At 41.5% G+C, this 144,179-nt stretch overlaps 1 protein-coding gene across 3 annotated transcripts; it reads left to right on the top strand.

The window, feature by feature from the left end:
• The first annotated feature begins 38,368 nt into the window (after positions 1-38,368).
• Positions 38,369-84,856, top strand: LOC132825235 (complement C1q tumor necrosis factor-related protein 1-like). 3 transcript variants are annotated; one of them, XM_060840318.1, is made up of 3 exons: positions 38,369-38,435; positions 77,765-78,012; positions 83,188-84,856. In XM_060840318.1, the coding sequence occupies exons 2-3, from the start codon at positions 77,784-77,786 to the stop codon at positions 83,739-83,741; spliced, it is 783 nt and encodes a 260-aa protein (XP_060696301.1). In that variant the 5' UTR covers positions 38,369-38,435; positions 77,765-77,783; the 3' UTR covers positions 83,742-84,856. The 3 variants fall into 3 exon arrangements, with proteins under 3 accessions (XP_060696301.1, XP_060696298.1, XP_060696299.1); XM_060840315.1 differs by lacking the exon at positions 38,369-38,435 and adding an exon at positions 49,175-49,316; XM_060840316.1 differs by lacking the exon at positions 38,369-38,435 and adding an exon at positions 54,222-54,438.
• Positions 84,857-144,179: the final 59,323 nt, after the last annotated feature.

The raw sequence follows: 144,179 nt of genomic DNA, 5'->3' as shown, positions 1-144,179 counted from the left end.
TGGCATAAAAAACTCTTTAGGATGCATTTTAAGATTTCCATTCCCTGGATAAGTTTCACACTATGACTATTCCAGCTAATATTGGGAAAGTTGAAATCCGCTACAATCACTACTTGATTACTTTTACACTTCTCTGAAATTTGCCTACATATCTGCTTTTCAATTTCTCCTGGACTGTTGGGAGGCTTCTCAGACACATCTCAGCAATGCGATTGCTCCTTTTTGGTTTTTTAGTTCTTCATATGAGAATCTTAGAAGATGTTATCCCTCCATACTGCCTTAATTGATTCCTGATCCTTCTTCCATGTCTTGCCTGAAGGCCCTATTTCCTGGAACTTTGAGTAGCCAATCCTGCCTCTCACTCAACATTTCTCAGTGACAGGAAACATGTCATGCCCACATAATATAATTTGTGCCCTCAAGTCATCTGCCTTGTTTATCAGGCACCTTGCATTAAAATAAAGTCCCTTGTGCCTTAATTGCCTATAATTTCCATGCCTTCTTGGATTCCTTGCTGTCTCTTCTAATTTTGGCAGTTTATCTACTCCTGATGAACCTTCTCTCTGGATTTCCTCTCCACTGCAAGTTAATTTTAATCCTCCCCAACAGCACTATTAAATCTCACCACACAGAATGCTGGTTCCATTCTGGTCCAGGTACAACCTGTCCACTTTGTACAGATCCCACCTCACCCAAAGACCGCCCCAATGCCCCAGAAATCTAAAGTCCTTCCTTCTGCACCATCTCTTCGCTATGCATTCATCTGGACTAAACTTCTATTTCTAAACTCACTAGCATATGGCATTGGAAGTAATCTGGGGATTATGTCTTTTTGGGTCCTATTCCTTAATATGTTTCCTAGCTCCCTAAATTCTGCTTGCAGAACCTCACCCTCTTTCCTTGATTGAGTTTTTTGGAGAAGTAATAAAGAGGATTGATGAGGGCAGCGCAGTAGATGTGACCTATATAAACTTCAGTAAGGCGTTTGACAAGGTTCCCCATGGGAGACTGGTTAGCAAGGTTAGATCTCATGGAATACAGGGAGAACTCACCATTTGGCTACAGAATTGGCTCAAAAGTAGAAAACAGAGGGTGGTGATGGAGGGTTGTTTTTCAGACTGGAGACCTGCAACCAGTGGAGTACCACAAGGATAGTACTGGGACCACTACTTTTTGTCATTTACAGAAATGATTTGGATGTGAGCATAAGGGGTGTAGTTAGTAAGTTTGCAGATGACACCAAAATTGGAGATGTAGTGGACAGCAAAGAAGGTTACCTCAGATTACAACGAGATCTTGATCAGATGGGCCAATGGGCTGAGCAGTGGCAGGAGTTTAATTCAGATAAATGTGAAGTTGTGCATTTTGGGAAAGCAAATCTTAGCAGGACTTATACACTTAATGTTAAGGTCCTAGGGAGTGTTGCTGAACAAAGAGACCTTGGAATGCAGGTTCAAAACTCCCTGAAAGTGGAGTCGCAGGTAGATAGGATAGTGAAGAAGACGTTTGGTATGCTTTCCTTTATTGGTCAGAGTATTGATTAGGAGAGTTGGCAGTTCATGTTGCGGCTGTACGGGACATTGGTTAAGCTACTGTTGGAGTATTGCATGCAATTCTGGTCTCCTTCCTATCAGAAAGATGTTGTGAAACGTGAAAGGGTTCAGAAAAGATTTATAAAGATGTTGCCAGGATTGGAGGATTTGAGCTACAGGGAGAGGCTGAACAGCCTGGGGCTGTTTTCCCTGGAGCGTCGGAGGCTGAGGGGTGACCTTCTAGAGGTTTACAAAATCATGAGGGGTATGGATAGGATAAATAGACAAAGTCTTTTCTCTGGGGTGGTGGAGTCCAGAACTAGAGGGCATTAGGGTAACAAGGGAAAGATATAAAAGAGACCTAAGGGGCAACTTTTCACACAGAGGGTGGTACGTGTACGGAATGAGCTGCCAGAGGAAGTGATGGAGGCTGGTACAATTGCAACATTTAAAAGACATTTGGATTGGTATATGAATAGCAAGGGTTTGGAGGGTTATGAGCTGGGTGCTAGCAGGTGGGACTTGGATTCGGTTGGGATATCTAGTCAGCATGGACAGGTTGGATCAAAGGGTCTGTTTCCCTGCTGTACATCTCTATGACTCTATGACTGTATGACAATGTGGTTGGTAACACTATGTAGCATGACCATTGTCTGTTTGCTGTCCCCCTTCAAAATGCCCTGCAGCCATTCAGTGGCTTTGGCACCAGGGAGGCAACCTACCATTCTGGAATCTCTTTCATGGCCGCAGGATCACCTGTCTGTTCCCTTTACAATGGAATCCCTGAACACTATCGCTCTGCCATTCTTTTTCTTCCCTTCTGTGGAGCAGACCCACGCATGGTGCCATGAAGTTGGTTCTCACTACTTTCCCTGCACAATCATCTTCACCCAGCAGTATCCAAAATGGTATATCTGTAAGAAGGGAAGAGGATTACAGGGGACTCTACTCTGCGTGATGGTCACTATGCCTTTTCTGCCTGTTCATTTTTCACCTGTGGTGTGACCATCTCACTGAACATGCTATCCCTGACATGCTCAGCATCGTGGTTGCTGCATAATGAACTCAACTGCAGCTCCAGCTCCAAAACGTGGTTAGCCAGTAGCAGCAGCTGGACACACTTCCTGCTCATGTGGTGACCAGGGAGAACTGAAGCTGCCATGATTTGTCACATAGCACAAGAGGAATATATCTAGGGTGTGATCTCTACTGCCATACCCTCCTTTAATCCTCTTAATTATTCCCTTTTAAAAGAGAAATATTTCTTATGTTTATGTAAGAACTTTATTAGGTTGACCCTGACGTTCATTTGTTCTATTATTTATTTGTTAATCCCTTCTTCCAAAAAATACATTTTCTGAAATCACAAGCTAATCAACACACCTGTGATTGTGGTTCTGTTTGCCGAGCTGGGAATTTGTGTTGCAGACATTTTGTCCCCTGTCTAGGTGCAACATCCTCAGTGCAACACAAATTCCCAGCTTGACGAACGGAACCACAACAACGAGCACCCGAGTTACAAATCTTCTCCCAAACATTCCTGTGATGTCACGGGTTGATTTGTTTTCCCAATCTGCAGACCCCCCCCACCCCCCACCCTGAAGCTTCATTTGTTGAACTAGGACTCCTCTCCCTCTGCTCGGTTGAAGCTGAATTGCTGGGCTCCTGATCTGGCCACAATCTACCCTGTTGCTGACTCCCTCTCTCTGCTCAGTTGTAGCTGAAGAATGTAGCTTTATAAAGTATAAACCACAGAAAAAAACTTACAATCTATGAACCAAACAAAAATGCAAAACACACCTTTTCACCTCTATACTGAATTCCCATGATGCTCCAAATTCCCAAAAACATGCACTCACCCAGGCCTTACCTCTTTGATGACATGCTGCTTCCCAGTTGCTCATGGGAAGCTTACTGACCCAGTGCTTTCAACAATCCATTTCTGAAGTTGTTGGACTAAGTTGTTCTTTTCTGCCCATCAATTCTGTATATGTAGCATCAATCTGTCAAAAATATTGGGAGGAATTTTCCCACCACCTTGGAGATGGACTTTGATTTGAGGAAGTGAACAAAACCAGAGATGGGTGCATTGTACCATTTCTCCAGCATGTTCGTTCCTTCTCCCACGTTTCCTCTGTGATGCTTGCAGCCCGCCTGGCAGGAGGACGCAGCTGGTTTCACTTGATAAATAGGCAGTTGGTAGCCGCTTTCCAAAGGCAAAACAATTTTGATAGCATTGCACAGTCCTTATGCAGTGTTAGAAACCCGGCTCCTTGGAATCAGTGACTCCACAGAAAAAGCATTATGAAAATTGCATGCAAACTGACCATTAAATGATGCAGATGTCAAGCCTTGAGTTATCTGCAAGCGGGCATTTGCAACTGGATGAGCATCCTTAGGATACTGGTCTCACAGGTAAAATTCAGGTGCAGAGGGAGCTGTCAGTTTCTCAGCTTTTACTCAAAGCCACTTGACTCTGTCCTATTTAGGACTTCTGTCTTGGTAACACAGTAACACTCCAGACAAAGGGAGTTCTGGGAGGCTTGGGGATGGTGACCATACAAAGGCTTTTAGCCAGGGTGGGGGATAAATCACGCATGGCCTACAGTCTGAGGCTGGGAAGGAGACGGCGTTGACAAAGGCTGGTGGCAAGCCAGATTACTTTGCCACGAAACTTGGAAGAACTGTCTTTGTGTACTCTGGCTATCCCGTTTTTCCTGTTTTTAAACAGACAGACCCATTGCTAATTGTTACAAAGTTGTGTAGAATACTTATGAATCGAAAGGCAGTGTGTGGTCCCTTTAAGAAATTGTGCTTTGTCTGTGTGTGAAGGTTTGCAAACATAGTACTGAAAACCCTAAAATTGAAACAAGTGTTTCAGTTAGCATCTCAAGCAGCATTTTTACCAAGACAACAGCTTAAATTCAGCCAAATAATTTAAAAAGGCACTTAGAGAGAAAGGGCCACTTAAATTCAAATCTGATGGTGTTGACAACCTGAAATCAATCATATTATAAGAATTTGATGTGTCAAAGGTGGGTAAGTAACAGAGGGGCAATTGAACTGAGACGGAGAACCAACTACCATCTGAGAAAGAAATACCGGGCTCTCACAAGAAGTCTCTATGCTCTCTAAAAAAGCACCATTTATCTATAAAGGTACAAGGCATATTTAGATAATATTCTTGACACCAGAAAATGACTAAGAACACCTTTCAGGCGGAGGAAGATGATGCAAGAAGATTTAGAAAGTTCAGGAGGATTCTTTCTGTGTGAACTTTGAGAGACTGAGTTTTAATTTATTGTTGTTATTAATTGGATTTATATAAGTGGAACCTGTGTTATTGAAACAGCATACCAATTAGAATATAGTTCGGTAAGGGAATAGGTAGTAGGAGAGATTTATTCTCTTTGTGAGTAATTTGTTCATTGTTGGAGTTAGATAAATAAGTTGTTCCTTGTTAATTGTAGAGTGGGTGAAAGGATTCCATTTCATTTAACCACTCCTCTGTAACAGATTGGTGATAAGAGGTAGGTTATACCACTGTTTATACTTCTTTTTATCAGATTACAAAGCAAGGCAATCTTTTGTAGAATTAGAATTAGAATCTGTACAGTGTGGAAACAGGCACTTTGGCCCAACAAGTCCACACTGACCCTCCGAAGAGTAAGCCACCCAGGCCCAATATCCTACCCTATTTTTGCCCCTGACTAATGTACCTAACCTCCACATTCCTGAACACTATGGGCAATTCAGCATGGCCAGTTCACCTAACCTGTACATGTTTGGATTGTGGGAGGAAACCCGTGCAGACACGGAGAATGTACAAACTCCACACAGACAGCTGCCATGGTGTTCAAAGTTTGTGAGAAGATTTGTAGCTCGGGTGCTCATTGTTGTGGTTCTGTTCACCGAGCTGGGAATTTGTGTCGCACTGTCTAGGTGACGTCCTCAGTGCTTGGGAGCCTCCTGTAAAGCGCTTCTGTCATCTTTTCTCTGGCATTTGTAGTGGTTTGAATCTGCCACTTCCGGTTGTCAGTTCCAGCTGTCCGCTGCAGTGATCGGTATATTGGGTCCAGCTCGATGTGCTTATTGATTGAATCTGTGGATGAGTGCCATGCCTCTAGGAATTCCCTGACTGTTCTCTGTTTGGCTTGTCCCATAATAGTAGTGTTGTCCCAGTCGAATTCATATTGCTTGTTATCTGCATGTGTGGCTACTAAGGATAGCTGGTCGTGTCGTTTCATGGCAATTGGTGTTCATGGATGCGGATCGTTAGCTGTCTTCCTGTTTGTCCTATGTAGTGTTTTGTGCAGTCCTTGCATGGGATTTTGTACACTACATTGGTTTTGCTCATGCTGGGTATTGGGTCCTTTGTTCTGGTGAGTTGTTGTCTGAGCGTGGCTGTTGGTTTTTGTGCTGTTATGAGTCCTAGTGGTCGCAGTAGTCTGGCTGTCAGTTCGGAAATGCTCTTGATGTATGGTGGTGTGGCTAGTCCTTTGGGGTGTGGTATGTCCTCATTCCGTTGTCTTTCCCTTAGGCATCTCTTGATGAAATTGCGTGGGTATCCATTTTTGGCGAATACATTGTTCTTCTTCCTCTTTTTGCAGTTCTGGTGTACTGCAGTGTATTGTGGTCCTTTTGAATAGTGTCTTGATGCAACTTATTTTGTGTGTGTTGTTTGACCCCACCCCACAGTTCACCAATAGGATAAACAACACACTGAGGAACCTACAAAAAGCGGACAGATAACCAGGTTTGACCTACAAAGAATGAAACCTGAAAGCAACAACACCCCCAGATTCTACGGACTACCTAAAGTGCACAAACCAGACATCCCACTCAGACCCATAGTATCACTACCAGGGACACCAACACACAAACTGGCTAAAGAACTCAGCAGAAACTGAAACACCTGATCAACGGATCCAGATACTCTATACAATCAACACAGGAATTCTTGGACATCATCAGAAATATACACATAGACAAGGAAGAAATCATGGTCTCATTCGATGTAACGGCACTGTTCACCTCTATCGACAAAACCCTAGCCAGAGAAACAATAGCCAACCTGCTGGGCATACAGAACAGACAACAGGACATTGAACCTATCAACAAAGACGGCATACTCAAACTACTGGACCTGTGCCTCACAATACACTCCACATTCAACCACCAAATATATGAACAAATCAACGGCACACCCATCTCTGGACTCATAGCAGAAGTGGTAATGCAAAGATTAGAACAAACAGTCTTACTGCAAATTCAACCCAAACTCTGGGTCAGATATGTGGATGACACCTTTGTAATCATTAAAAACACAGAAATAGAGAAACACACCGGATCATCAACGCCACACTCACAGGAATCCGATTCACTGGAGAGGAAGAAAAGGACAACCAACTCCCATTCCTAGGCGTGATGATACAGAGAACACCGAACGGAGAATTCACCACAAAGGTATACAGGAAAGCCGCACACACAGACCAAGTCCTAAACTACGAAAGCAACCACTCCAACACACACAAAAGAAGTTGCATCAAGACACTATTCAAAAGGGCCACAACACACTGCAGTACATCAGAACTGCAAAAAGAGGAAGAACAACAGCTATACAGTGTATTCACCAAAAACGGATACCCGCGCAATTTCATCAACAGGTGCCTAAGGGAAAGACAACGGAATGAGGACATGCCGCAACCCAAAGAACTAGCCACACTACCATACGTCAAGAGCATTTCCGAACTGACAGCCAGACTACTGCGACCACTAGGACTCATAACAGCACAAAAAACCAACAGCCACTCTCAGACAACAACTCACCAGAACAAAGGACCCAATACCCAGCAGGAGCAAAACCAATGTAGTGTACAAAATCCCATGCAAGGACTGCACAAAACACTACATAGGACAAACAGGAAGACAGCTAACGATCCGCATCCATGAACACCAACTAGCCATGAAACGACACGACCAGCTATCCTTAGTAGCCACACATGCAGATGACAAGCAACATGAATTCGATTGGGACAATACTACAATTATAGGACAAGCCAAACAGAGAACAGCCAGGGAATTCCTAGAGGCATTGCACTCATCCACAGATTCAATCAATAAACACGTCGACCTGGACCCAATATACCGACGACTGCAGCGGACAGCTGGAACTGACAACCGAAATCAGCAGATTCAAACCCCTATAAATGCCAGAGGAAAGATCACAGAAGCACTTCACAGGAGGCTCCCAAGCACTGAGGATGTCACCTAGACAGGGGACGAAACGTCTGCAACACAAATTCCCAGCTCGGCGAACAGAACCACAACAGCTGCCATTGGCTGGAATCGAACCTGGGTCCCTGGTGCTGTGAGTCAGCAGTGCCATCCACTGAGCCACCGTGCCACCATTTTAATTGTCAGAAGAGTGTCGATCTTCGCTTTGCAACACTAATCCAATTGGCTTGACAAGTTCTTTGCACCCAGAATATTCTGGAAACATCCTTGTATTTTTTTTAGTTCAGTGATAGCCTGCTCTTGTCCAAATTGTAGTTTGGACAAGAATTGTGCTCTGTTGTGGGCAGCACGGTGGCACAGTGGTTAGGACTGCTGCCTCACAGCGCCAGAGACCCGGGTTCAATTCCCGCCTCAGGCGACTGACTGTGTGGAGTTTGTATGTTTCTGCGTGGGTTTCCTCCGGGTGCTCCAGTTTCCTCCCACAATCCAAAGATGTGCGGGTCAGGTGAATTGGCCATGCTAAATTGCCTGTAGGGTTAGGTAAGGGGTAAATGTAGGGGTATGGGTGGGTTGCGCTTCGGCAGGTGGGTGTGGACTTGTTGGGCTGAAGGGCCTGTTTCCATACTGTAAGTAATCTAATCTAAAAAAAATCCAAGAGATGAAGCCTTTACATGATGTACGAATAAGTAATCAAGTGAATCTTTGAATCTTGCCCTATTTACAGAATATACACCGTAATGACTCATAAGCCATTACTCACCTGGAGACCAGAAAGTCAAAATTCACAGAACAGGAAACATTGATTTTCCATCCAGCTGTTACTTCAAGGGTCAAATATTTGTGAAAGCCTTTGCCCTAGCTCCAGTGATCATAAGAAAAATTGGTAATGACACTCATTATGCACGAGGGCACAGAGATCCCACTGATAATAAAAATTGCTGATGCCACTCTTACATATCTCCTGTGTACATACAATGGACTGTGCAATGTTTACCAAGGTAGACCAATTAAGACATTATGAAAAAAATGTCTGTGACTGACTTAACAAATTTCTGGATCCATGGACATCAAATCAGTGGATAATGAGGACTGAGTGTACCTTGAAATGTTTGGGAAAACTGAATTATCTTTAACAGTATTTGAAATGGAGTTTTAAGAGTTCATATCAATTGTAAAGGCTTCAATTATAAGTTTTGGACAAATAAAAAAAGTTGGTTCATGTGACCTGGTGACCCTTGACAAGGAAGGAATGCCTACAAGAAGCTAGTTAAAATATAGAGGTCATTTGACAGGCTTCAAAGAGGAAAAGCTCTAGAGGGTGGAGATGATGGTCAGCATGTTGAGTTGGAGAGCTGGATGTTTGAGCAGTCAGCAAGCATATTTAGGACTGCTGCCATTGTTTCTTTCATTTCTAAATACATAGATGTTCTGTTACAGTCCTACCATGTGAATAGAAAGAAACTACAGTGGATTCATGCCACTGTGAGTACTAGGAGCCGAGAATTGAAAGGCTTCTACAAAGAATTGAACAGGCAGATTCCTGCTCACAATAACGGAAGCTACTGGAGAAACCCCAGAAAGGTTACTGGACCTGAGACATTAACTCTGCTTTCTTTCCACAGATGATGTGAGACATGTTGAGTTTCTCCAGCTATTTCTCTTTTTGTTTCAGATTTCCAACTTCTGCAGTTCTGTGGTTTTCAGGTTACTGTTTATGCGGAAGCTGTGGCTGGAGAGAGTTGACTAAATCCTTGAAAGGGAAATGACTGGAATTCTGCCCTTAAGAAGAACTTTGGGAAGGAAATTGGTACCAGACAGAGTTCCTAGAAATTCTGAGAGATCTGCTCATCCATCTAATTTGTACTGACTGCGATTTACATGTGAATTTATGTAGATTCTGACGTGTTAAACTAGAAGTTAGAAAAAGTGAAATCTTATTGATAATTTCTTCAGTTAAGGATCACCTGGAAAAATTGGTTCTTTTAGTTTACAGATCCTCACAGGATCACATTACATGGGTGTGTGGGCTGTGGGGTACCCAGTTCAGAACAGTAACTACTGAAGTGAAAGCTTCTGGTCCACATTTTCACAGCAGGGAAATATGCAGTTGACTATTATAGATGTTTAAATTACAAAATATTCCATGGCAGTTTTATAGTTACAGTGGAGAAATGAGTTGCAATTTGACTATGTACGTGACTATCACGAGTAACCATTTTCTCAGCTGTGTGGATTTAAACTGGAGCCATAATTCATGGAAAGACAGTTGGCCGCTTGCTTGCAATTGAGAATGACTATCATTATTTATTAATGGTGTGCGGTAACCTCATTAATTTCTGTCAGGAACTGTTTTGAAGCTAAATAATATTTAAGTTCTTCAGCCAGCCAGCCAGCTTTAACATAATACTTCGTAGCTTTTGGAAAGCAGTTTTTAATTTCAAACAATTCAGAAGGGACTCTGTAAGAGTATTAGGAAAAATATACTGGGATTTATTTAATAAACCTGACTTACTTGGATAGACTCTTTCACGATTTTCAGAGGGAATGGAAATCTTTTCACATTTCTTATTGTTGCTTTCTACTTTTACCATTGGATTCACTTTTAAAGAGAGATTTCATCATGAGCAGTAAGGATTTTAAATCCATCCAACTCATTCCACCTTCCTCCATCTCTTGGAGATTATTTTGATTGTCCCAGTCACAGGATTCCTCGTCTTGCACAGGCAGCAACCAATACTGAGCTATATAACAGAGGAGACCTCAGTTGCCATAGACAAAGATAAAACTCTCTTTGCCCCAGTCTGCTCCATAGTATCCATATTGATTTGTTAGGATTGTTATACTGGTCCTTTGTCTTCAGATTTCATTGAAACATCCATCAGCTAACAGCCTGCTTTTATAAAACTATGGTATAAGAATAGAAAATGTTGGAATGACTCAGTTGATCAAGCAGCATCTTTGAAGAGAATCAGAGTTGTTGTTTCAAGTCCATGGTCTTTTTTTGTAGAAGCTATAGATGGTTAATTATAGAATTTTGTTGTATTGAACAGTCCATCCTGGCTGTCTTAGCTCTTTGGAAAAGCTATCCATTTAATTCACTTGCCTGTAATAATCTTGCCCATGTTTATATGACAATCTTGTTCATTTGGAAGCATTCTTCAATTAAGCATGCAAATATTATCCACTTGTTCATATAACCATTTGTGCAAATCTACAAACATTGCTAATGTTAAAATGTAGGAGCATATATTTACTGGGCTATCAACATTGAAAAGTGAGATATATAAATTACTATTGTGTCATTTATATTCTTGTCATCACCATATTCACTTCATATTGCTACCAGGATTATTCCATTTTTGATAAAACTCAGCCAATATCCTCATTCAACACTGTGCCAGCAGAGACCACAAAATGTTTTAACACACCAATTAATATAAAACATGTGGAGGTACACGCTTAGTGTTAACAGTCGAGGTTGTAGTGATTGTAACAAGGCTAGCCAGGTGGACCTCATAGAATGAGTTCTCTGATTGCAACTAATAACTGGCCCAATTGGGGAGCCCTCACTGACAGATAAGAACAGGAGTGTCAGACATCCTGTTCACTCAGAGCTGGCTCCAAGGGAGCTGGATCAGTGTCAAGGACTCTCTAACTGTGAATAAAGAATGACTTGGTGACATGATACTGGCTTCTGTGAAGTTATTTCAGTGGCAATGAGTGAAAAGCATGCTCCTGAAGAAATTCACTCGCAACAGGCTCCTTGAGTTGGGGTAAGCATTTCTAGCATCATCCCTTTGGGAAGCTTGACTCATTGGATCCTGCCATTGAAGACTGGGTCCAGTATGTGGAAAAATGCATTATTTTTTCTGGGCAAAATGAGACAGATAAAGTAATTCTTCTGATAGCTTGTGGACCTGCAACTTTTTTGTTATTAGGAGCCTAACTTTCTCTGAGGCACCAGATACTATTAGTTAAGGAATATTATGACCTCAAGCTTCCTATAATTCTGAGGTGCTATTGGTTTTACTCAACAATTTGAGCATTAGGGAAATCCATATTGGGATTTTTGACTAGATTAAGACAACTGGCAGAGGCATGTGACTTTAGTTTAATCCTTAATGAGATGCTGAGAGACCTTTTGGTATGGGGATTAATGATGTAATCATGCAAATGTGCCTAATAGCTGAAGCCCCCCTGGACTGCAAACAGACAATACAACTGGCTTTATCATTGGAAAATGTGGCAAATGGACAGAACACCACTTGAAGGAATTATCAAACTAATCCTGTTTGCAGAATACTGATTGTGAAGCCAAACAGGTCAATTCGTTTTTGTAGGGATTTTAAACGAACAGTAAACCGCTTGTGATTATTGCAGAAAGTTCATACATAACCTAGCCTCCATCCTGGCACCTTTGCATCAACTCCTAAAAAGTGGTCAGCCTTGGAAATGGTCACAAAGCCAAGCTATAGCTTTTAAGGAAGTGAAGAAACATTCTTCATCCTGTAAGGTGATGGCACACTATGATTCCAGGTGAGCTCTAGTATTTACATGTGATGCCTCCCCATATGGCATCGGAGTTGTATTAGTTCCAAGGTGGCCCAATGGTTAGGAACAACCAAAAACATATGCATCCAGGACTTTGGCTAATGCAGAGCATAACTAAACCCAGATAGCGAAGGAAGGTTTGGTAGTCATATTTGGAATCAGGAGGTTTCACCAATACTGTTATGAATGTAAATTTGTAATAACAGTGGACCACAAACCACTGCTTGATCTATTAAAAAAAAGAACAAGTCAGTGCTGACCATAGCTTCAGGTCGAATTCAGCGGTGGCCTCTAAAGTTTATAATTACAAATTGTTACACCGTCCAGGAGGTCAAAGAACAAACATGAGTGCACTGATCTACTTCCGCTGGCAGATACACCACTGGAGGTACCACCAGTAGAACAGTCCATAATGGTTTTACATTTTTTGAGCATACTTCCAGTCACAGCTGACAATATCAGACTTTGGACGCAGAAAGAGCCAGTCCTGGCAAAACTGAAACAGCGGTGGTGAAACCAAAGGTGAGTCACAACCAGAACTGACATCTTTTACCCGGAGAGACCAGATCACAGTAGAGGACAGCATATTATTATGGGGAGCAAGAGTGATTGTCCTGAGCAATGGTACTGCCAGACACTGGCTGCACCCCAGCAGGTCATTTAGGGGCTTCCAAACTGAAGATATTGGCTAAACTTCTGTTTGATGGCTAGGATCAGATGCAGACATAGCTGTGTTGGTAGGGCACTGCCCAGAGTGCTAACAAGAACAAAAAGTTCTTGAACTTGGACGCACGTTGACTGTGGAGGTTCTTTCAAGGGCTCAATGTTCTATAGTTGTTGTAGATGCCCACTCAAAGTGGCTAAAGGTGCATAACATTTATTCGTCAAACACAAGGACGATGAAGGAAAACTGTGAGCAACCTTTGCAGTACACAGACTCTTGGAAGTGTTGGTCACAATAATGAGCCGTGGTTTATAGCAGCATATTCAAGAATTACCTAAAGTGAATAGGATTCGACATGTAAGAATAGCTCCATACCATCCATCATCCAATGGTCTGGCAGAAAGTGTAGTACACACTTTGAAGGCAGGCTTAAAGAATCAGCCTATAGTTCACTCAATACAAATCACCCCAGTTCCTAACTGATTATAGACAACCCTCATGCAACTACAGGGGTAGCTCCAGCAGAGTTGCTAATTGGGAGAAGACTCCACATCAGGGTAAATCTCATCTTCCCAGACCTGGGGAGGAGAGAGTGAAATAGTATCAGGATTGCCAATGCTGAATGCAAGCCTTTGCTAAGTGAGAGGGACAGTTTACTTCAGGAGACAAAGTTTGGTGTAGGAGCCACAGGAATGGCCTTGGTTGTGAATCCATGGATCGGTTGGAGAGACAGTTAGAGGCAATGAGGAATTTACAAGAGCAAGGGGATGTGATGGATGGCAATTATAGGAATGGGGAAAGTCACAAATATAGTCACATAGATGGGTTAACTCCAGGAAAGGTAAGAGAAGTAGGAGTCTTCTGTCACTATCCCCATTTCAAACATGTATGCTGTTTTGGAAAATGTAGGGGGTGAACTCAGGGGAACGTGGTATGAACAGCCAAGTTTTCTGGTATTGAGACTGGCTGTAATGCAATGAGGGGTACGTCGGCTTCCAAGAGATCGATTGCATTAGGGGACTCTCTAGTCCGAGGTACAGACAGACGTTTCTGTGGCCAGCAGAGAAAAATCAGAATGGTGTGTTGTTTCCCTGGTGCTAGGATCAAGGTGGTCTCAGAGAGGGTGCAGAATGTTCTCAAGGTGGAAAGGGGCCCAGCAGGAGATCATTGTACACATTGGAACCAACAACATAGGAAGGGAAAAGGTTGAGATTCTGAAGAGAGATTACATAGAGTTGGGCTAGAATTTAAAAAGGAGATCTTTGAGAGTAGTAATGTCTGGATTACTCCCAGTGCTATGAGCTAGTGAGGGCAGGAATAGGAGGCTTGAGCAGATGAATGCATGACTGAGGAGCTGGTGTATGGGAGAAGGATTTACATTTTTGGATCATTGGAGGCTTTTCTGGGGTAGAAATGACCTGTTCAAGAAGGATGGATTGGAAGGGGGCTAATATACTGGCAGGGAGGTTTGCAAGAGCTCTCAGGAGGATTTAAACTAGTAAGGTTGGTGGGGGGGGAGGTGGAAGGGGGGGAGGGGTGGAACCCAGCGAGATATTGAGGAAATAGATCAATCTGAAACTGATGCAGTTGAGAACAGAAGTGAGTCAAACAGTCAGGGCAGGCAGGGACAAAGCAGAGAACAAGGTAGGACTGATAAATTAAACTGCATTTATTTCAATGCAAGAGGCCTAATAAGGAAAGTAGATGAACTCAGGGCATGGTTGGAATATGGGACTGGGATATCATGGCAATTACAGAAACATGGCTCAGGGATGAACAGGATTGGCAGCTTAATGTTCCAGGATACAAATGCTATTGGAAGGATAGAAAGGGAGGCAAGAGAGGAGGGGGAGTGGCGTTTTTGATAAGGGATAGCATTACAGCTGTGCTGAGGGAGGAAATTCCCAGAAATGCATCCAGGGAAGTTATTTGGGTGGAACTGAGAAATAAGAAAGATGATCGCCTGATTGGGATTGTATTATAGACCCCCTAATAGTCAGAGGGAAATTGAGAAACAAATTTGTAAGGAGATCTCATTATCTGTAAGAATAATTGAGTGGTTGTGCTAGGGGATTTTAATATTCCAAATATAGCCTGGGACTGCCAGAGTGTTAAGGGTTTCGATGGAAGGAATTGTTCAGTGTGCACAAGAAAATGTTCTGATTCAGTATGTGGATGTACCTACTAGAGAAGGTGCACAACCTGACCTACTCTTGGGAAATAAGGCAGGGTAGGTGACTGAGGTGTCAGTGGGGGAGCACTTTGAGGCCAGCAACCATAATTCTATTAGTTTTAAAATAGTGATGGAAAATGATAGACCAAATCTAAAAGTTGAAGTTCTAAATTGGAGAAAGGCCAATTTTGAAGGTATTAGGCAAGAACTTTCAAAAACTGATTGGGGACAGATGTTCGCTGATAAAGGGACTGCTGGAAAATGGGAAGCCTTCAGAAATGAGATGAGTCCAGAGAAAGTATATTCCTGGTTGGGTGAAATAAAAGACTGGTAGATATAGGGAATGTTGGATGACTAAACAAATTGAGGGTTTGGTTAAGAAAAAGAAGGAAGCGTGTGTCAGGTATAGACAGGATAGATCGAGTGAATCCTTAGAAGAGTACAGAGGCAGTAGGAGTATACTTAAGAGGGAAATCAGGAGGGCAAAAAGGGGTCATGAGATAGCTTTGACAAATAGAGTTAAGGAGAATCCAAAGGGTTTTTACAAATACATTAAGAACAAAAGGGTAACTAGGGAGAGAATAGGGCCCCTCAAAGATCAGCAAGGCAGCCTTTGTATGGAGCCACAGGAGATGGGGGAGATATTATACAAGTAATTCCTGATGAAGGGCTCTGGCCCGAAATGTCGAATTTCCTGTTCCTTGGATGCTGCCTGACCTGCTGCATTTTAACCAGCAACACATTTTCAGCTCTGATCTCCAGCATCTGCAGACTTCATTTTTTACTACAAGTATTTTATATCAGTGGTTGCTGTGGAAAAAGACATGGAAGATATAGATTGTAGGGAAATAGATGGTGACATCTTGCAAAATATCCATATTACAGAGGAGGAAGTGCTGGATGTCTTGAAACGGGTAAAAGTGGATAAATTCCCAGGACTTGATCACGTGTACCCTAGAACTGTATGGGAAGCTAGGGAAGTTGTTGCTGAGCCTCTTACTGAGATACTTGTCACAGGTGAGGTGCAGGAGGACTAGAGGTTGGCTAACGTGATGCCACTGTTTAAGGACGATGGTAAGGACAAGCCAGGGAACTATATATCAGTGAGCCTGACATCGATGGTGGACAAGTTGTTGGAGGGAGCCCTGATGGATAGGATGTACATATATTTGGAAAGGCAAGGACTGATTAGGGATAGTCAACATGGCTTTGAAGAGAGGAAATCATGCCTCACAAACTTGATTGAGTTTTTTGAAGAAGTAACAAAGAGGATTGATTAGGGCAAAGCAGTGGATGTGACCTATGTGGACATTTGACAAGGTTATCCAAGGGAGACTAATTAGCAAGGTTAGATCTAATGGAATACAGGGAGAACTAGCCATTTGGATACAGAACTGGCTCAAAGGTAGAAGACAGAGGTTAGTGATGGAGGATTGTTTTTCAGACTGGAGGCCTGCGACCAGTGCAGTACCACAAGGATCGGTGTTGGGTCCACTACTTTTCATCATTTATATAAATAATTTGGATGTGAGCATAAGAGGTAAATTTCGTAAGTTTGCAGATGACACCAAAATTGAAGGTGTAGTGGACAGTGAAGAAGGTTCCCTCAGATCACAACGTGATCTTAACCAGATGGGCCAATGGGCTGTGAAGTGGCAGAAGGAGTTTAATTTAAATAAATGCGAGGTGCTGCATTTTGGGAAAGCAAATCTTAGCAGGACTTATACACTTAATGGGAAGGTCCTAGGGAGTGTTGCTAAACAAAGAGACTTTGGAGTGCAAATTCATAGCTCCTTGAAAGTGGAGTCGCAGGTAGATAGGATAGTGAAGAAGGCGTTTGGAATGCTTTCCCTTATTGGTCAGAGTATTGAGTAGGGGAGTTGGGAGGTCATGTTGCGGTATAAAGACATTGGTTAGGCCACTGTTGGAATATTGCATGCAATTCTGGTCTCCTTCCTATCAGAAAGATGTTGTGAAATGTGAAAGGGTTCAGAAAATATTTGTAAAGATGTTGCCAGGGTTGGAAGATTTGAGCTATGGGTTGAGATTGAATAGGTTAGTGCTGTTTTCCCTGGAGTGTCGGAGACTGCGGAATGACCTTATAGAGGTTGATAACATCATGAGGGTCATGGATAGGATAAATAGACAAAGTCTTTTCCCTGGGGTGGTGGAGTCCAGAACTAGAGGGCATAGGTTTAGGGTGACAGGGAAAGATATAAAACATATCTAAGGAGCAACCTTTTCACATCGAGGGTGGTACATGTATGGAATGAGCTGCCAGAGGAAGTAGTGGAGACTGGTACAATTGCAACATTTAAAAAAGCGTTTGGATGAGTATGTGAATAGGAAGGGTTTGGAGGGATATGGGCTGGGTGCTGGCAGGTGGGACTAGATTGGGATGGGATATCTGGTCGCCATGGACAGGTTGGACTGAAGGGTCTGTTTTCATGCTGTACATCTCTATGACTCTATGAATAGTCCTACATGGATAAGAGGCATGGATGATGTGAAGTCAGGTCTGGTGATGTATAAAGTTCAGGTAGGTGCAATGGTACTGAACAAACATGTGGACCATATGAAAGCTGCAAACTTGCAAACAATGCGGGAGCAAAATGTGCTCACCTCATCAACAGCCTTCCCTACTGTTCCAGAACCCCTGAGCTCTCCCTTTCTATCAAGCATTGAACATGGCAAAGCCACCACCTTGAATCCTTCACGACTTGAAGAAGGGAATGAATTTCTTCTGAGATGCTCTAGGCACGAGAGGCAAGTGGCTGTGCATTACATGCTGCCTGTATGAGAAACAGACTTGGAGGATTTTTACCCGAAGCTAAAACACCTGAGGAGGAGCTTCAATAAATAGAGCCGGCCTATTTCCTCGGACTCGGGGGGAGAGGAAATGTAGTGATTGTAATGAGGTCAGCCAGTTGGACCTCATGGAGTATGAATCCCCTGGTTGGGGCTGATAATGTGATCCAATGAGGGAACCCTGACTGACACTGGCACCACCCCCCAATCTTTTCCTCCGCTGAACTGGTCCTCACCCTGAATAACTTCTCTTTCCAATCCTCCCACTTCCTCCAAACTAAAGGAGTTGCCATGGGCACCCGCATGGGCCCCAGCTATGCCTGTCTCTTTGTAGGATATGTGGAACAGTCCATCTTCCGCAACCACACTGGCACCACCCCCCACCTTTTCCTCCGCTACATTGATGACTGTATCGGCGCCGCCTCGTGCTCCCACGAGGAGGTTGAACAGTTCATCAACTTTACCAACACCTTCCATCCCGACCTCAAATTCACCTGGACTGTCTCAGACTCCTCCCTCCCCTTCCTAGACCTTTCCATTTCTATCTCGGACGACCGACTCAACACAGACATCTACTATAAACCGACTGACTCCCACAGCTACCTGGACTACACCTCCTCCCACCCTGCCCCCTGTAAAAACTCCATCCCATATTCCCAATTCCTTCGTCTCCGCCGCATCTGCTCCCAGGAGGACCAGTTCCAATACCGTACATCCCAGATGGCCTCCTTCTTCAAGGACCACAGATTCCCCCCAGACGTGATGATCGATGCCCTCCACCGTATCTCCTCCACTTCCCGCTCCTCTGCCCTTGAGCCCCGTCCCTCCAACCGCCACCAAGACAGAACCCCACTGGTTCTCACCTACCACCCCACCAACCTCCGTAAAGAACGTATCATCCGCCGTCATTTCCGCCAACTCCAAACGGACCCCCCACCAGGGATATATTTCCCTCCCCTCCCCTATCAGTGTTCCGCAAAGACCACTCCCTCCGTGACTCCCTCGTCAGGTCCAACCCACCACCAACCCAACCTCCACTCCCGGCACCTTCCCCTGCAACCGCAGGAAATGCAAAACTTGCGCCCACACCTCCTCCCTTACTTCTCTCCAAGGCCCCAAGGGATCCTTCCATATCCGCCACTAATTCACCTGCACCTCCACACACATCATCTATTGCATCCGCTGCACCCGATGTGGCCTCCTCTATATTGGGGAGACGGGCCGCCTACTTGCAGAACGCTTCAGGGAACACCTCTGGGACGCCCGGACCAACCAATCCAACCACCCTGTGGCTCAACACTTTAACTCTCCCTCCCACTCCACCGAAGACATGCAGGTCCTTGGACTCCTCCATCGCCAGAACATAACAACATGACGGTTGGAGGAAGAGCGCCTCATCTTCCGCCTGAGAACCCTCCAACCACAAGGGATGAACTCAGATTTCTCCAGTTTCCTCATTTCCCCTCCCCCCACCTTGTCTCAGTCGATTCCCTTGAACTCAGCACCGCCCTCCTAACCTGCAATCCTCTTCCTGACCTCTCCGCCCCCACCCCATTCCGGCCTATCACCCTCACCTTGACCACCTTCCACCTATCACATCTCCATCGCCCCTCCCCCAAGTCCCTCCTCCCTACCTTTTATCTTAGCCTGCCTGGCACCCTCTCCTCATTCCTGATGAAGGGCTCTGGCCCGAAACGTCGAATCTCCTGTTCCTTGGATGCTGCCTGACCTGCTGTGCTTTAACCAGCAACACATTTTCAGCTCTGACAGATATAAACAGCAGTATCAGACATGGTGTTCACTCTGAGAGCTGGCTCTGGGGGAGCGGGATCAGTGTCAGCGGTTCTCCACGTGTGAATATAGGGTCACTTGGTGATGAGACATCAATGTTTGTGGAGTTATTTCAGACACATCCTATTTTTGCAAGTTTACATAAGCTGAATATTTACTAGCAAACATCAAAATGTAGATCTTCAAAGATAAGTAGCTAATAATAATAGCAGTCTTTCCCTTGTTCACATTCAAATGTAACTTCCACATCATCCTTTTTAAAAGATTATATGTATTCTCATGGTGCATTCAAGTCACCTACTAGTAGAGCTCATTATTATCACCATTAATTGTGATATGGTGGAAAGTAAGATTATTGTTAATGTTAGCTACACTAGCCAGAGCACTGTGATGCTTACTTCTCCTGGGAGAGAAACATGAAGTATTTATTTTCCAATTCGACACACTGGTTGAAGTGAGAGAACTTGACTCTACCAATATTGCTCTTTGACCAATCCCCAGCAGAAACCTCACTGAGGGAAAAGAAATCCTCTCATCATTTCTCCTGCTCTCTCTGAAGGTGAAACACATTTAAAGTATTTGTAAATATTTGATGTTATAAAAGCCACTATATAAATGCAAACTTGGCCCAGCTTTTTGTGTAGGAATGGGAAACTGAATTGAGCCATTTTGTCATTTCTGAAGTGCAAGCCCAGCTCAGAACTGTACTGCATTGCTGTTTCTGTGAGACGTGGACAGGGAGAACTTGGGTGTTGTATGCTCTGGTGGAGTGTGGGAAAGTGAGGGTGCCAATGCTGGCTGATTAGAAGGCTTGTCTCAGCTTTCAAGGACAGCACCCAGCTCCCATTATAATTCTTATACCCCAGTCTTTAACTCCACATCCTGCTCAGCATGCTCCCTCATACTTCTCATGTTCCCTTATTTGCTTCTTGCTCCTTGATATTCTCCACACTCCCTCATACTCCCCAGCATTGTCATACTTTCCTATGCCCCCTCACAGTCCCTGGGGCTCTGACTTCCCTTATTCTCCCCATGTAAACCCCATACACCCTGTATATACCTTAGAAAACTATGAAATGGACCTTTTAAAATAATTTTCTATAAATCAAGTGGAGTTGTTTTTGAAGCATTTTTCAAAATAAAACTATCACATAAAAACATTAAATTCCCTCAAGTGGTTCATCTGTAGTAAATAAAATCACTTATTTACTTCCCACTTCAAAGGCAATAACCTCTTAATCTTATTAATCAAAATCTAATCACAGCTTCTTTTCAGATAAGTGGCTGTTGGACTTTTGAAAAACAGCCAAGCATTCATAATATACTCAGCGAAAAACACCATTTCATTGAAATTTTAAAAAAATTTTTGAAGACAGATGGTCGTTCTTTTTCAGTTCAAAGCATATTTGCTATCTGTCACGTGAATGGATGATGTGTTTAATTTACAAAATAATCAACAGCAGGGCATTTTTTTCTTAAAGCTATAGATCTTACATACTTAATAATCATTCCAATGATACAATGGGCCATTTGGTTGACTTCTATACTGTCTGCTTCCATGTTGTGAATGCTTGAATTTTTTATAGGGTAGGATACTCAATAGATGGAAGTGTCTAAGTCAGTTTGAAGTGGTTCTCAGAGTTATTTTAAATTAATGAAAATTCATATAGTTTGCAAAGCAAATGTGAATGCAAGTTCACATTTATCACACAAGCTCATAAGTGTGGTCACACCAAATGTTCGAATGTTGCACGAAACAGGAGTCTGAATGTTTGTATATGTGGCGTATTGCAGCAATAAAAGCATCCCAAAATGTTTTATGGCTGGGAATGGGATTAATTTCTTGAATCAGTACTGGTGAAGAGGATAGAACTTACAGCAACTTACTGACATCAATTTCCATGGAAGCAATATCTTGGCTGTTGGGGATATGCTGATGACTGGTGACACTCTGCTCCAGCTCCATCCGATATTGCATAATGTAAAACCCTGAGAAAATGAAAAGACCAAAAACTGCTGGAAACACTTCTATATTTCCCTCAAAGGAGCATCATCAGTGTCCAATTCAAGTGAACAAATTTGCAATTTACAAGGGCATGTTGTAAAATAAATCCAATTCAAAATAATGTTATCTCTGCCTAATATATGTACAGCATCAACGATATTTATTGTTTTTCTTTTGTGTGTGTTCAGCTTTAAATGCAGCAAGCAACATTCAAATGTTGATTTATATGTGGAGCATTTGTCTCCAGGAGTTGTCAGAACTAAACAGTTTATTATTTAATCAACCTTGCTTAAAGGGATAAAAATGACACAAAACATTAAACAATCATTAGTGCAATTATGCATTAAGCTGCAAATTAGGCATAATATCAATTTAATTACCAGCATTATTTCATTTCTGCATTGAAAAGTTCTAACACTGACACTGAAAATAAGTCAATATGTGGTTTTGTCTGGGGCTGGATTTGAGCTCCTTTGAAAAAGGAATTGTTGCTTTTTCTCCTCTTCTGCAGGAATGACATTCACTAGCCTTTGGCTAGAGTGTATCTTCATGAGTGACTGCAGTCTTTCAATTGCCCGTTACTGATATGTGAACTTCAGCAGGTCAGTTGTTATCAAAGGCATCACATTTAAACTTAAATCAGCCTGCATTCATAGATTTCAGCTGTAACCGCAAGGATTGTACTCATGCTTCTGAAGGTTATGAATTTAAGTCCAACGTGAATAGTCAGTGTAGCTGGCATTTCCCGTGCAGTACCATGGGAATTCTGCTCTGCTAGAGTGGCATTTCTTGAAGGGGTGGAATATTAAACTAGTAGCCCCCATTGACCCTGCCAGGTGCATAAGAAAGATCTCATCGCACGATTTGTAGAGAAGAATTGGGAGTTTTGTACAGTACCCTGGTCAGCATTTACATTAAAATAAACAGACTGTATCAATATGGGATCTTGCAGTGCCTATGTTGGTTATCCTGAATGGTTAGCTCATAGCACTTCCCTACTTTTATCCTACTCTCAGATTAGACTAACCTATATACCCTTCATTGTACTATCCATGTGCCTATCCAAGAGTCACTTAAACATCCCTAATGTATCTGACTCTACTATCACTGCTGGCAGTGCATTCCAAGCACCCACCACTCTCTGTGTAAAGAATGTCCCACTGACATCTCCCCTAAACCTTCCTCCAATCACCTTAAAATTATGCTCCCTCGTGATAGACGTTTCCACCCTGGGAAAATGTCTCTGGCTATCCACTCTATCCATGCCTCTCCCCATCTTGTACACCTCTATCAAGTCACCTCTCATCCTTCTTCATTCCAATGAAAAGAGTCCTAACTCCCTCAACATTTCCTCATAAGACATGCCCTCCAGTCCAGGCAGCATCCTGGTAAATCTCCTCTACATCTTCTCTAAAGGTTTCACATCTTTGCTCCAATAAGATGACCAGAACTGAACATAATATTACAAATATGGTCTGACCAGGGCTTTATATAGGTGCAGCATACCCTCGTGGCTCTTAAACTCGATCTCCCTGCTAATGAAAGCCAACACACATATGCCTTCTTAACAACCCAATCAACTTGGGTGGTAGCTTTGGGGGATCTATGGACATGGACCCAGAGATCCCTCTGATCCTCCACACTGCCAGGAATCCTGCCTTTAACCCTGTATTCTGCATTCAAATTCAACCTTCCAAAGTGAATGACTTTACACTTTTCCAGGTTGAACTCCATCTGTTACTTATCAGCCCAGTTTTGCAGTCTGTTAATGTCTTGTTGCAACCCACAATAGCTCTCCACACCATCCACAACTTCACCAACCTTCGCATCATCAGCAAACTTACTAACCTACCCTTCCGCTTCCTCTTCCAAGTTATTGATAAAGATCACAAAGAGCAGAGGTCCCAGAACAGCTCCCTGCGGAACACCACTGGTCATCAAGCTCCAGACTGAATACTTTCCATCTACCACCACCCTCTGTCTTCTATGGACCTGCCAATTCTGCATCCAGACAATCAGATTTCCTTGTATCCCCTGCCTCTTTCTTACTGAGCTGACCACGGGGAACCTTACCAAACGCCTTGCTAAAATCTATGCACACCACATCCACTGCTCGACCTTCTTCAACGTCTTTTGTCACATCCTCAAAGAATTCAATAAGATTCTCAAATCTGTACGAATTTTCAAAGTGGCTGATGTTGTAGTAGCTCTCGTTCCAGACACTCCAGCTGGGTGAACAGCCTCTCAGCACCAACAATGTTAAACTCTCTAAAAAATTTATAGATTTCACAATCACGTCTTAACCTCCTTACTGCCAGAGAATACAGCCCATTTTACTCATTTTTTCATAGAGTAGCTCTTTCATTCCATTAATGAATCTCATAAACATTAGCCGTTTTCCCTCTGAATTAAGTACATCCTTAGATAATGAAATGTAAATGTTATGTAGTAGTCGAAATGTATTTTCACTTATTCCTTATACAATTGAAGCAAGGCTATCTTAACTAAACTTCTGACCATTTTTGCAAAAAAATGTGCCATTTGTCTTCCTAATTGTTTAGTATGCCTGCATCTTAACTTCCTTTGTTTCGTGTATTGCAACCATGGATACCCAAATCCCTCTGATTACCAATATTTACTCGTCACTGGACTTCCTTTCTTCCTACCCATGTAGATAGATTCCTGTTTTGCCACCATCTTGCTCACATTTTAATTTCATGGGCAAAGGCAGTCATTGATAAGTCTATCATTTATTGCATATCTCTAACTACTGTTGAACTTGTGCCTTGCTATGCTATTTCAGAGGGTATTTAAGAGTCAACTATATTGTTATGGGTCTAGAGTCATATATACGTCAGACCAAGATTGCAGATATAAGGATGTTTTTGAACCAAATAGGGTTTTACAATTGATAATAGTTTTATGTTCATTATTATTAAGTTTTCATTTCCAGATTTTCATTAATTGGTTTAATAGACCAGTGACATTACCACCATATTACTGTCTCTCTGATCATCAGTCTTCTCCTCATAACTGAAGAATATTCTTTTACAGCTACTTTGCAAACTCCTGATGCTCTACGTTCCAACCTAGCTTCGGAGTGTAAGTAAATACTAGCTATCTTAAACTTGATTTGGAGATGCCGGTGTTGGACTGGGGTGCACACAGTTAAAGCTAGTGTGCTTCCAATTAAACCTGTTGGACTATAACCTGGTGTTGTGTGGTTTTTAAATATCTTAAACTTGGTTCTCTCATTTAGGCCGTTGAAATAGTTTGTAAATAACTGAGGCAACAAGCACTGGTCCCTGAGACTTATAGCAGATACACTCCACCATACCTAAAATGACTCTCTGATTTTATTCTCAGCCTGTATACAGTATTGTCCTCAATTCAATGTGATTCCTTGTGGGTTAGCCACAGATACGGTTTGTGATTTTCTATATGTTAGTCCAAATAATATGTACCACCAATACTTGGGTTCTTGTTGAGACAGGTGTCTTAAATTTTATTCACAACATTACCAATTTACACAACTTTGATTTATACAAATATTCTGTGATCTGTGTTACTGATCTTGTTGTCTGTTACATGCGTAATTGACTGACTACAATGACTCCATTATACCAAGGGAGGGGTGAAAACGGTTATACCAGAACATTGCATGCTGTGATGACCTGTAACTGTTTTTAAAGTACTGGCCTGTCTGGCCATTCTATGCCCCCTCCCACCCCAACTTTTCTATTTAAAGAATGGGAACCCCTTTTTGATAAACATTTGCAAGGTTTAGATTTGTTTTTATATTTCAGATAACACATGGATAGACCTACAGCATAACTATATCTAATCTCAAGACAGTTATCATGACTTGGCAGTATAACTTCATTAAGCAGTATGCTGTCTTGTGTCATGGATGTATGTGTATCATCTGTTGTAAATGTGATGGTTGTTTTCTGGCATGATATTTTCAGTATCTAATTTGTCATCCTGTGTAATGGGTGACTGATGATTTGTCGTTCAAATATATCAACATTTTTTTGCAGAAAGTAACATTTATCATTATGATGTCCTATGATCTAGGTTGGATACAATGACATAATATCGTTCCATGAACACATCTGTCACATAAAAATCTCAAACCCATATGTTTTGGTCCTGGTTCGAATTGGGATAACTGTTTGTATTGATCATACTTTTAAGCCATTTTTTCCCCTTCCTTACAACAATGTGTTGTGCACCTTGTTTAGGTGATGAGAATGTGGGAGGACAGAGAACAGTGTCAATTTGTCTTCCAAACGCAAGAGCTGCTGGTGAGGGCAAATCGTTGTCTTTATAAATAGAACATGCATTTGACATAGCTGTCTGAAAATCTTGGGCAAGTACCTTTACAATTAATAATCATAGACTTTACCATATGAGCAGTATGTTCTGTGAGACCACTTGACTTAGAATAGTGAGGAGAACAGGACACATGGTAAACATCCCATTTTTTGCACATGTCTTGGTAGGGTGCACTTGTGTACAATGGACCATTAGATAGCCTTTGCAAATAATACTAAGGATATATAATATTAAGGAGAGAGTCCGTAAAAGATTCTACAAGTACTTTAAAAGCAAGAGAGCAACTAGAGAGAGTAGGCCCCTTAAAGATCAAAGAGGTCATCTTTATGTTGAATCTCAGGAGATGGGAGAGATAGGAAGTGGATATTTCACATCAGTATTTACTGCGGAGAAAGAAATGGAGTCTAGAGAACTCAAGGAAATAAATACTGACGTTTTGAAATCATTTCACATTACAGAAGAGGAAATGCTGGAGGTCTTAGAAAATATGAAGGTGGATAGATCTCTGAGACCTGTATCCCAGGATGTTGTGGAAAGTTAGGGAGGAAATTGCAGGACACCTTGCAGAAATATTTGTATCATCTATAACTAGAGGTAAGGTGCTGGATGACTGGAGAGTGGCTAATCTTGTGCTGTTATTTAAAAAGAGATGTAAGGATAAACCTGGGAACTACAGACCTGTGAATCTGAATTTGGTGTTAGGTAAGTTGTTGGGAAGTGATTCTGAAAGATAGAATTGGTATGCATTTGGAGAGGCAAAGAATGATTAGGGATAGTCACCATGGTTTTGTAAAAGGGAAATTGTGTTTCATAAACTTGACTGAGTTGTTTGAGGAAGTAACCAAGAAGATTGATGAGGGGGCAGAGCAGTAGACATTATTTACTTGGACTTTAGTCACGCCTTTGACCAGATTCCGCATGGTAGACTAATTAGTAAAGAGAGATCACTTGGGGTTCAGGGTGAGCTTGCCAGTTGGATAAAAAATTGACTTAATGGCAGGAGACAGGGAGTGATAGTGGGGGGTTGTTTTTCAGACTGGAGGCTTCTGACCAGCGGTGTTCCACAGGGATCGGTGCTGGGTCCACTTTTGTTTGTCATTTACAGTATATAAATGGTTTTGATGAGAATATAGAAGGTATGGTTAGTAAGTTTGCGGATGATGCCAAAATTGGTGGTATAGTGGACAGTGAAGAAGGTTATCCACTATTACTGCCAATTTTGGTGTTGATCAATTGAGTCAATGGGCTGAAGAGTGTCAGACGGAGTTGAATTATATAATGCATTTTGGTAAAACACAATTAAAGGTCGGGCCTTGGACAGTGTTGTAGAATAGAGAAACCTATGGGTTCAGGGGTGTAATTCTTGGAAGTTTGGGTCACATATACATAGGGTGCTTATGAAGGCATTTAGTATGCTTGCCTTCATTGCTCAGCCCTTTGAGTATAGGAGTTGGCATGTTACTTTGGGGTTGGACAAGATGTTGATGAGCCCTTTTCTGGAGTACTGTGTCCCATTCTGGTCACCCTGTTATATGAAGGATATTATTAAGCTGGGGAGGTTTCAGAAGACATTTAACAGGATGTTGTTGAGAATGGAGGGTTTCAGTTATAAGCAGAGGCTGGAGAGGCAGGGATTTTTTGACTGGACTGCAGGAGATTGAGGGGTGTCCTTATAGAGGTTTATAAAATCATGAGTGATATAGATAAGGTCAATGGCAGGTATCTTTTCCATAGGATGGGGGATTTCAAGAGTAGGGGCATATTGTTGAGAGGAGAAAGCTTTTAAAAAGATGAGGAGCATTTGTTTTTACACAGAGTGTTCATAGATTCCCTACAGTGTGGAAACAGGCCATTTGGCCCAACAAGTCCATACCGACCCTCCAAAGAGTAACCCACCCGGACTCATTCCTCTACCCTATTACTCTGCATTTACTCCTGACTAATGTACCTAACCTACGCATCCGATTATGGGCAATTTAGCATGGCCAATCCACCTAATGCACACCAACGCACATCTTTGGATTGTGGGTGGAAACCAGCACACCCGGAGGAAACCCATGCAGAGAAGGGGAGAATGCACAAACTCCACACAGTTCATGTGTGGAATGACTTCCAGAGGAAGTGGTGAATGTGTGTAGAGTTACAACATTTAAAAGATATTTGAATAAGTACATGATTAAGAAAGGTTTGGTGGGATATGAACCAGGCGCAAGCAGATGGGATTAGTTTAGTCTGGGTTTATGGTCAGCATGTTGGCCTGAGAGGTCTGTTTCCGTGCTGTACGACTCTATGACTGTATGACACACTTTGTTGAGGAACACTGAACATACTGAATGTGGCGATCAACGTGTTCAAACTGTTGTGCTGGTGGTATATTTGATTTAAAATGAAATTTAGTAAAAGTATTCAAGTCTTTGGACATGAAAAATATTATTTGTACCATGGCTCAGAATGATTCCCATGTGGAAGGAGAAGTTCTCTCATCTGTTGAGGTTGATATAATTGACTTCTTATTCTTCCTAACCTTTCAGCTTGTAAAGTGAGAAGAAACTTGACTGTCTGTTATTTTTTTCTCAGTTACTTCCTGATTCATTCAGTAAAGATTGATTCTTTCTTTAAGTACCTAAAGTGCTGACAGAATGACAATGAATTGCCTGTCCGTGGCTAGATCTATGCTGTCCAAATTTCTTTTATGTAGCTTTATGCTCTCTTGTGTGTAACTTTATGTGCTCTAAAAAGCTGGTATAGAAGACTATATAATAGTGTAATGTTTTTCTATTTATTGTTTGCTGACTTCTCTTTATTTCATTATCTTTTGTTGCCCCTTTAAAAGTTACAGGCTTATGCTGATAGGTGGCATTCATGCAAAAGAAGAAGCAGTGATGATGTATTTGTGCTATTTTCTCATTTTCATACTGTTTCAGAAAAGAAATGGCTGAATCGACCAATGTTTGGACACAATTAAGGCCTGTTCAGTGTAAAAAGCATTTTCTTTAGTTTATATTTTGGTACTTTGACTCAGGATCACTGTCTTAGATTGGAACTGTCTTTCAGCACTTTGGAATTGTCACTTTTAAATTGGAGCTGCTTTGCGTCTCTCACAAAATGCTTTATTTAATTGAAAAAAAATATGAGAGAGGTAGAGAGCGCAGTGTACTTCAGCATGGGTTTGTAGTCTTTATTTTTGGTTGTAGTTTTAACTTCAGCTTTGAATTTGGACTTTTCTCAGCTGCCATGCTGCTGTCACCTTTTCAGCATTTAGCATCTACCACAAACTAACTAACTAACTAACTTTCAAGGCAATGTTTTAGTGCCCACTTCGGTGCCACATAGCAGATTGTGATTTTCTTCATCTTAATTTGCTTGACATACATGACAAAGTCAAGTTCTTGAAGTTTATGAACAAGTGTAAATGCTTGGGTAGCTAAAAGATCACAGACTTACATACACAGTCTCGGTTCTCACTGTATATTACACAGATAAGTCACTGATTACACTGACTCCATTACACAGAAAGAACAAATGAAAGCAAGACGGGTACACTCATACGATCACATCACATATTGTGAAGTCATGTAAAGGCTTATATGGTCTGGAATCTATGCCATAGATTCCCACTTCAATGTAACTCCCTACTGGAATTAAAATGAGAACTACCATTAGTGACACTATCTTGGGACAGATGGGAGTTGACTTGAACCCTCTGTCTCAGTATGTTCTCAGTCAATGGAGGGAAAACTTTTCCAATTATCTTTAGGTAAATTGTGATTCAATCTGAAACTTTTTTTTCAATATTTTCCAGGACTTTAGCAGACTTGTTTTAAATATATTGCACAGGGATGTGCTAACGCAAGGCCAGGAAGGAAATAACTCAAAGAATGGTCATGTGTAGGAGGCCAGAATGGAGCCTGTTTGAAGGACGAGTATTAAAATATTGTTTATAATAATTGTGCTAAATCAAAGCTGCAAGTTCTTCATTGTGCCTTGATTGCAAAAATGTGTTTTCCTGATGGATGTGAATTTGTGTGGGTTTTGACATAGATTAACAAGGTCACAGAGAGCACTACACTATTTATCAAGGTGTTCTGTTACCATGCGATTCCGTCACAATGGCATTGTGTGGCAAAGTGAATGGCACGAAATCAATGAAATTCTGAGCATAAATCAAACAATTCCAGGCGTGAGACACACAAGGTCAATGTAATGGTTCGTGACGAGCTAAATAAAGCATTGCTAGTTAGTCCCAACAGTTGATTTACTATAGTCTGGACTAATAGTACACAGAATGTGAATTTGAATCTTACTGTAGAAGTTTGAGAATTTGAACTGAGGTTTTTTTTTAAAAATCAAAATAAAATACTAATAAAGTTGCTGGACTTCCATTGAAAAATCCAACTAATTCACCGTGCCCTTTAAGGAAGGAAATGTTCGGGTCTTTTTTCAGATGGTCTGTCTGACTCCTGAAACACAGACCTGGGGTCTGTTTTCGGCCCCATAGAGTTTACACCATACAGGTTTTGACTAGGTTTCAGTTCTCCAGATGCCTATGCGATGGTACTGAAAGAGAATTCTGAAAGTTGATGATAATTGGCAAAATGTTTTTTTTAAACTTCTTAAAATATACCTTTAAAATATATTAAATATAGCAAAGCTGTGTGGTGTTACCAGCTCAAGGCACTGTCCTCTCCTCTATTGGCCACCACCTCGGTCCCGACAGCAATTCATCTCCACTTTACTAACCACATATTCAGGTAGCTCATTAGATTTATCAGCATGAGCTGGAGGTTAACAGGTCTCAGGCCTATTAATTAGAATTAGTGGAAATGTAGGATTATTCCTTGGACCCGTTCCTTGTGTTCTTCTGGCACAATTACATTCTAACTTTTGTTTTGTGAAGATTAGGCATTAAAGGCACTCAAATCTGTAGTGAATTGAAGGGATAATTTGGGAAATATCATTTTGCAGTTCAGTGTCAATTTGCAGTTTGATTCTTATTGAGGCAATATTTACATGATAATGCAAAATGAACACCAACACTGATGCACAATTGTGGAAATGTATACTTACACTTTCTTATCAATGGCAACATTGTCAATTAGTTGAAACATCCACCCTATTTCCCACTGGCACACCATATCTAGAGTAGGTACTGCAGCAATGCACCAAGGGTATTTTACTAGTATCCCGAGAATGGAAAAGATTCTTTGTACTGAGAGTTGGTGAATGGAAATGTTTTAAGGATTAATTTCTATGTAAAGTCTACCTTTTGTTTAATTTAGCAATTAACTGAAGATTATGTTCTCAACTAAGACAAGTCCTCCTATCAGAAGGATGTTGTGAAACTTGAAAGGGTTCAGAAAGGATTTACAAGGATGTTGCCTTGGCTGGAGGATTTCAGTTGCAGGGAGAAGCTAAATAGGCTGGGACTGTTTTCCCCAGAGCATTGGAGGCTGAGGGGTGACCTTATAGAGGTTTATGCAATTATGAGGAGCATGGATAGGCTAAATAAACAAGGTCTTTTCCTTGGGGTGGGGGAGTCCAGAACTGGAGGAAATAGGTTTAGGGCGAGAGGGAAAAATTTAAAAGGGACCTTTTTCACGCAAAGGGTGGTACGTGTATGGAATGAGCTGCCAGAGGAAGTGGTGGAGGCTAGTATGATTGCAACATTTAGAAGGCATCTTGATGGGTATATGAATAGGAAGGTTTTGGAAGGATATGGGCTGGGTGCTGGCAGGTGGAACTAGATTGGGTTGGGATATCTAATTAGCATGGACCAGTTGACTGAAGGGTCTGTTTCAGTGCTGTACATCTCTACGACTCTACGACTCTATCTGTAAAATGATAGGATGATTCATAAACAGTGCTATAAAGCAACACATCCTCAGCAATAACCTGCTTATAAGTGGTGAGGTTTAGGTTCAGATTTGGCTCCTGATCCCATTCGAGCCTTGGTCAGAGCACAGACAAAAGAGCAAAACTCTACAGATGGGGTAGAGTCACTGCCCTAAAAATCAAAGCCACATTTGACTGAGTCTCGCACTCATGCACATTCTCCAAAAACACACTCATCCACACATAAACTCACCCACACATACACACAAGCACACTTATCCCTACAGTCACTCACTGGCACACTCTCAAGCACATACGTTCATACCCACATCCCACATATGCCTATTTACCTACACACACTCACACTCTTACACACACACACACACACACATCTCTGCTCAATTTCTGATACACACATCCACCCTTGTACTCATACACATCATTCATATGTTGTGTCCACATACACACTCAATTGTTCAAAGTAGGTTACAGTGAGTTGGCAGCTTTTTTCACATTCTCAACTAATTTTATTTCCAAGTTTGTTTCTATCAGTTAAATACACATCTGTACATACAACCTAACCTGACACAGATTGAATGTGTAATTAAGGTACATTTTACTTTCTATGATCAAATTAAATGGAGTCTTATCTTTAGAAATATATTCTGACCTAGGAAATCTCATGCAGAGGATTGTACCTAACAAAACACAAAATAGCAGATTTTTTACAGAAATGTGTCTCAATAGAAATTAAACGGGAGATTTATGGAAGCAGACTGAATTTCCTTTGTGCTTTGCAGAGCAGAAATGCTTCGTAGTTCGATTTGCTTGGCACTAATGTAATAAGATTAGTGTGCAGCATTGGGTACAATCTTACACATCACACCTGGCCCTTCGGACAAGTATCCAAGCAAATCATCTCCAAATAAATCAACCCTATCCACGTTTCTTAGCAATTCACTCACCTACTTATTACAGCATCCTCCTCTCTTCATCTCATTCATTTCTTTCAGTCCGGTTACTTCACTTAATTAAATTCCTTTCTTCCCACACATCCTCCTGAATGGTTCCTATTTTCCTACCCTTCATTTTCTATATAAACTCAGGCTCATAGATATTTACAGCATAGAAGGAGGTCATCCACTTTACTGTGTCTGCACTGGTCAGCAAGTGTCCGGCTACACTAATCCTGTTTTCAGTTCTTCGCCATAGCCCATGGCCCAAGAGGTGGGCAACTGAAGTGACTACCTAAATACTGTTTAAATGTAATGAGAGTTTCTGATTCAATCACACTTTCTGGCAGCAAACTCCCATCATCTCTGAGTGAAATCATTTTTCTTCAAACCTTCTCTCAGCTTTCTACCTCTTAATTCTGTGCTGCATGGTTATTGATCCACCACTAATGAAAAAGTGCCTCCCTATCCAACCTGCCTCCGCCCCTTCATAATCTTATCCACCTGTATCAGGTCAACTCTCAACCTTCGTTGCACCAAGAAAACCTACTCAGCCTATCCAGTCTTCCCTCAGACCCTCCAGCCCAGGCAGCATCCTGGTAAATCTCCTTTGCACCATCTCAAATGCAATTGCATCCTTCCTATATTATGGTGACCAGAACTGCCTAAGCTGTGACCTAACTAACATTGTATAGAAGTCCAGCTTACTTTTTGTACTGTTGTATTATACGCTTCAGCTAATAAAGACAAGTATCGTGTTCCACTCCAATGTGTTATGGTCTTATGGTCTACTGCTCCTGTGTCTTAATGCCTTTTGGCACACAGAGGACTGCCAGAGTGAGAGGCAGAGGAAAAAAAGCTTAGCAAGGGCTCATTGGTGGCATTGTGCAACGTCATTATAAATAAACACTCATTTTTCTAAGCATATGTTAATTTGCACTGTAAAATATCTACCATAGTACAATTTTCACTGTTGGATCTGGTTAACTTGAAGCCATGTGAGAAGTGAGCAGCATCTTCAGCTAGCCTGAGAATGAAAGAAGTTGTAATGAACAAACATTGCTCTCCTCTTACATTATAATCTCATACAGTCTGATTTTTTAAAACCTGTGACATTGACAACAGCAGTCAAAGCATTGCACTTCAATGTGGCAACATGGAGGCTAAACACAATGTGCAGGGATTATGTACCTTGCACAGGTCGTTCCTCACTTCTGTTCACCTTGTGAGTGAGAGTTGGATGACGGACAAGCAATCAGTAAGCCCCGCCACCATGTAACTGCTCTGACTTATATGTTGGGATTTTCAACCATTTAGTTTCTTAAGGAAGGAGAGAAGAATTGAAGTAATGCATTAATAAGGTGAGATGAGGATTTTAATGAGATACTATTGCATGGAAATAAGGTCATCTCCTCTCAGTGGTGAGATTCTGAAGTTGTCATTTAAGATTTAAGGTGAAAATAGCAAACATTTTTCTTGATGTCTAGATTCAGAATTTTTCAGTCTTTCCCTATTAACCCAATGTTCTTATCATCACTTATGCCACAGGCAGAAAAATTCAATCCATTCTTTCAGAAGTGCGGCACTGTTGCAATGGTTTGTACTTTCTTTCTCAGTAGTGAGGAAACCGTGCTGTTCAGTTCACGTGCATTTGCCCAGAGTCTTGTCAACAGAGATTTCCAATGATTAGGCAACATCATGTAGGTAACCTCTGCATGGGAATCTGTGGCAGCTGTAATCAGGCCAAGCAAAGTGCAAATCATCAATTTGATCCTCACAGCGACTGACAGACTACAGACCAGAGTTCCTATAAACTAGGAAACATAAATCATACTTAAACCATTCTTTTGGTTGTGAACTAAAGATTAGGATATAGGTATAGGATTAATAGAGAGATAAAAAGGAAAAACAGAAAACTTCACAAAAACTATATAACATTTAACTAAAAAATTTCAGCATTAATTATATTTTCAGAGGATGAGATGCTATAAATGCTACATTATTTTTTCAGAACCGTACGGTTTGTTCAGTATATTAATCTCTTATTAGTCATTAAAAATTCATTTACTCCTGAATGATCTTGTCCTTTTTTTTATTTGTCTTTACAGCAGAGCTGTTAGTTAAGCATTATATATTCAGGCCATTACAGTGATTTCACTGCTGAGTTATCATTAAGGACCACAATGAAGTGCCTTGCGGAGGAGCAGAGCATCTCTGACTGACATTTCAGGATTTCTGAATTCAACTGTGCTTGTGCGGTTCCTATAAGCTCGTATTAGATTAACCTGCAAGACTCATGAGTGTTGATAGCCTCATCACTCTTGTTTCAGCAAATTCTTGGCCAAACTGTCACTCACCTCTGTGCCAGGTTCAGTGTGATGCAGCAGTCAGTATATCTTCAATTCATGACTACAGAGATTAAATCAACCAGGAAAAGAAATAGCTTAATTGTCTTAACTCAATCATTAGAATATCAGATAGAGTCATACAGTTGTGAAAATATTGCAAGTTACTGTCTCTGGCACTTAATGTGGATAAAAGAGCAAAGGTTGCTTTCAAAACTTTAAATTTTGCATTACTCAGGAAAAAAATAAATGTAACTCCCCCTCTGGTTTACACCTTGATTCAATTTTGTGTCATGCCAGACATTTTATGAACTTTCAAAGAATGCTTTTAAGCCAGCACTTCACCAGAGACTCTCATTGATGATGTTACCTAGTATGGTGACAAAATGTCTGAAAACAAATCTTCCAGCTCAGTGAGCTAACTTACATACTTAATATTTTTAAAAGTTTGACATAAGCTGGTAAAACGGCTGCAGTAAACCATCTGAACTTTGGTATTTGAGACAGATAGGTATTGGGTTGAGTCTTAGTACAGTCAGTTCTGCTTTAATGTAGTTCTTATGTTATGAAAAAAAATCATGTAATAGCACCACCATTTAAACTAATGGGGCTGGAATCACATTATAACCAATACATGCCTTAAAACTCCGCACTTTAGAAACAGTGAGCTCAATTTGTCAATCGTGTTAGAGTGAATTCATGTGAATGAAACGCACGTTATAGGAGAACGACCTGTACTAAGTAAATGTGAACTTTCACAGCCATCCAGGGAATTTGTACTTTTGATTGTTTTAGGTTGGGCCAAAAGGAAAGAATGTGGAGGTTTCTAAACTGCCTTTCTCCAAGTTTGAGACTGAGTAAATAGAAAGATTGAAACTCAGTTTATGGAATAGTAAAGACAGTGGTCACTCTTAATTTCCATTCTATTATGAAGATATTTCCCATTCAACTGGACTGGATGGATCCACGTTAAGATGTGTTAACCCACAACACATGATGTGGAATCAACTTGAACACTTGTAAAAAGACTATAAGTTTGTGAAAAGCCACAAGGAACTCAGCCATGTTTCCTTTGTCCTTAAAGATTTACCTAAGAGATAAGGTGTCATCAAAATTCTCAGTTCAGCCAGTCTGTGAACGAGACTCCGAAATCTGCTGCATTGTGTCAAGCATCTAGATGTGTCCCAGCTCCAAAGATCAGTGGAAAACCAAAGGCTTAAGAATTGAATTATAAGAAATTTCATAGCCTATCATAGCCTTCACTTTATAAGACCCTCACTTCAATTTTAAATCACTTATAAGTCTTAAGAAACCATCAGCTGGCCTATGGGGAGATCAGTAATCATAAGCCAAAGACCAAGTTAACTGTAACCTGTAAAACTGCATTATGTTTACCTATAGCTAGTCATTGGGTGTGTGATTGTATGAGTGAAAATTAACATGTATAACGTTATATTTAATTTGATGTAAGTGTGTGAGAATAAATAATATTTTAAACTCTCAGAAGTTTGCCAATGAATCACTCTCCAATTGTACGAAGAAAACGCACCTGTCTCCGTATAAGACCCAATGATGATGGAACGATAGAAAAATACATTCATTGTTTCTGTGACATGTGCAACTAGAAGACCCCTCTGACACTTCAAAATTATCAGGAGCTCTGTTCCATTATCATGCCATACTTTGTTCTTGTTTATGAATGTTAATTCGCACTTGTGATGCACACTTCTGAATTTATTATACTATCTGTACTTCAAAGTAACGAAAGATAGAGTTTCACGCCAAGTGTTTTTATAACCATATGGGAGCTTATTTACCAGAAACACAGTCAGAAAAAATCCCAGGTGTCAGGAATCATTGAAGTGTAAGCTCAGAAACAAGTGGTAGCATGAAATGGGGTGGGTGCGTGACAAATCAGAAACCTATTTACAAAGGAGAGATCCCTGATGTTATGAAACCTAAGAAGTTTTCCACTGGTGCTAATCCCTTTACTATTCCTTTGAGGTGATTGTATCCAGTTTATTTAGTGTTCCCAGTGAGGGTGCTTTATTCAGGAGGAGCACAGGACAGAGAGTGGCTTTCACATTGTTACCTCTGTCCTTCAACTCATACTCCCATACTCCCTGTTCAGACCCATGCCAAATTGATTATTCCCAAATATCCCCATTTATTGGGCACCATATGGCCTCCCGAGATGCCAGACAGGCATATTAAGAGACTGATGTGCACAATAAGAGCTCAAAAATGCAATGAGATAAAACAAGGTAAAAGTTACATGATATTGGATGGCAAATTCTTTGGTGAATTCCCTTACGGTCATTCAAAATATTTCCATGGAATTTTTGCACCCACCTGAGAGGTTAGAAAACACCTTGTTTAATGTCTCAGCCAGAAGCTAGTACCTTCAGCATGGCTGCATTTTCTTGTGTTGCATTGTATATCAGCTTCAATAGCTACAAACACAGAACTTTCTGACTCAGAGCTGCAGTCCATGTATAATTGGCAACCGCAACAATAAACATAGGTTCCTCCGTTTTAATTTTCATCGCAAAATACAGCTCAGCATATCTGAGACAATGAGTCTCATATATGTTTCATGTAAAAACAATTTATCTGGACACTTGCTGTGTTCCAATCATTTCCCATTCATTGTCTTTTTTTATATCACTGAAAATAAAACATGAACAAAACTGGCATGTTGGATTGGCACTAAAAGAGGCTGTAAACCTAATTAATTAAAGCCTTGTTGCTCCATTAATCTCAGGAAACTATAATTGACAGATGATTTCCACTCAGATATCCAGAAGCTAGGTTTCCTGCAGTAATTATTGATGGACTTGTTGTCGGGAAGAACTTGAAATGACCCCGATAGTTCTGCAGTTAGAGAATACCAAATTAATTTCTAGACCACTGCCTCCAGTGGGGAGAAGGGTATTGGTGCAGCTTTTGTTCCTCTGGCCTCTTCCTGTGCAACTTACTCAGTGTTCTATGAGGATTAGGGGCCATGTAGATATGCCTTGTGCTGGAAAGCTTTGAATCGATACTTTGCTGTCGTCACACATTCCATTTGGCTGATGTTATGACAGGATATGAAATTTAAACCATACACATCCAGTCATTGCCTTTGTAAAACACTCTGTAGTACAAGCATTTACAGATGGATCTTGTGTTAACATCCCTTAAAGGGCCAGGCACACAAATTACAGGTAAGGGCATTTTTAGAAAGCTTTTCGTTTGTAAGGTTATTTGAAAATACCTGTGGAGTGTGTTTGGACAACTTCCTCAATTTTACATTCTCAGTGGCATCATAGAGGAATAGGTTACCTATCTACATACAGCTGCAACAGTTGTAAGGGCAGTACAGTAGCAACAGTGTCTCTACGAATGTAACATCACAATGAGATGGCTGCGTTGAGGACAAGCTGTACCTTTTGCCCTCAGGCAACATGGAACCAGATGTCTCCATGTTCCTTGACAATAACAAGAGGCAATCTGCAAAGCAGGCCAGCTGATGCATATAATGTTTTCCTGTCTGCTGCCCCGTTTGAGGTTTTCATGTGAGTCCTCTGCAACAGAACTACTGTGGCTTTCCCTCAAAGGGAGCTAGGTAAATGAGGCATCCTTTCCTCATGGCCCATCTGCAGATTATATGAATCTGGATGAATGATCGTGTCTCCGGCCTCTTAGGTATTTGAAGTGTCAGAGCAAATAACAATGTACCTTAACAACGTCTTGCTTCTCTCTCTTGCTCTCTCTTCCTTCAGGCTTTAGTGTGTTTGGGCACGTGGCAGTTTATGGGTATCTGGAATTGGGAATTCCAAGGGGTGAGGAAAGAGGAATAAGGAGGAAATCAAAAAATGCTTTTATCATGCTGTCTGCAGTTAGCATGTCACATAATAGGATGAAGCTGAGTTGGGAGGCAAAAGGATATAAGGCAGGAATATGCAATCATCCTCAATGGTCTCACTGACACTGGATTCCAAGGATTGCCATCATAACCCATCCATGATGTGAGAGACCATCTCCTCTCTATGACACAAGCATCCTTATCCTTCACTAGTTTTAATCAGTTGCCTTTTATTGCATGCCACTTTGATTTGATAGGTGGAAGGTCAGTGACTGTATGTACCACGGGGTGATAAACCTGCTACAGCAGAATAGTTATTGGTGTGTGGAAACCATGAGAAGTGAGGATCAGGCCAGTGACAATGTTGGTGTGTGAGGTGCAGTGGAGTGTCTGGATGCTGGATGTGAGTCCTGAGAACCAGGGACTCCATGCTCGGCAACCTGTTCTGTATTCATTAACGTATTATGACCACATATTAACACCCCAAACGTGGAGTTATATTCATGGGCACAATCTTGTCAGCCAAAAACAGGAAACATGCACGCTCACAAAGCAGACTACATATAGGAAGCATGTACCTGGTAGGCCCTTTACAGTTTGACCAGTTCACCATGGGCACAAGGGGTGCCTGAGGTGTTGGACTTGTAGCATCGCTGGGCTCCTCGGGTATAAGGGCTCACTGTTTACATACGTGTGGTGCTCAGAGCTCCATGGCATTATCTAACCAGATTCTGAACAGATAGGATATCATACCCTCAATGTTCAGGACCATCTCTTGGATGACAAGAGGTAGCTGATAATCCCAGTGTGAAACCCTCAGACAAAATCCTCAGTTTATCTCTATGATGCAGTTAGAAATTAGAAGTGGTGAAATGTTTGCTCGGATAAGGAGAAAGAGGAGTCTGAGGGAATCATTGCTGATGATGGGGAAGCTAAAGGATTCAGGGTAGTATTTTGACAAGGCAAGAGAACATGACAGCAGCTCGAACTGAAGGCAAATGATTTTGTAGTAACATATGTGTGTACTCAGAACTCTAAGCCAATGATGGTGCAGAGACATTCTTGCTGTCAAAGGAATGTTTGGTTCATAACTTTATAATGTTAAGTTATTTTGTTCAGCAAAAAAATGTAAATTAATTTGTTTCCTTTGCACCATTAACCTTCAGTTCAGTTTTCTCACTAGAACATCACTAGGGATTACTTATATCAATCAAAACTTTGTTTATAAAGGCATATCCGTCTATCGCTGAGATATAAATGTCTTTCTCTGCTGATTGATTCCCAAAATCCAAATATCTAGCTTAGGTTCCAGAGGTTAAGCTCCTCCCAGAGGATAGAGGTGTCTGAGAGCCTTAGTCCCTCTTTGTACTGTGCATTTGATGTAAGGTTCTAGGGTGATCATCAGCACTCAAGATAGTCTGCAAGGAAAGCATGAATAGTCAGAAGTCATAACAGATTAGAGGGGACCACAGAACAGTCGTATGAATTGCTAAACAATTGTGACAAGTGTAATGTCATACAGAAAGTTGATGCTTGTGACTTCAATGTTCTTTAATCCTACTTTTCCTCCTGCTATATCGTGGAGCCATCTCGGTTGTTGCAACTGAGCTTATGGAAGCCTATCACCTGTGCTGTCACTTTGCCTCAGATGACCATGATGGCCGTTCTCTGGTGGTCTGTGGCCTGGATAACTCTAACCTGCTGGGTATCTTGGTGCTGGTGTAACCTCCTTGGGCTTGACCTGATGGAGGCATTTAGATCCCGGGTGGAGAAGCGATGGTGTGGAAGAATTTCTTCGGAGTGAACTGAGATTATAATTCCTGCATGCTTGGCTGTCATTCCTTCTCCCTGTTAGTGCAAATGGCACCTCCTTCCCCCCTTGAGGGGAGAGATTAGAGACTCTTGACTCCCCTTGCTTGAGCCAGTGAATAAAAGCATCAAACCCATCCCCATGAGTAACGAAGTAAAAGGCTGTATGCGTATCTGGCAGATGCTGATCATTATACTGGATCCACAATGGCTGCTAACTTTACCATGAGATAGCTATGTTCTCCAGTGCCAGAGCCATGACATCAGTACGAACTTGGGCAAACTCCTGCCCACTTCCTTCCATGAGAAAGTGAGGATTGCAGATGCTGGAGATTAGAGTCAGATTAGAGTGAGGATTAGAGTGGAAAAGCACAGCAGATCAGGCAGTATTGGGAGCAGGAGAGTCAATGTTTTGAGCACGAGTTGTTCATCCACTATACTCCAGTCCAGTATCATTATCTCTAATACCTCTTCCAGATGTTCCCTGTTTACTGATGCATCTCAGTTAGATCATGAATGACTGAGTCCAGAGACTCAACATCTGCACTGAGCTGAACAGAGGCCTGTTCTTCAGTAGATTTCTGAGTCTCAGAGACCTCAGCCATTGATCTCTCCTTCAGCTGCAGACCCATGCCAGTGCAGTGCTCATCATAATGTGACCCCAAGCCTACACTAGATACATCATCCTCTGGGGTAAGTGTCAATTGTGTTGTTATAGGGTGAGGAGGAAAGGTTCCTTTCATGTTCTTCCTTCGAGTTATGTTGTAAGGTGTTGGTAGATTTGGGCCTGTGGGATGTTGGAGAATTTTCTTTTGGGGCAGGCTTATGAGTAAGAACTGGAGATTGCAAAGAAATACATAAAAAATTGTTAGTGCTGGAAGCTACCACCCTGTCCCAAGGTTTTATTCAGATGTTGCTGCTTGATGTGGAGCCAGAGCAACTACTTGGAGATTTTCTCACTGAGTAGCTGTACATTTCCAAATCAGCCCTACAGCACAGACATATTCCCTTGTTTGTTGTCAACTTAGCAGCTGGCTTCTCAAAGAGGGTGAGGAGCCTCAGGTGTGTACATGTTCGTGCATGTCAGCATGTTCTTCTCTTGCAGGAGAGAAGTATTTAGTTAAATAGCATGGGTAATTGAGGATTAGACCTGTGTTAATTGATACAGATGGAGCTGTGATTGTCCATGCACATTTTGAATAAGAAGTATGTGGCATGGACAAAGTTAAGAGTTAAATGTCTCTGATTGAAAGGTGTTTCAAAGTGGTAAAAGAGCAATAGTTAATGCAAATTGATCCATCATTATATGACGTGTGTTTCTGAGACAGCTGTGAGGTGATCATCCCGAAGCTGTGTCATGTGGTGGAAGTCTTTGGTGAAAAGCTATCAGAAGTGCACTTTCTCCTAATTGTGTTAGGAAGTCGGTGAGCTGCTGATATATGAGCTATTGAGTGCTGTAGCTCCTTTTATGTCTTGAGTGACCTCTGCCAGATAAGTGCGAGCCGTTGCTCTATAGTGCAGGCAGTAATACCTTGGTAGCTGCAGTGAAGTGACGGACGTTGATGGCACTTGAGGTGTCTGATGGGGATGCTCGGCATCCAATTGGCAAGTTTATAATGTTAATGCTCAAAGGGGCATGGAGCATTGAGTAGACAGTGGTGGAACATGTCTCTTCTCTTCTTCAGAGGAACCTCTAGGGAAGCAACTCTGAACCATGGCACTGTTTTATTTCTGAGATAGTCCCTGATGAAGTATGGCTCTCAGTTTATTCCTTGTAACTTTAGGTTAAAGAAGAGAGATCTAATCTGTTATTTAATGATGCTAAATGGGCCTCAAGAAATGATCTATCTCTCTCCAAAGATGAGGAGTCAGTTGAGATTGTTATCATTCCCCCAAATAATCTTTATAAAAAGTTTCACACAGATTATAATATTCATGACATTGTTAAGTCCCAGGAATAACAACTATGTATCACCCCATCAAGTTGGTTTCATGAGTTAGTCATACAGAAGACTCTGTTAGACAATGTGAATTCTAATTTAAAGAATCAGACATGCAATTCATAATTTAGTGAGATAATAGGTCACAGAAAAGAAAGAAGCTGCGATTTTAATTCTAGTAGAAAATCCAGTTTTTAAGTTCAGATATAGTTACAGTAAAATAGTTTATGAAGGATACACTTCAATTCTGAAAGGCGTTTTTCCCTTCATGTCTTTTCCCTTCATGGCTTACCACCATCTGAAGGGCAGTTAGGGATGGGCAATGCCAGCAATGACCACATCCCTTAAAATGTTTTTTAAAAATAGCAATTACACCTCAAAAATATTTCATCAAAGGCACCATATAAATGCTTACATAATAATGAAGCACAATGTATCCTTAGCTCAGATCAGAATCTTCTCTCTCTCATGTGGCCACAGATGGGAGATTCAGATGGAGAATGTCCTTCAGCTTTTTCGTTGTCAGCCAGTTGCTTCCAGCGAATATCTAATAGATAGAAAATGCTTCTGGTCTAGGTAATGCAATTGTGAATATACTTTATCTTGTTCTTGATTACCTGCCCTGCACGCTTAAATCATCATCTTCGAACTACAAAAGGTCAAACTGCAGCACTTCATTATCTGGACTGGTGCTCTTGCTGTCTTTAGTTCTCACTGTTTTTTTCTTGAAGGTCGTGCTGGATGCCAACATCCTCCTGTATAATATCATGCAGCTATTTTTCAAAGGAGACCGTGAACAACAGGAGTTTTAAACAGAGCTTGATCTTGTCCCCAATTCATTACTAAACATGAAGGAGAGAGAAGTAGCAGGGTCAGCCCCACTGGGCATGATCGGTATGAAGGTCAGAGAAAATAGGATCGAGAGCAGTTGGGTCATTATCAAGAAGGTACTTCTAACCTCAGCTAAGATCAATCAGCAAATGCTAAACTGGAACTGAACCTGAGACTATTATTGTTTGGACTTCTACAGTTTCAGTTGAAGCAATACAATTATAGAGTCTTCAGAATACCTTTTAGTGCTTTTCACATTGAGAGCTCAATTCATTAGAACAATATAAACATGTATTGTGACTATTGGTTATTGTCACTATTTCATTATGTGCATTCTTCAGGGTTTCCATTGACCTTCTGCTGAAATTATGGTTGAACATTATTCAAATCCCATTCCAACACCGATCTTTCCTGATTTACAATTTCAAAAATCTCATACAATTAAAAATGGCTGTTAAGTTTCCCCTCCTCTGCTAAGTGTAAGTAGTACCTCAATATCTTTTCATAATTATAGTTTAAGTCATCCTTGACTGAAAAAGTTATGCTGTTCCTTCCTTGAAATGGGCTGTGAGATACCAGCATGAAAAACTAATCGGTCCCTTGCTGTTTAATTTTGCATTAACATGTTTAAAATAAATAGAACAAAAGTCTGGATAAACTAATGAAAAGATGGAAGTCAGGTAGACATGTTCTTGCACTAATATCCATTGCATTATTTCAGGGTCATTATTTAAGGGACTCCAATAATATAACAATAAATAATAAAGGGAAAAGCAAGTAGATTTGACACTATTGCTTTGCATCCTATGTAGCAACATTCCCATTTCCATATCGTCATATGATCTTCATTTTTCAGACTGACTGAACTTTATATCCCAAGTGTAACTGAATAGTTATTGAATCGTTGACTCTTAAAGGTGCATTTCTGAAGACTCTCAGTCACAGGGGTGTATCAGAAAGCTCACTTTTTTTTTGCTGCCCATCTCAATTTAGTTTATATCTTACAATTTGTCATGATCCCTGCTGAAGTTATGTCTAGACAAATTAGGTCCCAGAAGAAAAACCGGCTTGATAATTTTTTTTATTCAACAGGATAGCTTTTCACTGGAACGCAGGCATGCAATAAGACAGAAGTTCGTTACACCAAACAAATGAAGATAAAATAGAGCTAACCAAACTACTTACTTATAATATAATTTGAAAATGTTTGAAATAAATGTTAAAATAAAATCCCATCTATCTCAACATCATCACTTTACCAGAGGCAAACGCCAGAGATAATTTCTATCTTTATCATATCTATTGGTTTGAATTAATTGTTTCTTCCAATGTTTAGTCCTGAGAGTTTGATAACCTCTTTCTTAATTATGCACACGGCTGAGTTTAGATTTACTCATCTTTGAATATGCCCTTCAGGATTCTAAACAAACATATCTAATCTGAAGCTTTCAACTAAAACTGTAATACTGATATAAACTATTTTCTCAATTAACTTCTTTGACTAGGAGAATTTGTTTAATAACTTCAGCCAGGACTTTTACAAAACAAAGCTTTCTAAACTATTGACTTTTTTCATAATCAAAAAAATCCTGATTTTTCTAACTGAAAGCAACATTATGCCCTTCAAAATTACTTTGTCCACTTGTAAAGTTCTCTCAATATGAACAAATTCTCATTATTATCCAAGAAGTCACACTCATGCTAGTTTAAAAAAAGGCTCCAGAAGTACTGACAAATGTTGACATTAATCCTCCTCATACACACAGACCAAAACCCAATGTGACTATTTCAAATTCAAAACTCTGAAATAAATTACATTTTAAAATATATGACAGCCTTTGGCTGTCTTAAGTTCAGTATGTCCATAAATGATCCAGGGTGATGGTCAGTGGTTATGACAGTTGATTGTAGCCTGCACCACTGGAAAGGGGCAGCATTATATATGGTACTTGTAGCAGATTTTCCATCTCCATAATTGGTTTGTTAAGCCATCAAGCCACCAAGCCACCAGTGTTTTAATTGACGAGGGATGTGGTTGTTTTAGAGGCAATTCAGAAAAGATTCACTAGATTGATTCCAGAGATGAGGTGTTTGTTGTGTCTTAACAAATGCAGCAGATGGTCTCATTTAATCTCGGCAAAGTTCTAAGGCAGCATTCCCATCATCACTCGGAGATTGAAGCGTACCAACCAACACTACGCTGACAGCAATATTTAACTTGCAACCATTATTTGCATTTGATTTTAAAATTATAAAAATACCTTGGCACATGTGCAAGAAACACGCACCTAAAATATTGGCTGGTATGAGACTTGCCAATATCTTATTGCATCATTTGGATGGATGAGTGCTTAGGCTCAACTGTCAAATGTTGCTGAGATTTCTTTAGTGTTCAATGAGTTAAAGTAATGTTCAGCAGATGAGGACTGCACAAGATGCTGAAGTATATTAACATGTCAATGCGAAGATGTTGAAGACATCTAATTAGCTGCAATTCAGGAGAAACAGTGAAGCTTTGCCCAATAAATAATAACATGCTATTCTAATTATGGGTTGATTATATTTAAAGGAAAAAGCTCACAATATGGAGAAGGGTTCAATGTGACTTTCAAATAAATTGAACATGCAGATGATGGAAGAATCTTCCTAACTCCCTCCAAGAAAAGGAACTTGGATTTGATATTTTTCCCCCCAAAAAGGTGAACAGTAATAGACTAAAAACCTGTTTTCCTGTTTGGTTTGATAATAGCTGATCTGTACCTTAATACACTTTGGTTTTGCAGCTCTTATTTCCATTATCCAGCAAAAATCAATCGATCTGGTTTTGAAATTTTCAGTTAGCCCCAAAACCTTTTTAGGATGACAGTCCCACATTTCCACCAATCTTTGTGTGAACAAGAGCTTCCTGACCATCCTTGAATGGCCTAACGTGAATTTCAAGGTTTACTAAAGGGATTGATAGAGGAAAGTTAATAAGGTTCATATTGAGGGTAAGGTCTATTGCAATGTATTCTGGCCTGAGCTTCAATAGATTGCAAAAATAAATTTGAATACAAGGAGATACACTGCAACTGAAGAATATATTAGATGTGATATTAAATTTGTTTAGTATCAGGCTGTAAATACTTAACACATTCCATCATGAGTCCTTCTTTTATTATTGGAACAGAGGTGTTAATACATTTGAAATGAATAGACTTCCATCCTGAAACATGAAAAACCAAAGAACTGCAGATGGTGGAAATGAGAAATAAAAATAGAAATTGATGGAAAAAAATATCTGCAGCCTCTGTGGAAAGAAAACAGAGTTAATGTTTTGGGCTCAGTGACTCTTCAGAAACTAATTGTAGTTAACAAAAGGTTGGTGTATGGGTGGGGGAAAGGGAAGGAGTAAATAATAGGTGGAGATGGAACCCAGAGAGAGAGAGCGAGAGAACAATTGTTGGGCAGGCAAAGGAGTGGGTAATGGTCAGCCTGGGAGAATCAAGAGCAGCTAATGGAGACCATGAGTGGCTGACAAGGAGTTGTTGTAGTAGCAGCCCTGTTGTGTACGGGTTGTGATAAGGACATGGGAGAAGGTGCTCAGATCCTAAAACGATTGAACTCGATATTGAATCCTGAAGGCTGTGATCTCTGTGATGTACAATGCTCCTCAGAAAGCTGCTCTCTCCACAATCTGAGATCCACGCTCAGTGCCATGCATTGCCATATGCACACTCTCAACTTCTCTCTCCATCAGCACTGCTTACACTGGCTCAGAGCTGCCCTGCATCCCTAGTTTCACTTTATCCTCTGGCTCATTCAATGTTCTAACAACAAACCTTTTCCTTTTCCTTTCAGGCATTAATGAATGCAAGATGCAACAGATTAGAGATGCCCCACATCTCTAAGGGGTCGTTGACTGTGATGAGCTGCCTCAGAACTGATGGACTGATGGTCTAATTCTCACAGACTTCAACCATGGCAAACTGCATGAAATTAAATTCTGTGTCAAAGCCTTTTGACAGTCCAGACCTAGTCCACACCATCACCCGCACCCACCACCCTGGGAATATTTATAACCTCTTGAACTTTTTCCTTATTGTCTGATGTGCATTTCTCTGGAAATGTTCCTTTTGCAGGATCTTTTGTTTTTCAGTGTTGAAGGTGCTGTTCACTCTCAATATTTTCTGGACTGTCCCAACTGTCCACACTTTATTGCTCAGCTATCCCTGTTCATTATTTATTGCACATAATTCTGTTTGGAGCAACATCTCATACAACCTCATATCAATGACATTGATTTCTACATTTTTGACATTTTGGTGAACTTTTAAGAGTTCAACTTTCAACTTAAGGCCTACACTTCTAACTGTGTCAGAAAAATCCTCAATGTTTCCTCATAGTACGAATTGAATTTGAGATACTCCCTGGTGGCGAATTTGACTGCTCATTTCAATATTAACTCCTCCTTGAAGAAAGTTCAATAAGTTCACATATCTCTCATTGATTACCAAATAGTCTCTAATTAATTCATCTTGCAAAGCTCCATACTCACAGTATCCTGCTCAACAATATAAATATGTTAAAATTGCTTCTTTAGTTCACCAGAATGCTGTCGCTAAATTTCTTTCTGAGTTAAACTATGTGTTGAATTTTTAAATAAATCCATCATACTTTGTAATACTTTTTCCTACACTTTGTCTTTCCAGAACATCATCAGTCATTAGCCCTATAGCATATAAAAATGTGCTGACTAGGTGGCGGTGCTTTTTTGTGTGTAAGCCTGAAGTCATTCAATAATGTTTGAAGTACTTAAGCTCTCCCACTTCAAGTCTTCTGTGTTTTTAATTGGTTGAGGTAATGGCAAGGTCTCTCCTGGAATTCACTATGGGCAATTGTGCCTGTCTGCGCTGCGACAGTACTTAGATTTTTCCTCTCTGGATAAGTTTGCAGCTACGGTCAAAGTCTTCCCTTCCCCACAACTGCCCCTTCAAAGTCTTTCCATCTTATGGCCATATAATTGAAATTTTCCAAGAATTTTTTTCCTGCCTTTGGAGTTTTCTTGTGAAGTCTTCTGAGGTTAAGGCCTGCATTTGGTGCCCTCCTGCTGTATGCTAGGCTACATTAATATAATCCAAAGTATTGTGCTGCCTTTGGAGTCTTCCCTTTTCAGTCGTATCTCTTGGGCTCTGCTTTAACTTCACATTTTGGCTCTGGAGATCTTTCCTTCACTGTCTCGATGCTTTCTGTTATAGCACATTGAGATGTCTGACTGGAGTATCATGGGTTTTCTCCTTATCATTATATGGCTTTTCAACTCAATATGTACGATAACAATTTCCTTTTAACATCTGTACATACAGATGGTTCTTGATTAATGTGGTTTTGCCATAATGTAGTTTTTTACAGCTCATGATTTGAATAACACGTGCCTGATTTGTAACAATACCGGTTTTACACCTCTCCCAACAGCAGTAGGAATGAGTACCTGCCCAGACACAGCATTCCTGAACACATTCTTGTTCATTCAGCTTGTTTTGGCTGTTGCCTGCAGGATATGTTTTTTTAAAAAAGCTGTCCTGAATGAAACACAACCCTCCATCTCCAAAGAAGCAAAAGGGCAGTCTAATGATTCCTCGACCTTCAACTTCCAGAGGTTCAGATCAGTCCCCTTCCAGGTAAACAATCTTGTATATGATGCAAGAAACATTCAAAAATATTCTATTCACATGTATTTTTGTATCCATTTTGGTGTTTTATATTAACCGTGTTCTTGTATTATGTATTTGTTTGAAATATAATCCAAATACTTATGTGGCTTTCTATGGGAATGTATATTTCACTTCATGCAGTGAGTTTCTTGCACTTAACTATTGTGTAGATAAATAGTTACAGTAGGTTATCTAATGTAGCTCTCTTTATGACGTCTCTCCTTACATACTCATTCTAGCTTAATGTCTTTTCTCTTATCAATAACCAAGTCACGTCATCAGTTGTGTTGTCATGGTTTAAGCCAATTTCACTATACCACACCCAGCATTTTGTTACTTATAGCAATGACAGAGCATTTGCAACAATCTCAACAGGTAGTGCCATGAATGATCCATATTGGCCTTCTCCTGAAGGTCCCACCATCTCAGAGGCCAATTTTCTGCCAAATTACATTCTATGTGACTTCAGGAAATGGCTGATTATTGATCATTGCAAAAAGCCTAGTCCAAGGTATTAGAAAGGTCACTTGCCAGTGCTGTGAAGTGTTTCTAATTGACGAAGAACCTGCTCACTGATGCTCAGTTTAGATTCTGTCAGGACCACTGAGCTCCAGACTTCATTATAATGTTTGTCCAACCTGGGCAAAATGATTGAATTTCAGATCTGACAATGGCAATAATATCAATCAATTCATCCTCAAAACATTGCTTTAAGTGTTTATCGGACCAATACCATAGGCCCAACCTTTTTAGCTGCTTCATCAGTGACCTTTGTTCCATCGTAAGATCAAAGGTGAGATGTTCGCTAATGATTGCACAATGTTCAACACTATTCACAATTCCTCAGATACTGAAGCAATCTGTGTCCCTGTGCAACAATACTTGGATAAATTTGAGACTTGGCTTGATAAGGGAAAGTAATGTTTGCATCACACAAATGCTTCACAGTAATCGTCTACTTCACTTATGAAAGTGATAAATTCTATCACTTCCCTTGACATGCAATGCTATTATAATAAAAAAAACTACCATCATCAACATTTTGAGTATCATCAAAGTAGTCATCAGAAACTGAATGGGACTGTTCAAATGCATGTTGAGGCTACAAAATTATGTCAGATGTTTGAAATCCTGCAATAAGTGACTCATCTCCTGCCACTCCAAAACCTTTCCATTATCTACAAGGCTCAAGTTGGGAGTCCTTCACTTGCCTGAATGTGTAGAGCTCCAACAATACTCAAGAAACTCAACACCATCCAAGGAAAACCAGCCCACTTAATTGGTACCCATTCGTTACCTTCAACATGCATTCTTTTCATCACTGACATTCAGGGCTAGTGGTGCGTACCATCTTCAAGAACGCTGCAGTACCATCAAGGTTCCATGACAGCACCTTCCAAATGGCATCTATCACCAAAAAGGACAAGGTCAGCAGATGTGGGCCATTTGGTCCATTATGCCTTTCCCAGTTCTTTGACTTGAATCATTGTCTGCAAGTTTCTCTGTAAACGAAACACCATCTTGATTTGGAACTGTACCACTGTGTCAGTGATGTCAAAATCCTGGAAAAGCCTCTCTTACAACACTTGGATGTAAATAGTGGTTTGGCAGCACAGAATTTGATTGTTACTGAAAAAAAAATATCAGATTTTGCATCTGTCCAGAAATAAGAAATACCACAATCTACCACAATACAAGAAAGCAGCTCACCACCACCTTCACTAGGGGCATGAGTGATGAATAATAATTACTGGCCTTGCCTGTGATGTTCATGACTCAGGCATTAATTAAAAAATACATTCTAAAGCTTATTTAGAATCAATAATTCGGTTTTGACAATATTTGGAGTAATAATTAGATGACTTTGTAAAACAGCAAAGCCAAGGTATTATGTGGCACCTGAGCCAGTACAACATACCTTCTGTTCGACACTGCAGTGACAGCCCTGACTTCATGATTGAATCTCTTGAGATGGGTCAGAATCTCTGTGTGAGGTGCTGCAGTTTGGAAAGGAAAATTAGGTCAGGACTTGTACACTTAATGGTAAAATCCTACAGTGATTTGCTGAACAAAGAGACCTTGGAGTGCGGGTTTACAGTTCCTTGAAATTGGAGTCGTAAGTAAATTGGGTAGTGAAGAAGGCGTTCGTGCCAGGGTTGGAAGGTTTGACCAGCCCACAGCTTGTATTCACAGAATTACAGATCCTTAAATGTCAAGTTTTCATTTAACCTATTTTTCTAATAAACCTGTTCAGGGCTGTATTATTTCTAGAGCAGGTGGGAGTTGAAACTGAGCCTCCCAGCCCAGAGCTAGGACATCCTACCACTCTAAGATCTTCTTTCATTGGTTTTCTGCTGTTTCTTTGCCGCTGTACCGATTATTATATAACACCTACTTGTCTAATTAGGTTCTATCTGCATTGAAATTTGTAATCAACTGAATCATTGACTAATAAAATGTAAGTGGTTTCAGAGCTCTAGCATTAATATAACTGTATTGCACCTGTTCTCTCAAGCCCTCAACAGAATTGATTTTGTTTCTAGTCCTTCAGGTGCATTCAGATTATTATGACATGCAATTACATTCTTTAATGTGCTGATCGTGTTCACTTAGACTGGGGTGGTTACTGCCCCAATGAAGTGATACAAGATCTTCATTTACGACTCTTTCACCAGAGAATCTAACCCATCTCGAGATTCTATCATGAAGTCAGGGCTGTCACTGCAGTGTAGAACAGAAGGTATATTGCATTGGCTGAGGTGCTGGTCTTCAGGTGTGATGGTAAATTTCATCTCCATCTGCCGACTTGGCTGCATGCAAACTACCTCATGGCATGATTAGGAGGAAGAGAGTTCTAGTTCTCACCTGTCACTTGGCCAACATTTATCCCTCAATCAACATTGGTACAAAGAAGTTATCTGATCGTGATTGTACTGATGTTGATTGAGGGATAAATGTTGGCCAAGTGACAGGTGAGAACTAGAACTCTCTTCCTCCTAATCATGCCATGAGGTAGTTTGCATGCAGCCAAGTAGGCAGATGGAGATGAAATTTGCCATCACACCTGAAGACTAACACCTCAGCCAATGCAACACATCTTCTGTTCTACACTGCAGTGACATTTCCGACTTCATGATTGATTCTCTTGAGATGGGTTAGAGTCTCTGTATGAGGTGCTGCATTTTAGAAAGGCAAATCAGGGTAGGACTTGTACACTTAATTGTAAGGTCCTGAGAAGTGTTGCTAAACAAAGATATGTTGGAGTGCAGGTTCATAGTCCCTTGAAATTGGAGTCACAGTTAGATAGGATAGTGAAGGAGACATTTGATATGCTTTCCTTTATTAGTTAGTGCATTGAGTATAGGTCATGTTGCAGCTGTTCAGGATGTTGGTTAGGCCACTTTTGCAATAATGTGTGGTAATTCTGGTCTCCCTCCTATCGGAAGGATGTTGTGAAACTTGAAAGGATTCAGAAATGATTTACAAAGATATTGCCAGGATTGGAGTGTTTGAGCTATAGGGACAGACTGAACAGTCTGAGGTAATTTTCTCTGGAGGATCAGAGGCTGAGGGGTGACCTTATAGAGATTTATAAAATCATGAGGGGCATGGATATGGTGAATAGACAAGGTCTTTTCACTGGGGTGGGGGAGTCCAAAACTAGAGGGCAAAAGTTTAAGGTAAAAGGGAAGGATTGAAAAGGGACCTAAGGGGCAATTTTTTTCATACAAATGCTAGTGCATGTATGGAATGAGCTGCTAGAGGAAGCGGTGGAGGCTGGTACAATTACAGCATTTAAAAGGTATCTGGTACATGATGTACATGAATAGGAAACGTTTAGAGGGATATGGGCCAAATGCTGGCAAATGGGACTAGATTAATTTAGGATATCTGGTCAGCATGGACAAAATGGATGGAAAAGTCTGTTTCCATGTTGTACATCTCTATGACTCTAATTGTGTTTGTGGGATCTTGCTCTGTGCAACACAAATGCACTTCCAAAATACTTCCTAACCGAGTATGAATTTCCCAAGCCCAGTAGTTGATGTGAAGGACTTCAGGGTGTTCTGAGATTGGTCAGTCATCCATTCTCTGCCTATGATGTAGGTGTGACGTGTTGTACTATAGTAGGAAGAACAAGGTGAGGCAACATAACATGAAGGATCCAATTCTAAACAGGATACAGGATCAGAGAGACTTGTGGCATGTATGCACAAATTGTTAAAAATGTCAGAGCAGTTTTAAAAAGGGCCTGACAAAGTAAATGGGGAGAGAAGGTCAAGCACTAGGAGACACTGATTTGTGGTGAGTGGCAAAAGAAGCAATGTTGACACAAGGAAAAACATTATTTTAATGTAGTGAGTGGTTAGAATCTGGAGTATTTTGGCTCAGGACGTGATGGAGGTAATCAGGGATTTCAAATAGGGAATGGATTTTTAAAAAAAGTTGCAGGGCAATGGGGAAAGTTTAGGAGAGTGTCTTTTTTTAAAGTTGCTCTTACAGAGAGCTAGGATGGACATGATGGGCCCAATGGTCACCTTCTTTACTGTAACTGTTCTATGCTTCTATGAGTAGAGCAACTGAATGGTAATGAACCTGTGACTGCTTTATTTCTATATTCTAATCTAAAGTTCTTCCCAAATGTTCCAGAATCCAGGCAGCAGCTCCATGCTCTCACACACTGCTGACATTTCCTACTCTGAAATCACTTCCAGCTGGTTTTACCACATTTTTCTTTCCCTTTGCCTGGGGTGGTTTTACCTTCTGTTTTAAATGAGTTTTATTTTTCCTGTTGGATCTCGAACAATGGGCATCTGTGACTCTGGAGACTTAACACCACAAGTCCCAGACTGGCTCCCTTAATTCGAAGGGTGGCAATCTTAGAATTTAAAGCCAAGGCAAATAAGTTTCAGTGCAAAGAAGTTGCTTGCCAGTGCAAACAGAAACGATAATCAGATCGGTGCTTGACTGTGCCATTGTGAAGGTTGAGGCTGAGTCAGACTGAAGAAGATTACTGTGTGCTGAGACGAAACCAGTCCACAACAAATGCCTCACTGAAGAAGAGAAAGGAAGAATAGCAAGTCCTTGGGTAAGTTGTTTCAAGTAAAACATGAGGGAAAAAAAATAAAGACTTGCATTTATGTGGCACCTTTTATGACCTCAGGACATCTTAAACCTCTGCAAGCCAGTGAGGTACTATTTAAATTGTAATCACTGCAGTAATGAAAGCAGCCAAGTGCACTTAAGAGGTTCTCACAAACACAGTGTAACAGTGATTGGATAATTAATCATGTTGATTGAGGGATTAATATTGATCTCTTCTTTGAAAAATGCCACAGGATCTTTTGTATTTATCTTAGAACACTGGAGGTGTATTAAACTGCACCCAAAAGGGTGGCAGTCCTTCAGTACTGCACTGGATTGTTGGTCTAGCATTTTGTACTCAGCTGTCTGGACTGAGTCTTTCGCCCATGAATGTCTGATTAATAAAGATGGTGCTCAGTGAGCCATTGCTTGGGTTGAAACTATATTACCCAATTTAACTCACTGGCTGCATCCTTTCACGTCTCCATGTAGTTTAAAGAATTTACCTTCTCCCACTAAAGAAAAGACTAACGCAAAATATGTAATAGTGAATGATTATTGGAAGATTACAAGATATTTTAAATGACTTTAAAAGGGAATCATGTGAAAATTTGAAAAGCGAGTGGAGTAAATTGCAGAAACAAAAACAGAAATTGCTGGAGAAACCCGGCAAGTCTGGCAGCATCTGTGGAGAGAAAGCAGTGTTAACATTTCAAGTCCAGTGAGGTTCTGAAGAAGGATCACTGGGCTCAAAACATTAACTCTTGTTCTTTCTTCACAGATACTGCTAGATCTCCTGAGTTTCTCCAGCAATTTCTGTTTTTATTTTAGATTTACAGTTTCTACAGCTCTTTTTAAAGGGTTAAGCTGCACGACACAGGGAAAGGGCACGTTTTAGTTGAACCAATTATACAGCTCTTTCAAACCAATAGCACAGACACAATGGACAAAATGGCTTCCCTTGTGCTCTCAGATTCTGTGGGCCTGATTTTAACTGCTTACTACGGGATGTGTTTTGATTGAATTAAAATCTCAACTGTTTCCAATCAGTGCACAAGAAAAAGTACAGAGCATATCTCCAATGTAAACTCATACTGCCGTTGCACATAAACTGCAATCTCTTCTGCAACATATGAAGTCCTGAATATTATAAAATATTGCACAGCTGGACAAGAGATAGTTTGAGGAAAATATTTATGTCTGAGTCCTCAGTTACAACTGTTGCAAATCATGTTAAATTCACAAGTCTTCTTATGGGGCTATTTGGTTTATCTTTCTTGATTGATTAAACTATATGTAATCTCAGATCACTTGTTTTATTTACTAGTGTCTTTCCTGGTAAATATTAATTCCCTTCAACTTTTGCACAGAACATAACTCCAAAGTTAATGAATTATCCAAAACTTGGAAATTTGTAAACTGTAGTGGATAATGTAGAACTCCAAAATGACTTAGAAATGTTGATGGAATGACAACAGATGGTTGATGAGGTACATTTGGAGAAATGAGGTGATTCATTTTGGTAGCGGTAGCAAAACAAAATAAAAGACACAACTCTAAAAGGAGTATAGAAGCAAAAGGACCTCAGTAACTATGGGCAGAAGTCATTAAAGCTAGCAACACATTTATTCATAGGAGCATAGAGTACAAAAGCAAAATGCTGATATTGAACTTGTATAAGATGCTAGTTAGACATCCGTTGGAATATTGTATACAGCTCTTGGCTCCATACTTTACGAAGAATGTGAATACATTGTAGAAGGTGCAGAGAGATAAAAACAATGCCAGTCTTTCTAAAGATGACAAACTTCAGTTATCAAGGATATGGGAGAAGTTAGGAATGCTCCTTGGAGAAAGGAAAGCTGATAAGAGATTTGATAGAAGTATATAAAATCCCAGAGGCTGGCCAGAGCATATCAGTAGAAACTATTCCCATTCATGAAATGATTGAGAACAAGAGAGTACAGATTAAAAGTAACTAATAAAGGAAGTAAAACTAACATTCCTGATACAGCAAGTGTTAGATTCTGGAATGCACTAACTAAAAGATTGGTGGAGGTAACTGAAGCAGTGAAAAGGGAATTCAACTATTAACTAAAGGGGAAGAATGTGCTTGGGTTATAGGGTGGGAGATTGGCTTGAAGTAAACCACTCATTTGGAGAGCTGACACAGACATCATGAGCCGAATGGTCTCTGGAAGTGCTGTCACAATTCTGTGAAAAAGCAATTGTGTCTATTGTCACTTTTAGTGACCCAAACATTGTGTTCATTCACTGTTAGTGCCTTAGAAAATCATTGTGAGGAGTTTTAAGCCATCAAAATGGACCACCCTGCTACATACCTCAATCTGTCCCTCCTCTCATCACCTCAGTGGCAGGCTTGGTGTTGCAGGTCCTCCCTCTGAGAGTCTGTCACTTCACCTGGTAAATGGAGATACCAACCTGGATTAAGCCCTGCTGTCAAACTTGACAGGACCAGAGGTAAACTCATTCTTCTGGGTTTTCTGACTGTATGACAGTCTTAGCACCCAGTACTCCCTCAACATCCCCTCACCCCAAAACTTCCTACACACCTTCAAAACAGCACTCAGTACCCCCTCATGCAAGAGCTCCCTCTACCTCACAGCATCCAACATCCCCTCAGTACTCTGCACCTCCTCATCTCCAGCAGCCCTTACCCGACAACGTTCTCTCATGCTGCCCTACTCTCAGCTCACAATTAGGACCAGAGATTTTTACAGTACATAAGGAGGTGTTTTGCCCCATCATCTCCAATGGCCCTTGTCAAAGAGTTAACAATTCAGATTTATTCTCCATGCTTTACCCCTCCAGCTCTGCGTTGTTTTCCTTTGCAACTGTGCAACTAATGTAACCTTATGATTGGATCTACATCTGCTGCCTTTGAAGGCATTGCCGACAAATTAACGATCCTCTCCTCTTAATTACCCGCTGCTTTAGATGTTTTTACTTTAAAATATTTTCCTCATACTGTTCCAATTTTTCAATCAGGTTTGATTATAGTGTTCATCTGAAGTGCAATGAAGTCATGGTGTGAAATATTAACATACAACCAGTTTCTGAGAAACCTTCTTTGTAAACCAAGGCATTAAAATTTGTTTCAACAAATTAGAACAGGGGAGCAGGGGATTTTGGTTAGCTACAGTCACCGTGTGTTAACTAATAATGCAGTACAATTTTTAGATGTTTCAATAATGCTGTACAGTAGATTTAATAACATCTTTGGAAAGGGAATTGGATGAAGAGTTGAAAGAAAATTTGTTCGATGCTATGCAGATAGGGCAAAGAAATTAGATTATTAGGTAGCTCTTTCAAAAGATGAATTTGCAAATGGGCTCCTTCTGTGTCTGATCATTCTCTGATATTCAACTGCCAAACCAGTCAATCAGGTTTCAATCTAGAAGACAGATAACAGCTGGTATATATAGATATGTATCAATATTAAGTTGAGAGATCCGCCTTCTGGGAATAGGTTGGTTGCTTGTTATAACTCAGTTAAAACTTAAAATGTGTGGGTTTATGGTGAATTAGGTTTGAGATTGAAATTTAAAGATTTTTTTTCTCTCCCATGTGCCCCAAACTCACCTGTTTTGGGGCTTAATGTTTCCCTTATTGTATTTAGCTTGAATCAGTAGCCACAAATGAAGTATTGTTAGTGAAAATGGAGGAGTGAGTTTCAGGGCAACAGTTAATGACAAATCCTGTTTTACAAACATTAAGTTAGCATTAGTGCCAGTGCTGCTCTGTTATGATATTTGGAGTGATCATATTCCCTTTAAAAAGCTCAATATAGAAATGAGCCAAGTACCCAGATGTTAAGACATCACCACAGGTCTTTTGAGGCACTGTGTTTGGAGATCATTCTGTATCACCTATTTCAGTCTAGCTGTGAACAAACGCACCAGAAATCTTCAAGTACATAGAATTGAAGTACCTCATTTACGTTACATTTGTATAACACAATAATGTTATTAAATGGTGGCAGTGGTTGGAGCAATGGGTAGCAGGTTTCCATAAATAGTGGCACACATTTTAGCTGCTTAAAGAACCCTCAATCTGAAACAGTTAATGGCCTACAAACTAAATGCAATACAGAACATTATCATTCCCATCTGCTCCAGACCTGTGTAATAACCTTTCTGAGCAGGTTGGCTTGAAAAGATCTTGAAGGATAACCTTTAAGGGGCTCTTGTGGTGCACTGGTTGTGACTGTACCTCTCAGCCAAGAGCCCCAGATACAGGCCATATCTGCTCCAGATATGTGTCATAAAATGTCAAAATAGGTTGTTTCAAAATAGGTCTGGGCCAGGAGTTTTTCACTTATCTACCTCATTCTCCAGAAAAACAAACAGTGAATTATAGACCAATGAGCCTGACATTGGTGGTGTGCACGTTGTTGGAGGGAATCTTGAGAAGCAGGATTTGCATGTATTTGGAAAGGCATGGACTGATTAAGGACAATCAGCATGGCTTTGTGCATGGGAAATCATGTCTCATGAACTTGATATTCTTGAACAAGTAACAAAGAGGATTGATGAGGGCAGCACGGTGGGTGTGATCTATATGGACTTTACAAAGACATTCGACAAAGTTCCTCACGGGAGACTGGTTAGCAAGGAATACAAAGAGAACTAGCCATTTGGATACAGAACCAGCTCAAAGTGGGTGGTGGTGGGAGACTGCCTTTCAGACTGGAGGCCTGTGACCATTGGCGTGCCACAATGATCAATGATGCGTCCACTGCTTTTCGTCATTTATATAAATGTTTTGGTTGTGAACATAGGAGGTATGGTTAGTAAGTTTGCCGATGACATCAAAATTGGACGTGTAGTGGTTACCTCAGTACAACAGGATCATGATCAGATGGGCCAATAGGTCGAGGAGTGGCAGATGGAGTTTAATTTAGATAATTGTGAGGTGCTGCATTTTAGAAAAGCAAATCAGGGCAGGATTTATATACTTTATGGTAAGCTCCTGGGGAGTGTTGCTGAACAAAGAGACCTTGGAGTGCAGGTTCATAGTTGCAGGTAGATAGAATAATGAAGAAGGTGTTTGGTAAGCTTTCCTTTATTCGTCAGATCTTAGAGTATAGGAGTTGGGAGGTCATATTGTGGCTGTACAGGATATTGGTTAGGCCTCTTTTGGAATATTATGGGCAATTCTGGTCTCCCTCTTATGAGAAAGATGTTGTGAAACTTGAAAGGGTTCAAAAAGATTTACAAGGATGTTGCCAGGGTTGGAGGATTTGAGCTATAAGGAGAGGTTGAACAGGCTAGGGCTGTTTTCTCTGGAGTGTCGAAAGCTGAGTGGTGACCTTTATAGAGGTTTATAAAATCATGAGGGGCATGGATAGGGTAAATAGACAAAATCCTTTCCCTGGGCTGTGGGAGTCCAGAACTAGAGAACATAGGTTTAGGGTGAGAGGGGAAAGATTTAAAAGTGACCCAAGGGGCAACTCTTTTATGCAGAGGTTGGTGCATCTATGAAATGAGCTGCCAGAGGAAGTGGTGGAGGCTGGTACAATTACAGCATTTAAAAGGCATTTGGATGGTTATATGAAGAGGAAACGTTTTGAGGGATATGCTGGCAAATGGGACTAGATTAATTTAAGATACCTGATCGACATGGACTGAAGGGTCTGTTCCTTGCTGTATATCTCTTTGACTCTAAATGTGCAATATCATCTCTAAAAAGGCTAATATAAAGCAAAATAAAGCAAAAATAGAGCCTGACATCATAAAAGAGATGTCAGATATGCTCAGATGCTTTAGGCGTGAAGGAGATGAGCCCACTATCTCAAGAGACATTATTTTCAAAAGGAAAGCAAATACTTGCACGTGAAGATCTTTGGGAGATGTTGTCACTGCCACACAAGAATGTATGGGCAGAGAGTGAATGAGACAAGTAGTCAAGTCTATTTACCAGGTCTAAATAGTGACACAGCAATGTGGAAAATACCTACAACTGCACAAAGATTTCATCAGTCCCTCAGTCCAACTCACCACCAATCTATTTTCTGTCAATGATGAATTTTATTCACTTTAATCAATGATAATTCCTTCCAATTTCCAGTTGTCGGACAGGTGAAGACCACTTCAAATGAGTCCAAGGCAGGCTTTTGAATGCCATGTTCAGTTTGATTGATGCACTGAAAAAAACATTTCTGGTAATAAGCCACAGTATATATTTAGACTATTGAGAGATTTGCATGAACCTGATAACAGCCTCATCACTTGAACACAGATCAAACGGTCTTGCTATTTGAATGGTTCACAACATTAAATCATTCGATCCGAAGTGTATGGCAACAAAAGTTTTGTCTTGTTGTGTTATACCTCAGAGCTACACTTCTGAGTTTGGGGTTACCATCACTGGCAGAGGTCAGAATGACAAGCAAAGGGAGAACATAACCTTTTCAAGGCAACACCTATCCAAATTCTTCATGATGCATTCACAATACATACTGGAACAGCGAAGGGTAGTGTACAAATGTTAATTGTGCATATTGAAGGTGAAATAACACTTGTGATAACAGTGTCGAGGAACACCAGGACAATGAACAAGTCACTGATCACAGCCAAGTGTTAAATCCATACTTTCAGAAGGTTACACTGTAGCTCGTTCCAGAAGAGTTGTCAAACCAAAAAGATATACAGAGGAACCTCGATTATCCAAATATCAATTATCCGAATATTGGATTATCCGAAGAGATCTCATGGTCCTGATAGAAATGTTACATCAAAGAGGTGTTTCCAACACTGATCGTGTCTTTTGTTTGCAGTGATTAAAAATGAACTCGGCTTACTGATATACTGCTGAAAATGTGTTGCTGGAAAAGTGCAGCAGGTCAGGCAGCATCCAAGGAGCAGGAGAATCGACGATTCGGGCATGAGCCCTTCTTCAGGACTTCTTCATGACAACAATTGCCTTGCTGATATACTGCCAAGAACAGCCTTGGACATCAATGGGAGCCCAAGCACCGTCTCCAAATGACTGACCTCCCGCGCTCTCTCTCTTTCCCCCCACACTTACCCTGGAGTTTTACACTGGAGTGTACCCTAAACCCCCTTTCCCCAGACAATCTCTCGAACATTGTCGTGTACAGGGCAAAGGAGGAATCTATCAAAAAGTTACAGTAAAAATGTGTGTGTGTGTGTGTGTGCGCGCTATTTGGAGACTCACCCACCCCCCTAAAGGCGGCTGCAGTCTTACTGTTGGTGTCCAGTCCAGCTTCCCCTAGGGGAGGGGTGGTAGGCGATGGGGGGAGATGGTGAGGGAGCAGGTGGAGGTGTGGATGGTTTATGGGGGTAGGGGCAGAGGTGGATGGAGTGGCGTGGTTGGACAGGGTGGGGGCGGTTAGGGGACGAGGTTGGAGGATCAGATGGGGGGGTTGGGAGGTGTCGGACAGGGGGCAGGGTTGGGGGTTTGGACGGGGGTGGGGTTGGATGGGGTTGGGGGATGAATGGGACGCAGTTGTGGGGTCAGAATCAGACGGGGGTGGGTTTGAAGGGTGTCAATGGAGGTTGGGGTTGGGGGGAGCTAGACAGGGGTGGGATTTGGGGGGAGCTGGACAGGGGGCAGGGTTGGATGGGGATGAGGTGGATGGGGTGCAGTTGTGAGGTCAGGATCGGAGGGGGGTTTGGATAGGGTTGGGGGAGCAGACAGCGGGCGGGGTTGGGAGTGTTGCGGACTTGGACAGGGATCGAGGTGAATGGGGTTGGGTATTGGATGGGATTGGGGTTGGGGCGTCAGACAGGGATTCGGGGTTGGATCCACGGGGGTTGGTGGGGGTGGTGGTTCTCGCACACGGTGTGCTGCTGCCTAGTCTCCTGAACGGGGAGCAGACTTAGCAAGTGCTTGCTGTGTCAATCCCATTGAACTAATGGGGGGGAGGGTGGGTGGAGGCTTCAGCAATGCTGCAGATCCCTTACATACAAGTGTGTCTCTGCTCAGAATCAAGCCCTGAGACAGAGAGAGAGAGAGCAAGGCAGGCAGAGCGAGGAATACCCCGAGCCCCAGAGGAGAGGCATTGAATCAATTAACCGAATAATTAATTATCCAAACAAAATAATGCCCGCCCCATCTCGTTTGAATAATCAAGGATCCTCTGTATCCTGAAGTGGAAGATGGCACAGGGCAGGGTGATGCTAGACACATGGACACACAAGATGGCTGCCAGACTACAAAATGGAGAGACAGCAGAGCAAACACAGATACTGCCTGGGGCCACCAGGACACCAGTACAATGCATTCACAACCTCATTGATTAAGGCGGATGAGGGAGAGAATACACATGAACAGCATATACTGCCTGCCAAAGTGCTTGGGTCCAGCCAACACCTTTGATAGGAATGCTAACTGTTTAATACCGACCCAATACAAATTGCTAATAGCCAGGGCTGCAGTAATTGTCCTTCTCAGGAAAAGCAATTAGCGCCCATTACTACAGCAATGGATTTCCGCGCAGACACTGAAACTGACAATGACCACGCTGGCCCAGATAGAACTGTCAAAAGACCAAACTTGGGAAACTTACAAGTCACCTTGAAACTATTAAAGTAGCTACAGCCACCAGTAGAGACTGGAACCTCAAAAAGGGGTATTCGGAGCCATCTGCACCTCCATCCCCGGAGCATGGGCAGAAAAAAAGGTAGACACAGGTCTAGTTAACACAGATCCGATAAGGGTTCCTGGGCCAGAGCATAAGCCCCACTGGCAATACCCAATAAAACCTGAGGCAGAAAAAGCAGTTGTGGAGATAGTGAAAGGACTAGTGAAATAGGGAATCCTGAAAGAAACCACAAGTGCAACTAATTCCCCGATGTGGCCAGTAATAAAGCCTGTTGGGAGGTACAGGCTCACCATTGATTATACAGGACTAAATAGGGTCAGCCCAAATTGCACCTCATTGTAGCAGACCCCTAAATGACTTGGCTCCCAAACACAAGATTTTTACTGTTTTAGACATAGCCAACGGATTCTGGTCTATCCCGTTATTCTCTGAGTCCCAGAATAAATTTGCTTTTACAGTAAGGGACAGGCAGTACATATGGACTCACCTGCCACAAGGGCTCCACTACAGTCCCACTATTTTTCACAGGGTGATGAGCAACATTCTGAAGGGTGTAGATTTACCAGAGGATCCTCCAATATGTACATGATATCCTAATTGCCTCAGAGTCCGAATTGGGACACCAGGAAGCTTTATGTCCAGTATTACAGGAATTGGCAATCACAGGGTTAAAAGTTAGCTCCACAAAGGCACAGATTGGCAAAACACTAGTCTTATACCTGGGACACCTTGTATCCTAGGGATTCAAAGAAGGCAATCCAACAGATGTCATGACCTGCCCCTGTCAGGGGAGTCAGAAAGGTCACTGGGCTATTCAAGTCGGAGTCTTATACCCCGAGTTCACAAAATTGGCTGAACTGATCCAGAGATTAACTAAAGGAGGCCAGCCTGCCTTGAAACCTGTAACTTGGGGCCAGAACAGGAGGAGGCATACAGACAGCTTAAAACTCGATTCATATCCCGCCTCTGGCGACTCTCAGTGTAGAGTTTTAACATTCTCCCCGTGTCTGCGTGGATTTCCTCCGGGTGCTCCAGTTTCCTCCCACAATCCAAAAATGTGCAGGTTAGGTGAATTGGCCATGCTAAATTGCCCATCGTGTTAGGTGAAGAGGTGAATGGGTCTGGGTTGGTTGAGCTTCGGCGGGTCGGTGTGGACTTGCTGGGCCGAAGGGCCTGTTTCCACACTCTAAGTAATCTAATCTAATCTAATATCGACCCCCGGGCTAGGGCTGCCATATCCCAGCAAGGATTTTTACATCCACTGTAATAATGAGGGAGAATTTTACTCTGCAGTGGTCACCCAAGACCACGGTAGCAGGAGAAGGCCCGTAGGGTACTACTGAACTCATGAAGGGCCAGGAGTCACGGGGTTACCCAGGTGCATAGCAGCCTTAGACTGTGCTAGGGTTAGCGAGCCTATAGTAATGACAGGGAATGTCATGCCCCACAGTAAACACACCTTAGTAGAGATGCTAAACACAGGGAAACTGAGGGCCGTCTCTAATATGAGAAGGGCAAAGTGTGAGGCCATTCATTAACCCCAAAGCAGTCCATGGTAATAGGGATATGGGAGAAAACCTAGCTGAGTGAACTCTAGACATGGGGAACCGCTCAATTGTGGCGATATAGATGGGGATGAGGGTAGAGGGAGAGTAAAGGATACCCCCCCCTAGACACAGCTGAGGAGACCCCTTTGTGGATGGGTCATGAAAATACATAGCAGGGTCGACCCGATCAGGATGGGCTGTGGTAAATGATAAGTTAGAAACAGTTATGTCTGGGGGGATTGATGGAAGTCAGTTCACACAGGTAGCAGAACTGGTAGCACTCACCAAAGCACTGGAACCAGCAAAAAGGAAAAATTGTGAATATATATATACGAACAGTCAAAATGCCTTTGGTGTAGTCCATGACTACATGGTGGCATGGGGTAGAAGAGGGTTCACCACCGCGGGAGGAATCCCTATCAGACACCAATTAAGAATTCAGGCACTCTTGCAGGCCAGTGAACAGCAAAAGAGGCTGCAGTAATAAAAATAAAAGCCCATCAAAAGGAGCCAACAAAAGAGAATCCAAGTTGGCGAAAATTCAAAGGAAACCAGGCAGCAGCCCTTGAACAAGAAGCCATTGATGAGGCTGCAATAGCCACGATTTAATTAGCAAAAGATGCTATTCAAATTCAACAGCTACAGGAGGACACCCCACAGGAAGAGAGGGAGCAATGTAAACTGCAAGGGACATTCAAAGGGGAGGATGATGTCTGGAGGTGAGCAGACAAGGTGGTGGCACCAGTGTACATACAGAATACATTGCTTGAGCTGCACCACGGGCTCTCTCATACAGGCAGAGAGGCCATGATAGCAAGCCTAGGGAGAGTGTGGTGGTGGAAGGAAATGGGAAGAGATGTGGCCAAGTCATGTACCGCAAATGCATGATTTCTGCATAACCCAGGGAGACCCATAAAAGTTACGATGGGACACCAGCCCACACCAAGGGGACCCTGGGAACACCTTCAGATAGATTTTACAGGGCCACTACCACTCTCCTGTGGGAAAACATACTGCCTGGTCACCAAAGCACTGGAACTAGCAAAAGGATTATAGCAGTATATATACAGGACAGTCAACATGCCTTCAGTGTAGTCCCTGACTCTATGGTGGTATGGGATAGAGGCATTTCCGACCAAAAGCTGCACTGCGACCACTGTAGCCAGAATATTAGGGGAGGAGATAATCCCCAAAGTGGGGGTATCCCTCCTGATCGATTCTGACCAATGGACACATTTTACATGCAAGTTCATGAAGACTCTCTGCCAATTACTTGGCATTAGAGAAAAATTTCACATTCCCTATCAACCCCAGAGCTCAGGGATGGTAGAGAGATTGAATAGAACACTCAAAAATACTTTAGCTAAGGCTGTACAAAACTCAGGTAGAGCATGGGCTGAGGTGCTGCCAGCCATACTGATGAAATTGAGAGCCACCACGAATTTGGCAACCAGGCTAACACCATCTGAATTAATGACCAGCCGAGCAATGCAACTGCCAGAGACAATAATCACAGATGGCACCGATGTGGGTCCACTCAAAGACAAAATTTGGCGAGATAAAAGGATTCTGGGTAATCCAAGAAGGAGGACAGGAAAAATTTCGGGCTGTAAGAGCTGCTCCTTTTTTTGAGGTATTTTAGGTTGGAGGTGATTTTCTCGAATTCCAGGAGCAGCAATTACTGTTTTATAAGCTGTTGCATTGTTTTGGAACTTTGGGGGAAAAAAATGTCAAAACAACAGCAGTTTTAAAAGGGAGAAGAGCAGAAAAAGGAAGCACATGGTGAGGACAGCGCAGGAGAGAGAGAGAGAGAGAGAGAGAGAGAGAGGGAGAGAGAGAGAGAGAGAGAGAAAAGCTGCAGTAGTGAGTATAGTGAATACAGGGAGAACTAGCCATTTCGATACAGAACAGGCTCAAAGGTAGAAGACAGAGGGTGGTGGAGGAGGGTTGTTTTTCAGACTGGAGGCCTGTGACCAGTGCAGTACCACACGGATTTGTGCTGAGCCCTCTACTTTTTGTCATTTACATAAATGATTTGGATGTGACCATAAGAGGTACAGTTAGTAAGTTTGCCGTTGACACCAAAATTGGAGGTGTAGTGGATAGTGAAGAGAGTTACCTCAGATTACAACAGGATCTGGACCAGATGGGCCAATGGGCTGAGAAGTGGCAGATGGAGTTTAATTCAGATAAATGCGAGGTGCTGCATTTTGGGAAATCAAATCTTAGCAGGACTTATGCACTTAATGGTAAGGTCCTAGGGAGTGTTGCTGAACAAAGAAACCTTGGAGTGCAGGTTCATAGCTCCTTGAAAGTGAAGTCGCAGGTAGATAGGATAGTGAAGAAGGCGTTTGGTATGTTTTCCTTTATTGGTCAGAGTATTGAGTACATGAGTTGAGAGGTCATGTTGCAGCTGTACAGGACATTGGTTAGGCCAGTGTTGGAATATAGTGTGCAATTCTGGTCTCCTTCCTATCAGAAAGATGTTGTGAAACTTGAAATGGTTCAGAAAAGATGTAAAAGGATGTTGCCAGCGTTGGAGGATCTGAACTATAGGGAGAGGCTGAACAGGCTGGCGCTGTTTTCCCTGGAGCGTTGGAGGCTGAGGGGTGACCTTATAGAGGTTTACAAAATTATGAGGGGCATGAATAGGATAAAAATACAAAGTCTTTTCCCTGGGGTCAGGGAGTCAAGAACTAGAGGGCATAGGTTTAGGGTGAGAGGGAAAAGATATAAAAGAGACCTAAGGGGCAACTTTTTCACGCAGAGGGTGGTACGTGTATGGAATGAGCTCCAGAGGATGTGGTGGAGGCTGGTACAATTGTAACATTTAAGAGGCATTTGGATGGGGATATGAATAGGAAGTGTTTGGAGCGATATGGGCCAGGTGCTGGCAGGTGGGACTAGATTGGATTGGGATATCTGGTCGGCATGGACGGGTTGGACCAAGGGGTCTGTTTCCATGCTGTACATCTCTATGACTCTATGTGATAGAATTAAGTGCCCAATTGAAAATGATGCAGTAATCTGAAATTGATAAACAGAACAAAAAGGACAAGACAGGGGAATTGGAAATCTTCCCTGAGATCCCAGCAGCAGAAAGCCGTGTACTGGTGCAAGCACTGCCCGACAAACCAGGCTTTGCTCCAAAATGGAATGGACCATACGACATGGTAATAAGTGGGACACCTGGGCCTGCAAAGATATTAAAGGAAAAGACACATGGAAGGACTGGACCCAATTAATACTGTTTAAAGACTCCTGTGACCAAACTAATGTCATTGTCCATTCCCCAGGTGCAGACAGGAATGGTGGACAACACAATCATCCCAAGGGTAGTACCAAAAACATAACAGAACAAACCATACAGCACGACTGCACCTCCTGACAAAAACAAAGACTTTGACTGATAACTTTATTTCAACTGCAAAATGTATATATCTGTCTGTATTTCACTGTGTTTAAGTGTCTCGACTGTTGAGAGCATGTCAGGATTTCAAGATAATCTCTTCTATAAAACCCACCTAAATTTACATGGGAACTGAAATATCTGCTACCCACTGGCGCAATCAGTGGAATCACTTGTGACCTGTATGCAATAGACATCTCAGGAGTGCCGTATAAAGGCAGATAAGAAAATACAAACGGGGACTCCAGGGTAGATGTGTGCAGCTGGGCAGGACCACCGGCCCATGGGGCCAGGCCCGCCAACCTAGGGAAGAGAAGACCCATTTAAAACCTGGTAATTACCCACTCTGTTTCACAAGGCAGGGTTGGGGATGTGTTTATGCCCTGGTTCCCAAAAATGACTCATGCATCCAGATACAGTGCACTTATCAGTACTGTATGGTCACTAGGAGACAGTTTACCTACACCTGCACCGAGCAGGTGTGCTTGGATGTGACCGCGGGCAGACAATTTATATTATGGTCAGTGCAATGGCACCCATGTCAGCTCTGCCACATGGATATATCCGTTCAACACTTCCAGCTGGGGATGGACACCCAGGGGATCAGGGCGACATGGGTGGACAGACAAGTGGAAGGACAGGACAATGTCAGTTGCCGAGCAGCGAAGGGATTTGTTTTTCTACTTAAGGAGACTTATGCGACAGACGCACCAGACCTTCCATACCTGTTCACGATAGGGACAATTGCACCATTTACTGTACCATGACCAGCGAGGGACATGTTTGGAGAAGGATAGTGACCCGTTCCATCAGTCAGGACTCGCAGGTCCCCACCACTTTGGGGTCATCATTGAGATATGGATTCTTGGGATCTCTATTTTTGGGAGACGCAGCAGGGGTCGTCAGCACTAAAAACTGAAATTACCATGTATGTGGTCTGGCTATATTAGGCAATAATACCCCAAAAGCTCTGGAAGCAATTAATGGAGAGTTGGCTGAACTTAGACTCTAGACACAGCAGACATGTTACTCAGTGGATTATTAATTAGCACAACAAGGGAGCGTTTGTACAATAATTGGTGCCAATTGTATCACCCATGTTATTGATGCCTCTTATAACATTAAAGAAGCCATCAAGAATGGTTGAGACCAGCTTGATTATTTTCGACAGGGAGTCACAATTACAGACAGCTGGCTAAGTTCGTTGGGAGGTAAATGTTGGGGACCATATTCGGCACACAGGATAGTTCTCCTCATTGCACTCATGTTGGTATTCAGTGTGGATCTTGGATGGTTAAAGCTCTGCTGTAAGGCGTTACTGATGAGAATTGTGCCGCAGTGAGTGTCACCACGGAAGAACCCCCAATGAAATTGGCCCCCCTCAAGAGGAGAAACTCCTAGAGATGACCTACCTCTGCATGTAAATTAGTGGTTTGTGGCAGATCTCCAAAATTGCCTCCTTGACCACAATGGGAGGAGTGAAGTGGTCAACTTATGGTTCAGTGGCCATCTTGTGTGTCTAGTATCACCTTGCCCCATGGAAGATGGTTGTGAGCGTTGGGTATGCTATATATCACTTGGATAGCACAGTGGAAATAAGGCCCCTTTCTTCTCAGAGTCAGCACCAAAAGTAAAAATTTTATAAAAGTAAGCAAAATTCCTCAATTTACCTTTCTTTTAAATCCAAGCAAAAGAAAGCAGGGATCAAACCCACAACCATCACCATCTGGGAAGTCAAGAGCAATAGATTGACAGGAATGCCACCACCTCCAAGCCACTCACACCCTAACTTGGAAATATATCGTTGTTTCTTCAGTGTCTCTGAGTCAAAATCCGAGAATTCCCTCCCAAATGAGATTGTTGATTTACCATCACCAAATCAAGAAAGCAGCTGAAAATCCCTTCGGAGAAGTCAACATTCAAATAAGCCAAGTATCTGGATGTTAACACGTGACCATAAGCCACAAGCCTCTGTACTGTAGCACTCAAGGCGTAGGTTCTGAGTAGAGATGTCTCTGTATGTGTTAGCTTTGTTATAAATAAACCCAGCAGAGGTCTTCAAGTAAATGGAACACTCCAGAAGGAACAGGCATGACAGGTTGGCACAGAGAGAATTACACCTATGGAAGTAGACATTTCTCATGCCAAAAAATGACAGGACATGTGCGTGGATCCATGTGACAAATTCCCTTTCCTGAAAAATACCTGCTTCAGTTTCACATGAAAAGATGCAATTTGTCATCAATCTGAAACAATAGCACAGCCAGTTCATGTTGCGTTATTCATTTCAAGCGCCTTCCTGTTCTGCTCTTCCCACTCTGACAATAGAAGCAACTTGCTGAAATGAAAAGTAGCTCACCCCGATCCAGTACATAGTAAGAAGGATACATTCAGTTCAAAGGTCACATTTTTTTAGTTGTGACCTGACATAGTAAGCTGCTTAAGTTTCTGTTTCCTGCTATCTGTTATTGTCTTGTCCCAAGCTACGACCTCTACAAAAATGCAATAAGTAGCATGCTTCTGGTTGCAAAAAATGCTGTCGCCTTGTACTTTGAGAGTTTAAAGATCTGAGTTCAGTTTTTTAAAAAAAATCTTTATTTTGGCAGATTGAATGAGCATGATATTCTTCCAAAATTATGCAGGAGGAGGAGCCTCATTTATACAGCAAGCATATCCTAAGCTTGGGAGGAATGCAGCATGCGATTAAATATCTGAGGATCATGTTTGGAATTGGTCTTTTTTGCCCTCCAAATATGAGAGCGCATGAGACAAGATTAGCACAGAAGGCCATTAATGGGCTGAGAAAGAAAAGAATCAGTAATGACAGGATGGTGGCCAGATTTACTGCAGCTGCTGGTTACCTGAGGCAATAAAGGCTGGAGATAGGCCAAATAAGGCCATTTTCAAAATGTAACTGTGTTGTAGATAACCAGAAACAGAGCTATGCACTGAGTAAGGATAATACCCATTGACCACACGGACGAGAGAAGACATTAAATGACCTTGGTGTAAAATATTAAGGAGGGATGAGGGAAATGATTTAGGGGAAGAAGTTATGAAGAGCACCGAGATAAAGAAAGAGCCACTTTGAGAGTAATCAAAGATGTGAAGGAGACACTGGAAGTGATAGAGGGGCTAAGGAGCGAGCAAGAACTTCAGAAACTGGCAAAGTGAAGCAAGTCCCAGCATGTCAGCTGCCTGCTGTGCTAAAGGAAGAACAAGGACCTGAATTTAGAATGTGTGTATATATAGAGAATGTGTCATGGATTACTGTCGGTTTGGATGAATATTTCATTGAATGAATCTTGGTGCATACTCACCTGGGATGCAGAGGTGTCAGCGGGTTGTATTTATAGTGCTTTAAAGGTTGTTCAGTGACAGAAACCGAAGTTTCATGAGCACAGGCAAATTAGTTGCAGCTGCTTTATCATTGAATTCTGATGGGAATATCATCTGTAAAATTCTGCTTGACTGTGTCGCAAGTGCTGGCACCAAGGAAACTTGAAACTTCAGAAGAATTCACCGGACATTCAGGACTACTGTAAGTAGCACTGTCTGACTGTAAGGGCACTAGCATGTGTGCATGCTGGAAACATGCTCAGTGGGCAGATTCCTGACATCAAACAGCATCCGAGTTGGCATCTGATTTGCCAGTTTGGACCCTCCAGGTTCAGTTAATGCTTTCTCTTAATCATTCTCAGATGAACATGTGTTCAGCTGCATGAGGAATCCATGCCATGAATGCTAAATAAAGGGAACACACTTTGACTTTGAGTCACTTTTGAATTCCCCTTGCTGCTCTGTTCAATATTGCTAGAAATTCAGACGTTTTTGATTCAAGGCAAACATGAGAACGTGAGCAGACCATTCAGCCCATCAAGCCTGCTTATCATTTAGTTTAATCATGGATAATGGTTTACCTCAATACCACTCTGTCATATGATTTCTATGCCCCTTGATATTTATTAATTTAGAGAAATTCATTTTCTTGAGTTTTTGGAAGGGTGCTGAAATTTGACAAGGATATCAGAGGAGATACATGGGGTTGGGGGCGCTGTCAGGATAAAGTCTGCTTCAGTCACCTATAGTTCCTCTCAGAGCTACAGTGTGACCTGGAAAAGGAGCATAGGCAGCAGAGAAGGGAGGCTGTGTGTAGAGAGAGGAAGAGGAGGGCCCACAGGAGAAGGTCATAGCTACCAAGGGTTTGCAGATCTGCAAGTCAGCTGAAGTCAGTGTCCGAGGCAGCCTGCATTCCCAAGGAGGTGGTCACTACAGTGTGGAAAGAGGGAGTTCAACCAATTCCGTCTGTACCAATGATCCAAAGAGTGTCCCACCCTATCCCTGTAACCACACATTTCCCATGGCTAACCATCTAACCTGCACAACCTTGGACACAATGGGCAACTTACCATAGCCAAACATCTAATCTACACATCATCGAACTGTGAGAGGAAACTGGAGCACCTGGAGGAAACCCACACAGAGAGTCACCCAGGGCTGGAATCAAACTTGGATCCCTGATGCTTTGAGGCAGCAGTGCTCACCAGGTGTAGTATGACTGAGGAGTAATACAAAATATGTGCTAGAGTAAAACAATATCCTTCTTTGGTTTTACACCTACTAGTTACACGAAAATGACACCATCCTTCCACGGAGAAGCATTTAACACAGGCCTCCAAGATCAAAGATTCTGTTGGCCCTATTTCAGGCACAACTTCATCTTTATCATTGCTGACCTTCAATCAGTCATGGTACCATTCGTGAAAATGGAAACACAACCCAGTTATAAATAGGTCGTAGCCGATCTATACCAGAACCCCATTTATCCTACTTTGCTCCACACTCCTTGTATCAATCTAAGGAATACCAACTTCAGTTGAGGCACCATAGTGAGTTAGAGAGAATGAGTTCCAAATTTTTGTGATATTTTGAAAAAGATCTGAAGCAGTGAGTACAGATGAAGTAAATGAATGTTGTAACCAGCTTCCCAGGATACACGTAGTATCAAAGGAGCTCCTCCATAGTTGAACAATTCATTTTACAAGCCCACCCAACTTTACTTTCCATCGACATTGAAAGAAAATAAAATCAGGAGTGATATAAGACCAATTCACTACCACCCTCTGTTGCTGTATGTACCACGATCAATCACATCTCTTAAAGCTTTTCAAGGAGCCAAATTCCAGGGTCAGCTTCTTTGGTATATTCTTCAGGATATGCTCTGTCCCAGCTGTACAACCTTATGTTCCTCATTAAGGAAAAAGAGTGCTTACTGGGGGGTTGCAAGATCTTGACTATAATCAAGGGGGACATAAATCTAAATGTGATAACTATACAGGAGTGTCTCTGCTATCTGCCATAGAGAAAATCATTGCAAGGATTCTTTCAACCATCAGCTCCCAGAGAGTGAGCAACACCATCCAGAGTCACATTGCTGTTTTCTCCAATTGAGAGGCACCACAGACATCATTTTCACTGGACAGCAAATTACAGGAAAATATGACAAGCAAAACCAATTACTGTCCAAAGTCGTTCATGACCCACATGAAAACCTGTGCTGGTTTACGGTTGTCCTCAGAAACTTGTCACAATTTTCCACTCCGACCAACTGCACAATGACATGTTAGCTTTGATTCTCACCAACAAATCTCCACAATCCCTAAACCCAGCGAATACAGGGATAACACAAGGCTGTACCATTGCACCAGCTCTCTGCTCCATTTCCCTCTCTTCAGTGCTGCATCTCACTCTATTAAATTATCCACAGGTGTGGAGGTAATTGACAGAGCAAACAGGAAGCTATTCAACCTATGAAGCTTTCAACTCAAAATGAAAGCCACTCCAACCTCAGTCATTGAACTTCAGAAAACTGATGACCTTTTATATTGCACACTCTCAGAAACTGAGCTCCAGACATTGTCTATTTCTTGTCTGAACCATGTGAGAAATGGATCTTTCACAAAACACCAGGAAAACTAATGTCCTCCTCCAACCCATTCCCACAGTAAAACACCTCTATTAAATAAGATCAAAAGTGAGATTGTGGCCAAGGTGCATAATTTTCTCTGTATTGGTAGGCTTGGCTTGATGGAAGCCTAATTGGATGATGAAATTCAAATTCAATTCCAGTATGCCAGCTCTACCTTTGGTTGACTGAGGAGAAGATTAGAGCACAGCAGTTCAGGCAGCATGCGAGGAGCAGGAAAATCGACCTTTCAGGCAAAAGCCCTTCAGACATTGTCTATTCCTTTTCTGAACCATGTGAGAAATGGATCTTTCTGTCGATTTTCCTGCTCCTTGGATGCTGCCTGACCTGCTGTGCTTTTCCAGCACCACTCTAATCTAGACTCTGATCTCTAGTATCTGCAGTCCTCACTTTCGCCTGAGAAGAAGATTATTTGAGGATCTGTATCTCTATCCCAAGACTAAGTGATCTGTGTGCTCCTATTTAACTCGGCCACTTGGGCAATCTTAAGCAGGTACTGGATCCACTGAAAAAGCTCCAAAACACGGTGTCTTTGCAAGATGCTCTAAATCTGGTGACAATGAACACAGTCCAACAGCAATGTCTTCTTTTAAGCCAAAATACCAGCAAAGAGACTCTAATCACACAAAATAAGCTGGGTCTGATATTTCATTTGTGTGTCTGATATCAAACTTCCTCTGCAACTGCTGACCATGTCAGGTGACTCCCAGGAAATGAATGGAAATATTTTCGAGATGTCCTTAAAACAACCTTAAAGAGCCCAAATATCTCATGACTTGGGGACATGCTGGCTTGTGAACAATGAAATGGAGAATGCCTCGGGCATAGCGAGAGACTTCATTGGGAAAGTGCAGAGTTGAATAATCTATCACTTTAACCCTTCAAGTGTCACCTGTTCTGCATGTGGCAAAGTCTACAGATTGCGCATTGGATCAATCAGAAATCTCCGAACGGATAGAACTGGACTGAAAACAAGCTATCCTGGATCTCAAGAGATTATCTAAGAAGAAGAAATGTAGGAACTTCATGGTTCTCAAACAGCAGGTGCGAGAGACAAATTAGGGTAATTTCTGATATGATAACATCTCATTTTGAGGATGGTGAGCTCACAAGAATAGTTATAATAATGTGACAAAATGATAGACATTACATTGTTTTGACAAATAGAGTCATCAACAAATACGGGAAGTTTGTCATTGAACAGGTTGAAAAGAAGGTATTAGATGGTTTTCTATATTTCATTATTACACTTCTACAATATAACACATTCAGCAGTCAAAACAATTCAGCCCTTTCTTTACTAAATGAAGTGGAACAAATGTTCTCCTGATATCAGTCTATAATCTTCACAAAATGTGTTGCCCTTTCCCCATTTAAAAAGAAAGTCTTAAATCCCTGTTCTTATGAATGTGTACAGCCTTTGCCTCAGGGTATGAAAGCCAGACAATGAAGTGAGTCTGTAAATGTTGTTTTCCAAATTGTGTTTGGAATCGGTTCTTCCCTTTGATTGTCAGCAGGATTGTTTTCTTTGCAACGTTTGGCAGATGTCACAACTTGAGTTCATTGCCATCAGCATTGATTGCTTCTAAGTGAACAAAGACTATCCGCAAGATAATTTTGCATCGCCTGCAAAACATATTTCAAAAATGCCCTTTAGTTTTTCTCTTTTAATAACAACCAAACCCACAATTGTACTTTACAACTGTAATATAGTACCAGCCTTTATTTTAAATTCTGAGAATTTTTGATATTGAACAAAACAAATCCCATTGACATATAAGAAGCTCATGGATTTTATTTTAAACGGCTTATCATATTATCAAGCACAAACCACATTAATTGTAGATTCTCTTCAGTCTTTTAATCTGAGCAAAGATACTGGAAAAGTTTCATTGTCCTCTCTTCATCCCAAAGGATGGCTGGCAGATGTTGCTTAGTTGGCAGGCTTCTTCTTCTGAGCTGGAAGATGTAGGCTGAAGTCCCATTCCATCAACTTGAGCACAAGCATCTGGACTGACAGTCTATAGACTCATAGAGTGATAAAGCACTGAAACAGACCCTATGGTCCAACAGTGCAGGTATGAGGGAGTGTTGTGTTGTCCAGAGATGTGAGTGCTGTTGGTTCTACATATCCTTTAAGGTGAATTGAAAGATCTCATGATGTGTTTATATAAAAGGGTAGGGATATAACTCCCTCACTGTTGTGAACAATATAATATATACCATATAAGTCGGTTCTGCTATAATGCACGTTTCTTCAATATGAATTGGTTATAATGTGATTGAAGAATTTAGACCATTATTTGTAGAACGTGAACTTTCCTTACCTGTATGGCTGTAACGATTCTGGTCCCATTGGTTTAAATGATACTGTTATTATGCGATTTTCTTATAATGCGGGATCATATGGGAACTGAACTATTATATTATATCAGAATAGACTGCATATGTGGCATTGTGCTGTGAACAAATTACTTACTGGCTCTCCGATACTGCAACAGTGACTCTACTTCAGATTGGTATTTAATTGGTCGTAATGTGCTCTGGGGCATCCAGAAGTGTGAAGTAAATGGGAGCCTTCCTTTCAAGTGAAACCCACACTGCATGGACCAGCAAACATGTAGAAGTGATCACAGAGCTGCATCAATATTATTGATGAAGGTTTTATTCATTTTGTGCTTGTGGATAAAAATAATCTTTGCTTTTTTTCCATTTATTCATTGTGGAGATGTAAGTGCCATTGGAAAGGCTGGCATTTAATGCCTGTTTCTGGTCCATTAGTGATGGTGTTGAGCATTCATCTTGAACAACTGCAATCACATTAGTCAAGGTATCTCTCATGGTTTGTCACACTTAAAAAACAGCGAACCCACACGCAGGATGTTGCAAGTGTGTTCGATAGCCTTTGTCCCAGAGTTGCAAATTTAGATTTGGTATGTTCTTCAAAGTAACATCCCATGATCTCAAGCACCCAACCACTCAAACCCACCATCAGTCACCTGACACACCATGGTGTCCCTCCTTCCCCTACCAATTGGTAATATTTGGCTGTCAATTCATCCATTTCTTCCCCATCATCAATCTTCTGATGACTTTCTAAAAATTGACTCATTTTGTGGGACATGGGCATAGCTGGCTAGTTAGCATTTACTGTCTTTCCCCAGTTGTCCTTGAGAAAATGGTGACGACCTGCCTCCTCAAAACACTGCAGTCCATGTGCTGTGGGTTGACCCCCAATGCCATTATGGAGGGAACTTCAGGATTTTGACCTAGCGACAGTGAAGGAACACCAATATATTCCCAAGTAAGGATAGTGAGTGGCTTGGAGGGGAATTTGAAGGTAATGATGTTCCCCTATATTTGCTGCCCATGTCCTTCCAGGTGGAAGTGGTTGCGGGTTTGGAAGGTGCGGTCTGAGGATCATTGGTGATTTTCTGCAGTGCATCTTGTAGATAGTGCGCTCTGCTGCTACTGAATACCGATAGTGGAGGGAGTGGATGCTTGTGGATGTGGTGTCAATCAAGTGGGTTGCTTTGACCTGGATGGTGTCAAGCTTCTTGAATGTTGTTGAGGCTGCACTCATCCAGACCAGTGTGGAGTATTCCATCACCTTCCTGACTTGTGCCTTGTAGACTCATTTTTTGAATACAGCTATAATCTTTCTCCAAGGATTTTTGCTTGTAGCTATACAATGGTCGTAAATGCGTGGACAATCCAGGAGAGTTGGTCACCTCATCCTATTTTATGCATATTGCCAAGGGTAAATGTTGATTATTTTCTGTATCTTCCCCTGCACAGGCTATTCTGCTTTTGAAGAATGAAGGCTTCCATTGCTCTGATTGTTTCCTTACTAGCTGCTATGGCCTCGTCCAAAAGAATTCACTTTAAAAAGCAGACGCTCCAATCTTCATGTGTCCGATGCTGCGGTCCTTTGGAGAAGCCAATGTATCTGTACGGACTGTCGTCTAGCCAAAGGATGGCAAGTGACCATCCCACCTACCCAATTCCTGAGATCAAGCCGAAGATAGACATGACTATACTAAAAGGTAAGGGCTAGGAATTTCTTGACTGCTGGCTTTTTGGCAAACAAGTCTGATTTTAGCACCAAAATGTCATTTGTTCTACATCCATTCTCGTGTCGTGAGCCACACCAGTCACCATTTTATAACGTGGGAGAATGTGAGATTGTGCACTTTGACAGGAAGAATACAAGATCTGAACATTATTTAATGGAAAAAGACTGAGGAAAGCTATGGAACAGAGGATTTGGAAGTCCTTGTAAGTGAAAAATAAAAAGCTAGCATCCAAATTCAGCCGGTAATAGAGAAGGTAAATGAAATGGTGACTTTATTTCAAAGGGAATGGTGAATTAAAGTGGGGAGATTTTGCACAAGCCACTAGGTGCTAGTCAGACCTCAGCTGGAACACTGTGAATAGTTTTGGGTCCATTATCTGTGGAAAGATATATGGTATTGGAGGCAGTCCAAAGAAGGTTTACTTGGCTGATACCACGCTGTCTTATAAGGTGAAATTAAATAGATTGGAGTTGTACGTATTGGATTGGAGAAGAATTAGAAACAACTTTATTGAAGCATGCAAGATTCTTAGGGGACCTGACAGAGTAGATGCAGGAAGGTTGTTTCCCCTTCAGGGAGACTCTAGGGCAAGAGGGCATCGCCTCATGATAAGGGCTTGTATACTTAAAACAAAGACATAGAACATTGAACATTACAGCGCAGTACAGGCCCTTCGGCCCTTGATGTTGCACCGACCTGTGAAACCAATCTAAAGCCCATCTAACCTACACTATTCCATTATCATCCATATGTTTATCCAGTGACCATTTAAATGCCCCTAATGTTGGTGAGTCCACTACTGTTGCAGGCAGCGCATTCTGAGTAAAGAACCTACTTCTGACATTTGTCCTATATATAATCACTCCTCAATTTAAGGCTATGTCCCCTCATGCTAGCCATCACCACCCAAGGAAAAAGGCTCTCACTGTCTACCCTATATAATCCTCTGATCATCTTGTATGCCTCTATTAAGTCACCTTTTAACCTTCTTCTCTCTTAATGAAAACAGCTTCCAGTCCCTCAGCCTTTCCTCGTAACATCTTCCCCCCATCCCAGGCAACATCCTGGTATGGAGGAATTTCTTCTTTCAGAGGATAGTGAATCTGTGGAACTCTTTACTACAGAGAGCTGTTGAGGGTGCATCAATAGATATATTGGCGGAGAGAGGACAGATTTTTTAATTGGTAAGGAAATCAAGGGCTAAGGGGAAAAAGCAGGAAAGTGGAGCTGGGGATTCTAAGATGAGACATGATCTAACTGAATTGTGGAACATGCATAATGGATTAAATGACCTGCTTCTGGTCTTATTTTGGAAAAGATGTTAGTGTGTGCCGGGGGTGTTTCATTGAGGTATCCACTATTGTTTTGGAGCTCAATGTTCCAGCTAATGCTGTCCCTTAAGAACACATTTCCAGCAGCAGGAAGAACCCTTCAACAACTCTATCTAAAGAGATCAGCAGCGGCTTTTGTTACTGATTGAATTTTCCTGCCTATCACTATGATTCTAGCTGTGCTTGGTGGTTTCTTGAACTCCAGTGCAGCATAAGCTCACAGAGTTTTGTCCTGACTTCAACAATTCAGCACAAACCATTTGTTTCTGGACATTGATGCCATAACGTGCATTACCCAGTGACTGCTGCATGATGGGGAGATAGATCAGGCCAATTTCTGGAAGAGATGGAGGAAGGGGTGAAGACTCTGATCACAATGACAAGCCCTGTTTATTCAGAGACAATTTGAATATCAGTGAGCAACAAAGGGAGCTGTCTGCATTTCAGTGAAGCTGTCCTGGTGAAATCTGCCAGTACCTGCAGATAAAACTGGAGCTTCCGAGTGGGATGAGGGTGGCATTGTAGTAACAGTGAGGAGGACCATGATCATGAACTTTAATACTTCTTCCTTTACATTACACACTGTGGTCTTGTGATTTACAGTGTCTTCCAGATTTCCTTCACTATTGCTTAAGGAACATCATTTAAAACCTCATAATCCAAGTCAGCTGAATAGATCTCTGCTCTCTTAGCAGACAGAGTGAGTGGAAAGAACAATGGCTTTGTGAGGATTGCAGGCTGCTTCACAGCTTGCGATACCATTTACTGAATGCACATCACCCTGAGTGCTCCACTTGTCAACTCTGAAAAGTATTGTGACTGAAAGGGATTCCATTCTCTTGATATACACTGGGTAGGTCTGAACTGACGAACAGGGTAGTGTTCAGCATCTTGCTAGTCACATTCTGTGGCACCCACATTTGAATCAGCACCACAAACCAGAGGGTGGCTACTTGGGAGACAAGAGCAATCCTTTGAGGACGTGTGACTCGAGCGCAGAATGCACCCGAACTTGGGCTGGCACATAATCTGAAATCAAACAGATCTGTGATGTGCCTCTGCTGTCTGAATTTGATGGAGTCCCGCAGTGCTCAGTGGAACCTGTGCCAAGACATTTGGTGGTTAATTTCATACTGCACAACCTCACTGCCACGAGGACAAAGAGCTTTCCACCCCATACCCAGTATATGGCAGCAGCAGGAAGATAAGCAGGGAGAGGAGGAGGAAGTCAGAATCATCTGGACAGCACTTTCTGCCCAGATTGTCTGTGACTGAATTATTTGAGTACGATAGCAGTAAATGCAATTAACAACACGCCCATTCTCCATTCCCCAACAGTTCCATACCTTATTTTCCTGCTGTACCACAGCCATATGATTCCATGAAAGCATTGATCAGAGCGACACACGTCAGTACTTGTGGGGGCAAAGCCCCACCTTCAGTTTGTGAATATCATCCATTGTGTTGTCTGGCATTGCCACCAGAGGAAATGAGAAAGGTTTATAACAAAGCTGGAAGCTCAAAACTGGGCATCCAGGAGGATCACTCTCAGCAGCAGTAGCATCCCGACCTACCGTAACCCCACACTACCATTACCATTGAAGTGATCAACCCTGTTCCAATGAGTCATGGAGTCATAGAACCATACAACACGGAAACTGACCCTTTAGTCCAACTCTGTGCCAACCAGGTATCCAAACTTAACTAGTTCTGTTTGCCTGCATTTGGTCCATATCCTTTTAAACCTTTCCTACTTCTATACCTGTCCAAATGTCTTTTAAATGTTGTCAATGTACCTGCCTCTACCACTTCCACTGGCAGTTCATTCCCTACACCCACCACCCCGGGGTTGAAAAAGTTGCCTCTCAGGTTCCTTTTAAACCTTTTCCCTCTCGACTTAAGCTGACGTCCTCTAGTTTTGGACTCCCCTACTCTTGGCTATTCACCTCATCTATGCCCCTCATGATTTTATAAAACTCTGTAAATAAGAACATGCTAGGAGGAGTACCAGGCATATCAAAAAATGAGGTACCAACCTGAGTAAGTTTCAACATAGAGCTACAAGTATGTTCATCAGTGAAAGCAGTATGCAACAGAATTTAGCAAACTCACAACCAACAGATCAGATCAATGCCTGCAATCCTGCTGCATTCATCTGTGAATAGTCATGAGCAATGAAACAGTTAAACCAAGGAGGAGGCTCCACACAATATACATTCTTCATGAGGTAGCTCAGCACATCTGTACAAAAATAAGACAATGCTGAAGCCTTTACAACCATCTTCAGCCAGAAGAGCTGATGAAAAATCCACTTCTGCCTCCTCCTCCGGTCCACAACATCACAGACACCAATCTTCAAACAATTTGATTTGCTTCATGTTGATATCAAACAATAAAGCTGAAGAAACTGGATAAAGAAAAGGCCTTAAGCCTTGACAGCATTGAGGTTGTGCTACTGAAGACTATAGATCCTCCATACTCTGGTTGTTCAGTGAAGCTACTTCACCGAGATCAATGTGGAAAATTACCCAGGTGTGTCCTGTGAATAAAAATTAGGTCAAATCCATTCCTATTAATGACGGAACCATCAGAAGAAAGTGAGGACTGCAGATGCTGGAGATCAGAGTCAGAAAGTGTGGCACTGGAAAACCAGAGCTGGTCAAGCAGCATCCAAGGAGCAGGAAAGTCGACTTTTCGAGTGAAATATCTTCATCAGAAATGTCAGCTGTGCTTTTCCAGCATTGCACTTTTTGACAACTGACCCATCAGTCTACTTTCAGTCAACAGCAAAGTGGTGGAAAGTGGTGGAAAGTGGTCTTCGACAGCACTATCAAGTAGTACTTTAAAAGCAACAGCTTGCTCAGCTGAGGCCTGGTTTGGGTTCTACTGTTGTTTTTGGTTCTAGCTTCATTTCAGCTTGGGTCAAAATATGAACCAAACAGCTGAATTCCAGTTATTGTCACTTCATGGTAGCATGTGACCAAGTGTGGCCTCACAAAACCAAGGGCATCGGAAATCAGAAGCTAAACACTCTACTGGTTGGAGTCATACCCAGCACAAAAGGAGATGGTTGTGGCTATTGGAGAACAATACACATTGTCACAGGTCCTTTGGCCCATGAAGCCTTCATCAATTCCTAATCTTTCTTTAGATCTGCCTCTTATTGCCCACACATAGTTTCTGTCACTCTGTTTACCTTCCGTTCATGTGTGTATCAAGATATGCCTGCTTCCACCACCTCCATTGGCAGTGCATTCCAGACATTTACCACCCTCTGTGTGAAAAGCTTTCCCTGCACTTCTCCCCTAAACCTTTCTCCTCTCACCTTGAACTTGTGCCCTCTTGTAGTTGACCTTTCCACCATGGAAAAAAAATTCCTCTGACTGTCCGTCCTATCTATGCCTCTCATAATTTTGTAGACCTTTATCAGGTCGCCCCTCAACCTCTGTCTTTCTAGTGAAAACAATTCGAGTTTATCCAAGCTCTCCTCATGACCAAAACCCTTCAGAACTTCAATGTCTTTCCAGCATCCTGGATCAAATTGTGCAATCCCTGCAAAACTTTGGATGGCTTTTGTTGTCCAATTTTCAGATGGTGAGGATAGGCTTTTCTCTACTTCCAGTCTGGGGTCAGCACACGTAGCTGATCTGGTAAGTCACAATTAAACATAGTGGCAGGAGCACATTGCAGAGCATGAAAGCCAGTCTGGACTGGCTGGTCTGTTTCCCTGCTATGGTTCAATGTAATTCCATGTAATATTCACATCTCCTGAAAAAAATGCTAACGCAAATTGAACATTATTCTCTTTATACAGGCTCCAAAGGAGAGAAGGGGGAGAGAGGAATGCCAGGCAAAATAGGAAAAGCAGGTCCCAATGGTTCCATTGGTCTTACTGGCATCAAGGGGGACAAAGGACAAGCAGGCATTCCTGGTCATAACTGCAAGCAACATTATGCAGCATTCTCGGTTGGTCGCAGGAAGGGGATCCAGAGCAAAGAGCTTCAACCTCAGTTGATCTTTGACACAGAGTTTGTCAACCTCCACCACCATTTCAACATGTTCACTGGCAGGTTCTACTGCTACGTACCAGGGGTTTACTTCTTCAATCTCAACGTGCACACCTGGAACTTTAAGGAAACCTACCTTCACCTCATGCGCAATGATGAGGAGGTGGTGATCTTGTATGCTCAACCCAGTGACCGCAGCATCATGCAGAGTCAGAGTGTGATGCTGGATCTAAGTGAGAATGATGAGGTATGGGTGCGCCTTTACCAGGAGAACAGGGAAAACGCTATTTACAGTGGCGCAGGCGATATCTACATCACATTCAATGGCTATTTAATCAAGGCAGCAGTAGAATCAGGTTAGAAGGAGCAGCCAGCAATGCACTGTTCCATCATTCAAACTAAATTATGGTGAAAAACATGACATCGTGAGGACAGGTTTGATAGATGAGACAGTATTCATTTGAGGAAGATTAAAGGGTGATTTAATTGAGGTGTTCAAGATGATTAAAGGAGGTGATAGGAAGTTAGAGAGAAGCAAATTCCTTTGGTGGAAGAGTCCAAAACAAAGTGAGTGTAACCTTAATGTTAGGATTAGGCCATTCTGGGGTGATGTTTGTGAAGCTCTTTTCCCATGAGGATCTGTCAGTCTCAGTCTTGAACATTTTAACTGACTTCCAGAATTTACTGGTTTTTGGAGGAAAGGATTCCAGATTTCCATGACCCTTTTCAATAAAAGTGCTTCCTTGTCTATAACCTGAATACCTAACTCTAATTTTATCTAGCCAGCATTTTGAACCTTACTGTGTTCAGACAGTGCTCACAATCTGGGTTCTGGCAAAGGTCATGAAGCTGATTCATTCACTCTTTTTCTCATTCTGCTGAAGCTTCCTGACCTGCTGAGCATTTTCAACTTTCGCTTTAGATTTTGAGTATCTGCAGTGTTTTGAATTTCTTTTAGTTCATGTGACCTTACTTCATCCCCCTTTGTCTTTCTACTTTCCCCAAATAAGATTTCAGAGTATTGACTGACTGTAGGAAATTGCGGATACATGAACATTTGAAAACAAGAATAAACCTTTCAAATTAGGGTGTTTCATCAAGAGACAGTTTAGGTAGGTCAGTAAGCAGGGGTTGCTGAGTGAATGGAACTTAGTCCGCAGTGCTTTGCATGTCCTCAAGCTGGATTCCAGTGGATAAGTCAATGACATTGTCATTGAATCCATTTATATAATTAGAAAATGACTAATTTAAATAGCTGCCCATTGAAGTGGTGGATCATACCTAACTCACTATCCAGTATGACACACATTTATATTCTTATATACATGTTACTTTTCCTGTTATAAAAGAGGACCATGTGTGTTTTTCTTTGACTATCAGTAGCCTGTTAGTAGCTCCAGGGAAGTTTCACTTTCCCTGGTCTTTATGTTCATATGTTATTATTGTGGCACTACTGCAAAAAGAAGAATTATAGTAATTAAGCTACTCAGATTTCAGAAGCAGCTTTGTTCTTGTAATACAGTACTATTTCTGTACAACAGGATAAATATTTCAAAGCCACTCAATTAAAAGCAAAGATTTTAAATCTTTTTACTGTTTATCTATCCTAATTTTATTCATTAACTTTGCATTAGACTGTGTCAAAAGAAAAGTCAATGAGATTTTAAACTGAGGCCTTGACTGCCCAGGCTGAGGTGCACCTGAATACTCCCATGGCATTGTTTTAAAAGGGAGCAGGGAAATGTTCCCTGATGTCCAAGATTCCACTTATCCTTCGATTTATACTTAATGTGCTTTTTGTTTTCTAAATTATCCAGTTGTGATCACATTTTTAAATTGCAGGAGCTTGCTATGCATGAACTGGCTGCCGTCTTTCCGACATTACAACACTGACTGCTTCAAAACTCCTTCAGTGGCTATAAAGCATGTGGCATTACCTGAGCTCCTATGAGCGACTAAATTTATAAGTGTTCCCTGCTTGTCATTCACCATGAGGTATCATGAGCTCCTTTAACTTCATTTATTTTGCTGCGCTCCCATGTTTCAATTTGCCTGCTGTTTTACCTAGAAAACAGAAAGGCCCTACAGTCTAGGTAATTGTAATTTGTTTCAGAGAAGCCATATATTGTCCATATCCAAATTTAGGTCATCACTAAATTTCCCTGTAAGTTTAATCTCATTACTAACTCAAGGGATACCACAACACATTTTTCACCATTTCAAAAGCCTTCTGTCCTTGAATCAATTGCATGCAACATATGCCTCCTGTATCCCTTCGATCCAAGGGTTTCAGTTTTGTTAACATGCTTATGATAGACATGATTATAGACAAGTATTATAGACATGATTTTGTCATTCTTTGTCATTTAAAAATGTTACAGAATAGGAAGGACAGCCAATGTGTAAAGATACCCTTTGGAAATCCTCAGAATAACCTCAGACTTAGGTGAGTAAAGCCACTGCAGAGTAAATGAAGTTAACAAGCAATGCTATGATTATTGGATTGGTGAAGACACTGGCCCTGAATAAAACATGGAATTTTGCAATCACCGATGTAATATTTTGAGCAAAATAGTGTCAACATGTACTGTATAAAGTTCTGTGTTAGGAAATAATAGAATAAGTGAGATCTCCAAGTTATTGTGCCATTTCCTTTGTTGCTCTACTAAAGCTTTTGGTGTTCAATGAAGGAGATCTAGCTACTAAACCAAATTGGACAGTAGGGAGGTTAAATTCTTTTTCAGCACATTAGCTGTTGTATTTGAATCTGCTTAAGTTGGATTAAACAACAAATAATAATTTTAAAGCAAAACTATTTGAACAAAAACTTGCATTTCTGGAGCATCTGTAATCTGGTAAAATAGTCCAAAGTATTGAATTGAATTGAATTGAATTGAATTAAATTTATTGTCACGTATACCGAGGCACAGTGAAAAGCTTTGTCTTGCGAGCAATACAAGCAGGTCACATAGTTAAGTAACATAGATAAGTAAATAATAGGTAAACAACTGCAAAAACAAAAACACAGGTCCTGGCGAATATTAAGAGCTTGTGAGTCCATTTAGTATTCTAACAACAGTAGGGTAGAAACTATTACGAAACAGGCTGGTGCGTGTGTTCAGGCTTCTCCCTTCTCCCTGATGGTAGAGGTTTTAGAAAAACATTGCCAGGGTGGGATCGATCTTTGAGAATACTGGTGACGTTTCCTTGACGGAGGGCCTGGTAGATGAATTCTATAGATGGGAGGTTGGCCTTTGTGATTATCCGGGCTGAGTTCACCATTCTCTGTAACTGTCTCTGATCTTGAATGGTACAGTTGCCATACCAGGTAGTGATACATCCAGACAGAATGCTCTCAATGGCGCACGTATAAAAGTTGGCAAGGGTATTCACTGTCATGCCAAATTTCCTCAGCTGTCTGAGGAAGAAGAGACGTTGTTGGGCCTTTGTAAACAGTGCGTCCACATGAAGAGTCCAAGAAAGCTTGTTGTTGATGACCACTCCCAGGACCTTGACAGTCTCACACTTGTTCCACCTCTGTGCTGTTAATGGTTAGTGTGGTATGAATAACATCTTGCCGAAAGTCAATAATGAGTTACTTGGTTTTGTTAGCATTGAGAGCTCGGTTGTTCTCAGTGCACCATTTTTCCAGGTCTTTTACATTCCACCTACAGTCTGTTTCATCGCCATCTGAGATTTGACTAACTATGGTGGTGTCATCAGTGAACTTGTAAATGGCATTAGTCTGGTATTTGGTGACCCTGTAATGGGTATAGAGTGAGTACAGTTGGGGGCTGAGTACACGTTCCTGGGGGTGCTCCAGTGTTGAGTGTTAGTGAGAATGAAATATTGTTCGCAATCTTCACTGATTGTGGCCTGTGGGTCAGGAAACTGAGGATCCGGTTGTAGAGAGTGGGGCTGAGTTTGAAATCACTAAATTTAGTAATCAGTCTCGAGGAGATAATAGTTTTGAAGGCTGAACTGTAGTCATTGAGTATGATTCTTATGTAGCTGTTCTTGGTGTCAAAATGTTCTAGAGAGGAGTGAAGTACTTAAAAGGAGCATAATCAGACATAATTAATAGTAGGCCAGACTTATAGTAATGGTTTTGTATGAATTGTTAATCTGGACCTTTTGTACTGATAGTTATATGAGTGATGAACTGCAGAATAATGTGCTTTGGCACTGTGCAAAAAGATGACTAATCACTGTACTCACATTTCCTATTGTATAATCACATTTCTTCACAGTAGCCTAGAGTTATAAAACCACATGGCTTCACAAATCACATTGAATCCTAAGATATAGTGCAACCACAAAAGTATAATCCTGTCAAAACACTTGCATGTACAGCATGCAAATATAATATGAGAGCTCTATCTCACTCATGGAATGGGCCACTGCTGCAGGTGCATGGAAGCATTCAATCTGCATGGTTGCTCATCTCCTCTGAGATGATGGACAATTAATACTCATCCCATCAGCATTAAGACATTTTTATTAGTGATTCATTGAAATTTATTTTCATAAAATTCATTCTTAATCTTTTGCATCCTGATTTTTTTTGAAGAATTAAAAATGTGGGAAGTTTCCTTTCCTTAGAATATATATTTTCATAATCTAGTAAGACACTCAAAAATGTGGTATGAATTCAGACCTTTTATCTTGTGTGCACTGGGAAAGAACATAACAAGAAGAGCAGGTCATCGGCCCTTCAACCCATTCCCCATTCATCAGCTACCATTCACAACAAGGGTTGATTCATGTTAGGGATAGATAAGATTGGGATTCAATTTCAACAGTCGTCAAAAGATGGAAGTACGTGAAGAAATGAACAAGTTTTAAGTTCTTGGAAGATTGCGTATTTTACTCCACTTAATCCCTGCATGCACTAGTATGAAATGCTCCTCTGTTATTGAGGTGGTAACCTTGGTGTTGTGCATGACTTATGAAACATTGCAGGAGTCTAAGATCTTTTGAAGATTACTGCATGATGAATATTCTATTGACTATTTACACTGTTAGACTTAACATAAGGTGCACATGGTAGTATCCCCTGATTTAGCTTACCTTTTACATATTTAAGCATTAGCCCTTTACTCCACATCCTCCCTGCAAGCTCTGTCCTTATATCCAGTATGTACAGCTCCTAACTTCCTACCCAAATAGAGCATTTAGTGTGACCTCCCAATTAAAAAGTGTAAACAATGTCAACTCACTACAACTGGATTGAGACAGCCCTAGTTTTATGTATGACTTGTGCAGTTGGCAGAAAGAGGTAACTCTCACCCATGGGTCAATGCTGCATTTAACCTCAGGAGAAAGTATTGAGTTCCAAACCAGTGTAACTGCAAGGCTTTACCACTCCTTCTGCCTCCTCTTCCACAGTCTCCTCCACAGTTTCCATCTGTCTTATCATCATCTCTAGGCAAGATAAAAGGCTGAACTACTACAATAAAGTCCTCATTTATTTTAATCCTCATTAGCATCAAATATATTAACCTTGGTCCTTCCAAAACCACACAGCATTGTGTTAAATGGCAAACCAAAACTGATAGGCAAAATGTCAGCATCTTCATCAGACTGCCTCACCTGCTCTCAGAATAAAAGGTGGTAATTAGCTGGTGGGATGGGTGGGGTTGATGTTCTCCCAATTATTCCTTTTTTACAGAACTTAGCTGAAATCCATTTGATCTCTTCTCAAACATCCAGGGAATCATGCCCCTGAATTGTACCCGACAGCCTTGATTATCCCAGCAGAGCAAAGTCACCAGAGGTTTTATCAGTTGGGAGGCAATGGCTCTGAGAATCCTCTTATTGACTATGGATCCTTTGAAGTCTCGTGGTGTCATGTTAAACATGGGCAAGGAAACCTCCTTCTGATCTGCCGCATCTGATGAATGAGTCCTTCTCCATGTTTAACATCTCTTGAAATAGGATAGACTCAGAACAAATCCAGCAACTCGAATTGGGCTTGAGGTGGTGTTGCAGGTCATCAACAATTATGGAGCCATTATCTCATGGTGTATACATATCCCATTCTTCTAATACCAAAAAGGTCTTGTGACACAGTGTTAATGTCCCTACCTCTGGTCCAGAATGTATGAGTTCCATGTCCACCTCATGGAGTTGCATCGTGCCGTCTCTGAAGAGATAGATAAAATAATTCTATACATACATTCTTGTCAGGGTATCCTGTCTGCTTCGGCGAGGACTGTGCTTGAGCATGGCAGGTGCAGCACCAGATATGATTAAAAAGAAGATGCCAACTTGGTGAAGCTATCACACAGGTCTACATGCATGCCATACAATGGATGATGGACAGAGATAAATAATCCTCTACCATGAGGCAGATGTAAGTCCTGCGTGCCTACTGGTCATGATAGGCAACAATTTCCCATGCTATCAAGGTAGCACTTGACCAAGTATGGCAATAGGTAGTGCCAATAAAAATGGAAATTAGACAAAACACTCCATTGCCTGCAATCACACATGACACAAAAGAAGATGGTTGTGGCTAATGGAGGCCTCCAGATATTAAAACAAGAGCACTTTGGGGTAGTGTCCTAGGCCCAACCATCTTCAGCAGCCCCATCTGTGGCTATCTGTCCTGCATAATATCAGAAGTGAGGATGATTGCTCATGATTGCATTGTGTTCAGCACCATTTGCATCTCCTCAGATATTGGAATAGTCCATGTCTGCATGCAGCATGACAGAATACAGGCTTGGGATGGTAAGTGACAAATAATATTCAGACTACAGAAATGTCACATATTGCCAACAATTGCAAATGTAATAATCTCTCCTTGACATTCAATGGCATTACCATCACTGAATCCTCCATCATCAGTGTCCTGAGAAGTTATCAATGACTAGAAGCCAAACTACACCAGACATATATTATGGCTATAAGAACAGGTCAGAGATTTGGAATTTTGCACAAATTAGTCCCTCTCCTGCTCATCAAAACCTGTCAACCACCTACAAGTCAGGCTTGTGATAGGATACTCTCCACTTCCCTGATGGGTGCTGCTCTAAAGAGGCTCAACACAATAAACATGAAAGAAGCCTGATGGAATCGGACCCACCCTAAACATTAATTAAACATACACCACTGATGTGTAGTGACAGCACTGTGTTTCATATACAAGATGCAGTGAAGCAATGTGCCAAAATGCTTTCACAAATACTTTGCAAACCTTCAACTTCTGCTCCTTAGGGCAGCAGACACCTGCAACATTAGAACACCATCAAGTCCAAATTTCCCTCCATACTCAGAATCCTGACTTGGAATTATATCATTGTTTCTTTACTGTTGCAGAGTCAAAAACCTGAAACCTCCTCCCTATCAATACTGTCGATGTATCTACACCTCATGAACTACAGTGGCTCGAAATAATAGCTCACCAATTTCCAAGGGCAATTAAGAATGGCAAATGAATTCTAGCTCAATCGGTGATTCTCCCAAGTAAAATAATTTTGTCATTTATTACTTTTCTGATCCTTTGAAAGAAATATCCAATATTATCCATTCAAGGAATTATAAAATCATTGATTGACCATGAAATAGAGGGAGGTAATTTAATTCATTGTGGCATTTCCTACTTTTTCGATAAAGCCATTCAGTCAATTCCATTCCCCAAGAAATAAATTTGTTCCCTTTCAAGTGTTCATCTAATTCTCTTTTGAAGGTTATTATTTCATTTCCTCCATTGTTCTCAGGCATTTCAACTAGGTCACAACAATACAGCACTGGTTAGCACTGCTGCCTCACAGCACCAGAGACCTGGGTTCAATTCCCGCCTCAGGCGACTGTGTGGAGTTTGCACGTTCTCCCTGTGTCTGCGTGGGTTTCCTCCAAGTGCTCCGGTTTCCTCCCACAGTCCAAAAAGATGTGCGGGTCAGGTGAATTGGCCATGCTAAATTGCCTGTAGTGTTAGGTAAAGGGCAAATGTAGGGGTATGGGTGGGTTGCGCTTCGGTGGGTCGGTGTGGACTTGTTGGGCCGAAGGGCCTGTTTCCACACAGTCAGTAATCTAATCTACACTCAATAAAAGAAATTCTCCTTCTTTTGTGTTTGATTCTTTTATCAATTCCATGCCTCTGGTTGCTTGACCCATTTGTCTCTGTAGATAGTTTCTCCTCCTTTGGTGAAATGATTTTGAGCACATTCATCAAATGTTGCCCTAACAAGCTGTAGTGCTCTAAAGGGAACAATACCAGTTTCTCTAGCTGAGGTAGGGGTTAACCTTTATGGAAACGTTTGCTAAACAGGCTCCAGATTTCAAGCCCAGAAGAACAGGAGTGAGACACTTAGCTTCCCCAACAACAGGGGGAAAACTAACAAGCAGTTGAGCTCCTGACAAATGAGATGATTTTCCACTATGAAACTGTTCACTTCCAGTTTGGGAGTTTCCATCTTTGAATTTAAGTGGATTAGGAGTCCGATGTCGAGGCTGCAAAATTTCACAACATAATCTACAAATACTCAGGGAGGGGATATTTCTTCACAGTGCCACTTTCACTGAAAACATGGGCAGTTAAAGATTCCTTTGTTGGATTAAACTGGATGAGATTCAAAACCACGTTATCAATAAATTGCCTCCTTAAAACACACATTGAACAACTGATGAAATCTAGACATGCAGCTATGTGCTGAACTGAATGCACAAAATTCCAGCTGACATAGAAAAGAAGTGAAATCACAAGATCACTGAAGGTTAGATGTCTAACTGATAATTCATCACCATTGCACATCTCCCCCTGTCTGTGTCACTCACAACTTCTCTGTTCCCCCTGCTGCTACAAGTGATTGAACTGAGCTAACTGCTAAGCTTTATTTCCCACACTGGCTTGAGTAAATGTAGCTCTGTGCACACATGCTGCACTCACTAGCATCCTGGTGCTACCTGTTGTGAATGTTAGTAAGGAGTGAATCAGAACGATTCCTCACTAACATTAAAAAGACGCTAACTGCGGCTTCAAAAGGCTTTCAGATCTCACTTTGCACAAATGCAGTTATGAAATTGGATCAGAATTTCTCAGCTGGTTCCAAATTCATTTTTGAATGACACTTTATATCTCTGTTTTACTGCTTAATGTTTGTTAATGCAACACTTTTGACAAAAAAAACTACAAAATAGTAGCACTGTAGCATCTAGTTGCTGGAGGACCAGAAATTGCGTGGACAGTGATGATGCTTTGTAGCTTTAGATTATTAATTTGAAGAAAACTTCAGCAATTTATGTGTCTTTTATTAATCTTGACTCTCCCTTTTGCCAGCTTTGCTATCTACCAAACCCTCGTGTTGAAAGGCAATAATTTTTTAGATGAACAGCTATTTTAATAGGGAGAAATGCAAATCAGATACTTTTTGAAAGAAACCTAACACTCTGGGATGCACAGTTTGAGTAATTTGAGACAGGAAGTGTGCAAGTGTAGCATGCTTAGGGTGGGGTGGTTGTAGAGGTGGGTGCGGATAAAGGTGCCTTTGCATCTGCGGTGCCTGAAGCTCTCCACTGCCACTGGGAGTTTTTCTCTTCTCACGTCTGGCTCTGTTGTAGACTGACTGATAGAGACTGATTGCTAATGATAGTCAATAATTCCATTATTGTTATATTATGTGACCACCTAGGGTGATGGAGGTAAATGAGATGGTCCTTCGTCTTTTATCATTCATCACTTGTTATGTGATTATGAAAGCAGTGTATTCGCATATTCACTGGGTGTTTCTCTCCATGATTATGATGGACAAGGCTGCTTGTTCCATATTTCAGATATCAAGATCATTTATATGGTAAAAACAATGACTGCAGATGCTGGAAACCAGATTCTGGATTAGTGGTGCTGCCTGAACTGCTGTACTCTTCCAGCACCACTAATCCAGAATCTAAGATCATTTATATGCTTTGCACACTAAACCTGTCATTAACTCATTAGCTCTCCAAGGACTAATACAATGATTCCTGAATATAACTGGGTTACAATGTCTTCTTCCCCATGCATTGCATCCATTTCTTTTTTTCTTTTAGTAACTTTCCCCCTCATTCGCTCTTAGTCCATTGACTTTCTTTACCTTGCTGTTTTCTGTCTGTAACTTGACTCTCATTCCATTTGCACCATTACCACTTAGTCTGCTTCTTTCATTCTTTCCATCGTTCAGACATGAGCCATTGGGAGTAACGTCCCTAGATGTGACACCGATGTTGCTCTTTATCAGAATGATATTCAAGTGGTTCACAGCAGAGATATAGGTTGAGGTCCTCAGTGAACATGAACAGTCTGTTTATGTCACTCATCACCAAATCTGTGATTGTGTCAATTTTTGGACCAAAGTATTAAACAATCTAGTAACTCACGCTTATACTGGTCTAAGTAACAAGATATTACTAGTACATCACGATTAAGCTTCTCAATCATTCTGCCAGTTTAAGTAGAATTAGCACAGGCATTACAGGCATAATGGACATGTTATAGTATTGTTCTGTTCTGTCCTATGAAGTGATGTAAATGTATCATCCAGTGCCATATACTGTGCTCAGTTGGAAAATTAAAGTAGACTTTCATTGATATGGTTAAAAATCACACAACACCAGGTTATAGTCCAACAGGTTTAATTGGAAGCACACTAGCTTTCGGAGCGATGCTCCTTCATCAGGTGATAGTGGAGGGCTTGATCGTAACACAGAATTTATAGCAAAAATTTACAGTGTGATGTAACTGAAATTATACATTGAAAAATTGATTGTCTGTTAAGCCTTTCATCTGTTAGAATACAGTGATAGTTTCACTTCTTTCATGTGTAAATCACAAAATCTTTTTTTTAAAGTTGCATTCTCGGGTTAGCTGTTAACAATGGTGATAGCTAGACAATATGTTGAAGGTGTTAGCCCCCGTGTTCTCTGTCTGTGCCATGATGTTTAGATAGATTCTCATCTAAAAAGTGAGATAACAGAGTTCTACATGAATGTATGCAGTTTTTGAGCAAAGTGCAATGTAACTCTGCAAGTACAAATTCACCCCACAAAATATATGTGTGCATGTGGGTCTTTGTCTGTCTGTGTGTGTGTCTGTCTGGGGTGGGGGTTGTGATTGTGAGTGTGTGTGTGTGTGTGTGTGTGTGTGTGTGTGTGTGTGTGTGTGTGTGTGTGTGTGTGTGTGTGTGTAGTGAGTGCAGAATGTCTTAAGTCTGTGAGGGGGTGCATTTGTGAGTATGGGAGTGTGTGTGTCTATAAGGGTGTGTGGGGGTGTCTGTGTGCGCGTCTGTGTGTACCTGTGTCCGTGTGTATGTGAGAGTGTGTGTGTAGAAATTTCTGTGTGTGTGTGTGTAGTGCAATGGTGATCACCTATAATCTGACATGAACCCAAGGTCCCGGTTGAGGCCCTCCCTATGGGTACCGAACTTAGCTATCAGCCTCTGCTCGGCCACTTTCCTCTGCTGCCTGTCCCGAAGTCCACCTTGGAGGATGGTCACCCGAAGGTCCGAGGCTGAATGTCCTGGACCACTGAAGTGTTCCCCAACTGGGAGGGAACCCTTCATTGATATGGCACATATTGCAACCAGAGCACATTCCAAAGTGGAATGCCAATGAAGTATCTTTTGAAATTAGACCACTATAATGTAACAAACACAGCAGTCAGTTTGAGTATTGAGAGGCAGAACCTGTTAAATGCATTCCCTAAAGATGTGATGTAAGAATCCCCAGATTTGGAAAATCTTGAAGACATGATTTCAAAGTGTGGAAGATTAGGAATACACAGGTTACTGAGCAGTTCTGCTTTTTTCCCAGAGAGCACTGGGCACCTGGAACGTGGCTATGGTCAGTTCTCATTCCTTGTCTTCTGCTTGAGGCAGAAGGTAAGTACTGATGGTGCATGGGCCATCGCCTGAAGCATTTCTGATCATTCACAGGGTTCACAGAAGAAGTTTCAAGAGTTTGATTTCCCTTGTTAACCTTGAATTTTATCTCTGGTGTGGAACAGTAGGGGAGTAGGTGCAGGGGAAGGGAAGACATGTGTAGTCATGATGCTCTGACCATCATGGCTTATGTGGCCAGGCTTGACAGACTAGCTGTTCTTTTGATGCTTGTCAATTTAGCAAGTTTGATGATGTTGACTTTATTAATATGGAATAATTAAAGTAAATACAATCTCTTTAGTGATAGTGCAGATGAATGAACAACTCCTATGTTAGTCTGCTTCTTGTGATGGAGTAACATCCCCTGAATGTTCTTGGTACCCTATCCTCATGCCTTGGTCATGAGGTCTCTCTTCAAGTTTGTATCCTGTTTCTACCCCGACTGTTCCTTGAGCCCTACCAGTGGCTCCCATATCACATGAAAATCCACTTTTGTTATTGTTCAACCTTTCCTGAGGATTGTCTGCAGCTTTTAGTTTCACCACCTTCCCTGCTTCCTTTGATCAGTAGCCCTCCTGTTGTGTTTAACTAATTAGTAGTCCATACAATATGATCCAACAGGTGATATCTTAACAATTCACATCTTTCATGCTGTTGCACCCAAAATATAATAACATCCTCCCACTAGATAGAGTCATAGAGCCATAGAGATGTACAGCATGGAAACAGACCCTTCGGTCCAACATGTCCATGCTGACGAGATATCCCAACCCAATCTAGTCCCACCTGCCAGCACCCAGTCCATATCCCTTCAAACCCTTCCTAATCATATACCCATCCAAATGCCTCTTAAATATTACAATTGTACCAGCCTCCACCACATCCTCTGGCAGCTCATTCCATACATGTACTACCCTCTGCATGAAAAAGTTGCCCATTGGGTCCCTTTTATATCTTTCCCCTCTCGCCCTAAACCTATGCCGTCTAGTTCTGGACTCCCCGACCCTAGGGAAAAGATTTTGTCTATTTATCCTATCCATGCCCCTCATAATTTTGTAACCCTCTATAAGTACACCCCTCAGCCTCCGACGCTCCAGGGAAAACAGCCCCAGCCTGTTCAGCTTCTCCCTATAGCTCAGATCCTCCAACCCTGGCAACATCCTTGTAAATCTTTTATGAACCCCCCCCTTTCAAGTTTCCCAACATCTTTCCGAAAGGAAGGAGACCAGAATTGCTTGCAATATTCCAAAAGTGGCCTAACCAATGTCCTGTACAGCTGCAACATGACCTCCCAACTCCTGTACTCAATACTTTGACCAATAAAGGAAAGCATACCAAACACCTTCTTCACTATCCTATCTACCTGTGACTCCACTTTCAAGGAGCTATGAGCCTGCACTCCAAGATCTCTTTGTTCAGCAACACTCCCTAGGACCTTACCATTAAGTATATAAGTCCTGCTAAGATTTGCTTTCCCAAAGTGCAGCACCTCGCATTTATCTGAATCAAACTCTATCTGCCACTTCTCAGCCCATTGGCCCATCTGGTCCAGATCCTGTTGTAATCTAAGGTAACTCTCTTCGCTGTCCACTACACCTCCAATTTTGGAGTCATCTGTAAACTTAATAACTGTGCCTCTTATGCTCACATCCAAATCATTTATGTAAATGACAAAAAGTAGGGGACCCAGCAACGATCCTTGTGGCACTCCACTGGTCACAGGCCTCCAGTCTGAAAAACAACCCTCCACCACCACCCTCTGTCTTCTACCTTTGAGCCAGTTCTGTATCCAAATGGCTAGTTCTCCCTGTATTCCATGAGACCTAACCTTGCAAATCAGTCTCCCATGGGGAACCTTGTCGAACACCTTACTGAAGTCCATATGGATCACATCTACTGCTCTGCCTCATCAATCTTCTTTGTTACTTCATCAAAAAACTTAATCAAGTTTGTGAGACATGATTTCCCACACACAAAGCCATGTTGACTATCCCGAATCAGTCCTTGCCTTTCCAAATACATGTACATCCTGTCCCTCAGGATTCCCTCCAACATCTTGCCCACCACTGAGGTCAGGCTCACCATTCTATAGTTCCCTGGCTTGTCTTTACCTCCCTTCTTAAACAGTGGCATCACGTTTGCCAACCTCCAGTCTTCCAGCACCTCACCTGTGACTATTGATGATAAAATATTTCAGCAAGAGGCCCAGAAATCACTTCTCTAACTTCCCACAGAGTTCTCGGATACACCTGATCAGGTCCTGGGGATTTATCCACTTTTAACCGTTTCAAGACATCCAGCTCTTCCTCCTCTGTAATCTGGACATTTTGCAAGATGTCACTATCTATTTCGCTACTTTCTATATCTTCCATATCCTTTTCCATAGTAAATACTGATGCAAAATATTCATTTAGTATCCCCCCCATTTTCTGTGGCTCCACACAAAGGCCGCCTTGCTGATTTTTGAGGGGCCCTATTCTCTCCCTAGTTACCCTTTTGTCCTTAATATATTTGTAAAAACCCTTTGGATTCTCCTTAATTCTATTTGCCAAAGCTATCTCATGTCCCCTTTTTTGCCCTCCTGATTTCCCTCTTAAGTATACTCCTACTTTCTTTATACTCTTCTAAGGATTCACTCGATCTATCCTGTCTATACCTGACAAATGCTTCTTTCTTTTTCTTAACCAAACACTCAATTTCTTTAGTCATCCAGCATTCTCTATACCTACCAGCCTTCCCTTTCACCCTGACAGGAATATATTTTCTCTGGATTCTTGTTATCTCATTTCTGAAGGCTTCCCATTTTCCAGCCATCCCTTTACCTGTGAACATCTGCCTCCAATCAGCTTTCGAAAGTTCTTGCCTAATACTATCAAAATTGGCCTTTCTTCAATTTAGAACTTCAACTTTTACATCTGGTCTATCCTTTTCCATCACTATTTTAAAACGAATAGAATTATGGTCACTGGCTCCAAAGTGCTCCCCCACTGACATCTCAGTCACCTGCCCTGCCTTATTTCCCAAGAGTAGGTCAAGTTTTGCACCTTCTCTAGTAGGTGCATCCACATACTGAATCAGAAAATTGTCTTGGGTCTTTAGCATAAAATCTGGGACATAATTTTGTTTGAACTTTAGAACTTAAGGTTCTGGCAAACATCATCTAGCCTTCATTTAAAAAAGCAAACCAGAATCAACTTCTATCCCAAAGTGTTTTCATTTGACCAACAAGTTCTCCATCAATGAACCATATCAATGTTTCCATTTTACACTCATTGCTTACACTAAAATTATTCCAAACTTTGCAGATTTTTTCTCTGATGATTATTAACTGATGCGTTCCAAAGTAAACACTGTTTTACATTTAACTTATAAATTCAATAAACAATATTATCTTTGTTCAGCTTTCTTTCTTTCAAACAATCTGCCCATAATTACAGCAATTTTGGCCCTTGTCATGTAAATAACTATCCCAAGATTCTAATGCATTATAATGACTTGCACCCCTCCAATTCATTTTACAAGCCTACATTAATTTATAGTGAATTTGAATAAGATGAAAAGATAAATCAAGTCCTATACTTTACTTATATTAAATAATTGTTTTGATGTTATTTATTTCTGTGTTAATAGTATTGTAAATGGTGAAAGCATTTATAAGACATTGCTTTACTTGCTATGTAAAAAGATGCATCTATGTTCTCACTTCTCTTTGTTAAACAATATGTTTTAATTTGAATATGTTACTGCTGACATTTACTGTGTGCATTCATTACCTTAAACTTTTATATCCATTGCTCCCCATTTATTTTAAAGACATTATTGCTTCCATTTAATACTTTATTTGAAATTTGTTGCTGCTTCCATTAACCAACTCATACATTTTTAACGTGCTATCACCAATATCACCAGAGCTGACAAGATGAAGCCACATCTTCAGAAACAGTATTTTTGCCGAAGGCTCCATTCCATGGATTAATGATTCATTGTACATGGACCCTTCTGATCAATCGATTCCTTACTAGCCTTATGTTTCTTCTCGATCTATTCATATTAAGGAAGAATTTGCATCTATACATTAAAATGGCCACAACTTTGGGATATCCAAGTGCTATAAAGTCAATGAAGCACTTTTGAAGTGTGGTCATAGTTGTAATGTAGGAAACGCAGTAGACAATACCATAAATAGGAATTTGTTAATTGATCAAATATTCTTTTTATTCTCGGTATTAATTTAGGGCATGAATATTGATACTTACCTTTAGTTGCAACTTAAAATCTGCAGAAGGATAACCTCTTGAAGGTCTGTTTTGAATTTCTTCAATCTTTTATTATTTTCTGTGATCTCCGATCCTGCAAGTTAACAGATCCCTGTTAGTTTTACTGATGTCCACATTTGCTGCTGTCAGTTTTGAGCACAAGAACAATTGTCAAACAAAATTAACTGTTGAGCTGTAATGTCAGGACAGGTTGTCTGGTTAAAAAGGTAGGTTTTAATGACCTTCTTATTTAAAATTGACTAAAGGATTGGGTAGATAAAGGAGAGGGGCAGTCCAGAACAAGGCACATAATCTTAAAACTAAATTTAAATTTGGCCATTCAGGGATAGTGTCAGGAACCAATTCCTCACAAAAAAGAATATGAAAATCTGGAACCCCCCCTCCCTTAAAAACCTGTAATTGTTGTGTGGGGTCCAATTGAAAAATTTAAAATTGAAACAGATACACTTGTATTGTTCAGGAATAATAATGTACTTGAAATTAACATGGGAGCTAAAACTGCTTGACAAAAAAATCAAAAGACGAGTGAAAATTACAGAAATGGCCAAATAAATCTTTAAGGCTCTTGAAGCTATGCTGGATCTTTGTGTGGAGATTGGAACCTGACCTTTCTGGTGTGGAAATAATGGCAACTCCACAACAGCACACATGGGCCCAATCACAATGCAGCATCTTATAGTTGATACCTCAGCTCCAATTGCAGTGCAGCCAGATTCAATATGTTATCACATCCACACAACAAGTATGTCCTCAGAGTGGGCCATGTATAAGCTCGTTTGTAGCCTTGTTTAAATTTAAGATAAAAGATTAGTTTATTACACAACAATGGCTGGAAGTCATTCAAATAAGAAGACATAAAGTTACTATAAAGCTAAAATAGGATGCAAAGATTTAACGTAAGTTAGGATAAAAGTTATATATGAAGTTGAAAATGAGGTAAGTCTTTACAATCATCACATGCCTGCTTGTTTGATGATTTTTCTTTCAAAGTGAAGTGGTGGAAAATTTGAAATCAGATTCAGCAGCTGCAGATAGCTTCTGTAGTTGAATAGTTAGACATTGCTCACACTAATAGACTGAGCAGAACAGGTCCTAGAGGTATGTATTTATGGCAATACAGATTGTGGCTATTGGTATCCATATTCAGTACAGCACCTTGGATGCACCCCCTGTTCACATTATGTGCCTAAGATCTCCACACAAGCATGCCTGCTCACAGTGAGACTTTTATACTAGAACAAAACTTCAAAATAGTTACTGTTCCAAATTGTTGAATTGTACTTTCATAATGGGAATTGGGTTGGCCATGTTCTGGAGACAAACCCCTCCCCCCCATTGTCTTTTAGTTCTGATTTTAACCTTTTGAGCTGTCTCAGCCATTAGTTTGGATGGCTGTCATCTGTTGATTTTTTTGGTGAGATTGGAAGAGCTATTCATTCCTCCGGGGAAGCCATTTTATAAGTCTTCTTGTGACCACTTTAAAGATGGGTTAACTTTCTTTACAAAACATGCAGTTTCATAACTGTCCATTTGTGACAATCTCGATACTGCAGTGGAAATCCAGACTAAGGCCATGACATCACAGCTTGCTGTTAGCCAGCTCAGAGAGCTCGCACCATGACTGTGGATACCCATGTTTAAAGGGGCTTACAGACTTTCACTATAGTCCAACAGATTATTCTAATTACTAAGACACTGCCCAGGAAATGGTATTAGCTCTGTGGAGCATGACTCTGCTGTGCTCCTTCAGAGGGACAAGAGATGTGCTCTCCCCAATGTCACTCTGTCTTGCTGTTGCCTCTCAGTCACTTAGGCTAGATTACCATTGTCCATGTTGAGATGGTGCAGTCTAGAACTGGACCTTCAAAGCCCAACATTGCTCATAGGCATCCTGCAAAGCCATCTACAGATCCCCCTACCACCTCTGAAAGGCACAGCCTTGCAGCAACCACTGGATTAGCGTTGTGTAGGAGCATAAGAAAAGGGAAAGACACAAGAAGATCAGATAATAAGGGAATACCTGAGGGAGATTAGTTGCATATTGGGTGAAATGGGTGGAAAGGGCATAAACTTTCTTTTTCTGCTGCACAGCACCTATAACATTGAAACCACCAGCACCAGGGAGTTAAATTTTGAGGTCAAAATATCTGGGGAAACTGAATGCACAAACACATTTGCAATCAATCGAAGAGAAAATATTGGAAAGAAAGAAAAAGTTTTGGACTTAATGCCATTGACTTTTGAATGTTGCATGTGGGTGTGCATTTATTCACTGCACATTAGTTGCTAAGATATTCATGGTAGTGATTGCTCTCAGCAAGATCTCTGACCCTTAACTTCATAGGTAAGCATTCCATTAGAAAATACAGTGCAACCAATAATTGAGATGATCATTACATTGCTTCCAACTGTATGGCTGAATCTACAAACAGTAAGAAAAGAAGTAGGAAGGGTTTAGAGGGATATGTGCCAAATGCTGACAAATGGGATTGGATATCTGGTCAGTACAGACGAGTTGGACCGAAGGGTCTGTTTCCATGCTGTATGACTCTATGACTTCAAATACTTGATTATTATCTTAAAATAAGATCACTTGCTTGCCACACAACAGCTAAGTTCCTCATACCCGGCAAGCAGCTAAAGTTCAAAATGCACTTTGGGTTTAGGAGAAATAGAGTTATTTTTTCAAGTTCTCTTCTAAATGTGGTTCTTCCTGTTTAATGAAACTCTACCATGACTAGCTCCTTACTCTGAGCCAAGGGAGGCAGTGTTAGCAGATTAGCCAGCACTGAATCACAAAATGGTTACAGCACAATATGCCATATACCCCAGCATTCTACTTCAGCTTGCTGAATGACAAATTAGCTTAGTTCCAATTGCCCCCCAGTTTTGCATATTCTCCCCTTTCAGAAAACAGTCTAATTCTCTTCTGAAACTTTCAGTTGATTTGGCCTCCACCACACTCTCAGGCAGCTCTCTGCTGGCCCTAAATATTTGTTGCATGAGTAGGTTTTTGCTAATAGAGGTAGACAATCCTTTATTCGGAATCCTGAAATCCGAATAGTTCCAAAGTCCGAAAACTTTTTTGGAAAGTTTTTATCTCATTAACAAGGTTGTTTGGCATGCAAACAGTTAACCCAAGTCGACACCCACTCGAAGCGTGTCACTCAGATGCGACGTGGTGGGCGCAGCCCAGAACCAGCAGGCCTCAATTCTGTTTTAAGGCCCTGTTTTACTTGGGGAGTGTTTTCTCCGGTAAGATTTTTAACAATTTCACCATCAAACTGGCACTTATTCTGAAATTCGGAAAATTCTGAATTCTGAAAACCAGCTGTTCCCGAGCATTTCGGATAAAAGATTGTGCACCTGTATTGTTATTACTTCCTTTTAGTAATTACTTTAAATCAGTGCCCTTTCATTCTCGATCCTTTTATGAGTGGGAACAATCTCTCCCTATATATCCTTCAGGCTGAATCTTAAGTGGCGAAAGGTAAGTTTTTTGAAAGACCTGAGGCTGCAGGGCATATCAAATTATCTTGCAGTGTCTCTCCAAAGCTGCCTCATTAATGACTACTCTGCATCACTTACCTTCAATTTCCACCCCATCTTACCACACACCATTTTCAGAACAACCCAGGAGTCAGCGGATAAACTGGATGGGCATGGTAAGCAAAGGAGAACTCTTATAAATGTACCTTTCAAAAGACTCCACCATTGAGACTATGATTCCTAACATGGCTGAGATGCTGTGGACCATGAGTCCTTAGAAGGCTGACCTGATGGCAGGAGAGTTGCACAGAACTAGGTCATGTGCCAGAATGTAGTCTTAAATTTCCCTCTCTGAAAACTGGAAACGTTGTAAATGGGGTGAAGAATCCTCGATTAGGATCCTTGCTTCCCATCTTCACACTGTTCCTGATTGTCCCCAACTCCATGAGAATGTAACTGAAACAGCGAGAAATCTCTGGACAGAGCAGCCTGACATCACTTGCGTGAGACACCAGTGTAGTGTGAAATCGGTTTCAACAAGTGTTGTGGGGTCTGGGAACAATCCTCAGTTAAACTGATGTTAGTTTGAATGTCAAACGATAAAACTGGATCTCAACCCACACCAATTCCACCTGGACAAGAAGAAGCAGTTGGAGGTAATGAATCCTCATGTCCCATGTTATATACGCCTCATTCTTGGTAATGTGGGCATCATTGGCAGCCATTGCTGATCACTTAAGAAGGTGGCAGGAGTGTTATTATTGAAATGCTGGTTTGAAAAATCTCTGAGGCCATCTGCTATAAAGAGTAAGAGCTAAGCTGATCTACCCTAGACATCCAGGAATCAGTAAAAGAACAGCCATACTGGTACATATGCACCTTTCTGGGGAATCCCATTAACAAGCCCATGCGATGCAACACCAGGAACTACAGGAGCAAGGAACAAAGTGGACACTTTCTCCTCTGTGGGGTGCAAGACATCATTTGTCCACTAAAGAAGCTCCTCCCCCTGAGCACTTACCCCTGTGAGCAATGTTCCCTCTAAGATTCAAGACTCTATGTTCAACAATCAGCACTGCATTCCAATCATGGCATTGACTTGCGATTCTAGAAGTCTCTACCGCACATGGATCTCAAAGACCTGTGCAGCCAGATAGAAAGTTAAAGGGAACACTGCCTGTGATCTTTGGTGACAGATAAGGAGGCACAGGTGCATGCTGGGAAATTCAGCATTTAGGGCTAAAGTATGTCATTATTATTATCTCAATAACCTCTAAAACCATTAAATTACTAAACATCAAAGGGGTTCCCTGTTTGACGCTAGTGCCTGACCAGGGAAAACCAACAGAAGGTGGGCCACATTACATTCCTAGTCCTCTGTGGATTTCTGTACTTTCCAACCTTGCTTGGCCCCAGACACAACTTCAAAAGGCTGGAATTTTTCTGACCATGGAATTATAATACACACTGGATAATTTCACTGAGCGATAGATGGTTGAACTGCATTGATTATAACTGAGCTGCATTTCGGTTTTACCATCATTGGGATAACTTCTCGCATGGGTTAACGGATGATTTAATTTGCTAGTGCTGATTCCTTCCACTTTCTTCACTGCAAGAACATTAAATGTTAGAACAATGTCAGATTTGATGTCACTGCTTCTCAAAATTCACGCCTTTCATTTACACAGGATTCTCGGTTCTTTATTTCCTTTAATAGATTTCTGAAGTGTTATCACCAAACAACACACTTCATGAATTAAAGAAATGCAGAGGGAAGTATTTTCATGAGCTGATTAGGCACTGTAGATTAACTGCATGGTGTTATTTAGTCATTGTTTTTGCATTAATTTTATTTAAGTGCTATTGTCATTTTAGGTGTTAGTGATGACTCAGTAGGTAGATCATTCAGCCTTCAGACAGATAGATGTGGGATCAAGACACACTTCAGAGACTTGAGCATAAAATCTGGGCTGCCATTTCTGTCATGGTTTAACAATCTCTCTTTTGGATGTTCAACCAAGTCTGCACCTGCCCTTTCAGATTTATGCTGTTATGATCCCAGCTGATGATACTACTGGACAAGTCAGATTCCAGAATGAAAACTGACTTGATAGATCATATGTACTTTGTTTAGTTAATTAACGTGGTGGTTAGTCATCCCAGAATCATAAAATCCCTACAGTGCACAAAGAGGCCATTTGGCCCATCAAGTCCAAACTGATCGTCTAAAGAGCATCTCACCAGACTTAGATCCAGCCCTCACCCTATTCCCATAACCCCACATTTACCAAGACTAAAACCCCTAGTCTATACATGCCTGGACACTAAAGGATGATATAGCATGACCAATCCACCTAACCTGCACAACTTTGGACATCATTGAGACATATTTGTATGAGGCTGCAGCTTTTGTTTAATAACAGATTAGAAGTTTATTGCACAAAAGAAAAAAATAGGAAAAGCCAACTAATCCATTTAAATATGGAAGACAAGTGTAATGATTTTAAAATACACAGCAAAACAAAATCTCAACTTGTTTCCCAGCAATATTCATTGTAGAAACTCAAATCTGGATCCAAATTACACACTATCTCAACTATTAAGTTTATATCTAACTGACTCCTTGCAGTTTCTTTTCTATTCACTGTGAAGGTAACTCATATATCCTTTACAAGTCTGCTGATTTTGACAAATTTCCCAGCCTAAACTTTCTCAGTTCTAATAATGAACAGAGTCACAATCAAACCCTCCACGTTTCATAGTTTCACAAACTAAAACCTTTAGTGGAGGCAAACTATTCCTCGGGCCATGTTAAACTCATTCAAGAGATAAATTAAACTTTCTTGCTTGGTATCTTCTGAACTGAAGTTCAAAATGAACCAGCTCAATTCTGTATTCTTCCGAACTGAAAACAAAATTATTTGCCAGACATGTTTACCCTACTTCTTGAAAACGCAACAGTATAAACCTCTTTCCATTAACATCACAGAGTCTTGGTCAAATTGTACATCAATGATCTGGATGAAGGAACTGAGGGCATTGTTGCTAAATTTGCAGATGACACAAAGATAGATGAGTGGACAGATTGTTTCGAGGAAGGGGGAAGGCTGCAGAAGAACTTGGATAGACTGGGGAATGGACAAAGAAATGGCAGATGGAATGCGATGTGAAAAAGTGTGAGGTTATGCACTTTGGCAGGAAGAATAGAGGCATGAACTATTTTCTGGACTGGGAAAAGCTTTAGAAATCTAAAACATAAAGGGACTTTGAAGTCCTAGTTCAAGATTCTCTTCAGGTTAACATGCAGGCTCAGTCGGTATTTGGGAAAGAAAATGCAGTATTTGCATTCTTTTCAAGAGGGCTAGAATACAAGAGCAGAGAGGTATTGCTGAGGCTGGATAAGGCTCCGGTCAGACTGCATTTTGATCTTTGCGAGCAACTTTGAGCCCTATATCTATGGAAAGATGCCCTTGCATTTGAAGAGCCTTAGAGGAGGGATACAAGAATGAACCCGGGCATGAAGGGCTTGTCATATGAGAAGGGTTGTGGATTCTGGGTCAGCACTCAGTGGAGTTTAGAAGGATGCGGGGAGAATCTGAGTGAAACTTGGAGAATACTGACAGGCCTGAATAAAGTGGACATGGAGAGGATATTTTCACTAGTAGGGGAGACGAGGACCTGAGGGCACTGCCTCAGAGTGAAGGGACAACCCTTTATAACTGAGATGAGGAGGAATGTCTTCAGCCGGAAGGTAGCTAATTTGTGGAACTCATTACTGCAGAAGGCCATGGAGACCAAGTCATTGACACAGAGGTTACCTCTTTAACACAGAGGTTTTTAGATTAGGATTAATAAGTGGATCAAAGATTATGGGGAGAAGGCAGGAGAATGAAATTGAGAAACATATCAGCCATGATCGAGTCTCCTCCGTCATTCAATGAGCTGAATGGCCTCATCCAGCTCATATATCTATGGGATTGTGGTCACCTGCTCAAATGCTGAATTGAGTTGCTGTTCTGGAATGAGTCTGACCTGATTTTTTTTTAAAGAAAGGAAAACCTTCCACCGCAATAACTAATCTGCTTCAATTTTGAAATCAAATTAAAATCTATAAATGATATCCATTTCATCACAATGTCATCACTTAGAAGAAGAAGCCCACAAGACTGCTTGATTGTAATCACATTGTTGTTTGTGGAGCCTTGCTGCATGCCACATTTACACATACCCATTTACTCAGCAAACAATGCCTGTCTGAATAGAATCACCACGAAATACATGTGACTGAAGCTAGAGCAGTCTCCAAATAAAAGCAAGATTATTTTGACAGCTAAATGCATATCATTACAGAAACATTATGTGCATAGAATCACTGGCAGCAATGTGAGGAAATGTTAGAGCATTACTATTGCTCCCTGGTTGGCACAATGGCTCTCATAATTTGTAACCTTAATTTTTCTGGCAATGAAGTCAGTTTACATTGTATTCGTGAAATACTGCACACATGGATTGCTCCTTGATATATCCCTCGGTCAAGGGATTGAACATGATTATGTAAGAAGAGCTTTGAGAATGTCATTAGCTTGGTTGTCTGTGGAGGTGGCAAATTGTAAAGTGTATTCGACTAATCAAATCAATAGCAGAATGAAAGGTGTAATGAAGGAAACATGCAGAACCAGACTCTGGAGACTCATTGTTCTTCATTTGTTTTTTATTCCTGAAACAATATTAACTCAAAGAGATGGCTTTTAACCATAAACAGCAAACCACTGTTGTGAGTTAACGTCCCAATGGACATTAGCATCTGGACGCGAAGGCCAATTCTAGCTTCTGACCCTTATTTAAATATGATAACAGAAAGCCCACCTTGATAGAGACTTGCATTTTGCAAAATCATTTTATATGTGGTTGAAATGTTTTGAACACCTCTAGAGATTTGATCATGTACAGAGGAACCTCAATAATCTGGCATTTGATGAATCGAATTTCAGATTATCTGAACAAGGGCACAAGGTCCCGATGCTTGGCTAACTATGTTAACTGGCATTCGATTATCCGTCATTCAATTAACCGACCGAAATATTCCCCGCCCCTGTCCTTCAGATAATCGAGGTTCCTCTGTAATCCATGTTAATATTCCTGGAGCCAGTACTGGAGGGAGGGCCGCACTGTCAGAGATGCCATCTACTGGATGAATTGTTAAACTGAGAACCCAGATGACATTAGAGGGATATGAAAGAATCCAATGTTCTACTTTGGGAATTCTCCTTGGTGTCCTGGCCAATCTATATCACTAAAACACATGATAGTTTATTGCTGTTGTAGGTCATTGCTGTGCATACATTGGCTGCAGCATTTCGCATATTGCTGAAGTGTTGGCAGGTCAAAAATATTTCATCGACTGTCTAGCACTGGGATATGCTGATGCAGTGAAAATGTATCATCTTTTAATGGCTTTGTCTCTGAAATTTCGGATTGAACCTTTCACTCTGGAATACTTTACTCTGAGAATATTTGTACTTGCAAAGTGGGGGCCCAGGACTTTTAAAAGATCAATCAGATCAGACCATAAGGTCATATGACATAGGAGTAGGTCATTCAGCCCAGCGAGTCTGCTTCTCCATTCAATGAAATCATGGCTGATCTGATAATCCTCAACTCTACTTATCCACCTTTGTCATATAACCCTTGATTTTGTTACTGATTAAAAATCTATCACAGTTCAGAATATTCTTTATAATCCAACCTCATCAACTCTCTGTGATAAAGCATTCCACAAAATTATGACCCTCGGGAGAAGAAATTACTCCTCATCTCTTGTGACCACTTGTTCTGAGGTTATACCACTGGTATTAGACTCTCCCACAAGGGGAACAATCTTTCCACATCAACTCTGTTGGGTCCCCTAAGAATCTTGTATGTTTCTTCTCAATTCAATTGAGTATTGGCCAAGCCTACTCAACCTCTTTTCTTCTGGTAAGGGCAGTCCAAAAACAGAGGGTTTAAGGTTTAAGGTGAGATTGGAAAGATTTAAAAGAGACCTAAGGGGCAACTTTTTCATGTAGAGGGTGGTCCATGTATGGAATGAACTGTCAGAGCAAGTGGTGGAGGCTGGTGCAATGACAACTTTTAAAAGGCATCTGGATGGGTACATGAATAGGAAGGGTTGTGAGGGATTTGAGCCAAATGCTGGCAAATGGGACGAGATTAATTTAGGATGTCTGGTCGGCATGCATGAGTTGGACTGAAGGGTCTGTTCCCATGCCATTCAGTTCAATGACTTTATGATTCTTCCCTTAAGATAGTCCCTCCATAACAGATGTTAGCCTAATGGATCTTCTTTGCACTGTCTCCAATGCCAACATATCTTTCTTTAGATAAGATTCTGAGTCAATAGTTGCCTGTAGAAAACACATAAAAGAAAAATAGGGCTCTATATTTTCATGAAAAACAGGAAGGAAAGAAAAATATAAAGTAAGATCTTGCCATACTTTTCATAATTACAGATCATCCTAAAGTGTTTCACAGTGAAATTAAGTATTTTTGAACTATAGTCACTGTTGTAATATGGGATAGCAAAATGTTAACATCTCTGTGCTTCTTAACTAACTGCCAATGAAGCTAATGACATTTTTATTTCTAAAGATTTGTAAAGGTTCCATTCTTTATCACTAACAAGACACAATCAGTTAAACGCTAAATTTCAAATCATCATGTTCACCAAAGCTTTCAACTTTGGAAAACAGCTATGATTTCAAGTCAACAGGTCAGAATGCAGACATCCTCTAGTAATGACTGTTAACAGTCCCAAATGCAGTCAATCTGAACACTGTCAGTCAAAGTCATACTGCGTGTGATTCCATAGCAGAGTCTGACCTTTAATTCGATGCTAATGGAGGTTATTACAGAGCTGACGCACATAAGGGATTGAAATGATGTCACAAAGGGCAGATGTGAGCAGTTTGTCAATCTCATCTCAGTAGGAACTGCAAGTTGCATTTGTCCAGCACTTTTAACACTAACAAATGTCCCAAGGTGCTTCACAGGAGCATAAATTAAGTCAACCAGTGAGTTTTAAAAAAGATGGGCATTGAAAATCTTGAAATAAAAACAGAAAATTCTTGAGATTTTGAACTGGCCAGGCAGCATCTGTGGAGAGAGAAACATTTACTGTTTCCGCTTGCTGACCTATGACCAGAATTGGAAAGCATGAGAGGTAGCAATGTAAATGAAACAAATGGGAAACCTTGAAAAGTTAATGCAGAACAACTTGAAGGCCTATTTCCCTGCAAGAGAAGTGGCAAGTGGCAGTGTTCAATTACAGAAAATCTTAACAGAGAGTAATTCCAGGACACATGGCAAGGTATTCAAAAGTACAGGTACTATTTAGAGGAAGGTTTTGGGGTTATTGGGGCAGTGGGTGGGGTGGGGGCTTTGGTGTTAGTATACAGTTTTAGTGCATGGAGAAGGATGACACAAACAAGGCAAGAGAATCAGACAATTTTGGAGGAGTTGTTGGGAGGTTACAGATAGAAAACAAAGGTGGAAAGCATAAACACAAGGTAAGAATTTTAAATTGAAGAAACTGGGAATCCAGCAGTCAATGTAGGTTATCAAGGATAGGTTGATGGAGGTACTTGGTGAGGGAAAGATTGTTGTATAAAGTTATGGATCTGAAAGAGTTAATATGGAAGTCTGCATTAATCTCCAACTAATCTGATTTCATAAGAATTACATGGAAAAAGGTAGAACATCTTATGATCTTGATGGAGACAGACCTACCATCTGAGTCTCCCAATCATCTTAATGATCATGTTTATCTTTGTTACGTAACTTGTATCTCATTACAAATATCCAAAAATCTACTTCTAGTTTAAGACATGAGTATCTTCCTGATAGACTACTTAGTGGTTTTCCTCTACCACTTTATTTTTGTTAATTCATAGCATGCAGCCATTGCTGGCTGGGCCAGTATTTATTGCCCGTTTCCAGTTGCCCTTGAGACGGTGGGGGTGAGCTGCTTTTCTTGAACCTATGCAGCCCATGTGCTGTAGGCAAATCCACAATGCTGTTAAGGAGAGAATTTCAGGAGTTCAACCCAACAACACAGGTGGAACAGTGATATATTTCCAAGTCAGGGTATTGAGTGGCTTAGAAGGGAACTTGCAGGTGGTGGTGTTCCCATGTATTTGCTGCCCTTGTCCTTCAAGATAGAAAGGGGTTTGAAAGGTGCTATCTAAGAAGCTTTGTTGAATGCAGCAGTGCGTTAGACTCTGTTGGCCAGGCAAAGCAGTTAGAAGGTGGCAGATATCTACTCAACCACATGTTGGCAATGGTTAGCACTGCATGCTCATTCAACAGATTACAGATTACAACATGTGATGTTAATTGTTCAAAAATGTGCAATGTTGTATTTTTATATGCAAGAACATAAGAACTCGGAGCAGGAAGAGGCCGCCGAGCCCTTTGAGTCTGCTCCACCACTCAAAAGATCATGGTTGAAAGACAAAATTCCATTTGCCTTCCTAACTACATGTTGTACCTGCAGACCAACCTTCTGTGATTCATGCACAAGGACACCCAGGTCCCTCTGCATAGCAGCATTCTGCAACTTTTTACCATTCAAGTAATAATCCTTTTTACTGTTACTCCTACTCAAATGGATAACTTCACATTTACTTACATTGTATTCTATCTACCAAACCTTTGCCTAATCACTCAATGTATTGTGTCCCTCCACATACTTTGCTCTGCCACTCATCTTAGTGTCATCTGCAAATTTTGACACACTATATGTGGTTCCCAACTCCAAATCACCTATATAAATTGTGAATAATTGCAGTCCCAACACTGATCCCTGAGGTAGGTGAGTCACTGATTGTTAACCAGAACAGCACTCATTTATCCCCACTCTTAACTTCCTATTAGTCAACCAATCCTCTATCAATGCTAATACTTTGCCCATAATGCCATGCATCCTTATCTTATACAGCAGCCTCTTGTGCGGCACCTTGTTGAAGGCCTTTTGGAAATCTAGACACACCACATCCATTGGGTCCCTGTTGTCCATGTTGCTCGTAATGTCATCATAGAATGCCAAAAAATTAGTTAAGCATAGCCTGACCTTCATGAACCTATGCTACGTCTGCTCAACAAGACAATTTCTATTTAGATGCCTTGCTATTTCTTCCTTGATAATAGACTCAAGCATCTTCCCCATGACAGAGGTTAAGCTAACTAGTCTATAATTCCCCATTTTTTGTCTACCTCCCTTTTTAAACAGTGGTGTCACATTTGCTGTTTTCCAATCTGCTGGGTCTGCCCCAGAGTCCAGCGAATTTTGAAAAATTACCACAAGTGCATTTGTTATTTCTCCCACCATCTCTTTTATTACTCTGGGATGCATTCCATCAGGGCCAGGAGACTTATCTACCCTTAGCTCCATTATCTTGCCCAACACTACCTCTTCCATGGTAATGATTGTTTTCCAGGTCCTCACTTACCTTTGTCTCCTTGTCAATAACTGGCATGTTATTAGTGTTCTCCACTGTGAAGACAAACACAAACTACCTGTTCAATGCCTTGGTCATTTCATCATATCCGATAACTAAATGTTACTTCTTGAGATTGGAATGTCAAATCTGAACGAAACCATATTCATTGCTATTTAACTGCTGCCATCCTTACATACCCATTGGCTGCTTCTTAAAAATGCATATAATTGAGTTAGTGAGCCTCACAAATTAAATTCTGGCTCATTTCTCCTAGTTCCTTTGCTACAGTTTAAAAGTGATCTTGATGATCCACGGAGTTATCCATCACTTCTAATTCAAACCATCCAGGAGTTTCTTTTTGCCTTCTTAATGTTCCCATAATGTTGCATCCTCGTGCCAAAAAAGCAGTTGATAAGCTGAGAATGAATGTCTACCTGAGCCAAGAACTGGCAGCAAATTAGCCAGAGGTTGACAGCTTAATGAGAAAAGTGTGCGTCTGGATCCTCAGCAATCGAGCTTCAAGCCAATGTTTAATGGGTCGATGAAGAGAATCACTCACATTCCACAGCCATTTCAAGGTCCCACTTAAATCCCTGTTATAATCACCAATTAACATATTATTGACTGGATAGTATCACTGGGTGCATATTCCTTCAAGGTATATCTTAAGTTTGTCAATTTTATAATGGGACCCCTAAATTTGGCACAATGTGTGTACTTGCAGAGGTTTTTGAATTTGTGTTTACGAAATCACAATAGGTTTAACTATTTCACTAAACTTCTTCGTCAAGACAGCTGTACCTAAGATTTAATTTTGGTCTGTATTTTCCATAACCTCCAACACATTCTTTTTTCCAAGTGAATACTCCTCTCTCTTTTAAAGTTTGAATCTTTAAAGCAGCTGACATTTTGCCAGGTTGTTACAGATATTAAATGTGAAATTGGATTGTGCCTTTTTAAGAGGGTGAGGGTGGCAGAAGAAATGTAAATGTGATCCCTGCGTCGCTGAATGTTAAAATGTATATTCTTGCTCTGATAATCGCTCTTAATTCCTACCATAGGCCTTCATTTGAAATGTTAACCTGTCTGTTCAGATATTTGATGATCTGTTAAGTGTTTGATGCAATTCTTTCTTGCTTCACTTGAAATTTTCTACATTACAACAATCACAGTAATCATTCAGGTTATCAAGCACTTGTTGCGTTCTAAGGTTGAGGAAGGGGCTCTATCAATGCACATTCTTTAAACCTTTGGTTATTTGGTACCTCTTGTTTCGTTTCACAGATCTGAATGAGATGTTTGGAAAAGGGTATAAAACTGGACTCAATTTTGTTTTTCCAAACAGATGTACATTTTTTGCTTTATGTCTGAGTCTGATTGATGTTAACTAAATAAAGTTGCAAATTGTGGCGCTGGGAAAGCACAGGTCAGCCAGCATCTGAGGAGCAAGAGAATCGATGTTTCGGGCAGAAGTCCTTCATCAGGAAAGCCAGGAATTAAAATAATGGCTTTCAATTTTTGGCAGTAATTATGTGAAACATGAGAAGGACGACTGTACCCTTGCATTGGGAAAGCATATTAGAAACACATACCATTGAAATGAAATGGATGGAATCTTGTACGAAGTCTGTTGCTGAATTTCTGTCATATACTATGGACAAAACATGTCATAAAACTACGCATTGGAGCTCAAGTTGTGATCTTGAGTAGTTTCCCAGGGCGAAGTTGTCAATTAGAAATGTCGAAATTGAGATGGATAAATTCTTTTCGGCAAAAGCATTAAGGTTTACTGAATCTAGATAAATGAATTTGAGTCATACGTAAACCATGATCTAACTAAATGGTCTCCTTCTGTTCCCATGCTCCAATCTTGGATTCTGACCATTCTCTATCCTGACATTGTCCAGTTTGAGCAAGAATTACTCAGAGGAGAAGAAGACAATCAATATCCAAATCAACCAATGACAAATTACCACTGATGAGTTGAATTGGAGAGTGATTTGGGTGCCAACAGATCCCTCATTTCCTTGCCCGTTTCCATGGTGTGTTAACGACACGTGAGTGAAGTTGCTCCTTACCTTTAGAGACACATTCCCTCGCTGCTCTTTGCTTTAGAATAGTGCAGCACAGGAACAGGCCCTTTGGCCCAGGATTTCTCCATGCACGTGAATGTACCCAATCTCTGCACGAGGGAGGTGACTGATCAGAGTTGACTTATGTAGCCTAGTCCTCACTCTCTGTGATATGATGGCAGGCTTCCAGTTTGTGTGGATCGATAAAGAGAATGCTTTGTGCCACTAATGGACTGTAATGGTGTTTGGAAGTAAAATTGCATTCAGTAAGATCGATTAAGAGGCAGCATTTAACTTTGTGGTTCACCTTATTGTACTTGAAGCCGCTTAACGGAGGCATCAGTCAGAAACTGATGTGTTATGCCCTTGCACAAGCAAATAGTTCAAGTCACACAAATGATACTCCAATCATAAAGATTTGGCTTGATTTTGTTTGTTTTCTTTTCCTTTGTGGTCAACTATTACCACTGCACTCGCAGAGGATGGACTGACAAAGCTTTCGCCAGCACCCTCTCCCAGTTCAGAGACTTTCACCTCAGAGGACATTTTATATAGATTAAACTCAGGATGACAATCTGGTGAATGCATCACAGACACATCTTCACATCTGGTTGAAGAAGAAACACCCCAGGTCTCAGGTACTCAAGAGGACGACTGAAGACCAGGCAGCTGCTCAGCTTCAGGCATGGGATGATCCCATGGTCTCAGCCAGTAATCACTTCACCAAATGGACACGAATTGTAAGCAGATGTGCCAGAATCACTTGATAAGCTGGATCAAAAGATAGAGGCATCCGCCAATGCCAGGTGCTGGCAATGTATGAGTCTTGCTGTCTCAATGGAGAGATTGGAGCTGGTGGATATGTGCAGTCCATTGATAGCAGTACTCCATTTCCCTCGGCTTAGGTACTCAGTGGATGAGGGCCCTCAACTTTTACTCCATGTGCCCTTTGCTCTCAGGGAGATGGCAATCTCCCATAGGAGGAGGAGTGACACTCAGGCTCCTCAGAAACTTATTTGCAGGACACTCCTAAGAAGTCAGGGCCCTCCACCTCCCTCCTGCTTGTGGCATCACGGCCTGCAGAAGTCCAAACCAAGGAAGGCAAACCAGACTCTCAGCTGGCTTCAATCATTGACACCTAAATGGCCACACAGACAACTGCTGAAGTCTCCCAGGCCAACAGGGATAACTACAGAGCAGACTGTCCCCTCCTAGCTGTGGAAATCCAAACTGCATCGAGACAAAGTGAGCTGGAGAAGACAGAATAAACTTACTGAAGGCCCATCTGGGTAGTGCATAAATGATCTTGTAAGTATCCATGCAGCTTTGTAAATCCATTCTCACTTGCACCCTTAACATGTCTGCTGTCACATCAGTTTCATTATTGGGCCTGGGTATGTTGCATCATATGAGAGGTGAGATGCCTCTTCAGATATTGCAAGGATGAAAGATGTTATACGACCAAATATTGCTTATCTCTCTCAACTCTGTGATTGAGATAGCCTCAGATGTCAGGGATTATTAAACCCTGATGCTGACTGCAGTCAAGGAGACCACGCCTTGATGTGGACAATGCTGAACTAAATGCTCTGTGCAGGGATTGTACTAGGGCATGGCCTGGTCTCATTCTGCACTTACACCCATCTTGTGCAAGTGAGCAGAGAGTGAATGGGGATTTCATACATCTCTGAAGGGAAAGGCTTATTCTATAAGTTTTCCACGGATAACACTGCCACTCAAAGCTGGGAGATGTGCAATGGAGAGGTCACATGTTCATTCTCCCTCTTCGGGCTTTGATCTATCAAGGAAAGGTGCACAAAGTGCTGCTTTTTCCACATTCAATTGTCCTGCAAGACCATCTAGCTTTGCAGGACATCATAGCAGTCTACGTGCACTCTGAAACATTGAAGGGTTACTGATGATGGAGGGGTCAAAAGGAGATTCCTCAAGATTTCTATCGACTTGCTGGATAAGTCATTTTCTGAGTGGCAGCCAGTGACCACAGCGCCTTCATTATATAAATAAATTAATGATTTAGAGGAAAGAACTAAGTGTCTCCATGTTTGCCGACAACACAAAGCTAGCTGGGAGAGTGAACTGGCAGGAAGATGCAGAAATGCTTCAGTGTGATTTGGACAAGTTGAGTGAGTGGGCAAATGCATGGCAGATGAAGTACAATGTGGGTAAAAGTGAGGTTATCCACTTTGGTAGAAAAACAGGGAAGCAGGTTATTCTGTGAATGGCAATAGATTGGGAAAGGGGGAGGTATAATGAGACGTGGCTGTCCTTTTGTTTTAGAATCCATACAGTGTGGTAACAGGCCCACACTGACCCTCCAAAAAGCCACCCACACAGACCCATTCTCCTACATGTGCTCTGCCTAATGCATCCAACCTACACATCCCTGAACATTGTGGGCAATTTAGCTTGGCCAATTCACCTAACTTGCACATCTCTGGACTGTGAGAGGAAACCCACACAGACATGAGGAGAATATGCAAACTCCACAACCAAGGCTGGAGTTGAACCCAGGTCCCAGGCACTGGGAGGCAGCAATGTTCATCACTAAGCCACCAATGGCAGTGATGAAAGTAAACGGTATGTTAGTCTTCATAGCAAGAAGATTCAAGTGGTGCCTTGCTGCAGTTGTATCGGGAGAAAGTGAGATCAGAATCAAGAGTGTTGTGCTGGAAAAGCACAGCAGGCCAGGTAGCATCCGAGGAGCAGGAGATTTGACATTTCAGGCATACGCCCTGATGAAGAGCTTATGCCCGAAATGTTAATTCTCCTAATGCAGTCTGTACAGGGTCTTGGTAAAACCACACTTGGAGCATTGTGTGAGGTGTTGGTCTCCATATCTGAAGGAGAAGGTTCTGGCTATGGAGGCAATGCAATAAATGTTTAACAAACTGATTCCAGAGATGCATGAAGAGAAACTGGATCAGTTAAGATTGCATTCACTGGAGTTTAGGAGAACGAGGGGGAATCTCATAGAAGCTTATAAAATTCTAACAGGATTAGACAGAGGTAGGATGTTCATAATGACTGGGGGATTCCAGAACTAGGGGTCAGTCTAAGCACACTGGCTAGGCCATGTAGGGATGAGATGAGGGGAAATTTCTTCACCCAGAGAGTGGTGAGCCTGCTAAACCTCTGCCACAGAAAGAAGTAGAGGCCAAAACATTGATTTATTTTTCAAGGAGACAGACACAGTTCTTAGGTCTAAAGGGAACAAAGAGTAAAGGATGAAACAGGAGTAGGATACCCAGGAGAATAGTATATCAATGCCACACTGGCAGCATGTGCTGGCAGTTGATGTGGCAAACATACTGCATGTGCTTCAAGCAAAGCCAAATCTTAAATGCCAAAAAGGATTGTTCCTTTTGTGGGGTACAAGAGGACTATGGTGAGTCAGTTCCCTCCAAATGATTTTTTCTTCTGACCTGTTAAGGCAGACCTCCAAGGTCCATGCACGACAACAAATTCCAAAGGTGGAAATGGCATGATGGGATCCTCGGAATAGTTGTGGGAATGTTAGTTGGGGATATAGTCACGCTCAGTCAAGAGGCTTGTTCAATTCCATTCTCCACGGACAGTCAAATACTTGGACCTACCAGGAATCCATGTCCTTGCAATCTGAGGATTGGGTTGTCAGTCCTGCAAGTTAAAAGTGACAAGTCTGGGGGGGATACGGATATGTCAGTTGGGTATACCACTCTAACTTACATGTCAGGAATTTGCACAGTTTAGTATCATAAGGAAGGAGAGGAGAATTGGAGGTGACATAGGGAAAAAAACATGAGTTGGCTTAACAATGAGCTGCAAAGGCATGGAAATGAGGTGATTGCCATCATTCAATGATGAGATTCTGAAGTCACCATTGGAAGATTAAGGGGAAAATTGAGAAAAGCTAAATTGACATCAAGATTTATTCATTCCTGCTGCATTTTCCTAATTTTCTTGCAACTACTGATGCTGATCCAGGGGCAAGTGGTGGTAAGATATGGCCCCATACAAAAGGAGTTTGTTGTTGTTTGTTGCATCAAAGGGTAGGGGGTAATTCACCAAGAACATAGAGATGCATCTATAGAGGACCAAAAGCTGTGGCGAGTGTAAGAATTGATCTGAGACAGAACATTATCATGAAATCCAATGCGGTTCCATGTAATTGGGAGTGGGCTAGAAGGCAGTGATATATCTGGTTGCTCATGTGACTCTTGTAAATCATTTAGTTTTTCCTCCTGTGATTTATTGTGTTATCAGAGTCCTTAGTCAGATTATGACATTGCAATCGTACTGGACGTCCATTATTCACAAGCACCTTTCGCCAAAGTCTGAATAAAAGGGCAGTTCTGAGGAAACGAAATATTGCAAAGCTGGATGGTGGCTGAATTAAAATTGGTTCAGTTATAGCTATTTAACCCAGGCACGGAATTAGTTGCTTCACTATAAGGTTTCTAAATGTCTGACTTTACTTTCTTTGACACATCTTTGAGATGGATGAGTAATTTTATTTTTGTGGTAACCCAGTGAGACAGGATAAATTAGTAATTTTGTAGTAGAAGATCTGTTGGGAAATAGGCATTATAATACAATTGAATTTCACATTGTTTGAAAGTAACATACTACAATTACAAACAAGAATATTAAATTTAAAGGCAACGACAGAGCTATGATGGAGAGCTGGATGGAGAGCTGGTGTTCGGGTAAATAGTTATAACATGAGTGATAAATAAACAGTGGAAAAAGTTTGAAGAAACAATTTAAAATGTTCAACAGAATACATTCCATTGACAATCAAAGCTTGGTGAGAAAGATCTTACCAAAGTAATTTAGGATAAAATTCGGTTAAATAGGCTTAAAATTTCACTAAGAATGGTACTATGTAAAAGTTTTGGGACTGTTTTAGAACCAACAGAAAGTTGATTAAAAGAAAAATAGAATGAGTTTTTTTTTGGCAGGAATTATCTTGACTGCAAGTTCCTGCTTTGGGATTGAACATTTAGCCTGGAGGGAACTGGTGTAATAGAAAATATATCACATTACCATGGATATGCTCTGCCTTTTTCACTGCACGTACAGAGCCAGCCCACCAACGACAAGGAGAGCCACCGTGTCTAGCTGCAGACAGTTTCTTAATGAATGAGCTGAGAGATGATAGGAAGCATTTAAAGAGTAGCAATTACATGTACTACCAAGGGCCTTTAAAGTGCTAAAATGCACAGCTACTGTGAAACAGAAATTTAAGTGGCAACATTGTTCCTTTTTGTGCATTAACAGGAAATAAGGGTGGATGCAAAATGCATCAGTGTAGTGCCTGGAATTAGAGCCAGAGGCCACATATTGATCTTACCTTAAGAATAGGTTCTTGTGGTTACCAATGGCACTTCATGCTCACTAACAGCTTGTGGTTCCAAACACTGAGAAGGATGGCAGCTCCTTAGCTCTGGCAGGTTTGGTGTAATGTGTGCCAGGTTTGTTTGGAGCATGGCATTAATGGCATTTCAATCTGTGCTAACTGCCGTGGTATGGAGGGCATTTGTGAGAATGTTGTGTGATTGTTTTGGAAACAGGTTGAATACGCAGGCTGTGCTTTCTGCCAGTGTCTAATTCTGATTTGGTGACTAAGCTGCCATTTTTGACCTTGCTTCTCTAGTTAAGGCCCTGATCACAGACACCAGACCATGTGGCCAGCTGTCAGCAGGCAGCCGCTAAGCTGGTTTGACAGAGGTTTCCAGCATCTACAGTCCTTGTTTTCACCTAGCTGCTTTGACAACCTATTTGCTTTTTGCAATAGTCAAAAGTGCTGGCTGTTGAAGGCGTTGTGAAAATTTGTCTTGTCTGCAAGGAGGTGGTGATGGATAGTGGGAAAGATGTGAAATGATTATTAAAGTTCTCTGAGCAAGCCATTTGCTTTCACTCACCAAAGCTATTGTTGTAGTTCAAACTGGGGAGATGGGTAGACATAGCAGAGAAGGCAAACTGTTCAGAGAGGGGGAGTGAGGAAGTCTTTCAGCTATACAGACCCAGGGTCTTCCTACCAGTGCCTCCTCAACCAGGACCTGTATGTCCAATGGCTGCATTTCACCAAGATGTCGTAAGAAAACTGTTCCACATCTTGGAGCCGGACCGGCAACCTCAGACAGAGTGAAGGTGGTGTGTTCAGTGGTTGTTAAGGTGACATCTCACAATTCACTGTGTATCACTGGCCCTGTCAGGTGTTTGAAACTCTGAACACCATGAAATGGGGACTTCAATATCCTCCCCGAACCTGTTCGGAATGTTAAGTTGGTGGATCAGTTGGAACCAGGAATTATATACCAGGTAGACAAATGGCAAGTCTGAACAGGAACACGTTATTAATAGATGATGTTCACAACTCGTCAGATCCAAGTTCCACCCTCTCCAGGTCTCCTGACCAGCTCTGTTAAAGGGCTATATACATATCACCAGGATCCATGCAATGTTTCCTCCATGGGTATTGAGTACACACAGCCTTGTCACCCACTGTGGTTAGCTGCCTTTGGAAAGCTATTGTGGGCCAGCTCATTCAGGAAGGGAGAGGGAACTGTGTACATCGAACATGGTACTTGGGAAGTTGGCAGTGTCTGCAAGCTGTGAGTATGAGGTTCCCAGCAGTGATAGTTGTCAGAGCGTGAGGGAAAGCATGTAGCTGTGAGGTTTAAGCTGTGGTTGATATCAATTGCTAGTGAGTGGGTGAAGGGAGTGTGGTGCATGGAACAGCCTGTGGAGTTTATGGTAATGTTGTTGCATTGCATGTATAAGAATTCACTTGAAAGTAATTTTCGAATGTTTTCTCCCAAAATCAGAGCAGCTCCCCATTGTATCTGGAACGCAGTGACAACTTGGAAAGAGCAGGCCAGACTGGTGCCTCCTCTCTCTGTCCCACTGAATAAGCTGTGTGTTTGAAAACGATGGGCCTCATAAATCCTGTGGCAGCGTTGCCCAGCAGTCTCATGGCCATAGAAGCTGTGAGTCTTCTTAATTTCTAAATTCTCTGCAGGCTTTAGTGAACTTCCACTTGGAGGGGCCTTTGGTTTTCCACCTCAGCAGCACCTACTTCTCCCAGTGAGCCTGCAGGTCTCAATGCTGTGAAACTTCTCATTGGCCCTCCTTCTGACAATCTGCCCTCCTTCCATAATTGGTCATTGACCATAGAGGCAGCCAGCTCATAGCTCAGCCCCTCTCAAGCTGCATTGGCAAGCACCTCAACAACATTCACCAGCTTAGCACTTAAATATAATCCCGATGTTAGGCCATTGGAAAATACGCCTCCACATTCCGTAAAACAATGAATAGCACACAGCTCTTCAAGGAGTACTCACTGGAGTAATAATGAAGAATTAGTTTTAGAAGGATGGGAGAAGATAAGTGACAAAAGTTTGGAGATCAGGAGTAATTCTTACCGACTGCCAATCTTCACGAACTCAAAGATATCCCATTAGTTCCACAGGCCCGTGTGATGCTTTAATCATGGATCCCGGGCACATTTTTAGCCAGAGATTTGAAATCTACAGAAGTAGGTTTGAGAGGAGGATAAATCTCTCCTGACCAGATGCAATTTCACAGGTAGGAAAGGCAGGAAGGAGAGGGCTTCAATGTAATGTCTAAGGACTTCAAGTCCCATTAGCAAATGGAACACAGAGACTCTGCATAAATTGCTGTTAATTTGAATTTTTTTCAGAATACCCATTTTACATTCCTGTTGGGTAGAAAATGGGAGCACTCAGCCCAGTGTGAGTAATGAGAACGCCAACCAGAATTAAACTCACTTCCAGGCTTGATTCAAAATGATCGACATTAGTTTATCAAGGTTAGCAACACCTTTCAAATGACCTTTACATTCTCCAGTTAGATTTCAGTCCTTGTTAAAATACATTTTTTTCCTTTTCAGTTGATGTCTCTCTGCTGCAAAGATTTGTGCTAAAACCTTACACTGGAAGGATGAGTCATCCACACTCAACCTGCTGCACAATTATGTCTCATTTTGCTCCTTAAAGTAGAAAATCTAATTCGTTTGGGACTTGTAGCTAAAGCTAATGTTGCTAATGAGTAATTGATGGTGCACTGAAGTTGTCATGACCATGAAGTTTTATCCCACACACAGTCCCTGACCTGAGTTGATGAATTTAATTATCTTGAAACTTGAAAAACAACGTAAAATCTGTTCTCACATTGTTATCATATAAGGTTAGAATAGAAAAAAACTGCAGATGCTGGAATCCAAAGTAGACAGGCAGGAGGCTAGAAGAACACAGTAAACCAGGCAGCATCAGGAGGTGGAGAAGTCAACATTTCCTGAAAAAAGGGTTATACCTGAAATATCAACTTATCCACCTCCTGATGCTGTGGCTTGCTGTGTTCTTCAGGCATCCTGCTGGTCTCCATCACATAAGGTTAGTAGGTAGGTGAGCTGGACCGAAAGATTGGCATTCTTCAGGCACAACATTTATTCCAAGACAAACACCATCAAAAAAACATTATCTGTCATTATTGCATTGCAGTGTGGGGCCTTGCTGTGTGCAACCTTCCTAAATTCCATTTAATACTCCTGTTGGGATGCAAGGATGTGTGGTTGTGTCGCAGTTTGGAACATGGCCCACAGGCCTTTTTTCAAGCTAAATGTTGTAATTAAAGGGGAAAATGTGTAGGCTCCATGGGCTAAAAGACCTGACCATGCTTAATGACTAAATCTTAAAGTGAATATTGATTAGAAGAGTGATTGTAATTCATAAGTACATTATTAACTGTGAGATGTTTTGGGATCCCTGAAGTGATGAAATAATGCTACAAAAATGCAATTTATTTCTTTTCATTAGGTGGGATATTGCCTGTGGGTGCACAATTTCATAATACTCTGAAGAAAAATATTCAACAAAAAATTTAAGTAGACTTAAAAGCATTTTCAAGAGCATGCCAACTATGATTAATTCTCTCCTCTTTGGGAAAACTTCATTCTGGGAAGGAGAATTCCACTGTCTTGATCTCCTGAACAAGCTTGATGCCGTCAATGAGGGTGGTCACACAATCTAACTTTAACTGCACTGGGGCCTGTTCTGGGATCATATGTTCCTAGGTCCATCATTCCAAAAGCTGACTGGCTCACAGCGTTTGGAACACCATGTGGCTCAGCCACAGGAAAGAGTCACTTTGTGGGCTCCTGATTATCAATATAAAGGTGAATTTTGGCAAAATCACTTCGAGGCTGGGTGGCTCCAAGATAGCATGCTGTTACTACGTATCAATTCAAGGCATTTGGCATTCTTTCCAGATAAGTTATGTCCTCATCAAATGTACATCCTGATCCCCACAGTCACCAAATCAAAATGCTGAGGAGAAAGATATGTGCAACCCAGAATGTATAATAGAATAGAATAGGGAAGAATGTGCTGAGATGCAGGAGGAAGATCAAGGAAGGGCAGTCAGTGAATTGTTTATCCTGAGTTCTTGTCTTCAGAGTAAGATCTTCAATTTGTGTTTATGTCTTCTCTGTTTTTCTTCCCTATTTCCTTTAAAAAATACTGTTAAGTGTTTGATTGATAGCAATTTTTGAGAAGATTGGTAGCTCAGATTGATGAGAAGTATGTAAGCTCGCTGAGCCTGAAAGTTTGTTCATAGATGTTTCATCACCATACTAGGTAACATCATCAGTGAGAGTCTCTGGTGGAGGGCTAGTGGTATGTCCCACCTCTCCATTTATAGGTCTTGGTTTCTTATGGTGGGTGATGTTATTTCTGGGTCTTTTTTTCAAGGGAAGGTAGATAGGACCTAAATCTATGTGTTTATTGATGGAGTTCTGGTTAGAGTACCATACCTCTAGGAATTCTCGGGCGTGTCTTAATTTCGTCAGTACTGGGATGTGTGTGTTGTCCCAGTCAAAGTGGTGTCCTCCTTTGTCTGTATGAATGGAAACTAGTGATAGTGGGTCATGTCTTTTGGTGCCAGTTGGTACCAAGTTTCCTGCTAGTTTGTCCGATGTAGTGTTTTTTACAGTTCTTGCATTGTATCTTGTAAATAACAGTGGTTTTGCTGGTAGTATCTAATGGATCCTTTAGGTTCATTAGTCACACACATCCTAGGACAGAAACAAAGACACACACACGAATTCTTAGAGGCATGGCATTCTAACCAGAACCCCTTCAATAAAAACATCGATATAGGTCCTAAGAACTGGAAATGACATCATCCGCCTTAAGAAACAAGGCCTATAAATAGAGAGACAGGACATACCACCAGCGCTTCACTGGGCACTCTCACTGATGATGTTACCTAGTCATGGTGACGAAACATCTGAAAACAAACCTTCCAGCTCAATGAGCTAACTTACATAATAAGATTAATATTTTTGATTTTTAAAAAAGTTGAATTAAAAAAATCATTACAATAAAGTGTAAAGCCCAGGCAATCTACAATAATCAATCTGTACATTAAAACAATACAATAGTGATGGCAGGATGGCTGATGTGTTGCTGCTGCTTCATGTGGAAGTTGCTGAACTCTAAGGTGATCCAAAGCAAACGCATCTGTTGCAAATGTTTGCAGTTTGAGGAGTTTTAGATCTGAGCTGAGGAGCTGGAGTTTGAGCTGTAGTCATTGTGTCACATCAGGGAAGGGAAGTGTTACCTGGATCAGAGGGCAGTCACACCCTTCAGAATATGTCATTCAAAATTGATCCATGATTAGAAACAGAAAGGTGAGACTACAGGTGAGGCAGATATGAAGTCCAATGGTGTTGTATTTGAGGAACCACAGCCTCTGCAATTCTCCAGCAGTTGTGTGAGCTGTGCAGACAAAAATGGTCATTACAAGGAGGATGAACAAATTGGCCAAGGTATTTTGGTACGGAGAGTCATCCAGGTAGGGGAAGGAAATTGGAATATAGTAGTGATATCGGACAATATCCTTAGAGGGATTAGATTCTGTTCTCTGTAGACATTAGCGGGAGACCTGAGGCTGTGTTACCTGCCTGGTGCCAAGGTTAATAACATGTCCTCAGGGCTGGAGAAGATCGTGGAGTGAGGTGGAAAAGATCAGGATGTCTCCAACCACATTGGTACCAACAACATTGAAAGGACTAGAAAGGATTTTGTTTTGCGCTGTTGTGATTTTAGCTTCAGCAATGATGAAAGGAAGAACTGAATCGCCATATTTTGTCAAAAGATTCTGGTTTGGACTTTGCTGTCAAAGGAGAAGCATTCCCCGATGTACAGCTAAGAATGAATAGGGCCAAGAGAAAAGCTTACATAGTCTTGGATTTGATTCGATAAATATTGGTCAATTTACAGAAATGAACAATTCTGATCCAATATTGAACTTCTTGCAGGAGACTCCGTTACAACTGCCAAAGGTGGGAAATCCCTGTAACAGATGCAAAACGCTGGAATCTGCTTTAAACCCTCAAAACATAGGTAAAGCTCCATTACAACTGTGCAGGATTCCAGCACTTTGACCTTGAAAAACCTTGAAGTGTAATTATTTAAACATATGTGTAACGATCATAGGTGTCAAAAAAATTTGAGGGGAAATATTGCATATAGGTCTGGAAATGTTTGAAATGTTTAATACTTGAATGAGTGCAGTAGGAAACAATCCACTTTACTGATGTCCTGAGAATTTGGGTGGGAGAGTAAAGTAGGATCTTGTGGGAGTCCAATGTAAGACCAAGTCTTTGTAAATATGCACAGCTTGTTTTTATAACCTGTAGTTAGTTGCCGTAATGCAATAAATTATTGCACATCTTTTTAACTGATAAGACTCTTCTCACTTGACTGAAGATGGCGACCCTAGCATGCACAGAACCACAGAAGTCCCTAAAGAACCCATACTTAGAAGATATAGATGGCAGCACACCGATATGCATCAGAACACTGTTGGAAACCTAGATTCACTTTTAGAGTCATAGAGTCATGGATATGTACAGCATGGAAACAGATCCTTCGGTCCAACCCGTCCATGCCAACCAGATATCCCAACCCAGTCTAGTCCCACCTGCCAGCACCCGGCCCAAACCCTTCCTATTCATATACCCTCCAAATGCCTATTAAATGTTGAAATTGTACCAGCCTCCACCACATCCTCTGGCAGCTCATTCCATACACGTAGCACCCTCTGCGTGAAAAGGTTGCCCCTTAGGTCCCTTTTATATTTTTCCCCTCTCACCCTAAACCTATGCCCTCTGGTTCTGGACTCCCCGATCCCAGGGAAAAGACTTTGTCTATTTATCCTATCCATGCCCATCATAATTTTGTAAACCTCTATAAGGTCACCCCTCAGTCTCCGACGCTCCAGGGAAAAAATCCCCAGCCTGTTCAGCCTCTACCTGTAGCTCAAATCCTCCAACCCTGGCAACATCCTTGTAAATCTTTTCTGAACCCTTTCAAGTTTCACAACATCTTTCCGATAGGAAGGAGACCAGAATTGCACACAATATTCCAACAGTCATCTAACCAATGTCCTGTACAGCCACAACACGACCTTCCAACTCCTGTACTCAATCCTCTGACCAATAAAGGAAAGCATACTAAACGCCGCCTTCACAATCCTATCTACCTGTGACTCCACTTTCCAGGAGCTATGAACCTGCACTCCAAGGTCTCTTTGTTCAGCAACACTCCCTAGGACACAGAAACATAGAAAACATAGAAAAATACAGTGCAGTACAGGCCCTTTGGCCCTCGATGTTGCACCGACCCAAGCCCACTATCCTCCATATGCCCATCCAATGCCCGTTTAAATTCCCATAAGGAGGGAGAGTCCACTACTGCTACTGGCAGGGCATTCTATGAACTCACGACTCGCTGAGTGAAGAATCTACCCCTAACATCTGTCCTATACCTACCTCCCTTTAATTTAAAGCTATGCCCCCTCGTAATAGCTGACTCCATACGTGGAAAAAGGTTCTCATTGTCAACCCTATCTAAACCCTTAATAATCTTGTACACCTCTATCAAGTCACCCCTAAACCTTCTTTTCTCCAATGAAAACAGCTCCAAGTGTCTCAACCTTTTCTCATATATCTTCCTACCATACCAGGCAACATCCTGGTAAACCTCCTCTGCACCCGTTCCAGTGCCTCCACATCCTTCTTATAGTATGGCGACCAAAACTGCACACAATACTCCAGATGCAGCCGCATAAGGTCTTATACAACTGCAACATGACCTCAGGACTCCGGAACTCAGTTCCTCTACCAATAAAAGTCAGTACGCCATATGCCTTCTTCACAGCACTATTTACCTGGGTGGCAACTTTCAGAGATCTGTGTACATAGACACCAAGATCCCGCTGCTCATCCACACTACCAAGTATCCGACCATTAGCCCAGTACTCCATCTTCTTGTTACTCTTACCAAAGTGAATCACTTCACACTTACCTCCATTTGCCACCTTTCTGCCCAGCTCTGCAGTTTATCTATATCCCGCTGTAACCTGCCACATCCTTCCTCACTGTCAACAACTCCACCAACTTTCGTATCATCCGCAAACTTGCTCACCCAACCTTCTAGCCCCTCATCCAGGTCATTTATAAAAATGACAAACAGCAATGGTCCCAAAACAGATCCTTGCGGAACACCGCTAGTAACTGCACTCCAAGATGAACCTTTACTATCAACTACTACCCTCTGTCTTCTTCGAGCCAGCCAATTCCTAATCTAAACCTCTAACACACCCTCAATGCCATACCTCTGTATTTCTTGCAGTATCAAATGCCTTACTAAAATCCATATGCACCACATCTACCGCTTTACCCTCGTCCACCTCGTTAGTCACCTTCTCAAAGAATTCAATAAGGTTTGTGAGACATGACCTGCCCTTCACAGAACCATGCTGACTATCCTTAATCACATTATTCCTATCCAGATGTTCATAAATCCTATCCCTTACAATTCTCTCTAAGACTTTGCCCATAACAGAAGTGAGATTCACCGGCATATAGTTATTAAGGTTATCCTTACTCCCCTTCTTGAACAAGGGAACCACATTTGCTATCCTCCAGTCTTCTGGCACTATTCCTGTAGACAACGAGGACATAAAAATCAAGGCCAATGGCTCTGCAATCTCCTCCCTTGCTTCCCAGAGAATCCTAGGATAAATGCCATCAGGCCCAGGGGACTTATCTATTTTCACCCTTTCCAGAATTTCCAACACCTCTTCCCTACATACCTCAAAGCCATCCATTCTAATTAATTGTGACTCAATATTCACATCGGCAACAATGTCCTGTTCCTGAGTGAATACTGATGAAAAGTATTCATTCAGTGTCTCTCCAATCGCTTCAGCCTCCATGCACAACTTCCCACTACTATCCTTGACTGGACCTATTCCTACCCTAGTCATTCTTTTATTCCTGACATACCTATAGAAAGCCTTTGGGTTTTCCCAAATCCTACCAACTAAGGACTTTTCAAGTCCCCTCCTTGCTGTTCTTAGCTCTCTCTTTACTCCTTCCTGGCTACCTTATAACTCTCAATTGCCCCAATTGAACCTTCATGCCTCATTTTTACATAGGCCGCCCTCTTCCCTTTAACAACGGATTCCAATTCCTTATTAAACCTCAGCTCCCTCACGTGACTCTTTCCTCCCTGCCTGACAGGTACATACTTATCAAGGACACTCAATAGCTGCTCCTTGAACAAGCTCCACATGTCGAGTGTGCCTTTCCCTTGAAGCCTACTTTTCCAAGCCACGCATCCTATGTCATGCCTCACCGCATCATAATTTCCCTGCCCCCAGCTATAACTCTTGCCCTGCAGCGCACACTTATCCCTCTCCATCACTAGAGTAAAAGTCACCGAATTGTGGTCACTGTCCCCAAAGTGCTCACTTACCTCCAATTCTAACACCTGGCCTGGTTTGTTACCCAGAACCAAATTCAGTATGTCCTCACCTCTTGTTGACCTTACCATTAAGTGTATAAGTCCTGCTAAGATTTGTTTTCCCAAAATGCAGCACCTCGCATTTATCAAATTAAACTCCATCTGCCACTTCTCAGCCCATTGGCCCATCTGGTCCAGATCCTGTTGTAAACTGAGGTAACCCTCTTCGCTGTCCACTACACTTCCAATTTTGGTGCCATCTGCAAACTTACTAACTGTACCTCTTATGCTCGCATCCAAATCATTTATGTAAATGACAAAAAGTAGAGGACCCAGCACCGATCCTTGTGGCACTCCACTGGTCACAGGCCTCCAGTCTGGAAAACAACTCTCCACCACCACCCTCTGTCTTCTACCTTTGAGCCAGTTCTGTATCCAAATTCTCAAGGTATATGCTCAGAATACAACAATTGTTGGAATTCTGAGTTTGTGACGTGCTGCAGTGCACTCTGTTGGCTATTGAGAGATTGCTGAAATGTTATAAACCTATGCCAAATTACTTTCCCAATGTCAGTGAGGTATTAGATTAGATTAGATTCCCTACAGTATGGAAACAGGCCTTTCGGCCCAATAAGTCCACACCGACCCTCCGAAGAATAACCCCACCAGACCGATTTCCCCACACTATATTTATTGTGACTAATGCAGCTAACACTATGGGCAATTTAGCATGGCCAATTCACCTGACCAGCACATCTTTGGATTGTGGGAGGAAACCAGAGCACCCAGAGGAAAGCCACGTAGACACGGGGAGAATGTGCAAACTCTACACAGACAGTCGCCCAAGGTGGGAATCGAACCCGTGCCCCTGGCGCTGTGAGGCAGCATTGCTAATCACTGAACCATTGGGCTGCCCCAAAACAGTATAGAGATACTTCAGTGATGAGAGGGAGCCAATGAGCTGGCTCCCTTTCTCAGAAATGCCGTGAAACTATTCAACAACTATGTTGAAGCTTTAGTGTCCAAGTTGTTCTGTGTCCTCTCAGTGTCTGGGTCAATGGGTGACATAAATAAAAATCTAGAGTGAAGGATTCACAGTTTTTTTGAGTTTGCAGTGAGTAGCAGATCAGAGCAATTATCACCAGATGCATCAGGAAAATATGGGCGAGACTTTGAAACTTCCTACGAGCTGTCAAGAAGTGTTTGAATGAAGGATTTGAATTGTTTGAAAGCAGTTTTCACAAGAGAATGTTCAGGTTATGCCTTGTAAGTGCTGCGTCATTTGAAGAATTTTGAAGTGGTGTTCCAATGTGCAATCTCAAAGAGATTGACTTGAACATTGTGTACACAAATTTGACATTGTGAGACACATTTCTCTCTTGGAATGAAACATTGTCAGACCAACGAGGAAACTACCTGAAACTTTGCAGCAAAGTCCAGGGAAAGATTCTCAAACTCGAAAGAAACCAGCTATTATGTATATACTGTCCATATCATTGACGCAGTATGGGTTTGGTCTATAACGGCTGCTTGGAGAAGCTGAGCAAAACAGGTTGGAAGTGAAGGGTTTGAATGTAGAGCTAACTCTGAGTGCTGGGAGGGGAGAAAAGACACTTCAGGACTCTACTAGGAGTGGACAGAAGTATAAATATTTGTCATCCCTAAGCCATAGTTAGTACTCTGATTATTAATTGTTAATATTATTATCAATTATTAGACTATGTACATTAGTTATTATACTGCATCAATTAATTCTTAGTGAGTTAATAATGATAATTGTAATTTAAACTTAATCAATAGAGTGATTAAAGGCATAGCAGTGCTCTCTGCTTATTTTAATTAACTGTACCACCAGGCCACCCAGGACTTAGCTTGCCTTGCAGCACATGCATTGGGGTTAGTGGGCCGGGGTGAGATGTAAGGGAGATGTACTTTGTGTCCACATTTTATTATCCAGTGGCCAGCCGACTGCAAACACATACAGCAGCTACTGGAGAGGACGAAGTGATGTGCAATGCTTTTAACACCTGAACCTAAATTCAACTGAGACCAGTGGAATAGAGGCTTCTTGCCCCTGCCAAATGCACTCCCTGAACAGTTGCTCAATGAATTGAATCCATTAATGGGCAATATCAGTACATGAAATCCAGCCACTAAGACCAATTCTATTTATTACACTAAGACCAATTCCATTTATTTATCAGATTTGATGTAATCAAACATCTTCAAGGTGCTTCCAAGTTTTGATATCAAACTAAATTTGACATTGTGGTTCATAAGGAGATATTTTCACATGGGTGGCTGAAGCCATTGTCCAAGAGGTAGATATTACGGGCAATCTTAAAGTATGACACGCCTTAATGGGCATGACAAATAGTGTTCTAAGTGTCTTTTCTCCTCTTCAAGCACTCAGAGTTAACTCTACATTCAAACCCTTCACTTCCCAGGTTTTGGCAAAAAAAAATTTCCTGACTGCCCCAGCCTTTGTTTAGGGGTGACACGGTGGCTCAGTGGTTAGTCCTGCTACTTCACAGCTCCAGGGCCCTGGGTTCGATTCCAGCCTTGGGCAACTGTCTGTGTGGAGTTTGCACATTCTCCCCTTGTCTGTGTGTGGGTTTCCTCCGGGTGCTCCGGTTTCCTCCCACAGTCCAAAGATGTGCAGGTTAGGTGAATTGGCCTTGCTAAATTGCCCAAAGTGTTCAGGGATGTGCAGGTTAGATGTATTTGTCATGGAAAATGTAGAGTAATAGGGTAGGGGACTAAGTCTGGGTGGGTTACTCTTTGGAGGGTCACCGAGGACTTGTTGATCCAAATGGCTTGTTTCCATACTGGAGGGATTCTATGACAGAGAGCTGGGGAGGTTTACAAAGGTAATTCTAGAGTTTAGGGTCTGAAATAACTTCCAAGAGGTTGGTATTCCATCACTATTATTTAAACGTGAACAGTCCTTGACTTTAGTATTGCATCTTCAGAGCTATCAGGGAGGTAGTATCTCTGACACACAGCCTTTTCATTTGTCAGCCAGAGCTCCCTGATTGGATCAGATTAACAACCCAACTGGCTGACCTTGTTGCAGGGTCAAGGCAACTTGAAGGTACAGCCAGAGCCAGATCAATGCTGAACTTACTGGATATAAAGGGGCAAATTGATTAAACTATGGAGGAATTTGAAAGGGAGAATGACATTTTAAACTAAAACATTTCCCAAATCAAGAATCGATGTAGGTCAGCAAGAAATTGCTTGAATAAAATCTAATATGAGACCGAATCAGCACAGCAGAGATTTGGATCACCTAAAAATCTTCAAAGTTGGAAGAAAGAAGCCAGTAAGTCGAACTTTACAATTCTGAGTTGATAACTGTAGACTTGGAAGTTTTAAGGGCAGAGGAATGTGTGTAAGATTGAAAGTGTTAAGGAAGGGAGAGTGAACAGGTTCTGAGGAAGGGTCACCGGACCCAAAATGTTATTTCTGTTTCTTCTCACAGATGCTGCCAGACCTGCTGAGTTTTTCCAGCAACTTTATTTTTGTTCCCATGACTTTGACCTTAGATATCTAATAGGTTTATATCCTCAGCAGCCAGTTTTCCACAGATAGTGTTTGATACCTTTTATTATAAAGTAAATGTTATGTTATAAGTTTTATCTAATACTAGCCAGCAATCTGGGTGTTCAAAGATGCATGTCAAATCAATTGTCATTTACTGAAAAGAATCTTCCGTAAATCAGCCTAATAAAAAAGAGGTATGGAAAGGTTTTAATACATTTTTGGCACATTTAAAAAATTTGAAATTCAGAATGACTATAAGTTGAAATTAATTTATGAAAAATGTTACATTTTTAATTGGTATCTAGTCCACCATCAGTGTATAAATCATTTAAAATAACTGAAATTATCTTTTGGGGGAAAAGAAATCTCTGCATTAGCCAGTTACATAATTGTATTTTTCTATTTGGATTAACTTTAACTTGTAATTACTTTCCAAGTTTTAAGTATGAGAGTAGGACCAGTCTTAAACAAGGAATCAAGTGGGCTAAAAGGGGTCATGCAATAGCTTTAGTGAGCAGAATTAAGAAGAATCCCAAAGCCTTTTATTCTTATATAAGAAACAAGCGGGTAACTAGAGAAAGGATTGGTCCACTAAAGGATAATGAAGGAAGGCTGTGTGTCGAACCTGAGAAAATGAGTGAGATTCTGAATGATTACTTTGCATCAGTATTCACTGAGGAGAGGAACATAATGAATGTTGAGATTAGAGATAGAAGTTTGATTACTCTGGATCATGTTGACATAAGTAGGGAAGATGTGTTGGGTAGGCTAGAGGTTATTCAGATGGACAAATCCCCAGGGCCGGATGGGATCTATCCCAGGTTGGTGAGGGAGGTGAGAGAGGAAATAGCTGGGGCCCTGGCAGATATCTTTGTAGCATCCTTAAACACAGGTGAGGTGCCAGAGGACTGAAGGGTTGCTCATGTTGTCCCCCTGTACAAGAAGGGTGGCAGGGATATTCCGGGGAACTACAGACCAGTAAGCCTGATGTCAGTGGTGGGAAAGTTACTGGAGAAGGTACTGAGGGATAAAACCTATTTATACTTGGTAAGGAATAGGCATATCAGTGACAGGTAACAAGTTTTTGGGCAGGGGAGATTGTGCCTTACCAACTTAATAGAGTTCTTTGAGGAAGTGACCAAGTTGATAGATAAAGGAAGGGCTGCAGATGTCATATACATGGATTTTAGTAAGGTGTTTGATAAGGTTTCCCATGGTAAACTAATGGAGAAAGTGAAGTCACATGGTGTGCAGGGTGTTCTAGCTAGGTGGATAAAGAACTGGTTGAGCAACAGGAATGAGAGAGTAGTAGTTGAAGGGAATTTCTTGAAATGGAGAAAGGTGACCAGTGGTGTTCCACAGGAGTCAGTGCTGGGGCCACTGTTATTTGTAATATGCATAAATGATCTGGAAGAGGACACTGTGGTATGATCAGCAGGTTTTCAGATGACATGAAGATTGGTGGAGTAGCAGAAAGCATAGGGAACTGTCAAAGAATACAGGAGAATATAGATAGACTGGAGAGTTGGACGGAGAAGTGGCAGATGGAGATCGATCCTGACAAATGTGAGGTAATGCATTTTGGGAAGTCTAATTCTAGAGCGAATTATACAGTAAATGGAAGAGCCTTGGGAAAAGTTGATGAGCAGAGAGATCTAGGAGCTCAGGTCCATTGTACCCTAAAGGTTGCTGCACAGGTGGATAGAGTGGTCAAGAAGGCATATGGTATGCTTGCCTTCATTGGACGGGGTATTGAGTATAAGAGCTGGCAGGTTATGTTAAAAATTGTACAAAACATTGGTTCAGCTGCATTTAGAATTCTGTATACATTTCTGGTCGCCACATTACCGAAAGGATGTGAACACTTTAGAGAGGGTGCAGAGATGGTTTACGAAGATGTTGCCTCATATGGAAGATGCTAGCTATGCAGAGAGGTTGAGTAGGTTAGGATTGTTTTCATTAGAAAAAAGGAGGTTGGGGGTGACTTAATTGAGGTCTACAAAATCATGAAAGATATAGACAAGGTTGATAGAGATAAGCATTTTCTCAGGGTGAAGGATTCAGTAATGAGAGGTCACGCTTTTGAGGTGAGAGGTGAATAGCTTAAGGGCAAGTACTTTACACAGAGGGTGGTAGATGCCTGGAACACTTTGCCAGCAGAGGTAGTAGAGACAGGCACGGTGGATTCATTTAAGGGCATCTGGATAGATGCTTAGGAATTGGGCGACAGGTTTAGACAGTGGATTTGGATCGGCTCAGGCTTGGAGGATCGAAGGGCCTGTTCCTGGGCTGTAAATTTTCTTTGTTCTTTGTCCTTTGCAAACTATTCACATCCCAGTGCTAAAATAAAAAGACTGCTTCATTTTAAGCTTTCTATGAGGCCTTCAAACTAGCCTAAGGAGCAGAAATTTGTCATGATGATTCAGTATGGAGCTCGTGGCCAATTTGTGACAAAATCCAATTAAGTGTGTGTTCTGCCACTGCTGATTTTTAACTAGTCACCACACGAGAAGCCTAAAAAAACAAATGCTGATGATTTTACTTGATGGGCCTATGTCATTTATATTATCTTGCTCTCATTCACTGAGAGTCTTGGTCACTAGCTGATCAGGGATCTATGGCAAGTGCATTACTGGCAGCTACAACTGCTCCCTGTGTTGCTGCAGCTTTTCGAAGGTGCGATTTTCATCCCCAGGATCTATCATCTCAGGGAAGGTCCACTGCTGGCTTTAAAGCACCTAACTGACTCAATATGGCAGGCCGTCCCCCAAGAGTGATGACGTAGAACTTTGAGAAGCTCTTCAGCTGCCATACAAATCACTGGTCACCTGGATTAAATTCTGAGCAAACTGTGACATTCACACAGAAAGCTTGAATGAATCATAACTTAATGAAGACAAGATATTTTGCAAGTTGTTTATGCTTTGTCACTTGCAAATTAGATTCTTCACCATGGTCCCTTGTCCATATTTCCTGTAAGGAGAAGTGGAATTTGTATCGACCCTTTCACGATCTTGGGGAGCTCTAGACCAATTTATAGCTGATGTAGTATTTTTGAAATGTCTCTTTCGTAATGTAGGAGATGCGATCGTTAACTTACGCATAACCTATCCTACAGTTAGCAGTCTGATGACACCTATTGGTTTGTCTTTACTTGTTTGAAAAAGTAAAATATATTTGACAAAAATGTCATTATAATGGCTACTGATTCAATATCATTGTGTTGCTATATCTTGACAATGGTAAATCCCACCTCCTGACTTCCATATCACACTCTCTTGTATTAATATTTTATTTTTATTACTTGGGCAAATTGATGTTTACTTACTGAAACAAACTGAGTTGCTCTTCAAAAGAGAAATTACAGACTCAATGGGCTGAATTGGTCCTGTACTCTTCTCTGATTTTGTGGGAATTTGATAAATTCAAGGTTGGAGGCAGGTCATGCTTGTTTGCTTGCCTGACATAGCGCTGAATAGATTAGGCGATGATAGTGTTAGAGTACCCAGCCAATCTGTAAAAGAGAAAATAGGTATTCTCCATTCAACATTAATTTTGGTGTGATGGAAGTTAGGAGAATATATTCATGCCATGACAATTTAATCACTTATAGATGCACTGTTACTGCAAACTGGTTTCCGACAATGTATGAAAAGAAATCAATCTGAGACTGGTCCAATTGAGAAAAGGGGCAAGTCAAACAGTCAGATCAGGCAGGAACACAGCAGCGAACAAGATAGGGCTGATAAATTAAGCTGCACTTATTTCAATACAAGAGGCCTAATAGGGAGGGCAGATGAACTCAGGGTACGGTTAGGAACGTGGGACTGATATTATTGCAATTATGCCCAAAACGTCGAATCTCCTGCTCCTTGGATGCTGCCTGACCTGCTGCGCTTTTCCAGCATCACATTTTCAGCTCTGATCTCCAGCATCTGCCGACCTCACTTTCTCCTTGGAGAATAGGGCCCCTCAAAGATCAGCAAGGTGGCCTATGAGTGGAACAGCAGGAGATGGGGGAAGTTACTAAACGAGTATTTTGCATCAGTGTTTACCGTGGAAAAGGACATGGAAGATATAGAATGCGGGAAAATAGATGGTGACATCTTGAAAAATGCCCATACTACAGAGGAGGAGGTGCTGGATGTCTTGAAATGCATGAAGGTGGATAACTCCCCAGGACCTGATCAGGTGTACCTTAGAATTCTGTGGGAAGTGAGGGATGTGATTGCTGGGCCCCTTGCTGAGATATTTGTGTCATCAACAGTCACAGGTGAGGTGCTGGAAGACTGGAGGTTGGCTGACACAGTGCCACAATTTAAGAACGGTGGTAAGGAAAAGCCAGGGGACTATAGACCGGTGAGCCTGACATCAGTGGTGGGCAGATTGTTGGAGGAAATCCTGAGGGACAGGATTTACATGTATTTGGAAATTCAAGGACTGATTAGGGATAGTCAGCATGGTTTTGTGCATGGAAAATCATGTTTCACAAACTTGATTGAGTTTTTTGAAGAAGTAATGAAGAGCATTGATGAGGACAGAGTGGTGGCGTGATCTATGTAGACTTCAGTAAGGTTCCTTACGACAAGGTTCCTCATGGTAAACTGGTTGGCCAGGTTAGATATCATGGAATACAGGGAGAACTAGCCATTTGGCTACAGAGCTGGCTCAAAGGTAAAAGACAGAGGGTTGTGGTGGGGGTTACCTTTCAGACTGGAGGCCTGTGATCAGTGGTGTGCTACAAGGTTCGGTGCTGGGGTCCACTGCTTTTTGTCATTTATATAAATGCTTTGGAGATGAACATAAGAGATATAGTTAGTAAGTTTGCAGATGACACCAAAATTGGAGGTGTAGTGGACAGCAACGAGGTTACCTCAGATTATAACAGGATCTTGATCAGATGGGCCAGTGGGCTGAGGAGTGGCAGATGAAGTTTAATTTAGATAAATGTGAGCTGCTGCATTTTGGAAATGCTAATCAGAGCAAAACGTATTTATTTAATGGTAAGGTCCAATGGAGTGTTGCTGAACTAAGAGACCTTAGAGTGCAAGTTCATAATGCCTTGAAAATGGAGTCGCAGATAGATAGGATAATGAAGAAGGTGTTTGGTATGCTTTCCTTTATTGGTCAGAGCATTGAGTACAGGAGTTGGGAGGTCATGTTGCAACTGTACAAGACATTGGTTAGGCCACTTAGAGTCATACAGTCATGGAGATGTACAGCATGGAAACAGACCCTTCGGTGCAACCCGTCCATGCCGACCAGATATTCAGTCCCACCTGCCAGCACCCGGCCCATATCCCTCCAAACCCTTCCTATTCATATACCCATCCAAATGCCTCTTAAATGTTGCAATTGTATCTCCTACACATCCTCTGGCAGCTCATTCCATACACATACCACCCTCTGTGTGAAAAAGTTGCCCTTTAGGTCTCTTTTATATCTTTCCCCTCTCACCCTAAACCTATGCCCTCTAGTTCTGGACTCCCCAACCCCAGGGAAAAGATTTTGTCTATTTATCCTATCCATGCCCCTCATAATTTTGTAAACCTCTATAAGGTCACCCCCCAGCCTCCGATGCTCCAGGGAAAACAGGCCCAGCCTGTTCAGCCTTTCCCCGTAGCTCAGATCCTCCAACCCTGGCAACATCCTTGTAAACCTTTTCTGAACCATTTCAAGTTTCACAACATCTTTCCGATAGGAAGGAGAACCAGAATTGCACGCAATAGTACAGGACATTGGTTATTCCAACAGTGGCCTAACCAATGTTCTGTGCTATTGCGTGCAATTCTGGTCTCCTTCCTATCAGAAGGATGTTGTGAAACTTGGAGGGGTTCAGAAAAGATTTACAAACATGTTGCCAGGATTGGAGGATTTGAGCAACAGGGAGAAGCTGAATACGCTGCAGCTATTTTCCTTTGAGCATCAGAGGCCATGGGATGTCTTTATAAAGGCTTGGATAGGGTAGTTAGTCAAGGTATTTTCCTTGGGGTGGGAGAGTCCAGAACTAGAGGGCATAGGCTTAGAGTGAGAGAAGAAAATTTAAAAGGGGCAACATTTTCAAGCAAAAGGTGGTGTGTGTATGGAATGAGTTGCCAGAGGAGGTAGTTGAGGCTGGTACAATGACAACATTTAAAAGACATCAGGATGAGTATCTGAATAGGAAGGGTTTAGAGGGATATTTGCCAAGTGCTGGCAAATGGGACTAGATTAGATTAGGATATCTGGTCGGCATGGACGAGTTGGACTGAAGAGTCTGTTTCCATGCTGCGCATCTCTTTGACTCTGTGATGCTCAGTATTTGCATTATAAATAATAGGTGTAACTGTCTACCTAACTGCTGCTTTGGTGCAGGTACATTATGGCATGTAGAGGGTTGTTATTTGGACTGGAGGTCTGAGACCAGCGGTGTGCTGTAAGGATCGGTTCTGGGTCTACTGTTGTTTGTCATTTTTAATCGATTTGAATGAGAAAATAGGTGGAATAGTTAGTAAGTTTGCAGATGACTCCAAAATTGGTGGTGTAGTGGAGAGTGAAGATGGTCATCTAAGAGTACAATCAGATAGGCCAATGGGCCAATGGGCCAAGAAATAGGGTTTAATTTAGATAAATGTGAAGTGTTGCAGTTTGGTAAGGCAAGTCAGGGCAGGACTGACACAGTTAATGGTAGGGTCATGGGGAGTGTTGTTGAACAGAGGCACCTTAGGGTGCAGGTTCACAGTTCCTTGAAAGTTGGTTACAGATGGACAGGGTAGTGAAGAAAGTGTTTGCATGCTTGCCTTCATTAGTCAGAGCATTGAATATAGAATTGGGACATCATGTTGTAGTTGTATAAAACATTGTGAGGCCACTTTTAGAATATTAGATCCAATTCTGGTTGCCTTGCCACAGGAAGGATGTTGTTAAACCACCAAGGGCATAGATAAACCTTACAATGATATTGCCAGGATTGGAGGGTGTGAGATATAAGGAGAAGCTGGATAGGCTGGGGCATTTTCCCGGAATGTCGGAAACTGAGGCATGACTTTATAAAGGTTTATAAAATCATGAGGGGTTTAGATAAGTTATTTAGCCCTGGTCTTTTTCCAAGCATAGGAGAGTCCAAAATTAGAATGCATAAAGTTTAACGTGAGAGGGGAAAGCTTTAAAAAGGATCTGAGGGATAACATTTTCTCAAACAAGGTGGTGTGTGTATGGAATGAGCTGCCAGAGGGACTGGTACAATTATAACATTTTAGAAGATAGGTATGAAAGGCTTATAGGCCAAACTCAGGCAAACGGGGACTATGTAAGTTCGGGATATCCAAACAGCATGAACCAGTAGGACCGAAGGGTCTGTTTCCATGTGGTATGACTCTATGACTACAGCATACTGTTAGACTTGGGAATACATCTTATTGCTGTTGTTCGTTCAAGGGCAACCATGTTCATCATCTGGGGTGTCTGGTGGAGTTTTATTGGGTATGTAGGTGACTGCAAAAGCCAATTTGTTCCTGGTAGGTTCTGTTACAAATGGGGCAGGATACTTTGGATGACTGTGTTTTGGATGAGTTGCTGACTTGGGATTTGTTCTTCTCTCTGTCTCTGATACCTGTTTGCTTTGAAAGACAGTCATGCTATTTATATTTGGTTGTGCCAATTATAGCAATCCTGCATATACTTCTCCCAGAGCTCAAAATCAATATCAAAACTCCAAAGTGTAGCCTTGCAGTGCTGACTTTGACTGCTATGTGAGTGTACCCTGAACTCAAACAGTGCATAGAAGATTCACTTTGGTAAGTGAGTGTCAGGCATTCAGGCTACATGACCAGTCAAACTTAGCTGTGACATGGTGTGGATGGATGACCTGTCAGCACGAGTGAGAGCCTCAGTGTCTGGAATTTAATCCTGATTTTAAGAAACCTCTGAAAGTAGATCATGTGAAAGTGTTTGAACTTCTTGACATGGTGCTGTTACATAGTTCAAATCTCATGTGCACAAAACAGAGTGGACAGGAATGTTTCTGTACAGACTTACAGTTTTATAGACAGACTTAGTCTTTTTCATTCCCAGACTGATGCTCAAAGTCTGCTGATAGTCTTGCTTTGACTTTTCTTTCATGTGTGTTGTCATTGATGTTGACAGATTAAGACAATGTGCTGCGAGATAAGTGAGTGCATCTTCTTCTGACAGGTTCTGGTCATGAGCTGAAATCTTCAGCTAAAGATAAGGCTTTCCTGGAGCAGTCTGTGATGCATCATGTCATTTTACTTCATGTTAATCACAAGGTCAAAGTTGTTGCATGAATTAGCAAACATGTCCATGCATGTTCAGCAAGATAACATAAGCTTGTCCTTCTGTTCTTGGGAACATATCTGTAGGTTTATTGATCTTCTGTTTACATTTGGATGCTCAGTTTGAAGGGACATTAGCAAGAAATGAAAGGAAGGTTGTGTTTGTTCTCTGCACAGGATAAAATAATCAGCAATTACTTTATAAATTAGTTGCACAAGGTCCACTAAAGAATTTTTTTCCCCTTCTCATTGACTACAATAAAGTCTCTAACCATTTTAGATTTTTTTTGTGCTTAATTATAACAATGTTTGTGTTCTTCAATTATTTTGGATTATAGGATCAGTATTCTTTATCTGCACGTCTAAAAACCAAAATTACCTAAAAACCCAAGGTCCTTTTGAAAACAAACCTGAGCAGACCTGGATAGACCAGTAGACACATTGAGTTCTGGCCCTTTGGGAGATGCAGCACTTGGATCGAATGGATCGGAGTGGACCTAAAAGTGCAGCTTGTTTCAAAAGGCTAGATCTCAGCGTGTCTACATGTCCAATTCAGGCCAAGCAAAAGTTTCTGTCAGAATGGATCTGAACTGACCTGAAGAGACCTAAATGTGAAGTGTAGCGACAAATGGCGACCAGATTAATATGTGCACTGATGCTGACAAAAACAGTTTGCAGATATAGTCCTGTTTTTGATAAAGATAATGTGAACCCTTTCCCCAACAGACCAGGTTACAATGAGCTCAAGTGTTCAGAATGAATATTAAGCTTTTGGTTATGAGATGATAGGTAAAAGATCTTAGAAGGTAAGGTAAGTATATCCAAAAGCTGAAAATATTCTTCATCTGAGCCTGAGTTTTTCAGGTGAAGGATTCTTGACCTGTACTGAGAAGAGAGCAAAATGCTATCAATTCATGATGAGCCTTAAAGCTTCACCTAGGTAACTGTTACCTTTTACATTATGCTAATGTCATTAGCACCTGGCTGTTGTGTTTGCACTGTGTCTGGTGTGTGGGTTTTGTGACTTCAAACCCAACGTCAAAAATGGTAAAGTCACAGTTACAAAGATAGGTCAGCAGGCTCTGAAAGTTTCTCAATAGATAGGAAAGGGAAATGAGTCATACTTGCGAAGGCTACAATATACAAATAGAGCAGATGTGACATGTTCCATGGGTGAGGTAGTGACATTACAGTAATGATTAGATTAGATTCCCTACAGTGTGGAAACAGCCCATTTGGCACAACAAGCCCACACTGACCCTCCAAAGAGTAACCCACCTTGACCCATTTCCCTCTGACAAATGCACCTATCACTCTTGGCAATTCACCTGATCTGCACATCATTGGTTTGTGGGAGGAAACCGGAGCACCCAGATGAAACCCACATACCCATAGGGAGATTGTGCAAACTCCACACAGACAGTCGCCCGAGGCTGGAATCGAACCAGAGTCCCTGGTGCTGTGAGGCAGCAGTGCTAACCACTGTGCTGCCCCAGTCACATAAGATCACTGGACTTATAACCCAGAAGCCCAGGATCAAGTGCCCATCTACAAAGTCTATTGTAGCAATTCACTCCTTTGTCAAATCTTCCAGATCCTTCCAAATCTGTGACTTCTCTCACCTGAAAAAACAAGGGCAGCAGATACACAGGAACATGGTCACCTACAAGTTAATATTCCCACAGGTCCAGGCCACAAACCAGTCCGACATGAAAATGTGTTGCAGTTCCATCACTTATTGTTGGGTCAAGTCTAACAAGTCTTCTCCCCATCAACTACAGCATTTCAAGAGGGCATCTCACCAACACTTTCTCAAGGTTTGGGTGATAATTGCTGACCTGGACAGCAATGCCCACATCCTGTGAAAGAACAAATAAATACACCACAGCAGCTTGTAGAATTTAAATTGAACTAATTACATATGCAATATAAATCTATTCTCAGGAACAGTCAACATGACAACTATCACCAATTGTAAGAGTTTTATATACCTGTGTGGCTTGCTAGGCCATTTCATTTAGTGGAAAATCTCACCTGGTTCACTAATGTTCTTTAGAGAAGGCAATCTGTGACAGCAACATGTGACTTCAGACACATACCATCTTTATTTCAGGAGGAAATCCCACCTTAGAGAGCTACCAGCCAATCAGATGATCAGGCACTCTGTAATCCCTGCAGTATCTGCTGTGAATGATGACTCCAATTGGATCTGTAGCCAGTGCAACCACACCAAGGTAAGTCCAGGGTCTCAGCGTAGTTAGGGAAGAATTGGAGGGAGGTGGGATCAAGAGACCAGGAGATAGTGGAAGGGAGGAATGGTTTTTAATTATGGTAGAATGGGGCAGGGGTGTTGGTGATAGGAGGGGAGGTGCACGTGTTTCTCTGATGGGCTCAGGGGGACCCGCATTGTAAACAAACTTCGCCTTCCGCAGGTGCTGGGATGAGGCACCTAAGTGATCTATAATTGGGTGATCTGCTGGATATCGCGCCTCCCCAGTGAACTTTCAAACAGGTCAGCGGCTGCAGGCCAACTACGGGACACCCCTCCCCGCTTCAACCCACCAGCAAGGGAGCAGAAAATCCAGCCTGTGGAATCTGACACTACAGAAGGAGGCCATTGGTCCATTGTGCCCTGCTGGTTTTTTCAAGCTGAATGAAAAGAAAATTAGCTGCATGGGGTGAAACAGACAGATAATCCTCAATCTCCCATTTTCCTCTCTCAGTCAAGATGTGCTCCGAGAGACCCTGGATCCTACAGAGTGCTGTTTGTAACTATGTGCTACATTTCACACACCTTGCATTCAGAATGGGCTCTGACTTCACATGGTGAAATAGTATCAAGTACACAGAGATCATAGACGCAGACACCTGCAGGGCAGACTTGTGCTCAGCCAAAACAGTTCAGTATTTGTAATCTCCTGTCAAGTCTAGATTGGCCAATGCATAAATA

Source organism: Hemiscyllium ocellatum, chromosome 20 (assembly GCF_020745735.1).
Source record: "Hemiscyllium ocellatum isolate sHemOce1 chromosome 20, sHemOce1.pat.X.cur, whole genome shotgun sequence".
Lineage (NCBI taxonomy): Eukaryota > Metazoa > Chordata > Chondrichthyes > Orectolobiformes > Hemiscylliidae > Hemiscyllium > Hemiscyllium ocellatum.
This window is presented reverse-complemented; position numbering and strand designations above follow the sequence as displayed.

Bases quoted from the DNA above. Each gene is read 5' to 3' on its own strand.
- LOC132825235 (XM_060840318.1), top strand. From the start codon at position 77,784: ATGAAGGCTTCCATTGCTCTGATTGTTTCCTTACTAGCTGCTATGGCC. The intron at 78,013-83,187 runs GTAAGGGCTAGG...CTCTTTATACAG, and splicing joins AGACATGACTATACTAAAAG to GCTCCAAAGGAGAGAAGGGG.